This window comes from Microplitis demolitor, chromosome 1 (genome assembly GCF_026212275.2).
Source record: "Microplitis demolitor isolate Queensland-Clemson2020A chromosome 1, iyMicDemo2.1a, whole genome shotgun sequence".
Lineage (NCBI taxonomy): Eukaryota > Metazoa > Arthropoda > Insecta > Hymenoptera > Braconidae > Microplitis > Microplitis demolitor.
In genome coordinates this window covers 6,932,501-7,065,595 of record NC_068545.1, presented here as the reverse complement: position 1 = coordinate 7,065,595, position 133,095 = coordinate 6,932,501, and the positions used below count along the sequence as shown (strand labels likewise).

The following is a 133,095-nucleotide window of genomic DNA, read 5'->3' as shown; positions in this document are numbered from 1 at the left end:
TTTATTTTTATAAGTTCATTTTATATTTAAAAATTTAAAAAAAAAAACGTAAATTTAAAATTTGTTTATTATCAAGCAAATTTATTTATCAGTACAAATTATATGGTAAAGAAATGATATAATAAATTGAATAGGTAATAGAAAATTTGAGAAACCAAAATAAAACGCCTGTACTATTGTATTAAAAACTCAACGTTGATGATAGATTTTACGTCTACCGATTCATTGTACGTGTATAATCTTTTGTAACAATTGTCCGTGGTAGATTACGCCAGACGGTATAGGTGGTGGTGCTGGTTGTGTTATATGTTATATGTTAGCCCTTTGAACATTTTATATGTATGCGTATGAATAATACGATTTACAAATCGATCTTTCCATTGAGAATACATGAAATTATATATCGGCATAAGAAATAACGGGTTTTGCAACTACCGCTTAGGCAATTGTAAATTTTAAATATATAGAAAGGGTGCATACATTTAAAAATTTAAGTCATCATATTTACACATTATATTATATATATTTAGTATTTTTTATCATATTCAATAGTTATCATGTCAATACACGAAAAAAGTTTGAAAACTAATCCTTTGATATTTTTTCATAATTTTTGAAACTAGTTTTAAACATCAGAAGGGGCGAGACTTTTGCCTTAAATTCGAAATGAATGGTTCAAATGTTTAATATTACGGCGAAAATATTGGTCTAGGAAAAAAATTTTTAAACAAAAGTTGTAGGTAATTTAATTTTCTAGAAAAAATGTCTCTTATGATTTTTTTATACGACCAATAGTTTCACCGTAATTCCAAAATTAAGATTCATAATGAATGATTCAAATTTTTGTCAATTATGAAAATCTTAATTTTAAAACTACAGCTTTCTTATTAGTTCTACAAAAAAATTATAAGAGACATTATTTTTAAAAAGTTAAAATTTAAACAACTTTTGTATAAAAAAATTATTTATACGACTAATATTTCCGCCGCCGTATCCAAAATTTGACACCATCAATTATAAATTGTTATTTTTAAATCGAAACAAAAATCCTGGCCCTAATTGTCACTCTTGATTTTTTATAGTCTCATAACACTGTAATTTGATAATAATAACACAAAGTAATTGTTTATTAAAAAATTAAAAAAATAAAAAAAAAACGAAAATAATCAAATTTTATTATTATTATTATTATTTTTTTTTTTTTATTATTATTTTTTTTTTATGGGGTAAAATGTACACCTGATAACATATTCTATTCACATTGTCACAATATTTATGTATACCATCACTTGCTCTGCACCCCCAAAGAATCCTAAAGATATATATACATATATATTTGGCAAACGAACTTATAGTAGAAATATAGAGGGTTATGTACGTTAAGATTTGAGATTCATGATTTTATTCACCTGACACAAAAAAAAAAACTAAAATGACATTACAGGTATATATAATATATATAGACAATTGAATATTTATTAAATATTTTTGATGATTTTTCTTTATTGACAAAGTAACCATTTGGGTAAAGTAAAAACTTATAAATTTAGTTTTCGTCATTACCACACGTGTAAAAAAAAAAGTTCGAAATTTGAGACAATTTTGAACTTTCATCGAATTTCTGTAAAACTTCAATTGTAAATAGGGGAAGGGAGGGGGGGGGGCAAAGTGGGCCCCTTGAGAAATGAGGACATGTGTAAGATAAATATCAGTCCATTTTTCCCCCCAGGGGCCCATTTTGCCCCACTCTCCCGTAATAGGGGAAGGGGTCCCTTTAAATTTTGAGTGTCTTGAATGATTTTGGGGCGAAATGGGTCCCCAAAATTTAAGGGGCCCATTTTGCCACACCCCTCCCTTCTCCTATGTAATACAAAAAATAAAAAATTATATAATTGATTTAGATGGCGAAAAAAAAATGTTATCAGAAAATGTATTTACTTCATAGTAATTGATGTAGAAATTTTAAACAAGTTAGAAATTACAAATTTTTATGAATATTTCTCGTATAGAGAAAAAATGACAAGCAGCAGAAATAATCAAAATGTAAGTTCGAAAAAAGTTTGTGATTTTCGATTTTTCAGAACTTTTCTCGAATAAAAAAACGTCAGATTTAAGTTGCAAAAATAGTCAGAATTTTCGATTTTTCAAAGATTTCTCAATAGTTTTCAGTACGAAAGTTAAAAAAAATTCCAAATTTGTCTTACATTCCGAAGTTCGACAGGTCAAAGTTCACGATGAGTTTTGTACACATGTATAACTTATAGTTACATACTATTATTTATTTAGTTGTGTAGAAGAAGTAAAGCAAGAAAAGGTTCAACTATAAATAGTAGACATGACGCCCAGTGACGAGAGGGTGAGATCAGAGAGGCAGAAGAATGAAATGATCGAGTTATGCTTGATTGCCGCTTGTTGTTCCAGCTCGATAGACCGGACTCGAGCGAAGTGAATTCACCCTTATTCACCCCAATTTTCCGACTACAAGCTCTGACTACTACCCCCTTCATATATTTAGCTTTTTTTCTCTTATTTTCTCTATGTTTTTCCTAAACTTTTATTTCATTTTTTTATAAATATTTTTAATTTTTATATTCTAACAACACAACTTATTCTGAAACTATACAGAAATTTATTTTTCATTTTTTTTTTTTTGTTTGAATTATTTTTTATATTTTTATTCAAGAGGTTAAAGAATGTAGGGCGTAGTCATAAGTAAAATTATTAAATATATCTATATATATATCTATATATCTATATATATATATATATGTATGTAAAAAGTGAGTTGTCCGACGGCAATCATTTATGCTGACACGACAATTTTTATTAAGAAAGTTAAGGCCCCCTGTGAGATTTTTTTCTTGCCTTTGTATCTTATGCTTTTACTTTTTTTTTAATTTATTTTATTTTTCGTCAATTGGGTACATTTCTTTTGTAATTAGCTTAACAATAACTTTGATGCAGCATTTATATATCTATATATTTTATATCAATAAACAATAATTAGTTACAATATTTGCGTTACAAAATATGTAATTTTTAAATCAACATTGAACTATGAAATTTTGCTAGTCTATTTTAGATTATAATAATTCCAATAAAATTAAAATACATCGTTCTTCAATTAAAAAAATATTTGTTTGATCCGCAAATGAATGTTTATTTAATTCGAATAAATTTATTAATGCACGCGGAGAAAAAAAAATAATTTTTACTAAATTTGAAAAAAAAAATTACGATCCGAGAAGTAATCTCGAAACGTTAAAAAAAAATCAAAACTTGTACAAAACTCAAAGTAAAAATTACAACATATTATTTAGAATAATAATTTCTATTGATTATAAAAATTACTGCATTCAAAATAAAATTTACTAGCGACAAATAAAAATTGTAATGTACCAATAATTTTTACTATTGTACTTAGCAAATATTAGTTAACACGCTTTGTAAAAGATGTATTCTGGCGAGTAATTTTTACAATTCAGATAGTAATTTTTACAATCTCAAACAGTAATTTTATTTCCCAGAGTAGCAATTTGTCTTACCGACATTTTAAAATGTACAGTACCTACGTAGAATTACATTGGAGATGTAATATTTATCAACTACGAAACAAAAATTCCGACAAATGTACTAACTTTTAATAATTCTAATAACAATTTCTACTTATTGTAACATTGAAATATTTTTATATGAATAAGTAAATATTTATTTTTTTCAAGCAAAAATTTAACGAAGCTTTATTATAATTATTATAAGCGAAAATTATTACCTAGATAGTAATAATTGAAATAAAAAATGAATTTTCTACAAATCATCGTAATTTTCTTTATGGATTGTACTTTTTTATTTGAGATACCAAATTTTTCATTGTGATTGTAATTATTTTTTAATTTTGACCTGCATTTTTCTCCTTGCAGGAATAACTATTCACTTCATTTCAGAATATATGTCATTGTCGTAATGTAGTTTATTTATTTCATAAATATCATTTTAACGTTAAATGTTTTTCGAAACATTAAAAAAAAAAGAAAAATAGTTTGATATAAGGAAATTAAATTTTATGTTAAAATCACCTGCAACTAAAATTCTGAAAATCTGTCAACGCTTTTATTATTTATTTTGAATGTTACCCCACTTTTATTACTTATTGCAATATTTAAGTGGACAAATTTTTGAAAAAAATTATTCTGGGTTAATAAATCGATAGCTAAAATTTTTGTCAAAAGAAACCTAAGAGTGGATTCGAACCATCGACCTCTTGCTTATCGGACACTTACTCAATAAATACGACATAAGACTTAAACATTAATCTATCAATAAAAACTAAAAAGACATCGTTTTTACAATAAATTTAATGTAGATATATATTTCTTTGTACACCCTAGAATACAACATATATAGAACAGCATGTCACTTAGAACCCTAAACGAGGATCTTGGTATATCGCGTGTAATTCAGCGTGTAACCGTACACAGGATCGAATTAACATTAAGATTAAATTGGATTTCCTCAAAAGCTCTATATGCTATTTCTCTTTATCTTTATCTTACTTATACTCTTAGTCTATCTCACTTGTCAGCTTCAAAACTTAGTCATCCGATAAGAACCCACCTAATCCATTTACCTTGTCAGTTGTCGAGTTTCGTGAATACCAACGGATATTTAGGACAAGAGCAGTACAGTTTATGAGCTTTAATAAAAAATTTAAAAACCTAAATTAACAAATCATGTAATTTCTAATAAAATGTAAGAAAAAATTAAAAAAAAAATAAATACAATAAAATAATTTGAATTACATTCGAATAGTTTTGGCATGTGTGTCGAGTGTGATATTCTGTATATATTATTCACATGTGTCGTGTATGGGAGGAAATATACATAGCTGGTGTATCCCGGACACGCCCAGCGTCGCGACGTTGTTATCGATCAACGCGAGTTTAGTCCGCGCCTGTCACTATTCTGGACTCCATTTTACTTTTATTCATCTACTATCATGTCTTTGTACGTTTGTATATGTTTGTTCATATATATATGTATATATATTACTTGTTTACATATTTATTATTATATTCCATTATTAACTATAAATATATCATGCCAATACTGATGTAATTAGTACTCCGATATTTTAATATGAATTTTATAATATATACTGAATTTGTTTGTTATTTATTAAATAATTACATATTATATAATACAGAATTATTTCTTCGGCCTAAGAATATTTTTTGCAATTCAGGAGGAAAATCAAAATTTTCTCAATTCAAGAAAAAAAAAAATTTTTTTGAACCGATTTTTTCTTTTTAATAAAGAAAATTTTTATTTCCGTTCTGGATTCCAAAAAATATTTTCAAGTCAAAGTAGCTTTTTTTCTGTGCGATCGTTTCAAAAACGTTGCTTCCTAAAAATTATTTTTTATAAATTTATAAGCCCCGAACATTGGTAAAATTTTCTTTTTATTAATTCTATAGAATAATTAAACTTTATTTTGATTCTTACACTGTAAAAAATCACCGGAGTCCAAACGGTGTAAATGTTAAAATCGGCGGTGTTAAATTTAAACACCGATAGCGGTGTGAAAGTAACACCGCCGCTGGTGTAGATATTTTACTTTGTGAATATTTTTACTCTGTAAACATAAATAAGTAAAATAGGTGAATATTAACTAATTCTGAGTGCCAATCGAACCACTTTTTAAAATAAGTGGTTCGGTTTGCACTTAAAATTAGTGAATATTCACCGATTTCACTTATTGATGTTTACGAAGTAGTTACTCGATCACTATACTTGTTAATAAATGATATTTTTAATTAATTTTCATAAAGAACTGACATTTTTAGTGTTTTATAATCTTTAAAGTTAATACTCAAGCGGACGCAGTTTACCCCGCTTTTGCACCGATATTTTAACACCAGTAAATTACGCCTCCTACACCGGTGTACTTTCATTTTAACACCAGACAGAGTTAAAATGAGCCCATTTTTGATACCGCTCTCTTTACAGTGTACTATTAATAAAATATAATATTAAAAATTAAACATATGCGGTAATCATGCAAAAATACGGTTTCACTTTTTGTAATAAAAAATAAAATAAACTGATACAACCTTTTTTTTTTGTTTTTTTAAATATTGCCTGACGACAAATTTGCGAAAAATTACAAAATGAATATGAATTTTTAACAAACAATATAACAAGTTGTTTTTATTTTTCACAGGAATTACAATAATATTGTTTTCAGTCATCGACATATATATATATATTATAAATATGTACTCTGTAAACATGAATAAGTGAAATAGGTGAATATTCATTATTTTCAAGTGTCAATTGAACCACTTTTTAAAATAAGTGGTTCGGTTTGCACTTGAAATTAGTAAATATTCACCTATTTCACTTATTCATGTTTAGAAAGTATAGAAAATCTAGATATTTTAAAAAAAGAATTATTATAAATAATTATTTTCATAAATTCGTTTAGAAAATAAATGAAATATGAAAAAATAATTAATCAAAATGATCGATTTTTTAATTTTTTATAACTGAACATAAAAGAATCCGCTTTCTTCATTTGAATCAGTGACAAATCCACTGGTTCATTCAGTGAGTAAAAAAGTCACTGGTAAATCAGTGAGTATTGAGTCCAATGATTCAAACCAGTGCGAAATTTAAGTACCTCGAGTGTTCGTTGTCAACAGCGATCTATGATTAATTATACCAAGTTGTACATAACCTGATGTTTGTTTGTTAACGACAATTCGATTAATTAATAGATAGATTTAAAGCCAAATTGTGACCCTATTATTGCATTTTTTATTTTACATAAATTATATCGTTTTTAATTTAAGCTATCCTCCAAGCATTGATAATTTTATAATTTAATCCACCATTATATTTGTAAAATTTCGAAAAAAGCTCGAAGTAAAGTTTCCTTCTTCCATATTACTTTGAATAATTTTAATACAGTTGATATTTTTAATTTATTCATTTTATGTAAATAATCATGTCTGATATGTATAAGTTGGGTTATGATGAAAATTATATCAGCTCACTGTTGAATCAGTGAAATTCATTGATGAATCAGTGACTACGTCCACCATTAAAATTCACTGGTTATCAGTGAAGCTCATTGATTAACCAGTGGGATTAAATGACCGCCAAGACCACTGGTCGAATCAGTGAGGCTTCACGGGCGAACCAGTGGAATTCCACTGATTTAAATTAAGAGAGCGTACTTTCGCATAATTACCTCGTAATTGATATATTTTAATAAAAATACATATGTTCAACTGTCATACTTAATTTATCTAATTTTATACGTGTTCTAAAATAGTATAATCTTATACATCTTGTAGAATCGGTATTATATGCTATCATATATTTCATTTCATATAAAAATTTTATATTTTTTGAATATAAAAGGAAATATATCAATACAATATATTATAAGGTAGATGTAAATTTATATATGGCTTAATAAAAAAAAAACTATAAGTTACATATATGGAATATATATATACTACTGTATGTAATTTCATATTAAATCGGCCAAAATCGCTATATGATTTTTTATAATATACAATATACTATATCATATATTTTTTTGTTGCAAATATATATGATTTTATATATTTTAACCATATATTGTTTTTTCATACGGGTAATTATGAAGAATTAAAGTCTTAAATTAAGAGTCATATTTTGTTAAACGTATTTTTTCGCTTAATTATTATTAATAATTTCATCCAAATTAAAACTGATGAATCAAAAACAATGTCCGTTCAAAACAATAAATATTGATTGCAGAGATTTGAAATTATAACTTTTTTTCTTATGTTAAATGCATTAATTAATTAATGGTTGTAACAAAAATACTAAATAAAACATCTCATTTAAATAAAGAGTATGTCTTGTTTTTAAAATCTCGATCGCACTCGCACCCTGCACCTTTATATTATTATAGTTTTCATATGGATATTGAGCTTAATATAAACAGAGACTAAATATAGATATATAAGTTATCATAAGATATATATACAAATAAAAATATAAATATAAATAAAAGTACGTGTACGAAAGATGGTAATAATAGTAAAGGAAAGAAAGATTTGTGTGTATTGACTGGTATATATATCTCTCAATAAGGGCCCTTATCATATTTATGGGGGCGACTGAAAGCGCACGACATGGAAACTGCATCTGTCCACACGCATATTTTTAAATACCAATTTAATTTCAACGGCGAATTAAAATAATACTGTACCTTATAATATAAGGTAAGATTGTACGTATATGTATATTCTTGTAAGTGCGCTACTATGTTTAACAATTTATTCAACCGTAAACTTTATTTATTAGAATAATTTTAACTTTGAAATTTAATTATTATTTTATAGTTTAAATAATTAATTATATTTAGTTTTATCGGAATTAATTAAAATAAGTATTTTTTACTCATTTAGTTTCAAAAGATAACTTATTTATGTGTTAATGTGTGCACAAAAAATATATCAAGGTATAATCTAGACAAACATACGAACCCTCTTCTTTTTATTATTTAGACACAGTTCACTAAGCGTAATAACATCTTTTTGTCAGGTGTATGCGGTTGCTCGTGTGTTTTTATACTACAATCTCAATTTATATATCTTGTGACTAATCTTTTGATCTACTTTATCTATTGTAAATTTGGCTATTGATAAATTAACTCTATTCAGATCTGGTTAATGTCAAAATTATATACTTAGAAAATAAAATTATTTTAGGTAATTAAACATCAATAATATAAAAGGGAAATAATAGAACTCTAGGGCAAGTTGGACCGAGTTAAATTTTTCCGATAGGAAATTATTAATGTTTAAATTAATGTCCAAAAATTCGTCAATACAATGTAAAAAATCGGAAGTGAATATAGATTCTATATCAATTCGAATTTATTCAGTCACTCAGTTCCGGAGTTTTTAAAAAAATACTCGGCTTAGGGAGTAGATCGGGAATTTTTTTTCAGCACAGTGATTTTATTTTATTCTGCATTCACTTCGATCCGGAGTTTGAATGTTAAATTATTAAACATCTTTATTAATTATAAAATATTGCATTGTTCCTTAAGTTTCGATACTTTTATAAAAATTGCTTAAACTTTTTTTTTAAATTAAATAAAATTTATAAAAAAAATTTATTATTAATTATTTTGTCTTTTAGCACAAAAATTTTTAATCAAAAATAAAAGTTTAGGGTAAATGTACCAGTGGTTGACCAGTGAAGAGTTTTTAGTTTTTCAATTTATCGTATATTAATGACTATGGAGTGAAAAAGGGCAATCCAAAATTTATATCATCTTTAAATTGTTAAATTTTAGAAATGTGATTTTGTTTATCAAATTATTATCGAAATAACATAAAAAATCACTTTAAAATGCAGGTAAGGCGAAAACACCAGTAGTTGACCGGTTTGAACCAGTAATTGACCGGAATGTTCCAGCAGTTGACCGATCACAAAACATCGATTGTTTTTCCAACTTAAATAAGTTTTTTTTATGTTTAATCTATAACTTTTTTGCAATTAGTTGTTCTTTTAAGTTAAATTTATATTATTAGTTAATAATATTCGTTTAGTTTATAACAAAACCAATAACATTAAATATACCATTAAATGTACACCAAACCTTGATTCATTAGTGACATTAGTAAAACATTTTACGAAATAACATTTATAATCTAAATATAAAATTGTTTACATCAATTTTTAGTAAGTTATTATTAATAAAATTCAGTTAAATGCTAATTATTAATAATTATTAACCAAAACTATTGACATTGGAATGTGGTCAGACATCGAGAAGATTTTTAGATTTTAAATAAATTAAATATATCTTAGAACTTAATGTTGACACATGGGTTGGTAATGATGAATATTTGGGAGGTCTAAAAATAATTGGGAATCTGCAAATTGTTAATGATGTAGCCGAGAAAGCATTACAGTTGACTTAAGGATTTATGAACAATTTAACTACACGAGAAAACCAGAAACAATAGTTGATTCAAGTAGTAAGCGAATGTATAACGAATTATCTTTAAGCGACCAAAAAATTTTCAACAAAAAAATTATAATTGGAACAGTGAACATACAAATCTTTCCATAATATTATTTACAAGTGATGATTTACGATATTTTCAAGGTTTGACTTATATTCAATCTTTTTTCTAAAACCTCATTATATAATTTAGATAATTAAATCTAAATCACATTTGTAACCTTTGACTATTACTTTGAAAATTTTTTTTTCATCAATATCAAAATGTCTTTATTTAGAGACATCATTTAAGAAGAAAAATTGGCAATCATTTTTAAAATAGCCAATAAAATGACTAGGATAAAAAATAATTTTCAGAAAATAAATAAATTCGGTTTTAAATTAATGAGAAAAGTAATGTGATTTTGGCACGGTTCATTTTTTGGAATCTGGACCTTAGTTTTAAGATCTAAACTTATGATTGGGAAGGGTTATGATAAAAAAAATCATTTTAAGAAATAACAGACACCCTAATATATATATATATATATATTAGGGTGTTTCGTTTCCGACGAAAGTATTATTCTTGTTGCTCATGAAGCAAAATATTGTTTTTTTATGCTAAAACCAAAATTTCTGCCAAGTTTGAGCTCTTAATTTCAATTCTAAGTACTTTCCATTTGATTTACAAGATTTCCCACTTAAAATACACGTAAATTAAATTACATTTTTTTTTAATTTTCTAATACTCAGCTGCGTTTTATGATATCGACGCGATTTTGGTCGCAAATTGTAGGGCATTTGGTGTTCTATATAAGCTACTGTGTGTGTTATATATAAGCTACTCTTTCCTCAATACTGAACCTTTTGCTTATTAGGTATCTTGAATTGATTCAATAATGATTAACTGTTAAATAAATATTTGTTTATATTTACTAGCAAGTGTAATATATGAAAGCACCCTTCTTACATATATATATAAATAAAGTCCTTTAATTTATAAAGATTTACATTTTTCATTCCCTTTAGACATAACGAAACTTAGTAACTCAACTCCCTACTTTTGGTAGAACCGGGAGCACAGATTCTCGGCTACAACTTCCTGCTCTGTGATCTTGAGTTTCATTCCCTCTCCACATCTCCAAAGTTAGCTAACAGGACTGTTGCACAATGTAGTCGTGATTGCGAATCCGCTCGTTATCGTCAAAACTGGATCCGGTAGAGCGTAATATTCATCTCTATAAGATAAGTATCTATCTTCCGTCATGTCTATATAACTATTATATTTATAACAGATAAATTTACAAACTGACATTGATGCGTTCTCATCATGATAATTTATATAAACATTAATTATTTTCATCTACTATTTAAAATGATAATTTACTGTCCGAAAATTGACTATGGCAGTTAATAGATTTGATGTATTAGGAAAAATTGTTGAGCATTGTTTTGATATATTTTTAAAGAGTTTCAAAGAATTAACTAATTCTGTGTATAAATTACCCCATTAGCTATAAAAAAGAATTATTAATTTACTAGAGACCGAAATTCTCCTCATTTTCTAAAAACTATTATTTTTTGTTTCAAATAAAATTATCATGAGTCGAAGTCGCTTTCATTCATTTACATTTTTATGATAAATAGCAAATACCAAATCACACTGATTGGTATCCCTGATTAAAAAATCTAATTTGAAATGATTTGAAAAATCTAAATTATTTTATATTGTATCATATCATAAAATTATAATTTGAAATAATTCAAAATAATTTAAAATTCTCAACTTCGAATTATTTAAAATCATAAAATTATGAATCAGAAATTGCGATATTATTTTCTAATTTAATTTAATTTGAAATGATTCAAGAGTTCAAATCATTTTTAAAAACCTCAAATCAGAAAATAATATTTCGTTGTTTTTTAATTCAATATAATTTAAAATGATTAATTCCTAAATTTATACTCGAAAGGAAAATAATTCAAACAATTTGGAATGATTCAAAATGATTTAGAGTCGCGTAATCTCAAATCATTCCAAATTAGATTTCTTAATCAGGGATATATTAATAAAAATTTATTTAAAAGATATTTCCGATTTGCCTAAATCAATAAAGATCTAATTTTTCAAAATTTTACACTTTCATTAAAATCTAAAGATCTATTTAGATCCATGTAGGTCTGATAATTATTTCAAATTTTTATTTGTAAGGCGCTGAATTCTTATTTCGAATCGAACATTCTGAGTTCTCACAAGTATAATTTCCTTTTTCTTTTTGCTTTGATCTAGTTAGATCTAATTGATTACAAAATTGAAACTTCAATTTAAATTGTTTTGTTTCGATTTTATATGTAAAACTAAAAAAATGTTGAATAAAATTTATCATTAAAGATTATAATTCTAAAAACCAAATATTTAAAAATCCAGAAATACAAAAAAAAAATCTGCAAATCGGCAGGTCCGCCCTGAAACTTCCTGCTATTTTCGAGCTCAAATAGCTCAAAAACACTTTTGTCAAAATACTTATTTGAGCTCGACGACTAATTTTAAGTACATTTGATAAATTATATAGTGAATTATCCTGGAAAATTGAGGACAATTGTTATTTTTGAAATATTTTATCAACGATATTTTTTGAACTGATAGACAGATTTTGACGTTTAAGGTGACATTCAACGCAGTTTTTCAATCACTAACGTTCAAAAAAATACCATCATCAATTAGTTCAACAATTTAGATTTTATTAGAAAAAAACATTTTTTCGCAATTCTTCTGATGGTTGAGGTGACATTCAACGCGGCTTACAAAGTTTCAGAGCTGATTAGATTTTGGAATCAATTCATCAAGTACATTAGAAGATATCCAAAAAAAAAAACATTTTCGAAAAATTTTATTTTTAAAATATCTATGAACGTACGGTACCGATTATGCTTCATTTCTCAAAAATTAATGAGCCACTTCAAACGCCACCTCAAAAAGCCAAATCGGTTAATCCTTCAAAAGTCATAGAATATTTATACATGCAGACGACATACGTCTCTACATACACACATACATACATACATTCGGACACCCTCTTGAAATTAGTCAGGGTGCGTTCCACTAAGCGTTCACAACGCTCAAAATGCCCCAAAATCCTATCTAAATACACGTGAGCGTGGCGTTGTAAACGTCAAGTGGAACGAACCCTCAGAATAGCTTTCTAGGACCTAAAAACGTCGAGATCTAATGAAAACTCGGTTTTCGAAAATCGAACCGAAACCAATAACTGTCCGTTTTTTTGAAAATTTGAACTTTTTTTAGCAGGAAGTTAAAAAAATAAATGAATAAATATAGTTTTGATGTCAACTATTAAAAATAATTAAATAAAACAGTGACCTATTCAATTCTTCTAGTTATCACCCAAGAATGGATTCCTTAAAAAAAAATTGATATTCTATGTTATTTTTTATTACAAAAATAACGTTTGATATAAGATGTGACTTTATAAAGTGTATAACAATAAAAATTCATAGGTAAAAAAAAAAAAAACTGAAAACCTGATCTGTTTTTACAGTCAAGTCGTATCCATATATATGTATGTACACATATATTTATATTTTATTATATTGTATAGACGTTATAATACGACGTATCAAAGGTGAATAAAATTCTAGCACTACACCCAGTCACTACATAATATCTTATACCATTTTTTATATAAATAAAACATCTTCGCATCATATCTCTTATTGCCGCATCTCTCGTCTGCAGCTTCTCTATCTCATTTTTATTTTATATTCTAAAGAATTTATACCGATCATTTATCATTTAATCTATTGGACAAGCTTGGGAACACATTTGCGGCTTATTTGAGAGGGACGAATCTTAAATTGTATTGTAACACATCATCATTCAATCAACCAATTAATTTATTTTTTTTCTCACTTATTTTTTTATAAAAATTATATATTCATACATATATGTAAGTTGTTTATATGTAAATTCATTATTTATCAGAGTACAATAATGTCAAAAAAAAATCTCCAAGACACATACAAATATTTTTAAATTGAATTCTAATTTTAATCAATGATTGCATTTAATATATAGACTGAAAAATTCTACTAAGAATTTTATAATAAAAAAAAAAAAAAAAAAAAAAAAAAAAAAAAAAAAAAAAAAAAAAAGTTACTTGTTATTTAAATTAACAGCCTTTTACTTATTGGTATTATTTTAGTATTTTTTTTTTTCATCGACGAAGAGTACGTCTGTCCCACTTGTAAACATTTTTTAACACAGCTGATATACAATCGTGAATTTGACTATCGAGAAGTGGTTTAGATTTGCCATATTTATTTTTTAATACCTCTATAATTAAGTAAATACAAGTATAATATAATTAATAACATATCATTGCAATTTATAAATAAATTGTATTTTTGTATTGAACTTATTTGAATCGTTTATTTGAGAAACCCCATAAGTCAAGAAAACAAAATTTCTCAGGAAACACAAAAAAAATTTTTCTGGAAAAACTTGCAATTGAAATAATAAATAAATAATTGAAGAGAATAATGTTAGCGTCTCTGAAAAATATTCAAACAAGAAAAATTCAATTTTTTAATTGAAACTATTTAAAAAAATTATTTAAAGTTGATTGACTTATGGGGTTTCTCAACCAAACGGAAGAAAAAGTTATAAAAGCATTGTTTTTTTTTTTATTTTTTCCACTCAAATAATTAATTAGACTGACAAAATGAAGTATATAATATGTATTTAAACTCTGAAACTCAGAGATTATAAGAAATAATAATTAATTTAAGTATTTTAATTAGTCATATTTTTTTTTTCATTGACTTATGGGGTTTTTCAATAAATTGAAATTTCTATCACCCCGTTAATTGTTTCTTAAACACTGACTTGATGGATATTTTTATTAATTTCTATGGAGGGACATCCAAAGAACCCAAAAATGCAAAAAGCCCAATTTCGAAAAAATATGACTTATAGGGTTTCTCAAAGAAACGATTCATTTATTTTTCTGACCTTTATGACTTTTTATTTTACTTATTGAAAAAAAAGTTCGTGGGAAAAATAATTAAAAAAAGTAGTATTTAAAAGCTATACGCCAACGTCAATATAAGATAGTTTTTAAGAAATAACTAACGAGGATAAAAGAAAGATACTAGTTTCTGCCTTATTATCAAAATTTTTTTTTCTTATTATCAATAATCACGAAATTATTTAATATACTTTTAAATTAAGTAAATGGTTATCTTCGTGCAGCCACTTGATTGCAAGTTGGTAGTATTTAATTATCAAGTTATTTTTTAAAATTTGTAAGAAAAAAATGTAATTGATCGAATGAAATATATATTAGACATCAAAATTTATTAATTATATTTAATATTAATAATAAATTAGTTTTTCAAACTAATGTTCTTATTTGAAACAAAATTTTGGTTTTCCTTTTGAATTGAAAAAAATAATTTTGAGCTAAGTTATCCTATATAATATTTCTTTGTCTTTAGTAATTAAATTTAAATAACATACCTGCAATACAATCATAAAAAAGTGTATCTATAAAAACTTTTTTTTTCGGTGTTAAAATTTTGGTATTATAACACAAGGCAAGATTTTTTGACAGGTAATGACGTAATATTTTTCCAACGTTCAACGACATTCTTATTTTTTTATCAATTAAAGATGATAAATCTTGAATCTAAAAAATAAAATTCAATTTTTTATTTAAATAAATAAACTATAATAATAATTAATAATGTTTTAGTAATTATACTGCAATAAATATTAATATTTTAAGAAATACATGCCAGTCTTCTACGATAACGAATGCCAGATATTTTAGAATTAAATATATAAAAATCTTTCTCTGTTTTCAGAGGAAATTTTAATCGAACTGATGTATCAATTTCAGATTCTTCATCTCCAGAGTCTATAGCAATAAAGTTATTATCATTTTCATTATTATTTTTATCGTTATCTTCATTTTTACTTTTCGTCTCAACAATTTCTTCATTAACTTTTCCAATTTCTTTATTATTTATTTTCACTGATGATTCTAAAATGCTTAATCTTGAAGATACATCATCAATTTGATCACTTAAACTCGAAACCTGCCTACTCAGACTACGATAAGATGCCAACACTAGATTTTTAATATCCTCTGTAATAAAAATAAATATAATAATAATTTATACAAAAAATAATTAATTAATTACTTTAATAATTTATTAATCAGTAATCACAGTCACTTGTAAAAAATTATCAAAAGTTGACTTTTGTTCAATTCAAAAATACCCGCAAAAAAATTTTTATTTAAAATTAATTTAAATATTAAACTTTATAATTTACTAATATTTAAAATTTATAAAAATATATATAATTAAGTAAATCGATTAATAAAATATTGATAATTCCATGATCCTGAAGTTAGCAGACAATTAGTAATTTTCGGATTTTTTTTTTCTCTAAATCAATTACAAAAAAACAAAAACTAAAAATATGCACATTTAGAAAATTTTAAAAACTACAGGTACAATTTTTTCAAATATTTTTTTTTTTTATAATTTATCAGTAAAAAAACAATTCACAAATTATTAGACGTCAAAAAGTTATGATACTGAATTTGGCTGACGTCAAATAATTTTTTAATTCTTAACAAACTGATGAATTACAAAAAAGAAAATATTTTTAAAAATTGCACCTTTAGTTTTTTAAGTTTTCTACACGTGCATATTTTTTTTTTTTTTTTTAAATTCAAACTGTTCAACAAAAAAATCAAAAAGTTCTTAATTGTCTGCTAACTTCGATCATTAATTAATACAGAAAAAAAAATAAATAAAAAAAGAAAATGATGAAAAATAAAAGTATGCAATTACCTGTGGTCACTTCATCGCAAAGAGATAATTCATTTTTTTTAGTCATTGTCTGATTTTTAGTTGACGAAAAATTATTATTTTTATGATCATTATTATTTAAGTCATTATTATCATTATCACTAGAACTACTTGTTTGTTCGACATCTTTGTTTTTTTGAGAATTCCGATATCTTTGTAATTGTATTATTAAACGTTTGTGTGCACAATCATCTAATTTTTTATTACTTGGCATATTGATTTAATTAATAAATATATTCAAGTATTTAATATGCCAAATAAAATTTTTCTTAATTGTATTTTTTATTTTTTTGAGTTAACTGACGCGAACTTGGAGACGTGATGAGTTTTTCAAGACTAAAACATAATGAGCCTTTAAATACTTGAGGTTGATATTAACAGAAATACTAAAGTATACATTTATTTGTTGCGTTGAAATATATACATATAAACACATACATTTATATGAATATATGCAGTTTTGGCGGTATAGAGTTCTGTATACTGAAGGTCTTAGGAATTGTTTGTTTTTCTTTCTTAAATTTTCCTTTATAAATTCCCAATTCAAAACAAGAAAAAAAAATGTTTTCTTGGAAGAATAAAAACTATTTGTAACTTTTTTTTTACTGTAAAGAAAAAGGTTGAGATTCGAACGATCTTTAATTGAGATTGAAAATAAAATTAGAGGTTAAGATACATAGAAGTTGAAAGTAACACATGTGAAGCTAAAGGATGTTAAGTTAAGGAAGTAATAAACTAGAATTTATTCCACCAATCATACGTCGATAATAATTTTCGAGATTTTAAGTAGCGAATAACAAGAGTCGACCTTTTTTTAAATTTTAAGTCATCTAAATAAATTGTTAATAACTTTCGAAAAATATGATGATACTGAAATTAGCCGACGTCTAATAATTTTTGGATTTTTTTTTAAATGATAAATTATAAAAAAAATATTAAAAAAAATTTCATTTAATAGTTTTCTTAACTTTCTAAATGTTCATATTTTTATTTTTAATTAATTGTAATTTATTTTTTGAATAAAAAAATCCGGAAATTTTTAATTATCTGTTAACTTCAGAATCATAAAATGTAATATATTATTTTTTAAATTATTTTTTTATTGAGTTATTTATTAATGAGTGTAAATGTAGCAGACATACGATAACTTTTTAAGTACATGTAAAAAAATTAAATCATTAAAATAATAAAATTAAAAAAAATGCATGTACTGAATTTTAAATTGTCTAAACATGTACCTATTTTTTAAAATTTTAATTTTATAAACATATTAATTTATTATTTCGAAGTTTTAAAAATTGCCAGATGCCCGCTAACTTTACTATTATTATTTATTATAATACTGAAATTAGCCAACGTTTAATAATTTTTGATTTTTTTCAAAACCATAAATTGTAAAAAAAAAAATTTTTTTAAATTGCACCTATAGTTTTTTCAATTTTTTACCTGTGCATTTTTTTTTTTAATCAACTTGTTGAATAAAGAATCCGAAAATTGTTAATTGTCTGTTAATCAGGATCATTATTTATTCGATAATAAGAAGTTTAATATAAATTTTAAAAAACATTTCACAAGTAGCTTTTGTATTTATTATTAAACTATAACTACAGTAGACTCTGGTTATAAAATATTTCTGTCTATCCTCTTACTTACAGGAGAAAATGAAATTGACGTGAGAGTGAGTAGAGCGTCCGATGTAACTTATAACCAGTCTACTGTATATTCTTTTTAATGAAAACTATAACGTCGACATGACTTACAAAAAAAAAAGAAATAAGTTGGTAAGTAATTTTTACATGTGATCATTTAAAATGTATTATATTTATCATAATGATATAAATTCTCTAATAACCAGTTGAGTCAAATATTGAGCTCAACTGGTTATTAAGCTTAATGAATAAAAACAATTTATTGAATTAGCTTAGAAGCATTAAATGAAAGAATTCGTTAATAAAAATTAATTTATTGTAAATATTGAATATTGAAAATAAATTATAATGTCTTTCATACCTCTTATTAGTGTCAATACTTGAAAATATTATGTATACACACTTTTTTCTCGCAACTCTACATTAGAATTTTTTTTTTTAATAATAATTAAACCATAATATTCTCATGCGCTCTATTGAAATGTAAATAAAACTTTTACTTTATTACAAATAAATAATTCTCATTCCTTTCTCTACATATTCGAATTCAAAATAAATAAATAGATATGTATGGATGTATGTATATGTATATATATTGGTGTAATGTGAATATATTCATAGTAGATCATGAGTGACTGCACCGATTCAAAGTGAATAATCGGATTAGTGGTTAATACCCACTACTACAGTCACTATAATACAATATAGGAAAAATTCATTGTAAGTTTATGACTTGCCATATATATATATATATATATATATATATATATATATATATATATATGTAGACAGGGAGAGAAAGAAAGAAAAGTGGGGCAAAATGAGACACTACTTTTTTTTTTACATATGTTTGTATTTGTTTCCAAAAAAAAGTATGGGCCAAGCTGATCTCCCTGAATAGTGTGATCATTTTGAAATTTCGACCGAAAAAAACATTTATTTCATGTTAACTAAAATTAAAAATAGTGTAATAGCGATATTCGTATAAAAAGTAAAAAAAAAAAAATTAATTTTATGTTGAAATTAAAAAAAGAGCCATCCAGCCTTATCCGAAATAGAATCCGGAAGAAAATATCGTATGTAAATACAATAAAGCTATAATAGTGAACTTAATACTTATTTTGTAAGCTTAGGCATGAATTTCAAGGAAATTAGTTATGCCTTATCATTCCGGTTATTAAAGGACCAAGCTGCAAAAATAAGTTTTTTTAGTTTTTTGTGAAATTTTTGAAATCATCAGATCGTTAGACAAGATCTTTAGAAAAATAAGTATTATAGTAAAAATTAAAGCTAATTATACGAATTTTGAGAAATTTTTTACAGAATTAAGTTATCATTTTCGGTTCAAAAGTTATTTTAGGATAAAGCCAGAAAATTCATTTTTATGAAAATTAAAAAAAATTTCCAACACCCACAACTTCCAAACTAATCGCTAACTGGGCGCATCTTCGAACTTGATCAAGGTAATCGTCCAATTCAATAAGTATATAAAATTTCATTAAGATCCGTTAAAAATTGCAGGCGCTATCGTGATGACAAGGCGCGTTATATCGTATATATATAAACTTTTCAGTGGATGGTGTTTTTGACTCTACTAAGTAAAATAAAATATATGGTGGCAAAATTCTTTGATAATTTGATCATGAGACCCATTGCAATAGTCCGATTTCTAAAGAAATCTACCTAAAAAAATTATGCAAAATAAATTAAATATCAATGAGCAATTCATTGCCGATAATTATAAAATATTTATTTTGTCGATTCATGATAAAATTGAATGAAAAAAAAATTTTTTATTTTATTTAGAAACAAATTATTAAAAAAACATTCAGGTAAAAATCGACAATTAAAATCACAAAATAATTTCAAACTAATTTTTTTTTTTAATAAAAGTCTAGACGTGAAAATAAATTTCAAGATTTATTTCATAAAAAAAATATTTGATATTATTTAATATTAATAATTCCATATATTATCTACGATTATATATAATTTAACAGTTGCTTTATGATGTTAATAAACTAATAGAACGTGAAAAAATATTCAAAAGTTATTCAAATGAATTCTTGAATCTGGTAAAATTCAAAAATTTCTCATATTCACAATAAAAATAAAATAAAATGGAATTCCACAAAAACCATAAGGAAATCAAGTGGAAAATATTCAAATGATTCCCAGAATTCTCACATTTTTTATTCTATTGAGTACAAAGAAAAAATAACAATTAAAATTATGTATGAAATTATCAGTTATCGGATTAAAAATAAAGAAATTATAAAAGTTTTAAATAAAATCTAAACCCCGCGGTTAAAGTTTAGTAAAGATTAAGTTTCGATCATTTATATAAATGTACTTTTTTTTTTTTTTTCCATTATTACCATAGTCCATGTCCCCCGTAGAATAATTCGACCACCATTTTTCTCGTATTATGCCGGGTAAGCGTTACTAATGGGCAGTCTCTGCCATGTTCAACTCCATGTGTTCTTATTCATTTTTTATCTCTTTGACTTCTCACTTTTTTTGAATCGTTTAATATTTCGTATTATGTACCAAGTGTTAAAATTTTTTTTTTTTTTTAATTTATAGCAAAATATTCGAAGTTATTAACCATCAGTTAAATCAGACAGAAAGAAAAAAATATAAATTGGCTTATTTATAAATATGTATATACTTCGACATATCAAATTTCATGTCAATTCTTAAATTAAATACAAAATGAATTGAATTGCTACTAAACAATTTATTTAAAAAATTTGTATTACTTTAATATATTATTATTATTATTATACTATTAAGAGAATAAGGAAAATTTTGTTTTCGGCATATATCTATATGATAGAATTGGTTAATGTTATTAAATTTGGCATCGTTAGAAAGGTCTTGACTAGAATTTGTGCCTTTTCATTGTTTAAACTTTTTTTTCTTGCCAAACATTGAAATAAATCGATTTATCTATATCATTCGAATTACATTTAAATTACGCGGGAAAAAGACGATCGTATTTATTTTCTTTAAACAAATTAATATTTTAATTATTCTGTCACTAAATACGACTGAATGTCACTGAATATGTAACAAAGATTTATATTTCCATTTGGTTTTACGGAGCTTCTAAAAGTTAAAAGAGCACACTCAAAAAAAAAATGATTCATTGGCGCAAAAAATCTTTACTTACCTAAAGAAAATTTTTACTTACCCCAAGAAATTTTTTGCATTGTGACTTGAAAACAAAAATTTAACTTAAAACTATAAAAAATTATTTGGTGCAAGAAATTATTTCTTACTCAAAAAAATCTTTTCTCGCCTCAAGAAAATTTTTGTATTCAATTCATAATGCAATTTCTTGGTGCAAGTAAAAATTTTTTGCAATAAAAAATCTTCTTTTCTGTGTATTTCATAAATTCAGCAGTGATATTTGGGCAGTCACTACGTGACTGCAGGTTCCTCGTTCCCTAGTAAAAATGAATTCAAGTTTTTGCCTAGTAACTGGCCAGTTTTACTAAACTTAAACCAGAAACTGGCCAGTGGGATATCGAGTTTGTCAAGTAACTGGCCAGTTTTACTAGAGATCGAAGAGAAACATGGCGGCTTTGAAAAAACTGTCACTTTAAAATTTTCGGTTTTGAGGTTATTAAAATTATTAGTTCCTCGGAAAAATAAAACGATTTTCTGAAAAATACCCAGAGAAATTAAAAATTAATTCAAATTAATGTATCTTTCTCTAAATTACTCCAAAAATTTATATGCGATAGATAAATCTAACCTGAAGCATACATATATATATAGATCAATAAATAAATATTGACCTGCATTGACAGACATTAAAAATTAATTAATTTAAATGAATAAATTGTAGCTTATAATAAAAATAATGATTGACAAACAAAATTATTATAAAATTTATTTATTGAGCCTTTCATTGACTTAAAAAATCAAAGTTTAATTTCTGAATGTTAAACTATAAAGCCGGCAACATCATTATATTTTAAAAATAAATGTAGTCATTAAATCGTACTTTCAAAAATTAACTATAATTAAAATTTTATTACTAATAATGTATAATATTTTTTCTTTTTAATTATTCCTTTTTTCGACTTCCTCCTTCCCAGTTTTTAATAATTCGTCTAAATGACAATTTACAATATTTGTTTTTATTGCCCATAGTCGCAATTCACTTATTGTATTCATTTTTTTCATTGATTCCATTTTTTAATGAGTATATTATTAATTATTTCTACTAGGGTTACTATCAAATATTTAACTAATTAAAAATAACTTCCAAAATTGGTATTCAAATATTTAAATAAAAAACAAATGTTAAGAGTTAGATATTTATTTATAAATAAAGTAATTAAAAATAATTATAAACGAAAAAATGATGTAGAGAATTGCGAATACGGATATGACATGCAAATTGTGAGAGTTTATTCTTTATGACAATTAATGAGATAACTTATTTATTCGCATCATCACACCATGACATTAAACGAATGATCCGGCGGTCAAGATTACAATTATTGTTATTATTATCATATCTATTATTTATTATATAGTTTTTTTTTTAATATTTACAAACAGAACATTATTGTTCTCGTAATTATCTTACAGTACACACGTTTCTCACGTTTATGATTCACACTGTCAGTGCAATTAAAAATATTTATTATAAATCATTACTGCTGTTGTGTTAGAATATAATTAAAAAAAAATGTATGCTCATTAATGGTGGATAAATTTTTTAGTGTAATGTAAATACAAATTTTTACTGTAATAAATTTATGGATGTATATATATGAGTTTATTTTTTTTCCAATATTCTGTGAGGATGGTAGTAGTAAAAAATAAAGACAGATCCTCAATATTTTCATTTCAAGTTTATTCGGGCGCAAAAGAGAACGCAGTGATAAAAGGCATCAGTCCATTCCACTGATGATTTATGTGTCGGCGTTGTTACAATATAAACAGGTGCTTGAATTTATTCGAGAACCCAAAACCATTGAAATCGAATAAAAAAAATAAAAAAACAGTTTAAGGTAAAAGACCCAGTACCTGATCAGGGTACTAGTACCCTATCACTCCATATATTTGTACATCTATATTTTGTAAAATTTAGTAAATTCAGATGTACGAATACATAAGTAGTCGGGTATTAGTTCCCTGATCGAGTACTGGGTCTCTTACCTTATACATATACATATATATACATTAGGCGTTTCAAAATAAATTTTTTTTTTTTTTTTCAAGTCTTATGGTCTTAAAAATTAGTCTTAGTTATTAAAAAAATCTTCCTAAAAAAGAAGCTCGAAAACTCAATTCTGCTAAAAGCTCAACGAATATTGATTTTCTCATTTGAATTACATGTAAAACAAATTTTGTTTGTTTTTTATATGTAAAAGTATTTAAAAATTTTTTTTCAAAAATTGAAGTACATGATCTTGTAGGAAATTGAATTCTCCGCAAAAAAGCCCCTAAGTATTTTCTTCGTACAACTAATAGAAAAAAAGTTATGAAGCTTGAAACAATAGTGAATTGAAAAACTTGACGTAAAGATAATTTCCGGATTTTATTACGTGCAATAAGTATTCGTTGAGCTCTTAGTAGAATTGAGATTTCGAGCTGCTCTTTTGAAAGGATTTTTTTTATACCTACGGCTAACTTTTGAGACCATAAGAAAAAATTTTTCTTTTGAAACACCCTAATATATATACGAAATAAAATAAAAGGGTTTGTGGATGAAATTTTATTTATTTAAAATTTTTCCAAAACCACCATCTATTTAAGACCTCCGCTATTTTGTCATAAAAATTTTTACCTTTGTAAAAAGTATTTAAAATTATTTCTATTAAATAATTAAAATATTTTTATAATTTTATACAGCATAGTATTTTATTATTGGAAATAAAAATTTAATTACATACTTTATATTTATAGATTTATACATACTGTTTTCACAATTTTTTTTTTTTGTGATTTATTAATAGTTTTCTCTCATACACACACAGCTAAATGTAATTGATGTAGTTAAATTAATTTATATTTAAAATTAATCGCTAGTTTTTCTTTAATAAAATAGTAATTAAATTAGAGAATTTATTTTTTTGTTTTTAAGTAAATTAAAGTGGTTTATAATCATAATTCTTACTTAATGATTTCATAATTTCATATTGAGCTTTTATAAATAATTTTGATAATTTACATTAGTGTCGTTGTGGTTTTAAGTCAAATTTGTAAAAAAAAATAAATAAACTTATGATAAAATATTTTTTACAATTTGAATTATTAAGTTTTTCGGTTAAAAAAAAAAAAATCTGATTGTGAAATTTGATTTACTCATCTGCAGCAAATTACAAAATAATTAATTCGATCAAAAATTTTGAATATATTTAACAGCAGGATAATTAGCAAAAAATTTCGAAAATTTAGATGAAAACGTTTTTTTTTATTTTGTTATTGATATATTTTTTCAATTAAAAAAAAAATTTTTTGTCATATATAACATATATATAATTAACAAGATAATTTAATTTCAAAATTAATAGTAAACAAAACCAAAATAATTAATTATCAGTAAAGTAATAGACCAGACTTCAAAAAAAAAAAAATTAAAAAAAATCTGAAAATATTTTTTACAGCAAAAAGACAAACCAGTTCATAATTAATCCAAGTATACTATAGAAGTTATTTTTTTTGTCAATTAATAAATTATAAATCGAAACAACTATCCACAAATTATTTATACATATATATATATATAATATAATTTTTAATACTAAATGTTTGATATCTTAGTCAAAAACAAAACGGCTAACTTCTTAAAGAAAATTTAAATAATCAAATTTTGTATAAAAAAATTAACTAGTGTTACTGTTTATAAAAAATTTCTACGCATTAATTTTAACTTTTTTTTTCTGCTTCTTTTTATCAGGAATAGATTCATTTTTTTTGGCAATACATATACTACAATACCAATTTTCATTTGGCGCCGGTGGTACATGCATTCCAATGCAGATCCAGTGGTACCAAGCATCACACTCATCACAACCAATCATCGGAGTGCCATCATCTTGCTTACCACAAGTAGGACATATCCAAATTTGTTGACCATCCGGACCAACAATCGTCGGCGTAATAACTGGAATAACTTCTTTCACATGTTTTTCTACAGCTTTTTCGTTCTTTAAACTTTTCTTCGTGACGCCGTCTGATTTAACTTTTTTAATCTTCTCTTTAACTGGTTTGGAAGTTGAAGCGGAAACTCCTAAACTTGATCCAGCTTTAACTTCGTCTACTTTCTTTGGCAAAGGCTTGAAAGTTATTTTCTTAACGAACGGATTTTCGGGAGTCGGAGGTCTCATAGCAATTGGATCTATTTTTAACATCAGCTTCGGGATTGTGTTTTCAACTTCCTTCTCCTTTTCTTTTTCTTTTTCCTTCTCCTTTTCTTTTTCTTCTTTTTCTTTTTCTTTCTTCTCTTTACGTTTCTCTTTTTTCTCTTTATCAGTTTTCTCCCGATGCTTTTCCTTTTTATCCTTCTTCTTCTTCGACTTATCCTTCTTATCAATTTTATGTTTCTTTGATTTCTTGTCAAGTTTTTCAGGCTTCGCAACTGGATGATGAATCTCGTGGTGCGGAGTTGGAATACTTTCACTAATTTTACTGATTCCCGTCCGCAGAGGCAAAATATCAATAGGATGTGGCCTAACTTCATCAACTATTTCAATTTCTTTATTGCAGCTTTGAACGCGTTCAACTTTAATAGGCTCTGGCAAAAGTCGTGGCTGCGGTAAAGGCAGTCGTGGAATCAATGGATGATTTATTGGATACGGTATCAATCCAGGGCCAGCAGGGAAAGGCGGAAATATTGGAAACGGTATTGTAGGTGGAATTATTGTGTCCTTTGGAAGCAAACTCTCTGGTGGTTTAAACTCTGGTGTTTTTGGGCGATCCAATTTTCTAACTACTTCTGAATCTGTTGAAATTCCAGGAACTTTTATTTCAGGAGTCTTAGGTACTGTTGGCGTACGAGGTGGTGACATGTCTTCATTCAAAAATGTATCAGACGGACTTTGGACATCAACGAACTCTATATCCATAGCATTAGATCCAGAAGATGCTCCGGGGTGTAATGACCCCAATTTTTCTTTTTCTTTATCTTTATCAATATCAATTTTTACCGCGACTGGCTCGTCGTCAATCTCATCAACAATTATTTCCGGCGAGCTTTCGCGTGACTGTAATTCTTTGGCTTTAATCTCAGGAATAACTTGTGGAATTTTGTGCTCTTGTGGCTTTGATATTTTTTTGAAGATGTTGAGCTTTTGTTTATCGGGTTCCACAGCCAATTTCTTAATGTTGTCATTAAAAGTAACAGCAGGTTTCTCAACAGGAACTTTTAGTGGAATTTTTCTCGGTCTACCCACCGGCCCCTTGGGAGGTTTCGGCACAGCATTTTTACCATCATTAACTTTTTTAGGTTTGACGGTGACCATTTTGTCCGCTTTAAATAACTCTTGATCTCGATCCTTCTTCTTTTTAGTTTCCTTCTCTCCTTTTTGATAATCCAATTTTTTTTTAACCACTTTCTTTTCTTTTTCCTTTTCCTTGACTTTTTCTGGTTCTTTCTCCTTTTCTTTGACTTTCTCACCCTGTACCTCGCAAGGAATCGTCGGATATGAAACTGCTACCGGTGACTCAGCACGTATTTGAACTGGAGTACGTGATTCAGGTAATTTACCTTCACGTGCCGGGGACAAGAAACCTGATGTTGTCATCATAACACTCTGGATCTCACGCAACGTTTTAGTTTCGTCGCTCATTCTAATACGTTTATCTGGACCAAAACTGTCAAACAGAGTATCTCCAGGACGTTTTATTACCTCAGGTATTTGGTTATTGATAACCGTACTCATTTGATTCTCAACTGACGAACCAATGGACGGATTTACATTCTGATTTACATTTATATTTTCATCATTTTCAAATATTGTTTCCTTTTTTTCTACAGGTGACAATTCCTCAAGATTGGCATACATTGGAGGTAAATATTCAGGAACATGCATCGGACGTTTAATAACTTCACGACTACCAGGTTTCATGAAATTCAAATGATCCTCGCGGGGTACCGGGTACTTTGGAATTTGAATTGCACATGGAATTGACCCGACGTTTTCGACGTACTCTGCGAGTTGATTAAGATCGATATTCATATGTTGAAAAGCGAGACCAACGTCGTCGAGATTTACATCCGTACGTCCAAGTACTCCAGCATACTCGTGAGAAATATGGGCTAATTGCCACAAGTACTCGTGTAACAGATCAACCATAAATTCTAAAGGAGTTGAATGAATTGAACGCCAGCCTATAGATTGACAAATCTGGGCAACGATAATTTGCAACACTCCTCTTGAATATTCCGCCATTTTTTCAAATTATTATTATTATTATCTATAAATAATAAAATGTCAATTTTTTTAAAATTAATTTACTAATTTACTTGTAAATTAATTAAATGTCAAATTAAATCATATATTAAATTTAAATTCTCTCCATTTACTTTTAAATTATTTTAAATATTATTTAACAATATATAACTATATTATTCGTATCCTGCGTGTTTACATATTTGTATGCACTTATTTTATAAAGATTTATGTAAATTTTCTATTTCAAATAAATACTTTTATATAAATTCTTGTTTTTAATTAAATTTTCCTTTGTTTTTTTGTTTAATTTCACTAGTTACATTTTTATAAACAATCAAACATTTTTTGAGGTTATAAATAAAAATTTTTAATTAAGCACTTGAAATTTTTTACACTACACAATTTATTTTTATACACTAGCAGAACTCTTTTTATGAATTTTTAAATTATTATATAAGAATTTATTATTATAATTAATTTACAATTACGAATAGTCATAAACAGATAAACATAATAAATATATAACTCACATGCAGGCAAGTAAATATTGGAATTGGAGTAGAATAATATTACGTGGTTGGATTTTTTTATGTTGGAAGTAGTAGGAGAAGTCACTTCGGGTTTGATGTTCCGAATAATTTTACTCGGTTTCCTATGAAGAGCGGAGATACACGAAGCTAAATATCAAATGGAGCAGAGTTTATCTAGCTATTAAATGATGAAAGTATAGATTTTATACCTGTCTGTTGGTAAAAGAGAAATCTTTAATTTTAAGGTATCGCGCGAAAGTTCAAATTTATTTTTAAAAATTATTTTTCTAATGCTTATGATTTATGATACTGAAGTTAGCTGACGACTATTGAATTTTGAATTTTTTTGAAATCGACAAATCAACAAAAAAAAATACTTGTAAAAAAATTGCACTTGTAGTTTTTTTAATTTTCTACATGTGCATTTTTTTAGTTTTTTTTTTTTTTAAATTAAATCATTAAAAACAAAATTTTTGGATTTTTTTTTCTCTAAATAAATTACAAAAAAACAAAAACTAAAAAATTACACATGTAGAAAATTTTAAAAACTACAGGTGCAATTTGTTCAAATATTTTTTTTTTATAATTAATTATTTAAAAAAAAGTCAAAAAATTATAAGACGTCGGCTAACTTCAGTATCATACTTCGTGATGCTGAAGTTAGCCGACGTCTTATAATTTTTTGACTTTTTTTTAAATAATTAATTATAAAAAAAAAATATTTGAACAAATTGCACCTGTAGTTTTTAAAATTTTCTACATGTGCATTTTTTTAGTTTTTATTTTTTTAATTAAATCATTGAAAGCAAACTTTTCAAATTTTTAATTGTCTGCTAACTTCAGGATCATTATTATTTATTATAATATAAATTGATAACTATAAATATGATATAAAAATTAAAAATCAATTACCTACATGAAAATTATCAGAAATTATTCATTGAAAAAAAAAAAAAAAAAAAAAATTCAATTTATTTAGTAATGAAATTAACATGAGTGTGAATGTAGCTGACAACTGGCATTTTTAAAAACTTTAAAATAAATAAATAAAATGTTAGTAGAATAATAATTTGAAAAACTCGTTTTTAAATATATTTGAAAAATCAGTACGCGAATGTTTTTCAATTTCATTATCAATATTAAGTAGTGAATAATGAAAATTTCGTTCCCGCCATATATATATGATAAAATTAGTTAATTTTATTGAAATTGGTATCATTAAAAAGGTTTAGATCTGATTTTGTGACTTTTCATAGTTTCAACTCTTTTTTATTATCAATAACTGAGAAAAATTAAATTATCTGTATCATTCGAATTACATTTAAATTACGCGAGAAAAAATACGATCGTATTTAATTTCTTTAAATAAATTAATACGTTAATTATTCTGTCACTAAATACGACTGAATGTCACTGAATATATAGCTATATTATTTATATCGGGTTACTAATTCAAAAACGACAAAGATTTATATTTCCATTTGGTTTTACGGAGCTCCTAAAAGTTAAAAGAGCACACACAGAAAAAAAAATGATTCATTGACGCAAAAAATCTTTACTTACCCCCAGAAATTTTTGCATTGTGAATTGAAAACAAAAATTTATTTAGAACTAGAAAAAATTACTTGGTGCAAAGAGTTATTTCTTGACCAAAAAAATCTTTTCTCACCCCAAGACAATTTTTGTATTTGATTCATAATGCATAAAATTTCTTAGGGCAAGTAAAATTTTTTGCGTCAAGAAATCATTTTTTCCTGCATATTTTATAAATTTAGTAGTGATATTTGGACAGTTACGCAGTGACTGCAGGTTGTTTTATTTATTTAAAATTTATAAATCGCCTCATGTCTGCTGCATGCATTGATACCCATAATTTAACATGTATAAACATCATTTATAAATTAATAATGTTGTAATGAATAATCAGGCTTAAATTATTAATTTTTGTAATTATCTTTAATATAGATATCTTTATAAAATTAAATAACAATTATTTTATTTCTTATTTTTTAATCTAAATTCGCTTATGATTAAATAATTTTTAATTCCTTTATAGAATATACCCATACAAAAGTACATGATTATGTTTTCGTAACAAAGATAATTTTATATTTTTAAACAAAAGTAAAGTTGTAATTTTGTTATGATACTGAAGTTGGCCGACGTCTAATAATTTTTGAATTCGTTTAAAAACATTAAATTATAGAAAAAAAAATATTAAAAAAATTGCACCTATAGTTTTTTTTATTTTCTACATGTGCATATTTTTATTTTCTTTTTTTTCGTAATCGATTCGTTAAAAAAAAATCCGAAAATTGTTGACTATCTTCTAACTTCAGGATCATAATTTTGTTTCATACTTTAATTGAAAACTTAAAAAATATATACTTATAAAAGAAGTAATTTACTGTAGAGTGACTGAGCTTACTGGAAATATAAAAAAGGAATTCTATTCAACGATTGATTTTTAGTTTATGGTATAAACTTCGACTTCTTTCTGGTTATTTTGATTAGAAATCGAGTTTATTCTTCTAGTAATACAACGCTTACAATACCAATTGGCATCATGAGGGGGTGGTGCGCGCATCCCGACACAAATCCAGTGGTACCAAGCGTCACAGTCATCGCAACCAATCATCGGAGTGCCATTGTCTTCTCTACTGCAAGCTGGACAGATCCAAATTTGTTGTCCATCTGGACCAACGATAGTTGGAGAAATAACTGGGACAGTTTCTTCAACACTCTTTCTTACTGTTTTTTTGTCTTTTAAACTTTTCTTCGGACAATCATCAGACTTAACTTTTTTAATCTTCTCTTTAACTGGTTTAGAAGCTAAAGCGACTTTTTTTGGCAATGGCTTTAAAGTTATTTCCTCAAAAAATTGATTTCCCGTAATCGGAGGTTTTATTTCATTCGGATCAACTTTCAACTCTTTCAATTGAGCACTAAAAGTATTATTTTTATTTATTTTTTTAACGGCAGTTTTCTTAACTGAATTTTTTGGCATCACATGTTTTGATGCAGTAGAATTAAGTTTTAACTGAAGATTAATTCCTGTACTATTAATATTTCTTGACTCTTCTTTCTTTTCGTCAATTTTAGATTGAGATTTCTTTATTGTCGTAGATTTTGATGCAGGCAAATCAAGTTCAAATTCAACTTTTACGCCGTTGTCTTCTGTTTTAATTTTTTTCTTCTTATAATTATTTTTTTCTTTACCAATTTCCACACAATTTTTTCCTTTCTCTTTCTTCTTTAAGGATTTATTCTTCGTGTCATTTTTATATTTCTTCGAACTCTTATCAAGTTTTTTAGGACTCATCGCTAGGGAGTATTGATTCTCCAGTCCCGAAATTGATGGAAACTCGTATCTTGGATTTGCATTTATACTTTTCACATAAGATTGGATTGGTGACAAAGGTAGCCTTAGAGTTGAGGGGGCATTAATTACATAAGGAATTAATCCCGGACCATCAGTTGACAAAACCGGATTCATAGAAAAAGGTATTGTTGGTGCAATCCCAAAATCTTTAAAAAATGATTGTTCTTGCGATACTGACGCAAGTGATTCAACTTTAGAGATTTTTATCTCAGGTGTCTTGGGTATTTCTGGAGTAGCTGGTGGTGTCATGTCATCCTGTGAATATACATAACATGAAGTTGGCATTCTATTAAATTCTACATCATTGTTAGTGCTAAATGTTGGCGTATCTATAGATAAGAAAGAATTTCCATAATATGCATTGGTATAATTTTGAAGCTCCTCCATTTTATCATAAACTATAGACACCTCACTTGGAGAACATGATTCAGGTAATTTACCTCTACGTGCCGATTTCAAGAAACCTGATGTTGTCATCGTCACACTCTGGATCTCACGCAACGTTTTAGTTTCGTCGCTCATTTTAATACGTTTATCTGGACCAAAACTATTAAACACGGTATCTCCAGGACGTTTCATTACCCCAGGTATTTTGTTATTGATAACCGTACTCATTTGATTCTCAACTGACGAACCAATTGACGAATTTACATTTCGACTTACATTTATATTTTCATCATTTTCAAATATTGTTTCCTTTTTTTCTACAGGTGACAATTCCTCAAGATTGGAATACATCGGAGGTAAATATTCAGGAACATGCATCGGACGTTTAATAACTTCACGACTACCAGGTTTCATGAAATTCAAATGATCCTCGCGAGGTACCGGGTATTTTGGAATTTGAATTGCACATGGGATTGACCTGACGTTTTCGACGTACTCTGCGAGTTGATTGAGATCGATGTTCATGTGTTGAAAAGCGAGACCAACGTCGTCGAGATTTACGTCCGTACGTCCAAGTACTTTAGCATACTCGTTAGAAATATAGGCTAATTGCCACAAGTAGTCGTGTAACAGATCAACCATAAATTCTAAAGGAGTTGAATGAATTGAACGCCAGCCTATAGATTGACAAATCTGTGCAACGATAATTTGCAGTACTCTTCTTGAATATTCCGCCATTTTTTAAAATTATTATTGTTCTTATCTATAAACAACAAAAATTATAAAATTAATTTACCAGAAATCAAAAATCTATTCTGAATTAGTTTACAAAATGAATGAATATTTTAAAGGTACCATCCGAATAAAGAGGTTATGAAATTCTGTTATACGATTTCTCCACCAAAACTTGTCACTGCTTAATTTTTATTGTTCTTCAAATATCGTCACACGTAAATTAAATTTTTTTGTAAACTTCAATTACATTAACTCGTTATAATTATTGTTATAATAAATTAAAAAAAAAAAAAACACTGAAACTCTATTCTAAGTGTTGGACAAGGAAAAAAAATGGAAGAAGAAAGAGTAACAGGAAGATGATTGTGCTGCCAATGTTGCCGTTCTTTTAAAAATACAAAATAATTACTTACAAATTAATAGTGACTACTTAATTGACATAAATTAGACGTTATGTACGTCACTTTATCGAACTATTTTACTGAAATAGTTATAAATAAATTAATGACTCAACTGTTCATAACTTATTATGATACTAAAGTTAGCTGACGTCTAATAATTTTTGGAATATTTTTCAAAATGATAAATTTTTTTTATAAGTGTGAATGTAAACAAGTGTGATTGTAGCAGACATCAGACAAATTCAAAATTTTTAATAAATAGAATAAATAATTAAAAAAAAAAATTTATAAAAAATGCACTTATAATTCTAAATTTTTTAAATGCGCATTTTGTTTAAATTTTATTTTATTAATTATTTACTCGATTTATTAATTATTTCAAATTTGTCTCATGCCTGCTACATTCACACTTATGAATGCAATGGATGATTAAGAATTTAAAAAATTTTGGAATAAATAAATAAAATTTGAGTAAAAAATAAAAAATGCGTATTTAAATAATTGAAAAAAATAAAATAAGCGCGCGCATTTTTTAAAATTTTATTATTTAAATTAATTTATCCATTTATTTGAAAGTTATAAATTGTCTAATGTCTGCTACATTCACACTCATAGCTTTTTTTTCTGTAATTCGTTTGGAAAAAAATCCGAAAATTAATTGTCTGTTAACTGTAGGATCATAACTTATTCGATATTCGCTTCTTTAAAAATTTTAATTTATTAGTGTTGTGAATTAAAAACTTCTATAATAGATTTTTATAAAACAATTGGCCAGTCTATTAAATTTAATTCTTGATGACTAAAGATCATCGTCATATTTAATTAATTTTCTGGCTATTTTCCACGATTCTGTTCAGGATAAGTATATTTTATTTTTATTTAATATTTTAAATTAAAGCTAATAATAAAATATTTGTTAGTTACAATCTATATACATTGTATATACATTTATACATATAAGTATATACATAAATGATTATTACATTAAAAAAAATAAATGATATTTATCAGTGTCTAAATATAATTTTTAAAAAATTTGCGATAATAAATCATCTTATTCAGTGGAACATTAAGCTGTTCTATTGTCAATTTTTACATTCAATTCAATTTACATTTTAAAACTCATCTTCATATAAATAATTTTTTTTTAATACACAATTACAGATGTATCACCTGTATGCAACAATAAAATATAAAAACCCACTATAACAATCTAATCGCCGACTAATCAAATTTAATTACAAAAAAAAAGTTTTTTTTAATTATTTATACAGACTTTGAAAAATTACTATTGAATAATGATTGGAATTTTTTTATTCAACGTATAGATTAATTTATAAAAACAAATCATAAAAAAAAATTATTACGAATTTTTCAAGACAAAATAAGAACTTGAACTAAATTTTTTTTTCTTTTAATAAAATGAAAAATAGTATTATAGTTTAATCCAAATTAAAGATGTGTGTATATATTTATATATATGTAGCAATAAAAAAATGAAATGTAAGATTGAGAGAGTATAAAGAACCTAAATGGGCGTGATAATAGGCGGAGTTTAAATCCCCTTTTTTTTCACCTCAGTAACAAACTGAAGGCGAATAAAAAACTAAAACTAAAAATAAAATTTATAATTATTTATATTTGAAAATTCTTGTGTTCTTATATTACTTATAAAATTTGAATAATTTAACATCATCATTAAACATAAATCTCACAATTTATGAAAAATAATATTTATAGTCTTCTTCCCTAAAAGTCTTTTTTAAAAATGAACAGTTAAAGATATTGATTTAGATTTTTTCATTAACTATTTAAAACATTAAACAATAATTTCGATATTGATAGATTGAGTAATTCATTAATCGTATATTTAATGGCATTAAATTTTTGTAGGATTGTATGCAGGTCGTATTAATTTGATTTGGTAGTGCGATGTTTGATCCTTTGGACTAAACTGTAGATCCTGCAGACGTTTATATTGTGACTGTAGTCCTTCCATTCCATTTCCCTTGGAATTAGTAGTTCCCCCTCTTAGTAAATTCTAAATGCACATACTGGTTGTGTTTCGTTACTGCACGTGCTAGTCACACCGAAACAAACTGATGGTAGTAGGGGAGATTCGAGGATGCCAGTCTTTCCCCGACCACGATACTGAAGAGATCCTTTGACGCGATCCGATATTTTTTATAATTTCTTTCGTTAAAATATATCATTTTTTTTTACTCTAATTTTTTAAACCTACTGATATATTTTTTTGTTTTAAATTATTTCCAATTTATTATTTTCCAATTATTTTAATAAAAGTGTATTTAATTATCTTATCGAGTGTTTTGGAGTTGATTAAAAAGTAATTAATTGATAAATTAAGTGATTTTTTAAAATGGAAATAAAATTTTTTAAAAATTATTAATTAAAATGTTCGACATTAAAATGAAGGTAAATTTTTTAATTTATTTTAATAATTAATGAGCCGTCGGATACATTAATCAATATCGATTAAATAAATTCTATTAAAAAAATTTTTAATTGAATTAATAGTTACAATTAAAAATAATAAATTATTAATTGATGTGTTTAATTTAAATTAATTAATTTTAATTAAATTATTTTGTTTTTTAGATGGAAATTCAAACTGACGAGAGCTCTTTGGACTTAATCAGTAGCCCAAGCAGTATATCAAGTGTTAAAAAAGAACTAATAAATAATAATAATAATAATAGTTTGAGTAGTCTAAATAGTAATGGAGAATCATTGGATAATGAGAGTATTGATATGAACTGTGGTAGATGTGGTGAAAGTATTAATGAACGTACAGTGCTTTGTGTTGGGGGTAGAAGGTGGCATTCTAAATGTCTAAGATGTTATGTTTGTGCTCGATCACTTAACGATCAACATTCATGTTTTCTAAGAGGGATGAAACTTTACTGCCGACATGATTACGTACTGTAAGTACACATTATCTTATTATGTATATGTTTACTTTATTTAATTTATTTTTAAAATGATCTAATTGTATCCTCATCATTAGCAAGTTTTTTTCACACAAACGTATAGAAATATATATAATATATATATGAAATAAGAAAAAAATATTTATTATTATTATCACTCTCTATCATTTTGCTATTATATCTCAATATTCATCGTATTAAATAATAATCATGTATAAGTAGACCAATTACGTGATAATAATATTCTAACTAAATATTTAAATAATTTTAAGGCTTGAACAAAAGTTGAGACGAATTTTTATTTTACTCTAAATTAAATTATATTTTTTTTTATCACTTATTAAGTTAAAGGAGTTGAAAACACGTGTAAGCAGGTTAAAATAGTCGTGAGATGAATTAGTGTTGTAACATCGAATTCGATTAATCGATATTTTTGTTTCGATTGTCGATATTTTTTAATCGATTGTAAAGAATTTGGTTAATCGACAAAAAATCGATTTCATTTTTTAAAAGCGATTTTTTAACATCGACTTTTTCATAAATAGCTTTCATTTAAATTTGTTATGAAAATATAAATTTTTTGTTTCAAATTTAGAAATATTATTCTTGGTTAAAGAAAAAATATAGTAGATATCTATATAGATATATAGTTATTAGCAAGAAAATTTGTAACTAATTAAAACACTTTTAAAATCCATGAAACAAGTAATAATTTTCTATTTTAAGCTTCACAGAAATCCTAGAACTTTTTATTATTAAATGTACAAATGAAACCTCAATTTGAAAATTGAATGAACAAATGATTGATACAAAGTACAGTCGGACCTCGTTATGACTATCATTCTGTCTTTTCCATAAACCAGATATCGCGATCGTTTGAGAGATAAACTAATAGTCTTATAACGAGGTCTTACTGTATTCATAAAAAATATAATTTTAATTATTTGGCTATGATTCATATATATACCCTCGTAGGATTCAGATATATACACTCATATACCCTTGTAGGAAAAAAAATATTGACAACGGGGCTGGTCTTGGCACAATACTGGGCTACTCAGGCTCGGCCTCCAAAGGTTGGTCCGAGATCCGACCAACGTTCAAGTGACGAGCCTCGGTTCGTCAGTCTTGTGCCAAGATACAGCTAATACTCAAGCGACAATTCTTGGTTTGCCAGTTTTGGGGCAAGATTCAGCCAACATTCAATTGACGAGCGTTGGCTTGCCAGTCTTGGGCCAAAATTCAGTCAATACTCAAGTAACCAGCCCTGGTTTACTAGTCTAAACAACAAATTGTATCTAAAAACCTGCGGCTTCTATGTATAGCGTATAATAGCCTAGTAGATAAGACACTTGCCTTGCAGTCATGAAGGACCAGGTTCGAGGCCCAGCAAATACAAAAAAAAATTAGTTCCATCGATCTACCCGATTTATCTATTGTACAAATTTATTTCAATATGTTACCATCACGCACAAATCTTCTAATATTTTTTTTTTTTTTATTTATTTCTAATAAGCGTAAGTGATTGTTTAGCTACAGTTTTGGCACAATACTGGCTCTCGATATTGGGCCAATACTAAGATGCTGTCTTGGCACAATACTGTCTCTCAAGTTTGGCTTAGTGTTATCATTTCGATGCTTAGATAGACTTGGACCAAGCTTGGATTTCAAGCTTTCCCTAGAGTTTATAAATCTTTCGCCAAACCTCGGCCAAACTTGGGCCTATCGTTTTTTCCTACAAGAGATATACACTCTTTTGCTATGAAAAACATAAATTACCAATTTTCAATACAAACTATCGCTCCAATTTATTGCATGAATTACTTATTTACTATAAAGTTGCACATAGTTAGAACAAACAAGATTAAATCAATCATATTATATTCATTATGTATTAAATAACCACAACCTATATCTAATAAAAGAGCTTATAACATGACATTTAACCAGTGATACAACCGATAGGTTTTAGAAAAGACTTAAGACTGGCTACCTCAGTAGGCATCGAAATCCGTGAATAATCATTTGTTTATCTTAAATCACTGTAAATAAGAAGCATGACAGTGTTGTTATAACTTACAAGTGATATCTTTCGGAGTTTCAGATTTTAAACCTGTTTGACATTTAACTTATATACATATATATGTATCCTATCCTAAGCTACTCCACATAAATACATCATCTCGTTCTTAAATCGGTCTTCAGTCCGGATTTCACTGACACTGACACATACCATCATACACTAAATTCAAAACCAAAACTATATCTATAAACTATAACAGAATAAAAAAATATATATATCTCAATGAAATAGGGATTATTATTATCACGTGGGCTCATGACTTGCTAAATAGAAAACTTCATTTTAGTTTTCGTAAACCCAAGACCCAGGACCTTTTACTTTTTTACATCAACCAAAAATAAAGTAGCGTTTAAAAAAAAGAAAAAAAAAGTCTCAAGTCATTTCTTTAAAATTTTTTTTTCTATACATATATATTTTATCTTTTGAATAAAGTTATATATTTCTTATAAGTGATTTCTTAATGTCAAATGAATGACAATCGTGTGAACAATTTTTATATATATATATATATATATATATATATATATATATATATATATATATATATATACATGCATAACAATTGAATAAATCTTTTGAAATAAATACTGAAAGGATTGAAATAAATATTTAAAAAATTTTTTAATAAATTATTTTTTTATGCGAATGAAAGAAAAAAAATTGATATTGATATTAAAATAATTATTCATATATTTATATATTTATTGAGAGAAAAAAAAATAAGTTGGGCAACATATCCAAAAAAGAATGTGGAATTAAATTCAAGTATGTGGCATATATATATATATATATATATATATATGTATATATATATATATATATATATATACATATATATATATATATATATATATATATATATATATATATATATATTTAAAATTGGAGAAATCGATGATATTTTTTTTCATTGACATAAATATTATGTAGATGTGATGGAGTATTTCTATGATGTAATTAATGATCTTTCGAACACCAATCGTGTGTCTGACACTTTGCCGCTGGGACCTCACATGCTGTGATAGCTTATTGGTATTATATTACACATCAAAGAATCCTCTGCTCAATATACATGTGATTTGTATTATATTTAATGATGATGCACACGAGTGATCACTTATGACCTATAAGTCAATAAGTCTAACCTATTCGCTGCATTTTTTAGTCTTGTCATTTAGATGATTAGAGAAAGTGTGAACTTATCAAATTTATTTTATTTTTAAAATCAATTACTTTTTATATCTTTCATATGAATGATTTATAATTTTCATTATTTATTTTATTTTATTAAAAAGTTATATTATTGTTACTCGAGGAGATTGGATCCGAGCTTCAGGCCATCGGGTTGCAAAACTTATTTTGTTATTTTATTGTCCCTGATTAAGAAATCTAATTTGGAATGATTTGAAATTACATGGCTCTAAATCATTTAGAATCATTTCAAATTGTCTGAATTATTTTGCTTTCGAGTATAAATTTTGGAATTAATCATTTTAAATCATATTGAATTAAAAAATAACCAAATATTATTTTCTGATTTGAGATTATTTAAAATGATTTGAACTCTCAAATAATTTCAAATTAAATCCGATTAAAAAATAATATCGCAATTTCTGGTTCCTCGGGCAATTCAGAATTATTTGAAATAATTTAAACGCTTGAATCATTTCAAATTAAATTGAATTAGAAAATTATATCGCAATTTCTGGTTCATAATTTTATGATTTAAAGTAGTTCGAAGTTGAGAATTTTAAATTATTTGAAATTATACTTTTATAATATGATACAATATGAAATAATTTAGATTTTTTAAATAATTTCAAATTAGATTTTTAAATCAGGAGTGGTAACTTTTTAAAAATTAATATTTGAAACTAACGATTGTTATATATTTTATCAATTAAAAAAAAGTAAAAGAAAATTATCGATTCAGAAAATAAAATTTTTAAAATTGTATAGTAACGGGTTTGGGTACACGGAAAAAAATAATGCTCAAAATTTTAATAGTTTGTAGTTTATTTTCGACCTAAAATTAATATATACGATACTAATATCAAACCAGGATCATAACATATTACAAAATGACTATTATTTATATTAAAATTTGATACACATAGAAGAACAAAATTTGTAATTTCGAATATTAAAATTAATATAAAAAAGAATCGATAAATTGCTATCCACAGTTATTACTATTCAAATAAACATAGAAAAATTTAAAAAATTTACCACTTATTCGATTTATGTATATAATAAATTAATTTATAATAACGAATGAATAGCATTTTGTATTAACTATTATTCAATGGGATATACTTTTAAATAAGAGTTAAAAGTTTTGGGTATTTTTATGAGCAGAAAATCAGTATCTAGTATACTAATTTTTCATTTTATTATTTACCACTTATTCGATTTATGTATATATTGTAAATTCATTTATAATGACGAATAAATGATATTTTAAGCTAATAATTGATCAGTGATATCGAATTTATAAAATAAAAGTTAGTAACTTTTGCCATTTTTGGCTAAAAAAATCAGTATCTAAGATACCAATTCTTAATTTGACCAATCATTACTTTTTAATAGATTATGTCATAAATTAATTAACTTTCAATAATAAGTCACGTATTATACCTAAAAGTAATAATATTTACTTACTTTTTGAAATAATTGTTAGTAGTTTTTCGGCATCTACAAAAATTAGTAAATTACTTTACATTAAGTATATATAATAGTAGTAATTATTGATAACAGATTCTACTTTTTACTATTATTTATCAATTTTTAATATTCTGTTTCTTCCGTGTAGTTAAGATTTATGAGAACAATTTAAAAAAAATAGAATATCTGATACATGTAGAAGCTGATTTAAAAAATAGTTAAAACATGAATCTGACTTGTCTGTCAATACAACTGAAACGAATATGAGATACCATGTAACAATAATTGCATGGAAATAATGATTTATACCGGAGCATCACACCGAATAATATTAATCCTTTTATATCTCTCTAAAGTCGTAGGAACCTTAACTAAACTCTTACGACTATACTTTTTTCTTGCATTCTATTCTACATATGTGGGTGCCGAATTACAAGAGTCATGGATAAGTCATTCTAGCTTCTCCTCCTCTTTTACCTCTTTTTTTATTTCTATCTCTTTTATATATATATATATATATATATATATATATATATATATATGAGTGTTGGCTGTTATGTTATGCTTGAAGTTAAATCGAGACTTGGAGTGTCAGGATAAAAAAGTCTTCATGGAGAAATAAAGAGCAAGAGAAGAATTTGCCTCGTAAGGGTCGTGCGGCCAGCTGTGATCTCCTTTTGATCTTACATATATACATATTCACATATATATTATAATACATATATAAGTATCTTTTACCCGTGAGAGCCGAGTCTTAAATTAATAAATGTAACTGTTATTATATATTTATTTATCGAAATAATATTAAAAAATTCCCTTCAAACTAGGGATTTCCAATCCCCCATAATGGGGGGCCCGGGTAATTAATATTTATAAAAAAAAAATTTAATTTTTGAATTGTTTAAAAAAAAGAGTTAAGTGAACAAGTCGGATCGACTTGATAAAAAGTTGTTTTAAAAATCGAAAAGATAATTCCTTGAGTATGTATATGTGGAATATGGATGTATGTACACATAAGGATATGTGTATTTATATGTTTAATATATATGTGGTTGCTTAACTTAATCCCCGAGTGACTTATAGGACCGACCCATGGAAGAACAAATGAATAAATTAGGGCGGGGCGGTATATGGTAGCTGCCGTACATCCCTTGAAGATTTATATAGATACCCCTTAGGCGGTGCCAATATATATGCATACACATATATATATATATATATATATATATATATATATATATATATATATATATATATATATATATATATGTATGTATATTTTGCTAATATTATAAGCATGCCTTCATATTTTTTTATTTCTTTTTTTCTTTTTTCTTCATCGTATATTTCGTATACATTTATATATTCATCTTTACAGATACTTTTAAATGCATATTCATATATATAAACTTATTAGATTTTTATATCTATATATTTCATCAGACCCAAATATATAATTTTATTTATTTCAAGAAATTTTAACTACAGAAATTAAGTAAAAAAAATTTTGTCAATGATATTAAAATTTTTTTTGGGTTCAATCTAGTTACAATAATTCTTATAAATATTTTTTGAATTAATAAGTGAAACATAATTTTACATAAGTCAGTTAGATTTTAGTGGAAAAAAAAGTGTGACAAATTTGTTTATTTGACCATTTTTTCGACGGTTTGTCTAGGCGTGATCGCGAATAATTATCATAATAAATAGACAAAAGATATTATGGATGACTTAACATTCTAGTTACATAAAAAAATTTATCTCGTGGATTAACTTTGCATATTTTTCCATACATCAATAAAAAAATTTATATGCACATATATCAATATATTTTATTTTATTATCACTGTTAAAAAATCCAAGAGTTAATTTCGAACTGTCATTGCTAAATTTATTTAGGGTTTTATTTTAGTAAAAATAAATTTAATTTCTCTAGAGTTAGATTTTTTTTTTATCTTAAATATACGTTTTCCAATTAAAGTATTTTTAAAATGTAATCGAAATTTTATAATATTGAATTTTGGATTCTGATTGTAATTTATTCTGACTCATTTCACCCCGGTTTTATTAAACTTTATTTTTTTTTTAAATAATCAACTTATTATATAATATTAAATTAAATCAAAATTAATAAATTAATAAATTTTTTTGATGAATTCAAAATAGTAATTAATTAAATTACGAATCTTCGTATTGAAGAAATAGTGAAATGATTACGAGATAATTTAGGAATAGTGTCCTTGGACAGATTCAAATTCATAAATGAATATTGATATAAAATAATTTAAAAAATAATAATTAATTCACTTAATTAACGATTCTAATTAAGAAATCCATATGAAATAGTATAATTAACTTTCGAATAAATATATAAGTCAAAATAATAAATCAAAACTTGCAGAATTAATGTTGGAAGATATAAATTTTAATATTTAAAATATTGATAATTTATTATACGCATGCACATTAATTGAAATCAGCAAAAAAAATTATAGAGCAAAAATAATTTTTTTGAGAATCTCATACTTCGTAAATTTGATTATTGCTTCGATTAAAATTGTGACAGATTTTTGTCAAAATATATGACAAAAAATTGATAATTTGTATTTGTTTTTTTTTTTAATTGTTATTAAACAGTAAAATAATTTGTTTTAGAACATTTGGAATAAAATGCGGGAAATGTGATCGAAGCGTTGGAGCTGGAGACTGGGTACGGCGAGCAAAAGAACGAGTTTATCATCTGGCTTGTTTTGCGTGCGACGCTTGTTCAAGACAACTTTCAACTGGAGAACAATTTGCTTTGCTGGATGCTCGATTACTTTGCAAATCCCATTATTTGGATATAGTTGAAGGAAACAATACTTCATCTTCAGAAGACTGTGATTCGGAAAATGGCGGCAAGTGTAGTAAAACAAAACGAGTGAGAACGACCTTTACTGAAGAACAGTTGTCTATTCTTCAAGCAAATTTTCAACTAGATAGTAATCCTGATGGCCAGGATCTTGAAAGAATTGCTCATGTTACTGGTCTTAGTAAAAGAGTTACCCAAGTTTGGTTTCAAAATTCAAGAGCCAGACAAAAAAAACACAGTGGAAAAGTTAAAACACAAAGTAAGTTTTTTTTATTAATAAACAAATTCAATTTATGATTAATTTTTTTAAATTTCATTTACAAATAGAGGGATAGGTCCTTGTAGTTTTTAATGATTTAAAAGATTTAGACCGATAGTCATTACTTGAATTTGGGTTTGTGTCCTTTACTTGTAGACTACATAGAAGTGATTTAAAGTGAAATTCAGGGTTACGGAAATTTTTTGTGTAGCTGGAGACATCGTAATTTAAAAAATTAACAAATTTTATTTTAATTTAATTTTCAAAGTAAAAATAAATAAATAATTTTCATTTTTTATTAAATAGCAAACTTTTAAAATAGTTTTGATGTATGGTAAGCTCCTATACCTGCTCAGTACCATTAGTTGTTCACTTTAACTGTTTAAAGCGTTTTTTTATAATTTTTATAAAAAAAAATTACAACTAAAAATATTATTATTGATAAATAATTATTTGTGAATCTAAATATATTAAAATATCATGTATCAAATTATTTTATAATAGATTATAAATTTAAATTAAATGACTGTTTTCAAAATCGCGCTCAGCCGGGCATTTTTTACTTAAACGTTCATTCGTTACATTAAATTTAGGGTACGTCAAACTTTTTAAGAATTGTTTTAACTATATCTTATTAAATACATTTTTAAAATTTATGAAATTTTATATTATGAAAGAATAAAGTAGTATAATTTATAAGTTATTTTTCAAATCAATAAACTTATGATAGTTTAATTGATATTGTCTTTGAGCGACTATAGGGCCATGTGTTGATTGAATAATGGGACATGACAATTTTTAGTGAGCGACTATGGGTGCACTCAAGGACCTTATTTAAAAAACTAATAATAATTAATTATCAAAATTATTCTTCAAACCAAAATTTTATTCTAATACTCGAAACTTCAAAAAAAAACTATTAAAAAAAAATATGATTTTTCATTTTATTTATTAATTTATATTTAGTGATTTAATCTCACTCCAATTGAAAGTGAGCGGGTATGAGGGCTTTTACCTTAAATTAATAATTTGAAACTTAATAATTTTTCATTATTTAATTCAATTTTTTTGTAAATTATTGATATTATAAAATAATTATAATTAAATGTCGCAGATGAAAAATAATTTCCTTTAACTTAAAAATGCAGTCAATTTAAATTTATCAAAAAAAATCGTTGTCTTTTCTTTTTAGTTAAAATTTTTTAGCAATCGAAATTTAAATTTATACACTGTAAAAAATCACCGGGGTAAGTCCAAGCGGTGTAGGTGTTAAAATCGGCGGTATTAAATTTCAACACCGAAAGCGGTGTAAAAATAACGTCGCCGCCGGTGTAAATATTTTGTACCGGTGTTAAAAAAAATTTTCCGGTGTTAAAATAACGCCACCGCCGGTGTAGATATTCTTTACTGGTGTTAAAATATTTTATTTTGTGAATATTTTTACTTACTCGATCACTATACTTGTTAATAAATGATATTTTTAATTCATTTTCATAAAGAACTGACATTGTTTGTGTTTTATAATCTTTAAAGTTCATTCTCCAAGCGGACCAGTTTACCCTGCTTTTACACCGGTTACCCCGTTTTCACACTGGTATTTTTAACATCGGTATTTTTAACACCGGTAAATTACTCCTCCTACACCGGTGTGATTTCATTTTTACACCGGGCGGAGTTAAAATGAGTCTATTTTTAACACCGCTCTTTTTACAGTGTATGGAAGAAGAATAGTGGAAAAATTAAATGTATATCTACGATTTCTTACGTTTCAAAAATATCAGCAAAGTCTCCCTACTTCAAAACTGTAAAAATTACATAATTTCTGAGGCGTAGCAACTATTATATTTTTTTCTATCAACTATATATTTATCAATTAAGAACAGTTGAAAAATAATAAGAAACTGACATTTTCAAGTTTCATTCAACTAAAAATACATAAGAAACTGTAAAATTTAGTATTTATAATTATAATTACCTTGTTACAAGAAGTAGTATCAATTAGTACAGTGCAAATTATAATATTTGAATTTTTCTTACATAAGTGCCCTGTTTTTGCACTCAAAACTGTAGTCTTCCCACTGCTCTTTTTTCGTGTACATTACAAACTCCGAAATGTTTTAAAAAAAATATCTAATTAATTAAAAAAAAAATTTACTTCAAGTATTCAATCACATTTTTATCCCCCTGATAATTAATATTCAAACCATAGACCAGACATAAAATAAAAACAAAAAAATTTATAAAAATAAACAACCCCGCGTAAAACAAACTATAATCTACAGTAACCATAATTTCTAGTGAATACAAGCAGAAGGTTGTAATAAAATAAAATAATTTACAGTGCATCAATCTTCACCAGTATTACATCACCATCCAAGTGATCTCTATTCCGGGGGCGTGAACATGGGCACTTACTTCACCGGCTACCAGGGTAGTAGCACAAGCAGCGAGAGTCCTGACAGTCCCCTCACACCCTTGACACCACTGACGCCGTTGACCCCAACAACGCCTACCCATTTGCAGCCCCAATTTTGTCACTAAAGGGATATATAATTTACGGGTTCCTCGATCCCATTCCCGTTCTCATTTCATTCCAAATCCAAAAGGCGTATAAATATCACTCTATGTTACTTTTCTTTTAAAATTCTCTACCCGCTGAGAGACACTTTTTTCTACGTTTCTTCTTTAAGAATAAGGACTTTCTGGAGTACAATTATTTTTAGGACTCACCAGGTAGTCTTTTTTTAAATACAAACACAGCTCTTAAGAATACGCTGTGGGATAAAGAAATAAATATATATATATATATATACATATATATTACTGCATTTTTAAAAAATTCAAAAGCATTATTAATAACCGTGAATAAAGCAACATTGTGTATATTTATATTATTCTTAAGTATTTACTGTATATAATATTAATTATTTGTAAATTTTTTATTTTTTTTTATTTTTATATTTTATTGTGAATTAAATGTTTCAATTATTATTTTATAATACGGTTAATAATTAATCGTACTTATTAATAAAAAAATCTTTTATTGTTATATATTTGTTTATTTATTTATTTATAAATTTATAATCCTTATTGAATTAAACGTGTGGAGTAAATAAAATAATAGTATAAGTATCAGGAACTTGGACAGGAAAATATTCAGTGCTAGATTTTTAAATGTTGCAACGTTTCGTTGTATTTCACAACTTCATCAGGCAAACTGTACCAATGAAAACAGAATATTATTCAACAATATGATAAAATTAACAAAAGTATAACTTAAAAAATATTAAAAATCTTACATTTAGGGGGGATAGCCACTGTGAAGATAACAAAAATAGATGATTTTCGGGAATTTTTTTGACTGGGATAATAAAGAAATTCGGGGATTGGGTTATTTGTTTTATAAAGTATACATTGAAGATAATTCTCCTAAATTTTTATTAAAAAATATTGTGTTGTTATAAAGTTATAAGCATTTTTTTGGAGCACCAAAAAAATTTCCCCCACCACGGTCTCATTTCTAACTCAAAAACGGATTATTTGAAATGAAAAATCCAAACCGCGTTGTAACCTGTATGCATGTGGTTATCTTTCCACCTAGGAGATTTTGAAAATTTGGATTTGAAAAAAAATGGCGACATATTAAAAATTTTTTCGTTTTTTATTTTTATTTTTTTGGATTCAAACAGCCTTAAAAAATCTGAAAAATCAAAATTTTTTAAATTTCTTACGTGCAACTTTAGCTATTGAATAGACGAATACGGGAAAAAAAGTTGCGAATCGGTCCATATTTATGCAAATTACAGATGAGACCAGTTCAAAAAAAGTAGTTTCGAAAAAAACACATTTAGAGTTTTTAGTTAATGCAACGGTCAGTTGACGCGCTGTCACAAAAATGACTAACTCGCAAAATATTTGGAACTTTCATATAATACTCTAGATATATATTTTTGAGTATATAAATTTTGAATTAATAAAAAAAAAAAATTGTTTTTTTCAAATTCCACAGTGGCTATCCCCCTTAAGGTTAACACTGTTGTGTGTCAAAGTTAACTCCGAAAGATTTCATCGTTTTAAAAGATATAAATAAAGTCAGACACCTGACAACCATTATACTGAGAAACAGTAAATATCTATTCCACCAAAACAATTTAATTAACAAATTTTTATTTTATTTAAAAAATTACAATAATCGCAAAACAGAATTTTTTCCTGTCCAAGTTCCTGATACTTATGCTATTATATTTAACATCATGGATGAGAACTTAACTCTTAAATAAAATAATAAATAATTATTTGCGTGCAATATATTTATAGATTACAATAGTAAGTTTATACAATATTTACATTTTATATTATAGTCTTAATACTCGAATAATTTTTTTTTTTTTTTTTTTATAAAGATTTAAAATTTATTGAGTATTTATATTTATCTATTAATTGTGCAGTTATTTATTATATTGATTTCTACTTAGCATTTATTTAAAAACAAAGTTTTTAAAGCGATTTTTACTTCGTCTATTAATTTATAGATTTACTAAAAAAATGAATCGTTAAGATTTCTCTTTTAAATAAAATAACATGTCGGAATGTTTTTTAAAAATTTGAGACAGTGTAAAAATTAAAATAAGCATCAACTTTTTTTTTTTAATTTTCACGATAATTTAAAAATAAAAAATTTACAATTTAATACTTCGTTAATAATAATTAATTAATATATTTACAAAAGTGATAATATTTTATAAAAAGAAAGAAAAAATTATTCCTTTTTTTTTAATAATCAATTGATATGGGAGTGATTCATTTTTTATACTTCATTGGACATTGTAAGCATCATAGAGTCTTGTGAAAGTTCATCCATCGACTGTTCCGAGCCTGAAAATACTGTAATCGTCAATGGCTTATTGACAAATTAATAATATCAAATAATTTAAATTTATTAATAAATAAAAAAAAATTAAAGAAATAATACATTGTTGGTACTTACCATGATTATGATACATTGAAGGCGTTGGGCTTTTGCATGCTGCAGGACTCAGTTGGTTGGGATGTCCTTGGCTGTGTTGATGTTGCTGCTGATGTTGGAATGAGTAAGTCAAATGTAGATTGATATGTCTACCAAAATCACCAGTTGTAGCTGAGGAATTTGGCGGAGACTGATGAGCTATTAAATAAATTTATTTGTAATCATAAATTTATCAGCTAAATTTTTTTTACACAAAGAAAATAAAATTATGTTACGAACAATGTTGTCCTTTCATTTTCCCCGTGTGTAAATGTTTTTTTTGTCGCGCTCGCGAATTTTGAAACCAAACTTGAGTGACCCTTTTACTGAGTCCAGTTACGTGTGCTATCCTTTCAAGATCTTGGCCATCGGGGTTACTGTCTAACTGAAAATTTGCTTGGAGAACAGATAATTGTTCTTCGGTAAATGTCGTTCTTACTCGTTTAGCTTTATTGCCACCTTTATGTCCACTTTCGGAATCACCACCTTCTATAAAAATTTTTTTTTATTTTACTCATTTTAACTAAAGGTTGTCATTCAAATTTTGTTAGTAATAGTACGTTATTCAAAAGTCCGTCGTAAAAAAAAAAATCAAAATTTTGAGTAAAATTATCGAAATAAAAAAAATTTTAATATATCACGTTTTTAAAACGAACTAAAAAGTATAAAATAATATTTCTCAATCTCATGAAGATTTAAAACCACATAAAAATTCCGAACTTCTTACAGATAGTCCTGAAAATTTATAATTGTAAATTTTTAATAGTTATGAAAATACTTGTAAGATTTAAAACGAAAAACGTGGGGCGCATGCAACAGATAATTGATGCATTAATAGTTCAACTAACAATTTTAATGCATTGCAAATAATATGGATTCATCTACAAGTTTTTTCATTGACAGCTCGTCTCTACACTTCTTATAGTTATATATTGCATGCGTCCCACGTTTTTTGTTTTAAATCTTACAAGTATTTTCATAACTATTAAAAATTTACAATTATAAATTTTCAGGACTATCTGTAAGAAGTTCGGAATTTGTATGTGGTTTTAAATCTTCATAAGATTGAGAAATATTATTTTATACTTTTTAGTTCGTTTTAAAAACGTGGTATATTAAAATTTTATTTTTTATTTCGATAATTATTTTCTGCTTTTTAGTAATGTGTGAGTGAAATTTTGAAATCGATTTAAAGACCTAGATAAGCTAATGACGGAGACATGCAATGAATGTCAGCTTTATTTCAGTTTCTTTTCACTTTATCAAATCTGAAGTAAAAAATCGTTATTTCTACCTACCAATACATCAAACTCATTTTTTATAGGATTTATACTTCAAAATATTAAAACAAATCAAAGCCAGATTCTTTTTAGTTAAAAATTTTGAACATATGACTCTATTCATGGTGCTGGAGGTCCTAGTCGTCACATTCTTTCTATCTCCTTCATTGTATTTTCATTACACGGTGTTTGTTTATCTGTCATCCAGTTTTGAGCTGTACTCAATAATATAACTCATCCAGAAATTAGTTTTAAATTAATTATAAGAAATTCGTACTGAACAGCCAAACAAACGAATATGAATTATTTGTTTGATTTTTTTTTCATTTGTTTTTGTTTTTTTAATTTTTTTCTTCCTTCTCTAGTGCTTCTCCTTCTCATTTAAAAAAAAATTTTTTTTCATTTTCTTGCACTGTCATATAATTTTGAGTTTTGTTCCAAATTTTAAGTTTCTAGCTCATCGAGAAGTCACTTTAAAATCAATTACAAAATTCCACCCGAACAGACATACATAAAAGCGAGTTAATAAAAACGTGGTAAAAAAATAAATTTTCTTTATTTAAAATTTAAAAAATTTTTTTGACACTAGCAATGTATAAATAAAAAAATATTGCCCAATTAATTAAAAAAATTGAATAATTGCATAAATATAAATAATAAAAATTGTAATGTATATAACGTGGGAGATTTTACCATCAGACGAGGTGTTGTTGCCCTCGACGACATCGAGATAGTGAGCCTTGCATAGCAATCGTGCATCCAACAAGGCGAATTGTTCGCCAGTAGAGAGTTGTCGTGAACAAGCGTCGCACGCAAAACAAGCCAAGTGGTAAACTCTTTCTCTTGCTCTTCTCACCCAGTCACCGGCGCTTACACTCCGCCCGCACTTTGCACACTTTGCACCAAATGCTCTAAACAAATAATAAACTATATACATTATTATTATTATTATTATTACTTATATATGTTATTTTTTATTTTTATATATAAAAGAATTTAAAATAAAATTATTTTTTAATAAGGTAAATGCCCAATACCGGAACAAGACCCAATACCGGAACGATTTGTTAATCATTATGTTATATTTTAACTCATACGCGATGAAATTAAATAAAACTTTCTTTATTTAAAATTTTAATCTTATAGTTACAAGATAGGATAAAAAATAAATTTTAGAATGCATCCGAAATATGAAAAAAAAAATGTTAATTATAGCAATAGTCTCGGATCCATAACTTTTTCATGTCTCTTTATGGTTTTGCTAAGAAATCAGTCAATGGTCTTAAGCTTATAGAAAATATGTAAAATTACTTTTCAGTAATTTTTTTTTCGTACATCGACGTTCTAATTAGCAAATGGTCTAACTCCATTTCAGAAAATCCTCCATTTATGCGAAAAAAAGGAAGTTTACAATTTTTTTTCATCTAAAAATCAATTCCATATCTAGTATATGTATAGTATTTTTGTCAAAGTTACTCAAGTGATTTTTTCTCTGACTATAAGTATTAGAAAATTGCACAGAATCACCTACGAAAAATAATCAGTTAGACACTTTGCTCATTAGAACGTCGATATGCATCTTAAATGACATAAAATTCAAGAAAACATTTTAACAAAATGAAAATAGTATTATTATATTAATTTTACTGTTCATTTATTAGTACACCAAAATAAATCCGTGTCCAGTATCGAAACAGTCAGTCATATTAAAGTTATCGATAGATTAATTATTAATAGATATTAATTATTTAATATTAACGGTGAGTTTTATTGACTGGCTAAATCAAGTTCAATGTTAATTATTACTGGAGACTTAATATTTAGGAGAGTAAGTATGATTGTTATAAAAAAATGCATTAAATATAGATAAACTCTGATTTAAATGATATAAAAAAAATTTTTGAATTTTTATTTTTTATTTCTTAATCATTTTTATAGTATAACCTTTTTTTAAGCCAACCAGCAAACAATTACTAATTTAAATTTGTAACTCTTCATTTTTTTTTTTTTTCCCAAAAATATAATCAGCTGTCGCAACCGACAAAAATAATGGTTACAAAAATATACGGGGCAAAGTAAGTTATGTATAATTAGCTCTAAGTATTTGATATAACAGAGTTTTTTTTTCTTTATTCTGTAAAATTACATGCTTGCTAAGTAATTGCTACTTAATTTTTATTTTTTCTAGGTCAAGAAACCATTTTTTCGGTAAATGTAAATCGGTAGAGATTACCGATTTTTCGGTTACGGTTACCGATTAAAATCAGTAAAGATTACTGATTAGAAATCGGTAACTGCTACCGAAAAAAAATCAGTAACCGTTACCGATTATTTTTTTCAGTGCACGTCAGTGCAAAATAACTCATTTTATTTATTGTTCCGGTATTAGGACAACCGAAATCCGGTATTGGAATAAGGCTATTTCAGCGTTCCGGTATTGGGTCTTTTGGGCGTCACAGAAAAAAATTTTTTTTTTATATCAAATTTAAGAAAAATTTACTAATTTGATTGTTTTCAAATAGACAAATGTCTATTCTATAAGATGTAATAAATTATTTTGGTTTATAATCTATTTGAATATTTTTAAAACGATAAAAATCAGTCGTATACCCTTCGTCGTTCCGGTATTAGTACATTTACTTTATATTAATATTAATGTATTGAATTAAAATATATTATTTTAAATGTACTTATTTATAATTAACCAACATAAGATAAATAACTCATTGGGTGGTTATGAAAACGAACTTGAACCTCATCTCCAAGTAAGAGAGATACATATTTGATTGGTCAATCTTTAACATATACCGTGTGGCTTTTCATCCGGTATATGTATATATCCACGGTATATGTATATATCCACAAGATAAAATAAAATATATATCAAATATTTGCATACATGAACCAATTATCATTCCTAATCGTCAATATATATATATATATTTTTTTTTCATATATATAATGAGCAATTTATCGGCTTGTGTAATGTACATGTGAAAGCTTAATGTTTGTACTTCAAGTTAAAACTTTTTTTTAAATTAATGAAAATTCTTAAGAACTTTTTTCATATAAAAAATTTATGTTTACCGCTGTAAGGATACTCTTAAGATAAATATTGAATAGAAAAAAAGTAGTTTGCATAGAAAATTAATGGAATAGTTCCAATAAAATTTAAAAATCATTTGTAGGGGAGGGGGGCAAAGTGGGCCTCCATAAAATTTTATGAAGGCCCACTTTGCCCCACCCTCCCCTGTATAAATAGATTTCGCCGGAAGGATATCAATATATATTATTGGAAATGTCCTCCACGGTAGAAGAATTTGAGAAATACAAAAATAAAAAAAATTTTCTTTTATTTTTTACAATTTTTTCTTCTTGGCGGACCAAAAAAAAAAAATTACAGCGGTCATTAAGAATAAATATTTAATAATCTATCAATTTTTCTTGCTTGAAAATTATAAAATTATACGAAAAATATATTTTCAAATTTTTTTTTCATTACACTGAACTAGAATATTTACAAAAAAAAAAAAAAATAAAAACAATTTTGATTAAAATTATTATTTAATGATTGAATGAACATTTTTAATAAAACTACAAAATACTTAACATCCAAAAATTTTTTTTATTGTAAAATTTTCTCTAATTAGTCATAAGTATTTCCATATTAGCATTGAAAATGAAATATTTTTTGTTTAATTAAAAAATAAAAATTAAGTTGCTTAAAAGAAAAATAATTAAAAAGCACGAGGGAGAAGATAAAAAGCTGACAATGTTGTGTATTATCATTGCGGATCTACTGAAGAGAATTGTTGTTTGTATATATATAGTTAATTTTAAATGTATATAAAGCGAATACTTTGGATGGTAAAGGAAATGAAAGAGTATAAGTAGATAGGGAGTTGATGTAAACGGTAGCCGGGTGGCGTGTTGAGGCGTCTGGACAAGAGACGGCACACGCACGCATACTCCCGATGAATGGGCAACGAGTTTTATATGCACTAGGAGATGCTTTTCTGTCGCCAATACAACACACACCAGAAGACAGAAGACGGTACGCTGCTGTCCTTATATCCTGACTCTCCACTCTCTATAATCTTGTCTTTTTTACTCTTCCGCTCTGGTCTCTTCAGCTCCTTCTGTTACTTTGGATTGGGGGATTGGGGGATTGGGGTGAGCCGCTGGTGGCCGGTAATTAAACAACGACTAGCGGCCATTAGCCCATTATCATATTCATGAACACGGAAAGTGCATCCCGATTCCGACGTCAACGATGCTACCTAACCAACTTGCCATCGCTCTCTTGGTATACCTCCCGCGTTTATTACGGCCTGTACTCCTATATATATTATCCTTTTTTTTTTTAATTTATTTATTTTGCCTATCCATACTCAACTACTTTTTTTTTCGTTTATAATTTTTTTTTTGCATTACTGCTATCAATGAACAAACTTGGGTGCCTTTTTAAGATTATCTTTTATTTAAATTTTATTTATTTATTTATAAATCTTTTTTTTTTATCAGTAATAATGTTTTTTTTTTTTTTTTTTTTTTATATTTTATTATTGAGTATAGAAATGAATATTTTTTACATTTTATTTTTAATAATAGTAATTTAAAAAAAAATAAAATTTGTAAATTTCAATTAAGGTATCCCCTCACTTTTCATTGGAGTGAGATTAAATCACTCAATATAAATTAATAAATAAAATCAAAAACCATATTTTTTTATAGTTGTTTTTTCAAGCTTCGAGTATGTACTAGAATAAAATTTTGGTTTGAAAAATAATTTAGATCATTAATTATTATTAATTTTTTAAATAAGGTCTTTGAGTGTACCCATAGTCGCTCACTAAAAGTTGCGATGTACCATTACTCGATCAACACATGGCTTTATAGTCGCTCAAAGACAATATCAATTAAACTATCATAAGTTTATTGATTTGAAAAATAACTTATAAATTATACTATTTATTCTTTCATAATATAAAATTTCATAAATTTTAAAAATGTCTTTCATAAGATATATAGTTATAACAATTCTTAAAAAGTTTGACGTACTCTAAATTTAATGTGACGAATGAACGTTTAAGTAAAAAATGCCCGGCTGAGCGCGATTTTGAAAACAGTCATTTAATTTAAATTTATAATCTATTATAAAATCATTTGATACATGATATTTTAATATATTTAGATTCACAAATAATTATTTATTAATAATAATATTTTTAGTTGTAATTTTTTTTTATAAAAATTATAAAAAAACGCCTTAAACAGTTAAAGTGAGCGACTAATGGTACTGAGCGGTTATAGAGCTTTTACTTTATGTTTAAAATTGTCGTATCAAAATTTTATAAAATAAACTTGAAAACAAATAAATTCTTTGGAATTTTTTCGTGAAATTCTTTTACATTTATGAACTGCTAAACCAAAATGAAAATGAAAATCTGTTAGATTTCTTTACAAAAATTGTAAGCTGAAAAAAAATCTATCTATATAATTTTGTTTTTAGTAAAAGTCACTGATTTGCTACAAAAAATTTAATAAGTCGGCAGCTAATGAACGCAGATAATTAAAATTTCCATATATATTTGAATTGAAAGATTTTTTAAAGATGGTAAATTTGAAAAGAGTTTAGAGTATTAAAAATATCAATAATTTTCAAAATAAAGATATCAAAAATAATTTCGTAGTAGAAAAAAACGATTTCAAATAATTTATCATCTTTAATAATCAAAAATTATGATGTTATATTTAATAATTTTTTATTAACACTATAAATTAATAAAAAAAAAAATTGATATTTTCATGGATAAAAAATTTGATTTTACGATAAGATGAAGATAATAAAAGACAGGGTTAAAGATAATTTACAATTGACTTGGAGAACGTCTTTGTTTTACAAGAAGAATGTCTGAATGTCAAACGTGGGACGTGGGCGAATATCCTAAACTCCAATCCGCACACACACACACATATATATATATATATATATATATATATATATATATATATATATATATATCTACTACACACTGCGTTCCCTTCTTGTGTACATAAACGCCCACGTGACCGGATGAACGAAGGATTTGAATTTTGAGTGTCGTTCTTTTATACAGATAAAATACAAGATTATTGTTTTGTCATCATATATCCAAGAGATTTGCGTGCATTAGCAAAAAAAAATTTATATAATCTGTATTAATCAAAAAAACAAAAGACATTATATTATTCATTATATATCTCACAAAAGAAAAAAATGTATTCTTTGTGACCTTTAATCTTTAACTTACTCGATTAATAAATATATATATTTTTTTATTGATACTGTATGCATATAAAGAAAAAGGGACAGCAGAGGTAAAAAAATTTAAAAAAAGTGACGACCTCAGGGGTAGAGAAAGATAACTTAGTAAAATTACGAAGCGAATTCCGATAGACCTCCCGCATAGTCAATTCATATATATATGAGCACACTCAAAACTCAATAACCAATAACACTTGATCATCGATCAACCAAAAATGAAATGGTTAAGCTTTAATTTTAGATTAATAATACATAACACCTTATTTATTTTTTTTTTCACACCTTTTTATATTTATTTTAATATAAATTAATTATATATTTAAGTTTAAAAATTAATTTAATAAATTTGTCAAAAATGTGTACTTGTAATTTATATAAAAAATAATTGAATTTTTTCATGACTAATTATTTATTATTATTATTTTTTTTTTTGTTGAAAAAAATTTTACTTAAGTATTGTATCAAAAGGTCAGTGAACGTTTCGTGACTTGGGAAAATTTAAGTCAAAGATACTTTGGGGTATCTGATTGACAGTTGGATAAACATGTTGGACAGTCTTTGGTATGGTTATATCTTTCACTAATATATATGTATATGTATATAGTGGATATGTCTTGTTGTAAGTTATAAGATGTAACGTATAACTGCGTGTCCTGTAACCTGTACAATTGACGAGTCATTTCGTAAGCCAGTTGGACAGTATAAAAAAATTTTTTTTAACTGAACCCGCAGTAAGTTTGTTCTACGCCAATCTGTGACGTGTGTTTAGATTTAATGTTTGTTAGAAAAATAACCGTTTGTCACAATAGGTATGTTATTAATCATAATTATAATAAACATTTTTGGATATAAAAATTTTCCCGAGACGAAAAATTCAAGTCTCTCTGAGTCTCTGGGAGTCTCTAGAAGGTTCGCTGAGTCTGGCTGAGTCTCTCTGAATCTCCTTGAGTCTCTCTGAGTTCTCCATTTTAGAGACCAGCAGACGATCTTGTTTCACATGGTCTCTCTGAGTCTCCCAGAGTCTCTTATTCAGAGACTACGGAAGACTCAGGCTGTAAAATTTCCCAGCGAACATTAAGTCTCCCAACACGAGACTTAAAGAGACAACTTACAGACTATAAAATTTTTTAGCGAATATGAAGTCTTCCAACACGAGACTTGCAAAGACTAGAGACTGTAAAATTTCCCAGTAAACATTTAGTCTCCCAACACGAGACTTACAGAGACAATAACAGTTTTAAAATGAAAATTTACTTTATTTTTAATCCGGTACTTATTTTATGAGTACAATAACAAAAATTTTATAAGTAGAGTACGTTTATCTACAAGCAATAGTATATAAACATATAATACAATTGGTACTGCATTAGGCAGTAATATTTTTACACGTACAATACTATCGTATATTGGTACAAATTTTTGTAGTTTTGTGTCCAGAAAATAATATTTTAAAGATTCATTTCAAACTGAACCTTCGAACCGGATGCTTTGTTTGAAATATCAGTGGATATCGTGTTGTGCTTCACAGTGTTTAAAAAATGATCGTTTTAGTTTTTTGGATTAAAGCCTTGCAAAAATCTGTTATTGACGAAGAAAACGAGGTTTCTTCACCACCGAAACACAAGCAATTGTGCACAGAAAAAAAAAATTCATCATTATCATCAGAATTTTCATATTCTGAGTCACAGTTTAGATCAATTGAAATTGATTCTGAGAATGATAGTGAGGAGGATATACTGGCGTTCCTGGACAGGTTCGTACACCCTCTCCAGAAACTTGGTCAAGATTCAGAACTGAAATAACATCACCTACCGATCCCTCTGTAATGAAATATTTTGCGCACTCCCAAATTCCTCCAAATCAAAATCAAGAAACTCCGTACAATCCAATTAAATTATATCCTCCTACAGCTCCATCAGTTTCATCTACCGATTTGTGTCATCAAATCATTTCTAATAATCTGCGGTCTCCAGTTTATCATCCAGACTACCATAATCATTTACTAAGTATCACTTTTTACAATAATATTAACGATATTCATCGTCAAAATAGTTATAGCAATGATAATAATAGTAAAAATAATAATAATAATAATAATAATAATAATAATAATAATAATAATAATAATAATAATAATAATATAATAATAATAATAATATATGCGCAGAGAACACTACACTCCTGTATATGAAAACTTAAATTGATTTTAAATCTAGGATTTAATAATAAAAACTATCAATTTAAAACGATGTTATATTTTTAATTATTTATAAAGAAACATTTGAAGAGTTGATGCTCAGTCTCTCATTCAGAGACTCTAAAACAGTCTCGCAGAGTCTCTGATTTGGATACTCTAAAACAGTCTCACAGAGTCTCACATTTGGAGATTCTGAAACAGTCTCGCAGAGTCTCTGATTCGGAGACTTCTATTAGTTTAAAACAGTCTTCGGAAGTCTCTTCCTAAGAGATTCATAGAGATCGAGTCTCTATGAGTCTCCGTGGTTGCCACCACAGAGACTCTCAGAGACTATAACAAGTCTCTCATTCAGAGACTCCGAGAGACTTGAATTTTTCGTCTCGGGTTACTAAAAAATTTTTTAGTAATTTAAACTTATTTAGAAAAATTTTTTATGTCTATACAAAAATGTAAATAGGGGAGACCCGGGTTTGTTTTGTCTCATGAGTTGGTTGTCACATAGGTCATTATAGACAACTTAACGAACGGAATACGAACATTGATCGGTGTCAACGAATCGGAGTCGAAAGGAAGGTGATACCTTCGCGATTCTTCGCCACTGATCGCTACAAACGACCGCTGAGACAACCAACCCTGGTCTCCTCTATAATGATATTTAAGGATTATTGTTTTAATATATTTATAAAAGCTTAACAAAATTTATTTATAAAAATTGATTCTTAAAATTTTCAAAATTTTTATATTTAGTGACATCATAAAGTTTTTTTTCTCGATCAAAATATTAGAGGCTCTGTAAATTAATGTTCTTCATATTAAACATTTTAAAGTAAGATCAGAAAATTTTTAAAATGAGGAAAATAATTAGCATCCTATTTATATGACATGAAATTTAGAATTTAATAATAATTAAAAATTTGTAATAATTATGATTTTTACAGTTTTTAATGAGGTAAATAATTTAATTATTGTAATAGGGGAAGGGGAAGCAAAATGGGGTACGCCCAAAATTTTATAAAGAAAAAAATTTATTTTTTAAATGTTTTTTAAACATTTCAAAATTACTTTTGTAAATATAATTGAGTGTTATTTTGAATATTTTTTTGTTGAACTTTTTCAAAAATAGAGTGTCATTAGTCGAAAAATGTTAATGGCTTTTGTTTTATGATAAAAACCAATAAAAAAAATTTTTTTTCCTTTGCATCCAATAATTGGGTAAAATATAATTTTTCGTTATGTAAATTACTTACAGAAATTTAATTTAATCAACTTATTTAATATCCAAAAATTTTTTTTCACTTTTTTTAGGGCGTACGCCATTTTGCCTGCGAAAATGAAAATTTTTTGTTTTAACGATAACTGAAAATTTTTTTTATTTGCTTGAAATATTATTAAAAACACAAAGATTTTGCGTATTTGAAGCTTCGAAAACTTATTATTTCCTTAAGTACCCCGTTTTGCCCTCCCCCCTTCCCTCTATATTTTTGTAACGAGTTATATTATTTTTAAAAATATTTTTTGTATAAAAATATCTATGACATATATGTGTGATCTCTAATAATTATTTTAATGTATAAATGGAATAAAAGACTATTTGTATTTTATAAGAAAGTTAAAGAACGAGATTGAAATTAACCGTGTGTATAAGAGAGGCAAATAAAATGTTGTAGTTAACTACGAAAAAGAGCAAGAGCAAGAGAGATAGATATATTATAATGAATGCAGATTAAAACCATAGAATTAGATACTTACAAAGCGTAGTCGTGCCTGCAGTACAGTCTCATCCCCCTAAGGAAGCAAGAGTGTTGATCATGAAGTGGCCTGGCGCATGCACAACACCTTAAACACCTCGAGTGCCATGTTCTCCCGCCGACGCACAGGACAGTTCTCTCGCGGACTCGTTCACCGCATCCACCGCACTCCATTACTCCCGGTCCAGGTGACAAGTCCGAAATCATTCCCGTTGTCGTTACTCCCGTCGCCGTACCCGTCGTTCTTGTTGCTTCGCATTCTCCCTCGCCCACCACCTCCTCTCCCTCAGTCTGCAATAGCCAAAATTTTTTTTTATTTACACAAAGTATTTTAAATAAATAGAGGAATCCGAGGCAAAATTTTACTCCATTTTTTAGAAAAAAAAATTATTTTTTATTTAACAATGCTTATAGGTAAGGTTTGTAAAAACAATTGGGGCAAGTTGATCATCCTAAGTGTAAAAAATTAAACATTAGTTTAAAATATTTTTATTTTTCACGGCCTATTTTACCTCACATACATCTCAATAAATTAATTAAGATAACAAATAATTAAAAAAAAATTATACTTAAAATTTGAAATTTGCCGCGTTAACCAGACTAATAAATTTGCGGCATTTTTATCGAAAAATCGTAGCTATAAAAATAATCAAATAAAAAACAAAATTTTCTTGTCTAAAGAATGGTTTTATCTAATTTTGCCGGCTACTCTTTGATCTGTGGTTTTATTATTTCTAAATATATTTGTAGTGCACACACGTTTAGTGCACATATATATGTATATATAAATAAAATAATAATAAACCAAAGTACATATGTATATACTATATACGTATTGGAGCCTGAAATTCAGATGAGTATCATTTCTTATTGATCAATAGCTCGGTTAGATCCACAATATAAATTATGAAGAACCGTGAAGAGTTTACACCTCTGCTGTGTCTAATCGCATTGATTTTTACAGCACACTGTAATATAATAGTAATACCTATAATACTTATAAACCATCTGGTCAACCGGAAAAAATATCCTGCAGTGTGAAAAGTTACTACTAACACAAAATCAACGAGCAACAACGACAACGACAACGACCGACGACAATCATTCAATATGATCCCCTCCATAAAATTTTGTTATTCACAAATGTATATAAAATCCGACCAACAACCAACAACCCTCACTACCCTCACTCACACTTATACTAAATTCGGCTTTATAGGACATATATATACATGTGCATATTTTTGTGTATTTTCAAATTTATATACTGCTCAAGCCCATCCTATTTCCAGTCTATCAAATTGCCATATAGACACGAGTGAAATTCCCCTTGTGCTTCGTACTTGATACTATATATATGTATATATGTGGAAGTCATATAATAATAATAATAATAATGCCCATCCGGAACCGACGGGATGTCCCTTTGGGCTGCGTTAGCGGTCTTGTTACACCAAATTGTCACAGTTACACATCGCAGTTGCTGAAGTGTGTTGAGTTGAGTTGGGGACTGCCAAGGGTATTTTTATAGAGCGAGAGATTGTTGAGTGTTTTGTTGAGTGTACGAGGGAGAAAAAAGGCAAGTGAAAAATAGACAACCCCTGGGTTAGTTTTATTTGGCTTTGGGGCTCGCGGCTCGCGCAGACTCCAATCATTGGGGCGTGTCTCTGTAAACGGATATTAAAGGTGTAGGCATATACTGAGATTTGAGAATAAAGAAGTTGATGTTGAAAGTATTGTTACTTTCAGATAGCAAATAGTCTTGTAATTGTAAATAAGATTGAAATTGATATTTTATTAAGCCAAAGGGTGATGAGTTTAATTTTTTTTAGGTATGTTGGAAATATTTATGATACTCGAGGTTAAAAACATTTTTTTTTCGTGTTTTTGTAATCAAAAATTTATTTAAAAAATTTCAAACATAAAAATTTAGTTTTTCAAAATTTTTAGTACATTTTTTTTAATTTCCAGGCAAAGTAAAAAAGCCGGCAAAAATAAAAAGCTCTTCGAGCTCAAAAAACGGTTGGAAAAGTTTTTTTTTTGATTTCCTCAATTTTTTGATATGTTTTAGTATCCTTCAAAATAGCCTTCCTGATAAATTTTGAAAATTTTTTGAATACTCGTTCGAAAGATATTAAATTTAAAAAAAAATCCCTTTTTTTAGTTTTTTGGTCATAACTTCTTCAAGAATGGTTCAAAATTATTATAATTTATGTATATAAGGTAAAAGCCCCTATGCTCGCTCAGTACCATTAGTCACTCACTTTAACTGTTCAAGGCGTTTTTTTGTATAATTTTTATAAAAAAAAATTATAACTTAAAATATTATTATTGATAAATAATTATTTGTAAATTCAAATATATTAAGATATGATGTATCAAATTATTTTATAATAGATTATAAATTTAAATTAACTGACTGTTTTCAAAATCGCGCTCAGCCGGGCATTTTTTACTTTAACGTTCATTCGTTAGATTAAATTTAGATTACGTCAAATTTTTTAAGAATTGTTATAACTATGTCTTATTAAATACATTTTTAAAATTCATGAAATTTTACATTTTGAAAGAATAAAGTAGTATAATTTATAAATTGTTTTTCAAACCAATAAATTTATGATAGTTTAATTGATATTGTCTTTGAGCGACTATAGGGCCATGTGTTGATCGAGTAATAGGACATGACAACTTTTAGTGAGCGACTATGGGTGCACTCAAGGACCTTATTTAAAAAACTAATAATAATTAATTATCAAAATTATTCTTCAAACCAAAATTTTATTCTAGTACATACTCGAAACTTTAAAAAATAACTAAAAAAAAAAATATGATTTTTCCTTTTATTTATTAATTTATATTGAGTGACTTAATCTCACTCCAATGAAAAGTGAGGGGATACAGGAGCTTTTACCTTATGTTTATTAAAGAGCATATGTGCACAATAAAAAATAAAAAATATTAACCGAATAAAAAATTTGAAAAATGATCAACGTGCGAACATTGGGTACCCTTATATTACAATCTTTTGTACAACTGTTTTTCTCCCTCGTTTGTTTCTCAATTGAAATCACCAACCACATAACACTATAATACCTACTACCTACACATGTAACATCGTACTAAGTCAACTTGTCACATATATATATCTCATACGATGTACATCAATTTTGTAATAAACTTGCAAAGAGATACCATACAAACTTACATATATATAAAGAGCTTTAAAAAAAATGGGATTGTTAAAATAACTGATGTTTCTATGAGATTTCTCACTGCGAGATTCACACTACGATAAACAGCAGAAGTCCTACGGGGGCCAGTGTAGTAAAAAAATCAAAGACGGAAGATTTTTATCCGGTAGATGAGTGTTTCAACATATAACTTGTATACTACTGTATAATAAATTATCAAGCCCGTTAAGCTTTTTATATTATTCTTTTAATTTTGTGCGACAGCCAATTTTATTAAATTTACTTTTTTTTCTTGAATTCCTCTATACCCATAGATTTTATATTTATTCTTATATTATCAATATATACATTGATTTATAGTTCTAATATACGATTTAATATTACTGAAAATATTTACATAGATAAGAATAATTCAACAACAATAACAAAATTTCCATTCCATTGTCTAAATTAATGAATATTATTATTGTTACAGAAAATTCTTTTGATTACAATATAAATGACCAAACATTATTTTATACATATTTGTTAACCTGCTATCAGTAGTTAAATAACAAACCGTAGTTACGATATTAATTTTATGGCTTTCTAGATTTCAAAGAATCCCAAACGGGAAGCGCTAATTAATTTGTGCCTGTGACCGTCTTATTATAATAAGTTCTATACAGAATTGATTTCACTAACTGTTTAGTTTATTTGTAAATAATTGTAATAACTTATAACAATTGTAATTATTCAGATATTTTGTCATTTAATTTTAAAAAAAGGTGTCAGGTTTTATTAGATACTTAATATTTCTGCATTTTATTTATTTTCCAACAGTGTAGAGCATATTTATTGAGATCTAAAAAAGATATATTTTTCATATATGAAAATCTTTTGAAAAAAAAAAAAAAAAAAAAAAAAAATGCCTTCTTAAAATCCTAAGGGAATAAATCTTTTATTGAGCCGTTATAAAAGATGGTAAAAATGATGCTCATACAGTAAATCCGATACGAGTTTTAAAAACTTGTGAAAATCTTCAAGTCCTTTTCATCTTATTTCCTATGCATCTATATGTATATATTATTGACTTATTTACATCCTCGATAGTTAAATCTGTCGATCAGAATATATCATAATATATTTTAACACATAACTAAACACTTGACGGCGTTCACTTAAAGTATCAAACTTTTGAAGAAAAGAGAAAAAAATGTACCATCGACTAAAACGGGTATATATATATTCTGAGTATGTCTATTGAAATGAATACTAAAGGCCCACTCTGGGATTTCAAGTGGTTTCGGTTTCTCTTCAGTCACATTCTCTCAAGGGGCCTGGGTATGACTTTCAAAGCCGAAAGCATTGCCAACGGGGGGTCTTGGCTGGCCCACTGTAGGCCCACTCTTTACTCGTATCGTCTACTCGGGTCAGAGTATAGTATACTCTGTGTATATACATACATATATATACCGCAAAGAGCAACTAAACCTAGCACAAAGTCATGCGGCTAACTAAATCCGTAACGTGTTCGTGTCATTTCTTTACTTCATATTCTCTTGCCATATTCTTCACTCAGCTGTAAGTCCATTGAAATCGATACTTGTTCTTCTTCTTCCTCTTCTTCATTCGAGAGTATACTACGTACAAGAGGCTTTCGAGAAATATACATACCTTATTTTAACTACCCTCTGCTTTTATGTACATAGAGCATTGTATGAATATATATTATATACATATACCTGTCTCAATGTCACTGATCCAGGTACACGGAGAAAAAAATATAGTAATTTTTACTAAAAAATATGGGTAAAAATTACTATATTTAGATTGTAATGTTGAACCGCTATTGAAAATATAGGAAATATTATTAATCACATTAGTATATTTTACTTATCGTGGTTAGTAATTTTTACAATACGGATAAAGGAATATTTACTATACTGCTAAGTAAAATATACATCTCAAATATGAAATAGTATAAAACCTCATTAGTAATAATTGTAAGTCGTTTAGTAATTTTTAAAGTACGAATATTGGAATATTTACTATACTGTTTAGTAAAATATACATCCCAAATATGGAATAGTACAAAACCTGCTTAGGAATAATTGCAATTAATAATTACAATAAGCTTCCGTAATTTGAAAAGTAAGAATTAAAATTAACTGATTGTAAAAAATAATATATTTATACGAATTATTAATAAATACATAATGCATTTTTTTATCTTAATACATGAATCTTTTCATACTTATAAACAAATATATATATGTGACTATTATAAAGATTTATAAACAATTACATTTTTAAAGTATAATTAATTAATTTGAAATCATTGATTCGAGCATAGTTGACTGTACACTAGTTGACAATTTAGTGTTAACTAGATTTATAACTATTTATCTAATTTAAAAATTATTCATCATAAAAAATTCAGTGAGTCTATAAAGGATAAATAAATGATTCAATTTGCTATTATTGTTATAACAAAACATTTAATTTAAAAAGTTATTGTCATAGTACAATATGTTGTGTATTTGTAGGAAAAGACATTAATTATGATTATATATAATAATATAATAAATATTAAAAAGTAAATAATAATAACTTATATGATATATAAACCAAATTTATATTAAATATAAACCAAAGAAGCGTCTATAACCGGCAGTTCCATTTTCACTTTTCTTAATCACAAGCTTATGCATATATATTTCACCTTCACTCAAATAATCACTATACAATTTTATAGGTTATGCTTCCTGAAGACAGGTTAACAGTACACACTATTCCAAAGCCGTTTGGGCAGAACTGAGTGGAGCGCACGCCGGGTTACAACGATATGGTTTCAACATAGTACAAAATTACTAAACGTTTAGTAATTTTTGTATACTATGTAGTAGTATTTCTTATGCCCATCATAAAATTCATAATACACGTAGTAAATTTTATTTCATGAATAGCGAAACTTATATTCCGTTCAATAATTTATCAAATCTCAGAAATGTAATATTTACTATATTGCTTTGTAAAATATACTTTCCGTTGTATTGTATTTATTAAAAATTAATGTAATAAAATTTACAACTCTGTTTAAAAAAAATTCAATCATGATATTAAAAAATCTATTACGTATAGGAATTTTTAAAATCTGCATATTGTAATAATTATTGAACTGTAAATTTTACTAAACGTTTTGGAATAATTACAAAATGAAATGTATTTATTCATTTCTGTTAGTAAATTTTACTAAAATATTGTAATTATAACTATATTTTCGAGACTCGTTTTCTCCGTGTATACGGATCTGCATATACATCTATGTCGGAGATTAAAGAGTAACTGGGTTTTTCTTGGGTACTTTGGAAAGTTTCAACTACATTAACATAGTTCGTATTCAAACAATGAAACGTAGCAATAATATTTTACAACTTAATCTGATTAGGGAATTTTGTTAATTTTATGTAAAATATTTTATGACGGTAGGCTTAGTTTAAAGCAACACACCTGGTCAAAGGATAGTACGTTAAAGCAAAGAAATAGCTTACGTTGTCCGTTTTTGGGTCCTTTTGGTAATAACAGAAAAGTTTAGAAGGAGTTCAGAGGTTAGTAACCAAAAGAAAGTTTTTTTGAGCATTTGTTGAGACTTAATCGTTCTTATATTATATTGGGTTTCGCAGGTCATATTGTAAATCAGTGAATATTGTCAGAACATCATAAAATATTTAGTACATAGTAAGTATCTAGCATTGTATATAATATTTGCCTTATCACACTAAGAAAAAAGTTCATGTTTGTGGTAACTACATGGTAAGAAAATTATGGAGATGGTTCCCATAATTTTGTGAAATTCTTTCCTATACCAGTTTAGGAATAACGACCATAAATTATGGGAGCAGTTCCTATAATTACAGGAATGGTTCCTATAATTTATAGGAAGACATCTTAACTAATATTTCTAGTTTCTCGAATTATATCATACTCTGTAAACATGAATAAGTGAAATAGGTGAATTTTTACTAATTCTAAGTGCCAATCGAACCACTTTTTAAAATAAGTGGTTCGGTTTGCACTAAAAATTAGTGAATATTCTATTTCACTTATTCATGTTTACAGAGTAATGCTTGAAACTATTTGAAAGTAAGAGTTTTAACAAGCATTTGTTTTGTTGTGGTAACTATTTAATATCATTTCTCAGAACACATACTTCAGCAGAATCCCAAATGTTTCAGCAATTGTACGATTATAATTTTATTAATTAAGCATCATTTAAGTCGTCGACGAATATAATCAAGGATTTTTCTTCATTATTTTTTGTAATAAGAATAGCATTTTTGACTTAGTTACGTTCGCGATTATTTTAGTTGATTGAACTATAAAACAGTTAAGACAACAATGATATCAATGTACATTTGACAACTATAAATTAGCTATCTGAACTGAGGGTAATAGTAGAGGCTTCATTGAACTATGTTTTTCATAGTGCAGAAAACCAGTTTTTTCTCTCAGCGCATATGACTTATTATCACACTTTAATTAATTGTAAAGAATCTCCTTGAGTGCAAATGTACAACAATAACTATTTTGTTGTTGATCTGATTATTTTTTTAATTTCAATTGAATTTATGGTTAATAAATCATTAAAATTAATAAAATACATTTATTCACTTAATATATGAATACATAACATCTAAAAAAATATATATTTAAAAAAAATTCATTTTTTATGAATTTTCCATAGAATATATTTTTATGAATACTAATAATTCCATATATATAGCTTTTGAAAACACCACTTACGGTAAAAATCCATTTAGCCAGTTTTCAACAATAGCCAACAGGCATCCAGGTGACATCTTGACAAAGTGGTCCACTAGGAGGACCAAAGTAAACCGAACTACGAGCAGGCTAAAAATTCATAAAAATAACATTTCTACGCAAGCCCACATATATATACAAACTATATCCTTTTGATCCTATCCATACCAGCCTCTTTTCGTTCTTTACACACCACAAATAATATACTCAAGATGGATTTGGGTCCAGTCTATCATAAAATAAAATGAAAGACCTCAAAACTCAAGTCTGAAGTATATGTTGAGGCACGAGCCTCTTTACGCCTTCGTAGAAAAAAAATTTCCACTACTTTTTTTAAATTTTTTTTCTTTTATTTTCTTTTTTCGTAAAGAAGAAATATCTCTTCAAAATTACAATGGACCCCCAAGTGAGCGCAAACTCAATAGTCAAAAGTCAACCACTCGAAATCCATTTAAATTATTATCGGATTTTAGTTTTCTGCTTCTTATGCTTGTATATATATTCACAGATGTATATATATACATCGTCACACGTTTACAAATTTAAACGCCACTACATTGATGGCAACCAGTAGTATACTGTCGCACAAAATACCCAGACGTTAAAAACTATTGTCATCATCCGGGTTGATATTTTTTTTTCTTTATTATTTTTTTTTTTCTTTATTCTATCACTTACTATGTAGTATATATATATAGTACCCGGTATATATTCGAGAGCAAGACCAAAAACGATAATCAAAAGCCACACGAGCGCGCCCATCTGATTTGTACGGACACAGTTTATACACGCGTTGTTGTATTGTTGAGTTGCCCCAATGGGGCGCCTTGATCGTTTTAGGATATCGCATTCAATACTATTTTTATACACAAACCAAACCAATGTCCAACGACTTTGAGGCTTCCGAAAGGCTCACGCGTGTTACCGTCCATACGGTCATTATAGTCTGACACCGATAGATCAAATAGTTTTGTCCAAAAATTTATATAATATTATATAGTATTTTATATGCATCTGCAGCTGCTAATTTATTATAAAATATTCAAAATATCATTCCATTGTAGTTTTTTTCTTCTTTTTCAGAAAATCTTAAAATTTTACCATCAAATTTATTTAAATAATAAAAATCCGCGTAAATATAAATTAGAAATTTTTATATCCCCAAAAAAATTTATATATAAAAAAACTTGTTTTCTTGTTGTGGTGAGAAATGCCAAATTTGTGAATTTTCAAAATTTTACGCATGTGGACAAAAAGATTTTTTGTCGCAAGGAATTTTTCTGGCACCAAAAAATTTTTGTTTTCAATTTATATTGCAACAAATTTCTTAGGACAAAAAATCTTTTATTGTATACCTCAAGCGCGAAAGCGTTGAGGATGCTTCATGATCAATTTTTTCGAGCTCTGGGAGCTCGGAAACATAAATACTTGTAAATTTTTGAACTCTTCGAGGTCAAAAAACTGTTCGACCGAAAAAATTAAATCGGACACTGATAGAAGGATTTGTTTAGGAGTAATAAATTGATTTATTAAATTTTTCTCAACTGACTTTTTTGGATTTAACAAATATTTAGTAATTATTAACAATATTTATTATAATGAAATAAGTAACTTCTTTATTATTAAGAAATATTTTTAATGCTAACAAAGCCTTATTAACATAAAAGAAATATTTGTTAGCACCAAACAAGGCTTGTTAATATTTAATAAATATTTCTTAGACGAATTTGTCGGTAGAGGGCTACACACGAGCCTGTAGTGGTGTACAAGTATTAAAAAAGCTATATGTGTGTGTCGTTGCGACGTCATATTGTTTACTCCGTTCTAGCTTGCATTGTTGGTTAAACGTAACCTACAACTGAAGCTCTCATATACTTAAATAATATTTATATCAGAAGTGTTTTGTAAATTGTCATCCATATTATAACTATGAAAATATGGAAGCCTTGTTAATTTTATTCAGTTCAATTTTAATCAAATATAAAACCATTAAAAACACATGTACTATCAAACGGATTTTATGTTATTTCTCAGCGTAGTTTAATATAAGAAATTTTAATTTGTTTATTCTAGTTATAGTGTTAATTACTATGAAATTGTATTTTGAAATTAAAAGAACAGAAAATTTTATACGATGGTTGTTTTAGTTATTTTTGTTTATAAATACAAATATTAATGAATGTGTGTAGCTGCATGCAAAAACATATATAGATATATATTCTTGAACTGTGTGATTTTATGAATTAAATTTTAATAAATAAGTTAATAGATAATTTCTTAAATATAAAAAAAAAATTTGTTCAAATAATAAAAAATATATTAAATATAAAATATTCATTTATTAATTATTAAAAAGTGATTCATTAAATGTTAAAAAGTGATTTATTAAATACTAATAAATCATTTTTTAAATGGAAAGAAATCGTTTATTAAATATTAACAAATCGTTTATTAGATGCTAAGAAATATTTATTAAATACAAAAAAATGATGTTTAAGAAATGATTTGTTAAATATTAATAAATATTTCTTAAATAAAGCTCCGTTAAGAAATAATTTGTTAAATATTAACAAATCTTTTTTAATACTAAGAAATCCTTCTATCAGTGGACAAGTGGTTTATGAATTAGACACTGTAAAAAATTTTGAGTCCACCGTGTGGTGTGAATGATTTCGTGTAATGTTGTAACGTCAAATTCGATTAATCGAACAATCGATGTTTCTGTTTCGATTGTCGATATTTTTGAATCGATTGTAAATGATTTAATTAATCGAAAAAAATCGATTTCAATTTTTAAAAATGATTTTCTAACATCGGTATTTTAAACAATAGCTTTCATTTAATTTTTTTATGAAAATATCAATATTTTGCTTCAAATTCAAAAATATTATTCTTCGGTCAAGAAAAAATATAGTAGATATAGATTTTCTTCGTCATTTATAACCTTCAAGTTCCAGCTTCCAACCCCTTTAAATATTTTGTTGTTTCTTTAAAATATTCGTTTGTTACAATCGATTTTTGGCAAGTCGATTGTACAACTTAAAAGTTGCTCTCAAATAATCGATTCTTCTGTAAAATATTTTTTTTTTTTTTTTTTTTTAAATAACTTATTATATAACGATAGGCTATTTTAAAATTGATTTAGCCTTGTTTACTTATTGCTTTGATAGTATTATAATTAAATCATTGGTCATAAAATAAAATTTTTGTAATAAAACATTACCAGTTATATTTTTCCTTTTATTTATTAAATTCGTCCCATTTTAATTCGAGTTAGAAGTAATTTTAATTTTGGCACTGTTATTATTATTATCTTTTAACTTTTTATTAATAAACCTTTTTTTCAATGTAATATCGAACTTCAAATTCAAATTTTAAAATCGATTGTTGAATTATCGATTGTACAACTATACAGTTGATTAAGAAAAAAACTGCTTTTTTTTCTAAAATAAATCGATTTTTCGATTAATCGATTGCTTATGGACGATTGATCGATGACATCGATTGTCTAGTTTCGATTGTATTCGACTATGAATAATCGAATATTAGCACCCGATTATGTGACAACACTAATTTTTTGTGAAAATTTTTAACACCGCCAGTGTTAAAGTTACACGACGCACAGTGTTAAATTTCTGGCCGTGTGAATTAGAACTATCACACCACCAACGGTTTAAATGTTAAATACGAACCGTAAAATACCTTATCATAGCCGTATAATTATCAATGGCAAAAGCTTACACGTATATATAAATATTTATATTTATGTATAAATATATACACACATTTACACACGTATAAATGCACGCAGAGGCTCACACATATACACATACACGTGCGCACACACGACACACGCGCGCACACATACTTATACAACCCCTGAGGGTTGCTTAAAATGAGCTTGGACTGTATTTAAAATTCAAGAGCCAAGTTTATTAACGAAAAAAAAATTACTTGCCAGGATAATGACTAATTGGTTGGATCAATCCGTCAAATACTATATAATGTGCCGACTCTAAAATAATAAATTAAACTATTTTCCTCGACGCGTTTCTTGAACTCGGCAAAGGATAAAAATATTCTATTGGTGGTGACTTTAATTCCTGTTTCGGACACTTCAAAAATTCAAATAAAATAATTTGTAAAATTCGCAATAACATTTTTTGTTCGTTAATTGAAATAATTTTTAAAAAATGGCAGCTAAATTTGTCGTTAATAACAAGTTTTTACGTCTTTTATTAATTACAATTAAACAAAAAGAATTTAGATATTGATATTTGAAAGGGTTCTTATAATAAAAAAATACACAGATACAAAAAAAAATATTAAGTCAATAAGTCGTGTTTTTCGAAAGTTATCGTGTTTAGACGAGTCGTAACACCTCAATTGACACACCGGGAGCTTCGAAGTAAATCAATTTTGTTAAATTAATCTCATTATAAATCAACCAAATATTACAGTGAATAATATTCCTTAATAAATTTCCTTTAAAATGGTATATACTTTTAACAAATTCGGCGTACTATAAAGAAGGTAGAAAAGATTTAAAGTCAGTGAAACGGCCGAAAGTGAAAGAGTGACAGTAAAGCACTTCAATGCTTTCGCGATTGAGGTACGCAAAAAGCCAGACGAAGAAATTATATTAATATTTTACTAGTTATGCTATCATTCAGTGATTTTAAAAAATATTTAATGTAAATGATGAAATACAAACTTAATATATTAGATTACAATTCAGTAAAAAGAGCAACTAAATCATATAATATCAAATATATTCATGTTGATATTTTATAGCTGATTATAAATTTAACCAATTTAGCGCATATTCTCACAAATAAGAGTTATTTTATTGGAAACACATATAACAAGTAAAAACGATTATATCCGATCTATATATGCGCGTCCTTTAATCGGATCACTGTTACGAAATCATAAATACACATTTGAGTCTCATTTAAAACACTTTGTACGTCCTACACAACTCACAAGCTAGCATTAACAGTAGTAGTCCAGACCTTCCTCATATATATACAGATAATTCTCTTAACATCTTATCGCTTCTTTATGAACTTAACTTTTACTTAACTGAGACTTGTGTGGCCGCCGTCACCGTCATCACCACCGCCCCTATATACTGTTCGCCGTAAATTTAATATCAAAATAAACCGCGAAATAGCGAATCAAGACTTTTGATACTTCATATCTTTTATAAAGAAGTGATTTTATTAAATATTTATCATTACTATTTTTTTTTTTTATTTAAAATTTAAAAAAATTTACTCATCATATGAAGATTCACTAACTCCTTATGATAGTACTTGTCCACCAACGCTTATCAACCTCATCAAGCATTATACATTTTGAAAAAAAGTATATACAAAATATATATAAATGTATATTTTTTTCATGTACAGATGAAATATTTTCTTCAATCTTTTTGGTCCAAATAAAATTTAAATGGCGTAGGCGGGAAAAAAATAAGAAGATGAATATACATGTATATATATACATATATGTATGTAATGTATATAATGTGAGTATAAGACTGGTGATAATGTACCATAAATCGAGTGGCCACGGTGGATAACAGGACATAGAATAAAAAATAAAATATATATGCGGACGAAACGAAAATGCATACAAGAGTTGCTTCAAATGACACACGCCAGTGACAGACGTGAATAATTATCAATAAATTTTCGTCAGGCTTTATATGCACACCAGACGACGTGTGTATGTGGGATATTTTATTGTCACTGTTATATTATTATTTTTATTTAGTTATATGTATACTTAATCATTAATCCTTCGTACAAGTAATATATATCAGCAGTTACGAGTGTAGTGTTGAGAGTTTTTAATATCCTCATTTCAAATAAACTTTATTGGATAATTAAATTCATCTTTACTTAAAATTTATTTAAGTTTCACGGTTTTATCGTTCCCAATTTCACCTCTAGTTTATTTTATTTAAATTCAAAATTATTTTCCTCATCGGTAATTTAAATTATTATTGATGATTAATTTTTTTAATTGGAAAAAAAAAGTTGATAATTACCTTCATATTAATAATCCGTTATCTTAAATACTGAATAATTATTTATCACAACAAGTTAAATAAAAAAAATATAATTTTTTTGTTTTTTTAACAATAATTTAAAAATTTAACACTAATTAATTTTCGATATTGAACACTGATAACAATCATTGCACATAAATATTACTAATTTAAAAAAAGTATTAATGCTATTTAAATATTATAATTAATTGAAATTATTTATTGTAGAGAGTACGTCAATAATTATCTGATTGTTTTTAATTAAAGAACTGATTAACTAGAGTTTAAGTGTATTTACATAATTTATACATACATATACATATCTATATATGTTTATAAAAGTAAACACAATCACGATAACACCAAATCGCGACAAAGTTGTCTGATACGCGCGGCTTTGACATCAAACCACGGCTTGACGCGCGGCTGCGTTGGCCGAGGATTAATCCCAGTACTCAATAGGACGATCGAGATACTGAACACTGAATGTTCATACGAGTTGCGGGGGCGTGGCCTCGATACCGCGGGGCGTTGCTTAGATGTTTCAGCATTTCATTGGTTAAATTTTCTACGCCTTTTTATTTGAATCCGCCTATCAAAATCTGTATTAAAATTTTAGGAGACACTACTGTTTGCTACTCTTCCCTTTCATGCCGATGAATCTTGCTGTAGGGTAAACTGCACCTGGCAACCACCACCAATCGATAGTTACAGAATACTAAAATATCTATTGAGGATGTAAATAAACATTCAATTGTTGTTATCAAATTATTTATTTTATTTTTATACTAAAATACCAACTTTTTTTTTTGTTTATTATGCGCACAGATTTTTTTATTTGCTAATTTTGATTCTGACCAATAATTACTTCATCTACTTACGGACTTAAAAACTTTCAAGTGTCTGATGGTGATGGTAATTATTTACTTAAAATGCTAGATATCTGATTAAAAATTATTTACTCACTAGAGTAATTGAGTTATATTTTTTAAACGTCAGACTAATGTATACTCTACAAAGAAGTATTTACTGTAAGTTTAATTAAGATAATTTGTCTACTGCAAATTAAGGGGGATAGCCACTGTGAGGATAAAAAAAATAGGTGATTTTCGGGAATTTTTCTGACTGGGATTGTAAAGAAATTTGGGGATCGGATTTTTTTGTTTTATAAACTATACATTGAAGAAAATTCTCCTAAATTTTTATTAAAAAATATCGTGTTGTTATAAAGTTATAAGCATTTTTGTGGAACACCAAAAAAATTTCCCCCACCACGGTCTCATCTCTAACTCAAAAACGGATTATCTGAAACGAAAAAACCAAACCGCGTTGTAACCTGTATGCATGTGGTTATCGTTCCACCTAGGGGATTTTGAAAATTTGGATTTGAAAAAAAATGGCGACATATTAAAAATTTTTTCGTTTTTTATTCTCATTTTTTTGGATTCAAACAGCCTTAAAAAATCTTAAAAATCAAAATTTTCAAAATTTCTTACGTGCAACTTTAGCTATTGAATAGACGAATACGGGAAAAAAAGTTGCGAATCGGTTCATATTTATGCAAATTACAGATGAGACCAGTTCAAAAAAAGTAGTTTCGAGAAAAACGCGTTTAAAGTTTTTAGTTAATGCAATGGTCAGTTGACGCGCTGTCACAAAAATGACTAACTCGCAAAATATTTGGAATTTTCATATAATATTCTAGATACATATTTTTGAATATATAATTTTTGATTTAATAAAAAAAAATTTTTTTTTTTTTAAATTTCACAGTGGCTATCCCCTTAATTTATCAATTTATATTGGATTTTTCTATCTTTATTAATAAACATATATCGATGTCAATTTTTCAATAAATAATTGAAAATAATTTTTTTTTTAAATTCAAAATATAACGAACTTTATTAAATATTAAATTTTTATGGATTATATTTTAAATAATTACTACATTTACTTATTTAATATTTACCATGATATAATTTTTATAAAAATTGAAGTTTCAATTAGAGATTAATTTTTTTTTAATTAAAATCTTACACTTATATGACCTATAGTCATTAAAAAAAAAGTTCGGATAAATGGACACTAAAATAAATACAAAAATAAAATATTGAATTACAATTTCTATACTTAAAATATTTTACACTGATTTAATATTTTTAAAATTTTAGATAACCGAATTTTCCTACCATATATGGCGATTCTGCTTCATCATTAATTTTTGAAAAAATGTAAATCTTTCGAATTTTCGCGCATATTAATTCAATTAATATTTTATAATCATCTATTTTCAAAAAATTTTTAAATCAAAAGCAACAAAAAAAAAAAGTATGAATAAAATAAATAAATGAATTCGATAAATTCGTGAGCTACTTGCAGCGTATATAAGTGCCAGCGGCATGTGTACAAGTGTAATAAATAACAATACACCGCTGCCTACAGGCATACAGAAATTTACATGGCTTCTACCTTATATCCGAACAGCCGCGACGCGTCATTAAAATTATTTATGGAGAAATAAGGATCGAAATCCTTTTTTGAATCCTTTTTCCTCCTTCCCCCCTCTCTTTCTCTCTGTTCTTTCTTTATACTGCACTCTGGCTTTCTATGTATATATATATGCCTCACGCTTCCTCGCATCAGAGTCCCTTCATCATTCCTCGACATTTTATTTTTTCATACCCTCTTACTTCTGTTCATTTCATCTCTTCTCATCAATATTTTATTGGCTTAGAATAATCAATTAAGTATAAAAATTTAAATCATCCCAAACAAAATATAATTACAAAATAATTAAAATTAAATAAACAAACTATACAAAATTAATTGCCTGTTTTATTATTCTTATTTTTTTTTTTTGTTTATTTCAAAATAAAAAGTAAGTAGATATGTACATATATAATTAATCGTATATATGTATCATGTATATAATTATTATATAAAATCGTGTGTCATACAATACATAAAAAAAATATTGATAACGCACATTCTGTAGGATAGTGCGTAAGATGAAGAGGTAAAACCATAGGAGGGCGTGTGTGAATAAAATAAAAATAAAGTTACAGAATTATTCTCAGTTGGGGGGCTATTTTCAAGACGTTAGGTTACCCCTCGTTGTGAAGAGCGCGCGCCACTAAAAACGTATCATTGACCACCTGGTTTTTATTTTAAAACTCCACCATACATTTTATATTTATATTTACAGATAAATTTATTTCTAGATATCTTTTTATTTTTTTTTATCACTCAAAGAACATGTATTTTAACACCTTCTGTAACATTAAAAATTTTTAACTATTTTTTTTCTATATATACATGATCGTGTTATATTAATTTGTTACCATGTTTATTTAAAATTCTTAAAACTCAAAATATTTAAAAAATTTTTTATCTTACGCAACATCACTCGCAACTTTAAAATAAATAGATAAAGATTTGTCACGTGCTTGTTGAAAGTAGATACCCGGCTCCTAACAACTTGATAAATCATAACACATTCATATATATATATATATATATATATATATATATTTTTATAAGAATAATTTTTTTAGACCTAAAAATTTGTAATTTTATTTAAATGAATAAATAAAAAATAATTTATGAGTACTTAAAAAAAAGTAGTACATTTGTTAAGAGTGTTCTCTATCTGATGTAATTTTTTTTTTTTAGCCCAAGTCCCATTGAATACAGACGATCCAATGAGGCGAATATTAACCCGCTAAAAGAAGGTCTCACGTACGATCGCCACCGCAATTAGTATCCCGCTGGCCTTGTTCCTATTCGATGGGGGTCCTCGTCGGTCCTTATGTAACAGTAAGAACATATATATGTGTATGCATATACATATATATAGTATGAATAAAATAAAGCTGACAGTAAATCTAGTATTGTGGCAGCCTTTTTCACGACTCGGGACTTGCACCCTCTTTTGCTTCCCACTTCTTTTGTCCTCGCAAGCGACATCACCATCCAACTGTACGTCGAGATCATGACCAAAAATTATAACGCTTGAGCAATCACCTACATTTTTACTAGGGTCTTTATTTACTTAATTCGAACATCACGATTTTTTTTTTTATCTTAAATATCTCATCATCATTATACTATTTCCGCAGAAATTTATTCATATGGATTTATTTTTATTGTCATAATTGCAATACCTTTTTTTTTAGTGTACTCACAGTTTTTTCTTATTTTTTCGTTTTCATTATTGTATCTTCTTTGTTATTTTATTATCCATGATAATGATCAATTTATCCTGATTTTATCAATAACGACTGAAGACAAAACCGTATATATATAATATTAATTGATGTTAAAAGTTATATGTACAGATATTTATTAAAGTAAAACATTTTTTTATCGTTTTATTTAAAAGAATAAAAATTGCGTAATATCATTATATTTAATATTGAATTTACATAAAATTATAATTAATAATTACTTCAGATTCAAATGGTCTTGATAAACACTGCAGTTAGATAATTCCTTTGTGAATAATATTCAGTGATGTCTGATAATACTACAGAAGAAGATAAAAATTATATAAACGTAATTAATTAATTTTTATAGAAATCACTATAAAATATAAGGTAAATGTTCCAATACCGGAACGACGAAGGGTATATGACTGATTTTTATCGTTTTAAAAATATTCAAATAAATTATAAACCAAAATAATTTATTACATCATATAGAATAGACATTTACCAATGCAAAAATAATCAAATAAGTTCATTTTTCTTAAATTTAATATAAAAAAAAAATTTTTTTCTATGACACCCAAAAGACCCAATACCGGAACGCTAAAATAGCCTTGTCCTAATACGGGAATTCGGTTGTCCTAATACTGGAACAGTAAATAAAATAAGTTATTTTTTGCATTTATTCATGATGAAAATATTAATAATTATTAAATAATATTAATGTAAAACGAGTATGAATGTAGCAGACATCAGAGAACTTTAAAATTATAAATAAATAAGATAAATAATTAAAAAAATAATATTTACAAAAAAAGCACTATTAATTTCAAAATTTTTTGAATTCGCATTTGTTTAGATTTTATATTATTAATTATTTACTCGATTTATTAATAATTTTAAATTTGTCTAATGCCTGCAATATCACACCCATAATGTAAAATGTATTTAAAATTTAAAAATGATTGAATATTCAATGAAAATAAAGATTTTGAACTAAAGAATAGAAACAAAATAAATCATTTGAGGTTATACTAGAAAAATAATTAAAAAAAAAAAAACTAAAAACAAAAATTTATTTTTTATGATTTAAATTAGAGTTTATCTATACTTAATCTATTTTGTATAACGATTATACATACTGCAATAAATATTAGGGCTCCAGTAATAATTAATATTGTACTTGATTTAGCCAGTCAATAAAACTCACCGTTAATGTCTATCGATAACATTAATATGATTGGCTGTTCCGGTACTGGGCACGGGTTCATTTTGGTGTACCAATAGACGAACAGTAAAATTAATATAATAATACTATTTTTTTCATATTTTTAACATGTTTTCTTGAATTTTATGTCATTCAAGATGCATATACGAAAAAAAAATTATTGAAGAGTAATTCTATGCATTTTCTATAAGCTTGAGACCATTGACTGATTTCTTAGCAAAACCATTAAGAGACATGAAAAAGTCATGAATCCGAGACTATTGCTCTAATTAACATTTTTTTTTTCATATTTTAAATATTTTCTAAAATCTATTTTATATCTTATTTTTTAACTGAAAGATAAAGGTTTTAAATAAAGAAAGTTTTATTTAGTTTCATCGCGTACGAGTTGAAATACAATATAATGATTATCAAATCGTTCCAGTATTGGGTCTTGATCCGGTATTGGGACATTTACCTTACTTACCCACTAAAAAATAAAAATTAGTCAGTAAATTTTTTTAATAAATAATTTCTAATTGTATTTCTTTTATGATTACATTGGAAAAAATAACCTATTTTCGATTAACCTTGATTAAGAAAAATGATTTGGAATGATTCAAAACAATTTTGCTCGAAGAGCTCGAAAATGTTTTTACGACAGAGTTTTCGAGCTCAAGGAGCTCGAAAATAGCGGGAAATTTTAGGGTTGGCACGCAGGGTCAACTGATAGACATTTTTTTTATGAGATTTTGGGGGTACTCTATTTTGCTTCCCCTTTCTTTATATCTTAGAATATATGAAAAATACATATATCACAATATAAAGAAAATATATTTCAAATACATAAAAAATATATAATTTTATTATATTGTTGGTTAAGTTAAAAATATATTTTTCATATTTTCATAGCTATATTCTTTTATATATTTGAAATATATTATTAATATAATTTTTATATATTTTCAAACATGCATTTCTTATACACCTTAAAATCTATTTTTAAAATATTTAAATTACATTTAAAATATATACAAAAATCGGCCAAAAGTTAGCTATTAAAATTTATTTTTAATACATACTTTATATATATTTATGTACTTTTTATGTATTTTTAATGTATTTTTTTTTATAAATATTTTTCATAAGGCACCGACCTCGAATGAGCAGCGATAGGAGTAGTTCAGTGCTTGCCACTAGATGGCACGCAACCTCTTGTGCTGTTCCTGGTTAGATATATATTTCAGAGTTGCTAAATTCTATACTTGAACACAATTCTGGCTTTTCTACTTCTTTGTTGTCCGACCTAGAGACAAGTACCTCTTTTGACGGTAATATAGTATATCCTATACTACATTGTGATAACAATGTCTATTTTTATTTCTTTTGATAATTTTTTTTTACAATCCAGAAATAGAAACTACGTTGCAGGTAATAAAAAATGTAATGAGTACTCATGAACTCGTACAATTATAAACGTTTGATACAAAGAAGCTAAAAAATCAAATTTTATCATTGGTACCATAGGTGATAATGTCTAGTGCAAGATCATGGGATTATTTTTAAGTTTCTTTTTTTCTTGGATGTCCTAGCTTCTGTGGCTGCCCGGTGCACCTTAAATTGTTGTAGCTATGGCAGAAGCGAAAGCACAGTAGGTAAGATTACATTTTTTACATATAACTCTACCTTTTTTTTTCTTAAACCTCACATGCTTTTTAATCTTCCGCTTTTCAAAGTTTTTTTACAAAGATGGCAATAATATGTGGCTCTACTATCAACTTGTTCAAAGGTAGTTTCCCAATTAATGTCATTACATTTTTGGACATCGTCCACAGTGTACCAGACACCGGCTAAATGAAATTCGGGCCTCAAAAAATGAGACATCCCGAACGAAGAATCGTCATCATCCTCGGATCCCTCTTGTTCTTCTGCCTCTGCCGGGTCCGTCACATCAACGGCTACTGCTGTCCATTCCTCGTTTTCGTTGGCCATCTTTTCGTCTTTTTTTTCCATAAATTTTTTAAATTCATTACTTTGCGGCGCCTCATTTACTTTAGCACATAATTATTATTTGATTGCATATACACTTCATGATGTGCAATCGTTTAATTTTTTTTTTATTACGAAAATTTTTTCAATAATTAAAAAAAATTTACGAAAGTAAAAATTTATGTGTGTGTGTGTGTGGGGGGGGGGGGTGTAAACCTCTCATACAATTAAAAAAATTACAATTATTGCATTAGTACAATATGTGGCTCAAACTGATTTAAAAAAGTTGAAAAATCCAAAAGTGCACACCTCAATCGCTCATTTTATTTTTAATCATTACTTTCGTTTTATTTCATTTCATTAGTTTTTTTTTTACTTCAAAATTTTTATTCAACTTTTAAATTATTAATTTTATTTTTTCTTTATTTCTTATTTTAAGTTTAATTCTTAATTTTAAAAAACTTTTTTTAGGCATCCCGCATTTTTGTCTTAGATGTCGCTTTTTTAAAATCCTACTGTTACGTTAGAGCTGCTTCTAGTAGTTGGTGAAAAAGGAATTTTCTGGAAATTTTTTTTTTTTTTTTAATTGGAGCTAAATACCATTTGGTCTACGGTAAAGAGACACGGTAGGTTCACGCCATGATACTTCACACTATATATATACATGTGTTTGAACGTATACTTGGCGTGAGACACTACCGTGTCTCCTGATTTTTTACATAACTTTTACTGCAAAACTCGTTGTGTCTATAGTGTTGGCAAAACAATAACGTATTGGCAAACAATAACGTGTTGGCAAAACAATAACGGTTTTATTAATCAAATATTATTGAAAGAATATTACATTTTTTCAAATTTTAAAAAATTAGTAGATGTGCGTCAGAAATAAAGTTTGCTGAGATCCTTCAATGAAAAAATTGATAGCCAATAGTGCGTAAGTAACCCGTGTAATTAAACGTCAAAAGTAGCTATATTCTACCACAAGCAATTAAAATTAATTGAAGTATTAAAAAGATACCTTAATTCATACTGTGTATATTGTGATGATTTTTCCGTATTTTACGATTTTTAACGATGCATTCAATAAATTAATACTTATAACTGTTTTCTCAGTAAAATCCATAATTTCTTTTTCTTGCGCACCTATTATTACCATGGTCCTTGTACCCTCGCCTGCATTTGCATTTATTGGTATCAGTATTACATATAGCATTTGTAGTTACGCAATTTACGTCCGTTATACAAAATGAATTTAAATATGCTCTGCATACCATCAAATTTTCAGAAACAAAACCTTTTTTACAAGCGCATAGTTTTTGAGATGAACATTCTACCATGGCATTTAAACCAAGTTCTTCATAATTTTCATCCTCTACTTCACAATCTGAATTTACGTTACATAATTTTCCTATTACACCTAAAATTATTTTATTATAAATTATAATCAATAATAATAAAATTTTCTTTTTTTTTTTTTTATTCAATACCTCCTTTGACACAATTGAATATTTCTTCAGATTTATTCCAAACTAAACTGATACATGTATGTCTTGTTTTACAACAAGGTTTATCTAAATAAGGATTACACTTGAAAAAATATGTTAATTATTATTAAATTTTGTATACAAAAATTTATTACGTTACGGATTGTCTAATTTTTTCGATTATAAAAATTTAAAACAAAGAAATGATTGGCTATTACTTACCACAGCATTCAATTCAGCACATTGAGTGGTAATTTCACCGCTACTATATTTAATGGAATTTGAACGGAATTGAGATCTTGTTCTAGCTGTAGTCGAAGACGGACAAGATATTACAGTTACAGGATTAAAAATTATAGAAATAATTAAGACAAATATTTTTATTAATATTTTCATTCTTTTAATTTTCTTTGAATGTTCGTGGCAGAATGAATAAATAAATTGATGATTAAAAAAATAAATCTATAGCCTAATAATTATAGAATTAAATTGTGTCAGCGGTAAAAAGTATAATTAATTATTGCTTTTATATTTCTTTATTTTAGAAATGATCAATGATAATATTACACTTAAAATATTTTAACGAGAAATTAAATTTTTAAATAACAAGTCGTTCAGATTTTTATATTAGTTATCACAACGTAATTAAAATATGATATTTGTTATCGAAAAACTAAATTTAACATTTATTACTTATAATTCCTCTTAAATCAAAAACATTTTTTATTTTTTTTATTCAATGTATTTTTACGCCTTGATTAGACCTAATTAATATTAAATAATTTTATTTGATTAACGAACTACATTATGGTTCAAAGAATTATTAATTAATTAAAAACTATTTTTATTTATATTCATTTAATGATTAAAAAATACTTTTAGAGCTTTGTTTTTTTCTAAATCTAATAATATCTTACAAAGAAACTAATTTTTTTATTCTATTTTTTCTAAAAAATGAAATTTTATGAGCCCAAATCCACTTTTCGTTATTAAAAATAATTTGTTTTGTCGCTTATACCCCTTCAGTTCGCACCCCTGCATATAACTTCAATATTATTACAAATAAATATATTATTCCAATAAATATTGTTGTTAATATTTTCTTTCATAATATTACTACACAGAGAGAAAAGAATATGTAGTAATGGTTACTATTCTGCATAGTAACCAGACTAATTTTTTATAAAATTTTAAATAATATTCCTGATTAAACAACTAAATTCAACCGAATTCAAAATTTTAATTCGGATTCAGAACTAGAATTTGGAGAATTATTTTCGAATTAATCAGAATTAAGCCGAATAGAATTATTTAAATTCGCTTTAATTCGGACAAATTCTGATTTTTCTGCCAAATTAGACAGAATTTATTTTTAAGTTAGGTACCGAATTAAGAGAATTTATCTGAATTAAAAATTTAGAATAGGATTTATTACCATTTTTCTGGTAATAATTACTGTGTTACATTGAAATAAGTAAAATGATAAAAATAAAAAGGCTATTTATGGTAGTTCCATGCTTAAATAGCTGTCATTGCAACTTAATAAATATATATAAGACAACAAAGTAAACAAATTGTTTAATACTAAATATTCTATTTTTAAAAATTAATCCTTATCTTTTATTAAATCTTTTATTTAAAATAAATTGAGGTATTTATTTTGTCATAACCTTATTTACTAAGTATAAAATAAATAAAACATCGTAAATGATGCTAGGCATTATTGTAGTCATGCCCATTTACATAGTTCTCTCGTCAATGTAGAATGGTAATCATTCCAATGCTAGCATAGCCAACGATACCATGTAGAATAGGGGAGATTACTCTGTTCCGTGACTCTTGACGCTTAAAAATCCTCGTTACTATGTAACATAGTAATGGTTACCATTCTGCAAAGGAATTAGAACTATTCCTTTCTCTCCGTGTAAGGTTGTAAAAATTAAATAATTGTAATATTGAAAAATCATCTTATCAAACTATTCGATAGTGAAAGTATTAATGCAAATTTTATTAAAATAAATACATGTATAAATAAATGTATAACAAAATAATTAAAGAATGGTATCATTTCTTAGATATTGCCTTTAAAAATTTTACTTAATCTGGAATAACAGATGAAATATGTTTTACAATTAACATTATTTAAAATTTTTTACAAAAAAAAAACAATCAAAAAATATAAGTTATGAATAAATAAACATCAAAAATATATATTTAAAATTAAGTTTAAAAATTTTAACTTAAAAAAATCTTTCTATGATTTATATATATGTATGTATTTTTAAAGAGTTAAATGTTGAAATTAAAAAATTCTTCAACTCATCGTCAACATCTAAATAGATATGATCCCGAAGTATTTATATAGAAACTGTTAAATGATGCACGACCTGAGAATCAAGTAGCCAATGGAATGGATAGATGAAAGTGTGAATCACCTGGCAAGATGCATTCCAATCGACGATCCATCCATATCACCTTATATTAACTTCCTAACAAGTATTTAACATTTTTATATTCTTCTTAATCTTTTCTTTATTCTTTATTTTCTTCTTTTTCTTCCTTCTTCTTCATCATTTCTTGTTCACTCATAATATCTCATTTTTATTATTTTACTTATATATATATATATATATATATATATATATATATATATATATACATATATATTATTTTATTTATATTCCGTTGATGATTGATACGCCCACATCGTAATATTTTGGTGATCAATAACGTATATCCGAATGCGTTAGCACCCAAGACACGGCTATTATTCACCGTCACCAGTGAATAAATAATTTACATCGTCATACTAGCACCATTACTCGATCCTAAAGCTATTCACATGTGTACAAGTATTTATATATTACATCAATAATAAGTAGTAAATATATTTCTTATTCTTATAGTATTTATTATTACTTATTATTATTATATACATATATATTTTTTTTTGTTCACACTCTTATATATTTATAATAAATCATTATTTCATAGACAAAATAAATCTCGTATTTGATAAATTATTTATAATAATGAATAATTTAATAGTCGAGTAAAAAAAAAATTGTTTGTTGACAGGATAAAAAAAAATAAAAATTTAAATAAATAAAAATAATAATTATTTTACGAATAAAATTAGGACGAAGATAGCGGCATCAAAAAATCTATAAAACCGATCATAAAACAGTCTCCAAGGTGGCCTTGTCCTGATTTTAGATTTACATGCATTAAAAGATTATTACAATATTAATAAGACATTTTAATAGGTATTCATTAAACTAAATCTTATGTGATTGATATTTATTTTCATTCTGTTCTAAGGATAGTTGTTAAACTTTAATAACAAATCATATTATTTATTATTCCTTTTTTAATAAAATAATTTAAAACCCAGAAATTTACTTATGTTTATTTATGGACTATAGTAATATATATTTCAATATTTTTATTAACTTATTTAGTTGTCGAAATTTTACGAAGCTATTAAAAAGAAAATTATGATTTTTGTGTGCACACAAGATTGCCGATATTTCAAGGACTTTAATATGGTAAGAGAGAGATTTATATTGTAAATATATGGAGGAAATTTACTTTATCATTTTTAAATTTAAATACGGCAATTAAAATATGGTAAACAGCTACTTAATATCACGCGTATGACATGGGTTAGTTGCTGTATATTTTATGTTTAACATGAAATCACCGCCTACTGATGATCGTTGTTTTTTCGATTTTTAATTTATGCTCATCTGTCGACGCGATGTGTCTGATCTATACGTTTAAACCAATGTCGATTATGAATGAGAATTAAATATTTTTAAATTAAATAATATAAAATCGTCTTTTTTTTTTTTTTGAACGGGTAAAATTACAATTTATTTTTTTTCTTTTTATATAAAATATTTTTTTTTTCTTAATTTAATTACACGGAAAAAACAGAACTTTAAAAATTAATAAATAATAGTAACAAATGGAATCTGTTATCAATAATTAGTACTATTATGTACTTAATGCAAAGTAGTTTACTAATTTTTGTAAAATCCGACAAACTACTATCAATTATTTCAAAAAGTAAGTAAATATTATTACTTTTAGTTATAAATACGTGACTTATTAGTGATAATTAATTAATTTATTGGCATGCATATTTAAAAAAGTAATGATTGGTCAAATTAAGAATTGGTATCTTAGATACTAATTTTTCCAGCCGAAAATTGCAAAAGTTACAAACTTTTATTTTATAAATTCGATATCACTGAACAATTATTAGCTTAAAATATCATTTGTTTATCATTATAAATTAATTTACAATTTACATAAATCGAAAAAGTGGTAAATAATAAAATGAAAAATTAGTATACTAGATACTGACTTTTTGCTCATAAAAATACCGAAAACTTTTAACTTTTATTTTGTAAATTCTATCTCATTGACTAATAATTAATATAAAATGTTATTTATTCGTTATTATAAATTAATTTATTATATACATAAATCGAATAAGTGGTAAATTTTTTTAATTTTTCTATGTTTAGTTGAATAGTAATAAATAACTGTAGATACCGATTTATCGAATTTTTTTCATATTAATTTTAATATACGAAATCACAAATTTTGCTCTTCTATGTGTATCAAATTTCAATATAAATAATCGCCATTTTGTAATATATAATGATCCTGGTTCGATATTAGTATACAAATATACTAATTTTAAGTCAAAAATAAACTACATACACGGAGAGAAAATTATGGTAACAGTTACAATATTATTATGGGAATGGTTCCTATAATGCATGGTAACCGGTTTTTTTGAAATCTTAATTATAGGAACGGCACCCATATATATTATGGTAATCATTCCTATAATTATGTGTAAAATTCTAATATGGTATCGGAATAGTTCCTATGGAATTATGGTAATCATTACCATGGTAAAGATTTCCATAATATTATGGTAATGGTTACTATAATATTATGGTAATGGTGACCATAACATTATGGTAATCATTACCATAATATTTAAAAATTATAATAAATTTTTTTTTGTAAGAAGCGTTTTTTCGTGTACTTAAAATTTTGTAATATTTTGTAATATACAAAAAGAAAAACGCTTCGTACAAAAAAAAAAGCTATTATAATTTCTAAATATTATGGGAATTATTACCATGATATTATGGTAACCTTCACCATAATATTATAGGAATAGTTACCATAATATATAGGCTTATTCCCATATACACTTAGGAACCATTACAATGTGGTTATAGGATTGGTTACTATTTGCTTATGGGAACTTTTCCCAGAAAATATGGGTCTATATCTCATAATCCCAAGTAATCATTACCATAACGGTATGGGATGATATTTCATAAACGTACTAGGAACAGTTACCATAATTTTCTCTCCGTGTACTATTAAAATTTTGAGCATCATTTTTTCTGCATGTAAAGTGGTTTTGCATTATGAAATTGTTAAATAATTACTTCGATTAAACTTCTACTACCTCATCAAAAATAATAAGACAAGGTAAATATTAAAAAATATTTTCGCAGAAACTGACTTAAAATTTTTTATAATAAAGCCCCTAGAGAATTCGACTATACTTAAATAATTTTTCTTAATATCTAACGAGTTTTTCTGAGAAATCAGATAATTGTATCCGGTATAAATAAATCCATAAAACTCTTTGATTTGATGCATCTTAATCTCTGCGTACAAACATAGCCGCAGTACACTCGTAATTTTTTTAACGGCAAAGTAATTATAATCAAGAAGCACTAAAAATAGTGCATGAGTTACTTTGTAAGCACGAGCAGGAGCAAAATAGTCTGTTATTACAAGCAAACATCCATTTTGTCTCGAGATATATTTCACGTGAAAACATTTACGAGCAAAAAAGCGGATGATGGTAGCTGTTTCTGTCACGTTATAAAAGATCGTTTGCATAGTTGATTGCTAAATGTTGTGTAGATATGTATATAACTTTTTTTTTTACCCACTGGTAAATTATCCAAGATAAAGAAAAAACTTTTTTTTATTCTTTTGTACTCTGTACTTTTACCTCGATAATTTTTTTTATAATTACTTGAAGTATCCTTGGGTTATAGTTAAAAACTTCCATTATAATAAAAAAGTAAAAAAAAAAATTTTCAATTATGTGTTCACATATTGCGTGGATTTTAATTAAAATTGCTGTATTAATTTTTCACAGAAAAAAATTTTGCTAAATTTTAATAATTTGGTAAATATTTTCTCTTTTAATTTATAAAAAATATTTTATAAATTTTTATTGTAAGAAAGTTAATTCCGAAAATGTTCATGGCAGTGAACTCCAAAATTTGAGACAAAGGTGAACTTGGAGTTGGTCATGTTTGAAATTCGAAAGAAATTCAAAGTTAAAGAATATATTTCAACTTCCTGACTTCGTAAAATGATTAACTCAAAGTTCAGATTTATTTCAAATTTAAAAGTTCTGTTCTGAACTTTTTTGGAATAAATTTTTTTTAAACGGAAAATTACTAAATAAATTGTAAATTGTTGTTATAAAAAAATACCTTAATAAATTTTTAGTGTGTACTATAATACTGAAGACGATGCGCGCAAGATGAAAGAGGCGACGCAAAAGAAGAAGAAGAAGAAAATGAAGGTATACTAACGAAATGGCAAAATCACGGTAAGTGGTAACCTAATCAAGAAGTCGAGCTTGAAACTTCCCGCCCTTAAAGTTATCATCGTAACAAAGTGAGATAGAGAATGAGAAATAAATTCAATTTATCTCCTAGCCTATATTCACTCATGAAATATCTGAGCAAACTAATTTTATCTCTTTTTAACTCTACTACATATATACTTCTGACTTCATTATTATTGTTATTATTATTATTATTATCAATCATTATACACACAAAACTATATATCATATATGCATTGCACGATAATTCCACACGAATGGATTACATAAAATTATTGGATTATCATTATTATTACATAAATATAATAAAGACAAGATGAGAATATACATGAATAAATGAATTGTATTTCGTGTTTTCCCAACGAGTTTGTATGCTGCATTATATACATATCTATATACTGTTATGTGTATATGATACGTGATATCCATGATTACGAATTGATTGTACAAATTTACATTAACTGTTTTAATTATATCCTGTGTATATATTTCATATAAATATTTTAGTTGATTATTAATACTGATAATGAATATATATATATATATATATATATATATATATAAATATTGCCAAGTATTATTTTATTTTCATAAATCAATTATCGATCATTACTTTTATTATTTGTATTTATATAAATACCTATTACACGGAGAAAAAATTAAAGGAACTGTTCCTAGTACGTTTATGAAATATCATCCCATACCGTTATGGTAATGATAACTTGGGATTATGGGATATAGACCCATACTTTTTGGGAAGGTTTCCATAAATATAGTAACAATTCCTATCATTATGGTAACAGTTCCCATATCGCATGTGAAAGAATCATGGTAATGATTACCATACTCATAGGAATAGTTCCCATAAGCAAATAGGAACCAATCCTATAACCACATTGTAACAGTTCCTAAACGTATATGGTAATGGTTACCATAATATTATGGTAATCATTCTCATAATGTATTGGAATTATTACCATAATATTATGGGAATGGTTACCATAATATTATGGGAATAGTTACCATAATATTATGGTAATGGTTACTATAATATTATGGGAATGGTTACAATAATATTATGGGAATGGTTACCATAATATTATGGGAATGGTTACCGTAATATTTAGAAATTATAATAATTTTTTTTTGTAATAAGCGTTTTTTTGTATATTTTATCTTTTTGTAAAACTATACTACAATAAAATTTTATTTTTGGTCAGATAAAAATTAATTTGTAAATAATAATAATAATAAATAACTTCATAATAATTTACACTGCAAAATTCTATAGAAAAAAAAAATTATTATAATTTCTAAATATTATGGTAACCATTACCATAATATTATGGTAACGATTACCATAATACTATAGTAACCATTACCATAGGTACATAGTAACGATTACCATAATTCCATAGGAACTATTCCGATACCGTATGGGAATTATATCCATAATTATAGGAATGGTTACCATAATATATATGGGTGCCGTTCCTATAATCAACATTTCAAAAAAATCAGTTACCATGCAGTATGGGAACCATTCCCATAATATATTGTAACTGTTACATTAATTTCCGTGTAATACAATTTATTATATAAGCTAATATTTAAATATTAATAATATCATTTTTATGTAATTTTTTATACAGCAATTTTTTTTTTATAAATTATTTTTTGAATTTTCTTATTGGCTATATTAATATCACGCATCAAAAACTACGATTGAAACCATTTGAAAAATTAGTATAAATATTATTTTCTGATTGAAACCGATAGAATCTTAATCAGCGATTGCGAGGGCATTTCAAGTGCGCTCCGATTGACTGTTTGAAATCTGATTGTATTAACTTTCAATATAGCTATATCATAATAAACCTAGGTTTCATGAAGCCGGAATTATAAATTATGCTTAAACCACAGAAAAAAATAATTCCTTGGCGCAAGAAAAATTTTATATTATAAATTGAAAACATAAATGTTTTGGTGCAAGGAATATGTTTTTGCCCTAAAATATCTTTTCTTCTAAAAAAATTTTTGTTTTTAATTCATAATGCAAAAAATTTCTTGGGCGAGTAAAAATTCATTTTGCCATAAAATCCTTTTTTTTTTTTTATATAGTCTGATAACTACTATAGTTCAATAAATTTTACTACTTATGCTATAATATTTACAATGTAATTTACTATTGTAATGATAATTATACACTGATAGAAGGATTTCTTAGTATTAAAAAAGATTTGTTAATATTTAACAAATTATTTCTTAACGGAGCTTTATTTAAGAAATATTTATTAATATTTAACAAATCATTTCTTAAACATCATTTTTTTGTATTTAATAAATATTTCTTAGCATCTAATAAACGATTTGTTAATATTTAATAAACGATTTCTTTCCAATTAAAAAAATGATTTATTAGTATTTAATAAATCACTTTTTAACATTTAATGAATCACTTTTTAATGATTAATAAATGAATATTTTATATTTAATATATTTTTTATTATTTGAACAAATTTTTTTTTTATATTTAAGAAATTATCTATTAACTTATTTATTAAAATTTAATTCATAAAATCACACAGTTCAAGAATATATATCTATATATGTTTTTGCATGCAGCTACACACATTCATTAATATTTGTATTTATAAACAAAAATAACTAAAACAACCATCGTATAAAATTTTCTGTTCTTTTAATTTCAAAATACAATTTCATAGTAATTAACACTATAACTAGAATAAACAAATTAAAATTTCTTATGTTAAACTACGCTGAGAAATAACATAAAATCCGTTTGATAGTACATGTGTTTTTAATGGTTTTATATTTGATTAAAATTGAACTGAATAAAATTAACAAGGCTTCCATATTTTCATAGTTATAATATGGATGACAATTTACAAAATACTTCTGATATAAATATTATTTAAGTATATGAGAGCTTCAGTTGTAGGTTACGTTTAACCAACAATGCAAGCTAGAACGGAGTAAACAATATGACGTCGCAACGACACACACATATAGCTTTTTTAATACTTGTACACCACTACAGGCTCGTGTGTAGCCCTCTACCGACAAATTCGTCTAAGAAATATTTATTAAATATTAACAAGCCTTGTTTGGTGCTAACAAATATTTCTTTTATGTTAATAAGGCTTTGTTAGCATTAAAAATATTTCTTAATAATAAAGAAGTTACTTATTTCATTATAATAAATATTGTTAATAATTACTAAATATTTGTTAAATCCAAAAAAGTCAGTTGAGAAAAATTTAATAAATCAATTTATTACTCCTAAACAAATCCTTCTATCAGTGTAATTATTATAAGCATAATTGTTAGGTGATTTGTATTCGACTAAGCTGTGCTCGTTTGTCACTCACTCTCTTAAACTGAATCAGCAAAAATGTAACTGATTTTTCCAGTAGTTACAAAATTTAGTGCAAGATCAGTATCTTTGGATCACTTTACTGACTAATCAGTGAATTTATCTTCACGGCAGTAAAGAGTGCCGTCTATACTTGGAAGTATGTTCGTTACGTTTGTTTGCAAGTTACAATCAAAGATTATTATTCATATTACACTATTATTACGGTAAGTTTAAAATATTATAAGAAACAACAGTTAATTTATAATTTATATACTTATAATGAAACTTATTTATTTGTCTCAATTGAATATGAGTAAAATAATTCTGACATGTTTTTGTGTATGCAATTGATTTACATTTTAGGTAATGCATAACTTGAAATTATCTTATTAATTATTTTGTGTTTATAAACATAAATATCATTATTGTTTTCAGATAAATGTTTATAATCATTTTTAATGGAAAATTACTATAATTTAACAGACAATTACTTGATGATATTAAAATGGAAGACTTATTAAATAAGTTTAACTTTGAAAACCCATTTGATGGATTGAAGTATTTAAATCAACAAATCGATGTATCCAAAAATGCAGTGAATATATAGAGGGTGAAGAAATACCACTTGGTTACAGAATGGAGAACGTATTTGATCAAAAAACTTGTATATATGTTGATTCTATTTTCATCAACGGCTTAATATATGATCATGGTATGAATTTTTGTATTTTTTAATGTGCATTAATCAATAAATACTGATTTTTCTTCGCATCAAAAACTGAATCAGTAGTTATGACTAATTAAATCTGTTACGATCACTATTTTATTCAGTAACAATTTTATTGATTAGAATATTGAAGCGATTTCCACTGATTGAATCAGTAACATTTTCTGATTTGCAATGATATACTTGGGACTATTTACATCAGTGAATATTTACTGATTCAAATTAAGAGAGCACTGTAACTATTTCTGACAACTATGTAAATTCCCATAAAAATAATACCTCATCCAAAGCAATCGCATAGTTAAAATTATGAGTGCAACTCGTACTTAAAATTACTACCAAATAAACCTTTAGTAAAAGTTACATAAATAATTTGAATAAAAAATAAAGTTTAAAGACTAAGTACTACTGTATCGTGGTAACTTACTCCAGCATAATTTTTAACCAGCAAGTGACAAAATTTTATAAATTTATCTGTAATTTGAATGAATAAATAATTAATGAAGTCAATTTTTTATATTACAGTTTGAATATGGATTAAGTATTAAATAAAATAAATGGAAGTAAAGGTAAAAGTTATTTATCAAAGATAGTTCAGTTGACACGCACGAGCCATTTGAGACAAGCGATTAACGATCTAACCACAAGAACTATATAGGTATAAAAAAATAGTATATATGTATTGTGTAGAGTAGTTGGGCCGACTTTTACTCTTCATAGTTCATATATCAAATGCTTAGGCAAGGCGGCGACACATAAATACTGGTGTGCGGTATGTAAAATGACTGCCAAGGTATAAATGATACTATATACCAGATATTATTCCAAGAGCCAGTGGATAAAATATATCGAACCTGTCTTCTTCTCTATACTTGTCCTCGTATCGCGTAGGTTTCACGATTTTCGGGGGACACTTGTCCCTACTATTTTTTATATTTTTTAATTCTCTCTACTCTTATAAGATATTACTCTCTTCTATTCATAAGCGAGACAAACTTTTATAATATTTTTTATTATTTTATACCAGGACTAAAACCAAAAATGACTTATGTCGCCGGCACTCTTTTACACGCTTTCTACTACACTCTTATTCCTGCTACAAGGATTATTTTTTATTATATATATGTATTTCTTTTTTTATTCTCACTTCATCTCTTTCTTATCTCTCTTCCCTTGCAGTTATTCATTTTATCCAGCACCCACGGGAGTCCCCCGCGACTAATGCCCACCCTCGTGTGATTTCGCCAACGTGTGTAAGAATCTTCGTATTAATGATTTGTGAGGTCCAAGCTAAAAATTATTCTACCAACTGGACTCGTTGAAACTCTATATATTTATATATATGTAAAACTTGATCGATTTATAAAAGTTGACATTTAATTTTATTTTTTATATTTTTAAATTTCATTCTATGACATTTAAAAATTTTGCTCAAACACTTTTTTTTCACAGCCACTTAATTATTATTCAAAATTAATATTTTAAAACAAAACTCATTAAACCGATTAATTTTTGAATTTTAAGTCATAACAAAATTGTTATGAATAATCTTCAAAAATCAAACACAAAAATAGATTAATACAAAAATCTTTTTGCTTAATTTTATTATTAATTATTATTTTAATTACGATAATAATAAAACTAAGTACTTATTTGTGAAACCGTAGTAGTTACACTAACAAAAAAAAATAATAATTAAATCGATAAATAAAATGAGATGCAGTAAAGAGATGGAAGAAAACATAAAATTAATGGTAATAAAATTTGATTTGAGTTTACCACTTGTATCTAAATTTATCCCTTAGGGGAGGAAACTAACAAACGCCTTATGTCCGTTTCTCAGCTTCTGATTATCATTATCCAAGTTTGCAACTGTAACATTACATGGATAAAACTCTCACATTCACCAAGGCTCTTAATCTTAGCACGTACAAATTTAACCAATACAACACTAAACACACCTAAAACACGTCCACGTACACTTACTTGCAAGTGAGTTTGGCTCTGTTGGTTGGTCTTTGACATTTGGCTGTTTCCGAAGTAATTCAATAATCTTGGACCCCGACAACCCCCTCGGCTTTCTCTACTCTGATGTGCTTTGCTGCTAGAGATCCTAGCTCTGACATATATCTCATTACTAGTTCAAATGTTATTCTTGTACAAACGTTGCAAATGATCCTTTACAAAGAATTTTACTTTTTTTGTTTTTTTTTTTTTTTACTGAACAAATTAACTTTTTCAAACAAAAATCGTGTAAAATTTTTTCATATACTTGTGAAAAGTTCATATTTTAAATATTATTTTTAAATATTCTCTCTCAAACCAAAAATATATTTAAGCTCTGAGTTGAAAGAAAATTTTCACAAAACAACTTAAAATTTCGCTTTAATGATTTTAAAAATTATTTATATTTCGAACACAAATATTTTTTAAATGGTTAGGTTTATGAAAAAAAAAATAAGAGACCTTTTTTGTAAAGTGGTGAATTTCTGACAAGACAATGTCTAGCGCATAAGGATATATATATCCTTTTGCTGAAGAGTTATAGAATTTTAATTGAAAAACGTTATTTTTTAAATGTATCAAACTTTGAGCATCGATATCACCTAAATAAATGATCGGATTTTGAAAAGCGATAAAATTCCTAAAAAAAAATTCATAGCCCTTAATTGCATGTTTATTAGGTATTAGAAATGTGATAAAATTTCAAACAAAAACGTCAATTTTTTTAAACAAATCCCTTTTTGAACTTCACTATCTCTGAAATGGTTGTATTTGAGAAAGAAACAAGAGACCTTTTTTGAAGAGCAGTATATTTCCTACAAAAATATGCATTAGTTATAGCTGTACACTTATTTTTCAGCGAGTAATAAAATTATTCTCATTATACTAAAATGGGAAAGTATCATTCCTTAGGCAGGGCTAAATGGCATTGAAATGATCTTTTTTATTATTTTTGGATCAGAAATAAATGATTTATATCATGGCCAAGTAAAAAAATCTAAATTGGGAAATAACAGACACCCTGATATGTATATAAATGTATATCGTAGTTTTTAGACAATTGCGTATTAAGAAATGTAATTTTATATTTAAAAGTTTCCGCTGCTGACATCTCTTTATACAGACTAAATATAAAAATAATAATTATTTTTATGTTTATTATTCTATTTAATCTAATAAAAAATAATTTTATTTATATTTTTTTCTTTTCCAACGTTTAAATTTAACTATAAAAAAAAAGAAAATACATTCATGAAACTTAAAATTATGTTGGTGATTTGAAAGGGGTTAAAATGTTTTTTAGCTCATTTACTGATACTATACTGTAACATATAGTCGAGATATATGTATTCTTTAAGTATAAAAAAAAAACCAGTTGTATCAAGAATTCAGAGTAGTCTTATAAGATTTTATGTGTTATATATTATTAGTCTTATATATATATAGCAGTGGTTCATATATATATATATATATATATAAGAAAGACTGTAAGACTACCAAAATGGATTCAGTCGGCAAGTTATGATTTAATATCTCATATAAACCGAGATACTCAGCAGCGAAATCACAATAAATATGCCGAGGATATGATTTTAACATGCGGTAGCTCTTTAATTTATAATAACTTATTAAACAATCGCTTACGGCTATTTACAAAGTCTTATACATTTAATTATAAATAATAACCCATATCGATACTATTTTTTTTTACATAAAAAAAAAGGTTCAAAATAATTTATTTTTAAAAATGAAAATTATTAATCAAATTAAATTTGATTTTAATAAATTTTGGTAAACATAAATAATAGATTGCACAGAAAGCAGGCTGTGCAATTATTATTATTATAGAAAAGATTCTCATACAACACAAATGTAAAATCATTGGTCTGCAAACGTGAGAAAATTCGGATATACATATATGTGATATATAAATATAAGAAGTCTAAATTGCGGATAGATATCGGCTCGATGAACAATTGTACACTGCCTGCGGCTATAGAGGAAACCCGCATTAAAAGTAAGCGCACAATCTTTTATTTTGGCGCGTGGCTGCATCTTCTAATGTGTGCACTCGCTTCAACAACTTTTGAAACGTGCCAAGAATATACGCCTATGTATTTATTTATTTAGACTATTATTTTTAATCCTATTCATATAGTTATTAAAAATTGATTCATTAATTTCTTTTTATTTTATTTTAATTAAAGAAAAAATTAATTACTCAATTTTCATTAATCAATTGAAATGAATAATTATATAAATTGGAATTAAATAATTAAAATTTTTTTAAATTCTTAAGTAAATTAGGGTAGAATAGTCATGAGATAATTTTTTAATATTTATATTTTTCTTTACGAATTGGAATAAAATAAATAATTGATTAAAATTAATATAAGGAAATTTTTTATTTTTTAGATAAATGAAAAAAATATTATTACACATGTATGTGCAACACGTGCAATAGTCTAGCAATAGTATTGAGAATTATTCGAATTAGTTTAGTGAAGTCAAAGACCAATGGTTAAACACGTGTCGCGTAATCCGGCTTTAGAGTTATATTGAACACACGAAATATATATATATATATATATATATATATATATATATATATATATATATATATATATGTAGGAGAAGAACTTCTGTACACCGTGTAAGAGCAATCGCCCACGCATAAAAATAAAAAGAGAAAGAAGATAAGCTTTCGCGAGGTCAGCTGATGTTATCAAGGCTCAACACTGCTTGAACATCCCCATATGTCTCTACATGGCCATGTATGTCCCTATGTCAATGTAACAACCCTCTCGAGGAGGCGGCAACCTTCGGGGTTGCACAATCGCAGGCTGATTGATAATTTATACGGTGCGTGCAGGTTATTTGATTATCCATCTTCCCCAACTGTGATTTGTTCTATATATTTTATTTATTTATTTATTTTTCTCATACTCATGCCCTCACTTGATCTCTTTTTGTCTCTATATATATTCCATTTTTACATTTTTTTTATATATTTTACAAGTTCACATATACGTAAATATTAGCAATGGTGATTTATACCTAAAAATAGTTTTCTTTTTAAATTTTATAACTATTCAAAAATATTTACATTTATTTTCTTTGATTTTCACCAGAATATCTTTTAGTAATATGATGCCATCTTATCCCTACTACATTTATTAATATAAGTACAAACACAAACTTGTACTTACAAAATAATTGTAAATGACAGAAGTAATTGCACATGCGCAAAACATTTTCATTTTAATATTTAATGAAAAAAATTTGTAATCGGTTTACATTTCAATTACACTTACTCAGTTCATCATCAGTCATTACCGCGTGTGTGTGTATTTTTTTTGAAATAAAATAAAAAAACTTTTTTTTTATTTTAAAAACTTATAAAATAATTTATTATAGAACAGTGAATTTTTAAATATTTAAACAATAATTATTCTTTTTTTTTTTAATTTTAATTGTAAAATATTTTTATCAAATTTTTCATTATTGTTATTTTATTTTCTGATATTTTTCAAAAATTATTAACTTTTAGTTAATAATATGTTAATGTAAAAAGGAATACTATCAATATTTAAATTATATAAAAGACTACAATTTATAAATTTTAGGCGTATGAAATATATTTATATTTTGTATTTTATAGAAATAATGAGTCCCAAGCATTCAAAATTATTAAGTTTATCTAGAAGAAGCAGAGATCGTGATAGAGATTACTTAAGTAAGTTTGTTATATTTATTACCTGAAATAAAAATAACACAATTACTAACTACTGGGTAAAATATTTAAGTTTTAAAAATACTGAAATTAAATTAATAATTAATATTATTTATTTATTTTTAATAATATTTTATCGATTTTGAATTTTAGAAATAATTAAAAAAGAGTCAATAAATCTCGATCATATTATTGATCAATGTAGCTGTAACATCTCAGTACAAAGATTTCCAACTTCTTCACTGAAACATAGCTACACTTCTCATAGATCTAAATCTATACCAATAATTAAAAAAAAATCTTATAATACTTATCCTTCTTTTGCAAGAGATAATTATGGATGGTATAAAGTAACAGTAAGCATTTATTTATTTTTCTATGTATATATACAAGTAAAGTAAGTTTGAATCGTATTAAAATTTTGCATGAAGAGTCTAAAATTTCATGAGTTCATTTATTCAATATTTTATTTAATAATTAATATAATTTATGAGGGTACTAATTAACTATCTTATCTCCTTTAAAAACTTTAAATTAATTATTTTTGTCTAAAAAATTGTTAAATATTTTTTTATATATTCTAGACTCATTAAATTTCATTTTTAAACTCGTAGATATTTTATATAAATATATTTTTTATACAAGTATAAAGAAAAGTATCGGTAGTTAGACTTTTTTGATTTTCCGTTAACATAGTAATTCAAATATTTTTTTAAAATTTATCTATTGATTAATAATAATAATTATTGAATTCAAATCAGTAAAAAAATCCATTATTATTTGTCTTTAAATAATTTTATTCATAAAATATATATAAGAGAACTAAATACTGATAGAACTGGCAATCAAATTTGCTTCTTTAAAAAATTTTTTTTAAAAAACAGAAATCTCTTTATTTGTTAAATATTTTTTTAATAAAAAGATGACGTATGTCTTTAAAATATTCTATATTTTATTTATTACACGGAATGAAATTTATAGTAACAATTACAATATATTATGAAAATGGTTCCCATATCGTATAGTAACAGGTTTTTTTGTATATCGATTATCGGAATAGCACCCATACAAATTATGGCAACCATTCCCATCAATATGGGTTTAATTTCTATACGATATTGAAATATTTCCTATAAAATGATGATAATAATTCCCATACTACAATAGTAACTGTTACCATATATTATGGTAAACGTTACCATATACTATGTTAAAAATTACCACAATATTATGATAATGATTATCATGAAATTATCGTAATAGTTACCATAGGAGTATGGTAACGATTATTACCGTTATATTTAGAAATTGCCATTATATTATGGGAATCATTAAAATAATATATATGGTGACATTTACTATAGTAGTATGGGAACGACTAGCATCAGATCATAGGAATATTTTACATATATACGGAGAAAAATAGGTGCAGCAACAGGACGTACACTGTAAAAAGAGCGGTGTTAAAAATGGACTCATTTTAACTCCGCCCGGTGTAAAAATAAAATTACACCAGTGTAGGAGGAGTAATTCACCGGTGTTAAAAATACCGGTGTTAAAGTGGGGTAACCATTGTAAAAACGGAGTAGAACCGGAGTAAAAGCGGGGTAAACTGAAAATGAATTAAAAATATCATTTATTAACAAGTATAGTGATCAAGTAAGTAAAAATATTCACAAAATAAAATATTTTAACACCCGTAAAGAATATCTACACCGGCGGCGGCGTTATTTTAACACCGGAGGATTTGTTTTAACACCGGTACAGAATATTTACACCGGCGGCGAGGTTATTTTTACACCGCTTTCGGTGTTGAAATTTAACACCGCTGATTTTAACACCTATACCGCTTGGTCTTACCCCGATGATTTTTACAGTGTAGTCCTGTGGGAGCAACAGGATTGTCATGTTACAGCAACAGGACTTTTCTATGGAAACAATAGGATAAAGAACAAGTTCCGTACACCAATTTTTTTTGTCAGTATAATAAAATTACACAAATTCGATAAAATTTCAAATTTCGAAAAAAAATTTGAATTTTTTTCCAAACTTTGAATTTTTTTCCAAATTTTAGAATTTTATTATACTAACCAAAAAAACTTGGTATATGAAATTCGTTCCTTATCCTATTGTTTCCACAGGAAAAATCCTGTTTTTCCCACAGGATGTGCCCTGTTGCAGCGCTTTTTTTTCGTGTATTATGGGAGCGGTAGCCATGATGTAAAAAGTTTATTTTAATATACACCTAAGCACTGTTTCAATGTGAGTTTATTACTATGGAACTATGGGAACTATTCCCGTAAATATAGTAAACATGATCATGATTCAATTACCATACGATATAGGAACTTTCACTATTATTATAGAAATTGCATTCATACTTATGGAAACTTTTTCCAGAAATTATCAAAGTATATGCATAATTATTATTATTAATAATATTAAGAATAGTGTTATTAAATAATAATTAAAATTATTTTATTTAGATACCGTTTGGTCACAAATATAGCAAAGAATCTATAATTTCAAAGATTTTGAAATATATTTATCCTTTTACTTTTACTCCTGTTATGGTAAAAAATATTTATTTATTATTAATATAAATATTTAACAATGATAAATTATAATAATTTATGTTTTTTATTATTTAGTATAAAGATATAGAGGATAAATCAATTTTTTATGTCGATAAAAAAACAATAGCTGATGAAATATCAAAGTGTGATAAAAAAATAAAAACAAATGATAATTATAGAATAATGATAAAAGTTACAAAAGGATATCCATGGTGCGATTTTGATGAAAATTTATCTAAAAAATTGAAATACGTAACATCAAAACGATTATGTGAAACAACTAGATCGCTTGATTTGTCACATTTTTACTGTGATCCATATTTAGTTGATAATTATTTCTGTGCACTATTTATACCAAAGATATTTTTCACAATAATGAATTTTGCATATGATTTTATGCCCGATTTAGAAATATTATATCTTGAAAAAAATAATTTACGTTTAACTAAAAATATATGCCGTGGTATTTCAAAATTTTCAAAATTGAAAGTTATTTACTTAAATAATAATATAGTAAGTAATTTTTTTTTTTGTATTATTGCATTGAAATATTTATTATTGAATTATCGTATCAGTAATGACAATGGTGAATATTATTTTTATTTAGATAAAAGATATTAAAGATTTTAATGGACTCAAAAATTCGAAACTAGAAGAATTATTTCTGATTAATAATCCAATTTATAATAATTATATTCAATCCAAAGAAGAATATCGAAGGTAATGTAATAATTTATTGATTCTTATCAATGCTCGTATTTCAGACAACTTATTAGTTATTTTTTTTTTATTTCTAATAGAATACTACTTACGATATTTCCTTCACTGATAATACTGGTAAAATTTTAATTATACTTGTGTATATATTAGACTGGGCCAAAAAAACTGACTATTTTTTTTTTTTTCGTTATTGTGAAAATATTATTCCTGATGACAAAAAAAAATTATTGTGCAAGTTTGAATCCTTAATATTGATATTAAGAGGTGTATCGTTACGACTATTAGTTTTTTGACAAAAATTTTATTTTTTACCCAAAACTTGTAAATCATTTATCTAAAAAATTTGAGCAATATATATTAATAAAGAAAATTGAATTCTCTACAAAAAATATCTCTTAGTAAATTAACGTAAAACGAGCCGTTTCTTTGTAACCGTGCCTTAAACATTGATTTATTTTTTAAATTCTTTGTTTCTATTTTGGATTTTTGTAGCTACTAGAAATATTGAAATTTTTTTCTAGTCAAGATACATATTATTGAAGGAAATTTAATGTTCAACAAAAAAGGTCTCTTAACATTTTTTGCTAACTTCAATCCTTCGAAAGTTATTCAAGGTTTAAGTTGAGTCAAAACGACTTCAATAACCAGAATAACTTTAAAAGGAGTGAATTTAGCAAAAAATGTTAAGAGACCTTTTTTGTTGAACATTAAATTTCCTTCAATAATATGTATCTTGACTAGAAAAAAATTTCAATATTTCTAGTAGCTACAAAAATCCAAAATAGAAACAAAGAATTTAAAAAATAAATCAATGTTTAAGGCACGGTTACAAAGAAACGGCTCGTTTTACGTTAATTTACTAAGAGATATTTTTTGTAGAGAATTCAATTTTCTTTATTAATATATATTGCTCAAATTTTTTAGATAAATGATTTACAAGTTTTGGGTAAAAAATAAAATTTTTGTCAAAAAACTAATAGTCGTAACGATACACCTCTTAATATCAATATTAAAGATTCAAACTTGCACAATAATTTTTTTTTGTCATCAGGAATAATATTTTCACAATAACGAAAAAAAAAAAAATAGTCGATTTCTTTGGCCGTCTAGTATATGTAATATAAATAATTTAATATATGATAATTTTTGAATAATTTATTTATAGGATGGTTACAAAGTGTCATTATCAACTGTATTTGAGTTCGATAAAGGGGAAGACGAAAAAGAAGAAATAGAAGTATGTAAATTACCATCAACTTTAAAAAATCATTATCCTCATTCCGAAATACGGAAAATAGCTAAACAGTTTATCAAAAAATATTTCGATATTTACGACGGCGATTCACGTGATTCGCTGCTCAGTTTGTATCACGAATTAGCATTCTTCAGTATGAATGTTAGTTTAGCTTCTTTGTCATCCTCTCAAGAATCTGGGTAACGATTTTTAATTAAATTTATTTTAATATTTAAACTAATAATAATTTTTTTAAATAAAAGACATATATAGAATATTTTTCCAGAAATATTGAAGATTACCTTCCGTTTCATCGAAATTTAATAACGAAGAAAGTATCAGATCAACGAATGAATTTTGTAAAGCAAGGAAGATTACCAATTGTTACTTTGATATCACTTCTGCCAAAAACTTATCATTATTTAAATAGTTTTTCAACCGACGTTATCTTACAAACAGTTAATTAATTTATTAATTATTATTATTATTTAAATTTAATTATTGGATTATATCAGCTGTATTTGTTACTTTAATTGATAATTTATCTATTGCAGGTCGGGACAATGATGATCTGTATCAGTGGTTGTTTCAAAGAATTAAATACCAAAGGAAAATCAATGTTTTACTTCAACCGTACGTTTATTATCAAGTTGGAAGCTGATGATTGCGTGATTATAAATGATCAACTTTATGTGTCTTATCCAACACCAAAGCAGAAAGAGCAGGCTCTTGATAACTTTTGTACTGTCGTATCATCAGCACCATCACCAACCTCAACAACAGCAGTGGCATCAAGTCCTTTACCTCTTTCAACACCGATGTCATCACTAATAACTCCACCACCAACACCAGTTTTATCAACAGCTAACACTGAATCTGATAATTCTACATCTAGCTCAGAAATGGTCACTGAACCGACAATTAAAAGTGAATTTCTATCGACATCAACATCTTCTGAACCAGAATTAACTGATTCTTTTAAAGAAAAACTAATTAATCTGAGAGGAATTATAGGTGACTGTATGTCAGCAATTGATGGATTTTTGGATGATATAGATAATAAAGAAAAGTTAGGTTGATCATTTCGAATTTTTTAAACAGTTATCGTTATTAGTAATTAGAAAAGTTATTTCATCGCATGCTTGAAATAAAACAAATAACCGTCTGTGACGTTTGTATTTATATTATTATTCTATTTATTAATTTTCTGTAAAATATAAAACAATAATTTTCTTTAAAAAGCGTCTCTGACGTAATATTTTTGTAAAATTTATAAAATAATTATTGTCATTATAAGAAACAGTTAATAAGATAGTTGCAATAAAATTGTTTAATTGTGAAAATGCTTTTTCTTTTTAATTACAATAGCTTCATTAAAAATATATCAATTTAAAGGAAATTTAATGTAGAATCGATTTAAGAGACAAAACTCGTCGAGTTCGAGCGTTAGGGTTTTAACCCACGCTCTTTAAAACTGATACCGATAATAATTTCATTAGTAAAAAACAATTTTATTTGACTAATTATAATTAAAAAAAAAAAAATCATTTTACTGCAATGATGATTTCAATTTACTTCATCACAATTAATAATAATCCTGAAGCTCGCACACAATTAACGATTTTCAAAGTTTTCTTTTCTACAAATCGATTAAAAAAAAAAAAAAAAAAAATATGCACACATAGAAAATTTAAAAAACTATAGTCAAGAGTGGATTCAGCTAACAATTGACAATTTTAAAAATTTTACAATAATTAAATAAAATGTAAGTATTTTTTTCAATTTAATTTTAATTTATTTATTTATTAAAAATTTATATATTTTTCCGTATCTTAATTTACGGCATTTGCACTCATAAACTACAGGTGCAATTTAAAAAAAATTTTTTTTTTATCATACATCGTTCTTAAAAAAATCCAAGAATTATTGAACGTCAGATAATTCAGTATCATAATTAATATTATAATTACTTTTAGAAGATTTAATAGAAATGTAACTATTGTTCTCATGACGCCATTTTTCAAAATTTTTAAAGATTGTGAATGTAGCAGACAAATAAATTAAAAATTTCTAAATCGATAGAGAAAATAATTAAAAAAAAATATATTTTAAAAAAATGCACTTACTAATTTTAAAATTTGTTAAACGCCCATTTTCGCACACCTCGAACGAGAAGCGGAGAGGTTGTGCTTTATAACAGACTTTTTTTAAATTTTAATTTATTAATTATTTAGTCTATATATTTATAATTTTAAATTTGTCTGATGTCTGCTACATTCAAACTCATAAATTTTTATCATTTTATGTCTCAGCTAGTCGAGTAGATTCCAAGTTGGGTCAAAAATTTCAATATATATAAATATATATCGTGCTAAACTATTAATTTTACAAGATTATCCAATAAATAATTTCTCGTAGATAATTTAATTACAGAATTGTACCAAATGTTCAACATGTATATAATTATATAGTTTTGAACATAGTTTGATAGCCTTCAAAATTATTGAGAATGTAAAAAAAAAATTTTTCTTCAATCGACTTTTTTTTCAAGCTTGAAAATAATTAAATAAGTAACGAGAAATCTATTTCCATTTCGGAAGCCGAATTTTTCTGTTCTGCTTTATTAATCCAAAAAATATTTTTAAAAAAGTCTTTCAATAAATCACCCCATTAATTATTATTAATTTCAATAAATCAAATAAATTTTATTTACGTAAATAGAAATAAAATTTGCGCGCCTTTATTTTTTTGACTAATTTGAATCCAACCAATGAGCAACCGGACTCCATTTTCTTGCAATTTCGACCGTTGACTAACTTCAATTCTAATAAACTTTATTCAATTCACAGTATTCAAAGTATTATTGCGACAAAACAATTGATAATAACAATAATAATGTTATAATGTTTACCTAATTATTAATATTAACATAAAAAGTAATTATTGCTAAACACGTTAATTAATATACATTTATTTTATGTAAATATATACACTACATTAATATACAGCTTATATATTCATACAGATAGTTAGCACGTGTTCACATTTATACATTTTTTATAAATAATGAGTTCTAAACAATCAAAATCATTAAATTTAACCATGAAAGACAGGAAAACTGATTATTTAAGTAAGTTTGTAATATTTATAACTTTAAATAATAATAATATAAAAACTAGAACGATTAAAAAATATCCAAGTTTTAATAATACTAAACTTAAATTTATAATAATTATTATTTATTACATTTATAATAATAACTGTTTATAATAATTATTCATAAATTTTAAATTACAGAAATTGTTAAAAAAGAATCAGTGGATTTACATTGTATTATTCATGGAAGTACATGTGCAATAACAAAACAAAGGTTTCCAATTTCTTCACTGAAACGAAGTCATACATCACGTCCTAAATTATTGCCAATAATTAAGAAAAAATCAGATGAAAGTTTTACTTCTCAAATATCAGATAATTATGGGTGGTACAAAGTAACTGTACGTATTTATTTATTTATTAATATAAATAAATATAATAATTATACGTTAAAGTAAACAGTTAGATTAAAAATGTCGTGAACAAATTTTCAAGCCCAATAAAAAAATTAAATTATTGTGTCTATAATACATAGATTACAAATATTGGCATTGTAATGATGAAAAAGAAGTGTTTTAAAAACTACGAGAGATTTTGAATTGAAAAAATGTCTTGATACATCAGTTGTGGAATATACATATCTAATACGTAGTATCCCACAAAATTTGACATTTTCACTTTTTTTGAAAAATGGAATCATTGTAACAATGTGCAGCTTATGTAAAAATTTTAGAGGTCAAATTGTTTATTTAGTATTTTTGAATAAATATTATAATATGTCGTATCCCACACGCAGACTCACGCATTCTAATATGTCGTATCTCACATTCCTATAAGTTTAGTCACGCTTAATATTTTTAATTTTAAGTTAATTTTAAGGAAGTAATTAACGAAATGAGTAAGAAGGTAATGATGCATAATTTTTTAACTTTTCTTATAGCATATAATTCAAAATTATTTATTCACTACAAATGCCTGTATTTTATGAAAACATGAAAATAAATTTGTAGGTTATACCAATGTAAACATAATACAAATAATTTTTTTCTTTGTCGACCGTGAAACGTTTTTATCGTCTCCTGAAAAATTTCCCAAATGTGGGATACGACGTATTAGAATAGAAGTATCGATATGTTAAGAACTGAACATATTTAAAACACGCTAAAAAATTTCATTACTATAAAAATTTTACATGTAATATTTTCTTATTCGCGAAGATGATGCCTTGGTACAACGCGTCTTAAATCGAAATGTAAAACATCCTCATGAGAAATTATTTATCAATGACAATAATAATTTTTTATTTAAATAATTAGTTTTATTTGATGAGGGTAGAAATAGTTATTTCTGCCCTATGTGAGAAGAATAGTATATTACACACCTAGGGAAGTAAGTAAGAAAGCCTCAGATCACATGTTTGTTGACCTCGGCTTTGCCTCGGCCAACATGTCTTACTTTACTTCCCTAGGTATGTAATATACTATATTTTTGATCGTTAATTTGCGATATTAGTAATTTAATAATTTATGTACCCGCTAATAATTGTCTGCGGCATTGGCCTGAAATTGGTTTGTTTCGACTAGTTGTATAGAGACACTGAAACTTTAATTTTCAATGCAGTTATCATGAAAAGAAATATTACTATTAAAAAAATAACTAATCTTACAATTACAAAATGTGAGCTGATAAGTTTCGATGACAGTTTATGACTACCCAAGTAGCACAGAACCACCTTAAGATGGTTTTAAAAAGGACAACACAAATTTTATTTTGTCTTAAAGCCGAGTTTTTTTTAATAAGTAAGACGTACAGATGTTGGTTCTTGGAGTCATAGAAAATTTATATGATTTTTTCTCTTACAAACATAATTTCAATTACAAAATAGTTTAGATGATCTTATTTGACAATTATTTGTAATTTACTTTTTGTCATTACTTATTTCAAGTTTTTTAAGAAGATATTTTGTTACATAAATATCTGATTGTTTTGACAACATTTGGTGCCTTATCGATAGGTCAAAAAACAGCCTCAAAACTGCTATCTTATAGATATCACTAAGCCAAGTGGCTTTTTTAAAAATTAAATCATGTAATTATAAAATAAGAAGAGGGTATTTAGTTTCTATTGGCGTGTTCGGTTGCTAGCTGTGGAATACATTTATTTACCATACATTTACTTCTTTGTTTTCTGCTCTGAACTCTGTTCTATAACGATTTTATGCTCGGAGATATACGTACTCCAAGCAAGCAACCAAATATCCTATATATGTATGCATATATATTTAGATTTATTAAAATATTTATACAAAATATTTCAAATTTAAAAAATAAAAGAATGTTACATATGATTTTAAATTATTATTATTATTATTTTTGTTACTATTTATTATTATTTATCATTATTAAAGTTTTTAAAATTGTTTTGTTCAAGGTACCATTTGGTCGTGAATACGGCAAAAGAGATATAATTTACAATCTTTTGAAACATATTTTTCCTTACACTTTTACTCCTGTTATGGTAGAAATATTTATTTCATATTTATTTATAACTAGTATAAATATTTAGTTATTATAATATATATTTCTATTTTATTTTAGTATAGAGAAACTGGAGATCAATCAATTTTTTATGTAGATGAAGAAGAAATAGCTAAAAAATTGGCTGCATTAAATGAAAAAATAAAAACATCAGATAATTACAGAATAAAGTTAAACATAGAAAAAGGATTTCCTGAACATGGTCTTGAAAAATATTCCAAAAAGATAAAAAAAATAGATGATACTTTGAGCAAAAAATTAAAGTATGTTGCATCAAAACGACTGTGTGAGAAAACCAAGACACTTGACTTGTCACATTTTCACTGCGATCCATATCTAGCTGACGATTATTTCTGTGCTCTATTTATACCAAATATATTTTCAACAATAATGAATTTCGTTTTTGACTATATGCCCGATTTGAAAGTATTGGACCTCAGAAAAAATAACCTGCGGCTCTCTTCTACTCTAGCGGCAGCTATTTTAAGATTTTCACATTTAAAAAAAATTTATTTGAATAATAATTTGGTGAATTTTTTTTTTCCTAAAATTTTAACATGATTATTTATATATAATAACAAATATTTTTTATTTATGTAGATTAAAAATTTAAATGGCCTCAATTTATTAAAAAATTTGAAATTAGAAGAATTATATCTTTCTGGAAATCCTCTTCGTGGCAATAATGTTCAAAACAAAAAAGAATATTTCAAGTAATTGTTAATGTTTACTAATTATCTACTTAAATTTATATTATAGTTTATAAATTACGTTCTTTTTATTTTCAATAGATATATACAGATAATATTTCCTTCACTATTAGTACTGGTATGGACTTTAATTTATCATTTAACAACTATGTACCTGAAAACTATTATGGTAATTATTACTTTCGTATAAATTATTTATAGGATGGTTTCCAAGTTGGTTTCAAACCAATTGTTATCGACTTAGAAATGGAAGAAGAGGAAGAACGAAAATTTCCAATGTCATTAAAAAATTTTTATCCTTGTGCGGAGGCACAAAAAATAGCTAGGCAGTTTATTAAAAAATATTTCGCTATTTTTGATAGCGACTCACGTGAGCCACTGCTTAGTTTGTATGACAAATTATCATTCTTCAGTCTGACTATTAATTCAGCTACTCCGAAGTCTCATGAATCGAGGTAACAATTTTTGAATAAATTAATTTTTTATTCAAAAATTTTAATTAATAGTATTTTTTTGCAACAATTCGCTATATTTAAAAGTGAAAAAATAAATGTTTATTTAAAATTAAGTTTGAGGTTCCGGGGAACAAATTATTATTTTCGCAAATTTATTTTTGGTTCATCAGGAGATATTAGTAACAGTAGACTTATTTGAAAATAAGGCAATCAATTAAGATAGACGGTGTTAATACTTTACATTATGATCACCCCAACAAACAATTTAAATTTGCGTAAATGGCAGTGTTACATTTCTACTTACAACATCTCTACTGAAGGGAAGTAGCTACAACTCTACTCACTCATAACTTTACTCAGCCTCAACTCTACTTAAAGTTTTTTTTACTAAGGTTTAACTCTACTCAGTTACTACATCTTTATTCAGCTCCAATTTTACTCATATATTTTATCCTATTGAATATCAATTCTTTGTGAGTAGATTTGTGTAGTTGAGTAAAAATAAAACTGAGTAGAGTTAAACCTGAGTAAAAAAACTGTGAGTAGAGTTGAGGCTGAGTAAAGTTGTGAGTGAATAGAATTGTTGCTACTTCCCTTGAGTAAAGATGTTGTGAGTAGAAATGTAACACTATCGCGTAAATTAATAATTTGTTATTATCTAACCACCTGGATCCAATATTCCTCGGAACCTTTAATTTAATTAATTAATTATCGGGTCGAAACCATAAGCAAGATATTGAAAAATATTTTTACAGAAATATCGAAGAGTACGTTCCGTTTCATCGAAATTTGATAACAATGAAAGTAGCAGATAAACGAACAAATTTATTGAAGCACGGAAGATTACCAATTGTTACTTTGATGTCACTTCTGCCAGAAACATATCATTATTTAAATAGTTTTTCAACCGACGTTATCTTACAAACAGTTAATTAATTTATTAATTATTATTATTATTATTTAAATTTAATTATTGAATTATATCAGCTGTATTTGTTACTTTAATTGATAATTTATCTATTGTAGGTCGGGACAATGATGATATGTATCAGTGGTTGCTTCAAAGAATTAAATACCAAAGGAAAATCAATGTTTTACTTCAACCGTACATTTATTATTAAGTTGGAAGCTGATGATTGCACGATTATAAATGATCAACTTTATTTGTCTTATCCAACACCAAAGCAGAAAGAGCAGGCTCTTGATAACTTTGGTGTTATCGAGAGCAAGCTTCTGATAACACCAAAGCAGGAAGTGCAAGATTTTACAAATGTTTTTACTGTCCAATCATCAGCGGCATCATCAACATCATCAACAGTAGTGGCATTAAATCCTCTACCTCCTTCGACACTTAAGTTATCATTAATAACTCCTCCACCGACATCAGTTCTATTAACAGCTAACACTGATCCTGTTAATTCTACGTCTAGTTCGGAAATCGTCAATGAACCAACAATTAAAAGTGAACCTTCATCTCCACCACCACCAACATCATCAACAGTAGTGGCATTAAATCCTCTACCTCCTTCGACACTTAAGTTATCATTAATAACTCCTCCACCGACACCAGTTCTATTAACAGCTAACACTGATCCTGTTAATTCTACGTCTAGTTCAGAAATCGTCAATGAACCAATAATTAAAAGTGAACCTTCATCTCCACCACCACCAACAACTCCTGAGCATGAATTAACTGATGATTCTTTTAAAGAAAAACTAACTAGTCTCGGAGATATTATACGCAATTGTCTGTCAGCAATTGATGGATTTTTAAATGATGAAAAAATTCAAAAAAAGTTGGATTAATTTTTAATTTCTTTAAACAGTTATCATAATAATAAAAGATTATTATTACTTGTTAAAAATTTTCAAGCAACCGTCTGTGACATTTTTATTATTTTAGTTCTTAATAGAATTAAAAAAAAAAGTTTTTTTTTTAAAAAACCGTCTATAACGAACTATTTTTATAAATGCTGTAAATAAGTCTAAAAATTTAAATTTTTACAGCTAAAGTTTTTTTTTATCAGATAAAAAAATTATAATAATTATTTCTTACTTTTTTTTTCTTTTTATCATTCAAATATATCAAGAATCCGCTGTCCATAAATTGGATCACTTAAAACACAGATTTTCACTCTGAACTCAGTTTTGAAGTGTAACGTTACACCTCTTACGATGATTTAACAAAAATTTCTTTTCATTGCTATAAGTTTAAACTAAATAAAAATTCTAAATTACCAACTCCAAATAAATATTTATGGTATGAATTTATTACTCATAAAATTTGCATAAAAGTACCAAAAGAAAGTAACAGAATGTATATTATGTTAATAAACAAAAAAAAAATCCGAACGGAAACAGGGGCGTTATGAACTAAATCATTGCGGGATGTTATGTCACATAGAACGAGGGTAACGCAAGTAGTGTAGTGTTGTGTAGGAGATGACATGCGGGCGGAATTGACGGCGATGACAAAATGTGTCGTCAACGAGCTAAAGAGAACAGAACACACGAGTACTAAACTACTGTGCTGGGGGCAGTGGCGTGTAGGACGCCGATGATGACATAATTGGTATCATTCGGGGTCTTCTTTTGAACCCCAATAATTTTCAATGAATAAGTGTAAAGATCTAATATTTCATCTTGTACTGCCTTGCTATCGTTCATTTACCCTTCATCTGCCCACATTTCAATTATTACTCTAGTTTTTTTTTTATCTCTTTATCTTTATCATTTTTTTTTTCAATTATCCAATTAAATCATAAGCTTGATTTTTTTTTTTATCATTCACAAGTATAAATATCAAAATATAATTATTAAATTAGTTTATATATTGTTCCAAAACTTGTAATTAAAACTAAATTTAAAAAATAAATAAATAAAAATTACAAGAAATCCAGCAAAAGAATATATTTTTATTTAATTACTCTAAATAAAGTTCAATTTTTTCTTAAATATTTTTTAACCACCACGGATTTAATGTAAGAAATTATATATAATAGTATACAGAAAAAAAATTATGGGAAGTTTTCCTATGCATTATGGGAATAGTTCCCATAATGGTATAGGAATGATACCCATAATATTATGGGAACCATTCCTATAATATCATTAAACTTTTATTGTCGCAAAATAGTGTAGGAATTTTTTCAAAATTTGAGATTTTATCGAAATTTAAATTTTTATTTTCAAAAGTTAAATTTTCTTGAATGTTCTGCACTGAAAAAAATTTTTTTTAAAAATTTTAATGTTTTTGCCAAATACGATTTTTTCTTCAATGTTTGAATTTTTGTTTTTATATCTAATAGTATTTCTGTGTATTGTAGAAGTGAATTGCACACTTCTCTTTAAATAAATATTTTCATGATAGTATGGAAACCATTCTCATAATATTATAGGAATGACTTCCATAATAGAATAGGAACTATTCCAATTGCTTTATGGGAACCATTCGTATAATATTATGGGAATTGTTCCTATAATTTATGGGAATGAATCCTGTAATGTGTAGGAATAGTTCCTATAAATTATAGGAACCATTTCTATAATTATAGGAACTGCTCCCATAATTTATGGTCGTAGTTCCTATACTTGTATAGGAAAAAATTTCACAAATTTATGGGAACTATCCCCATAATTTTCTTTTCATGTACAATTTTTTAAAATTTATTCTTTTTTAAGTTTACTGTAACTTGAAATGTGATAAGTAATAAACACGCTAACAGAATGTGATATATATATATATTACTGTCAATCCACTTGGTTGCGACAAATTGTGAGCGTGTACTTTAAACTATGGATATCTTTTAGTAGTACGACTTTCCCCGTCTCTTTACTAATTTTATCATTTATTTTATTTTTATTTGTTTTTAATTTTAACAATTCCTTCACTCTACTTTTTACTTCTGGTGTCATTCTTCGGGTTTGAGGCAAATTATCGTAGAATTTTTTAGTTGTTTCATGGTTGTGATCTAACTTTATATTTGATATAATTAAACTATTTCCATCTTCAGTTACTTTAACTTTAAACGAGGCCTGACAATTCATTTGAAAAGTACTAGATGATCTCTCTCCTGTCGACATAGATTTAAATTTTTTCCCACCATTAATACAACAATATCTAATCGAATAATATTTCAAACTTTGTCCAATGTGTCGCTTAACTCCTTGTTTTCGGCATTTTCCAATTGTAACACAATCTCTTTTATAAAAGGCACAATTTTTGTAATTTTGATAATTTTTTATTTTTTTCTTCAACTCTTCGAATGTGTTGAACCTTTGAATTACTTCCAACTCACTCACCTCACCTGCTTGCTGAGAAACATTTGATAATTCTTTATTATTAATCGCCGAATCTTCTGTATCTTGATGGTCGATGTCAGAAGTCGCTTTATTAATTTCATTAATATCTAAGCAATATATTTATCATTATTTTGTAGTAAATAATTATCATTAACTAATAGTAATAAATTAAATAATGAATATTTACCCTTTTTAATTAAGTCAATTTAAATTAGATTATTTTAATTTAAAAATTTATTTTCTTTTTAAATTGTGACAGCTGTCAGTTTCTTTAAAAGACTGATTGTCACTTATAATTTATTTAATGACTTTTAAATTTATACATTTAAAACAAAAAAGTTAAATTTATTTTATATATATACACTTTTGAAAATTTGTTCGGTTTTCAATAATAATTGAAATGAAAATTTAAAAAAGTTTTTTTAATTTAGTACTACCTTTTTTTTTTCAAAACCTTAATTGGTTTTTAATAATTGTAAATTTTTTTAAATGTTCCTATAAAGAAGCTCGTATTAAAAAACTAATTATGCATGAAAAAAATAGAATTTGCAATTAAAGTTATAACTTTTAAACTAACTACCAGCCTTAAAGTAAATATTATTTTAAATTAATTGACTTATGGACAAGAAAAAAACAATTATTTAAATGAAACAAATAATATACATAGTGATTTTAATTTTTATGACATTTATGATTTGAAAACTTATGTAATATAAAATAAAGTATATAAATAAGTACATAGATATTTTATATTTCCTACTGTTTGAATTTGCTAATGACTTCAAATAATTTGCTTGTAATTTTAAGAAACATTTTTGACATGCATTTTCAAAACATAAATTTTTTCACTAGAGTAAATTATTTATTATTAATAAATAATAATCAATTATTAAAAATACAATTTAAATAAAAGTTCAATGCCAAGTAAAATTTCCAATGCAAACGCAATGTACTACTGAAATATTAAAATTATTCAAATTTTGTTAATTTTTTTTTAATTCTCATTAAAAAACATTAATTTTTCAAGCAAAAAGAAATTATTTATTTAAATTTTATTTAAAAAAAAATTTGATTTCCAACAAATTTGAATTTTTTTAGTGAGAAAATAAAATGATTTAGTTCGTTAATTTTAGTATTTTTGCTTTTGTTATATTAAGCTAGAGTTAGATCTAGAGCATTCTCAAAAGCACCCTAGCTATATAATAATAATGATCAATAATTAAATATTAATTATTTAAACATTACATTTAAAATATAATATGAATTAACAGTGTATATTAAAACATCATATAAATAATTAGTAAAAGATTTACTATAGTCATCCGGCAAAAATAAAAATAGAGTAGAATAAAATAATCATATTTATAAACATTTGTTTTTGATAGTCAAAAAATTAAAATAAGGTACATAAAATATTTGTTGTTCCCTTAATTGACTTTCATGTTTCATTCGTTATCGGACGAGTACTTATATATTATATTATTCATTCGATAATCAAAAAATTCCATACTTACTTTCATTTGGTAACTGCAAAATATATTTAAAAAATGTCTTATTGAAGGTAGCAGAGTGTAAGTAAATTTTTTTTCTTTTAAATAAACAATTAAAATACTTCTGGGAAAAATTTTGAAAAATGCATTTCAAAAAGTTTGACAAATTTTTTTGGGCGAATTCCAAAAATTTTATTTTATTCACAAGTAACTTTTTTATGCATAGAAACAATAAAATTTTTTAATGTCTGCTACTTTCAGTATCTTAATCCGATTATTTTTTATGTCGGTATGTAATCTAACTTTCGGCTTTTTCCAAAATACAATTGTGTAATTATAAAATAATTGAGGGCATTTTCCACATATAATTATTTATACTAATTATGATATTTAAATTACATTTTAATTGTCGTAATATTCCTGTAGAAATTGTTCTATTAATTATTTATTTATTTTTATTAATCTACAGTCAAGTAAATTTAAAAAAAAAAAATTAATAATATGTATTTGAAATATGTATTATTCTACGTCACATATTTTCATTTGTTACTTTTGTATTTCAAAATAATTATTTTACCAAATGTATTAATTTGCAATATAATTTAAATATTAATAAGATCAAGTGTGTATTATATATGATTTTTTTTATGTACTGCGTGTTGAGATGCCTGATGAAGGTCAAATATATGACCGAAACGTCGCAATGAATTGACAATTAGTATTTTGATTAACATCCTATGTCCACTTTTCTGCGAACTTTGTGAAAAAATTTAATATTTTAACTTTTTGATTGATTATGACTGATAATATTTGTTATTGTACTTTTGTATAATAAACAACATATCAAGTTTTTATTAATAATTTTATAAATACACACGCAAAAAAATGAACTATATAAATTAGTAATTGATAACTAAAAATTTAGAATGTGGTCACAATTTAATATTATTTCAAACAGTAATTCCGTGGTTTCACTGAATATATTATAATAATCTTAATTTAAATATTGAAATTTAAAGTTTATATGTAAATAAATCATGTTACAAGTAATAGAAATTACTGTTTGATTGATAAAAAAATGAAATTATAGTAATTTAACGTTTCAGCTTCAACATTCGATGTTTGGAGCATTTAAATTTATAGTAAAAAAGTAAAGAAACATTCAGTATGATAAATAAAATTTTCAATGTCGAGCAATTGATTTTATATACAACGTTATATAATTATTACGTTCTTCAAATTGTCAAAAAGTATATTTTAAGCTCATCAGTTTTTATAGTTGGAAACAAAAACATTTTATTTGTGTTTGTAAGCTTTTAATGTATGTAAAATCTAAAGTATTGCTATGCGCGGCTATATCTATATGGCAAGATGACGTATTTTATCATTTTAAACAATAAAATTTAAAGACCAAGAGTCACTATTTTTTTTCATATCAATATATTTTAGAGAATCATTCTTATACTTTTTCGCTTTCAATATTATATCAATTATTAATTACCTTCTTTGATGCGGTTTTATTGTTCAAACAATAAAAATGAATGAAAATCCGAATAAAATTTATCATTTATTTTTTTGCGTGCAAAAGTTGGTCACTGAAAAAAATTTTAATTTCACTATCTACTAAATCTAAAATATCAATAAAATAATTGACATCAGTAATAAAGACTAAATAATTCATAAATAAATTGTATTTTTAAAATTCGAAAATAATTATAAAAAGAAAAGTTTTTAAATTTACAAATTTTTCCCTCCAATTACACGACAAATTCCAGGTTTAAAATTAACATTACAGGTGGCAGCACCAAACAGTAAACTAAATTCTCGTTGTGACCTTCAGAGTAAAAATGAAAGTAAAAGTGACCTAATTTTTTTATGAATGAAATAGGAGATATTGGAAACTTAAGTGGCGCTAGTAGACATAGTGTAGTAGAGTATTGTAGAGTACTCTGTACTTAGTACATGCTAATACTAAGTACTCTAAATTTCATCCCTCGAACGGATTTTACAAGAATTAGCCAGCATATCAGTAGACAATATTGGTTATATCAGTCGAGAAGAGCGACTTGAGTAGACTAGAGCTTGGAGCAGAGCAGCAGACGCAGACATCAGACATCATCCATTCCCATGCTCCATTACAATCCAAAGTGATAAATTCAAACAAAGAACAAAGTAAAGACTGCTTAGTGTATTAATAATTTATTATAAATTATAAGTTAAATAACCAGAGTTTAAAAGTTTTAAATCAAAATCAACGGTAACAATTCAATATAATTATTTATTTATATACTTAATTAATTTATTCGCACGATGGATAATGATATTTTACGTCAAATATGGACTACATTCAAAGAATTATCTCAAGGTAAAAATTTTAATATTTATTTACAAATATATATAAATATACGTAATAAATAATTATTTTTATGAATACTAAACATACATTTTACAGAAGTTCCATTCAATAGTAATGATATTGAACCTCATTTTGCTCACAACACGGATGATAATGTTCCAATAAGAAAATTATTTATTGGAAATTTAGCAGAACGCGTAAGTTATTATTAAATTAAGTAATGATACTAAAGTTAGCTAACGTCTAATAATTTAAAATCTTTTTTAAATGGTAGATTGTAAAAAAAAAAAAAAATATTAAAAAAATTGCATCTATAGCGTTTTTAATTTTCCATAAATACATTAAGGTGCTCCATTTGAAACTAACATTTTTTTTTTAGCAGACACAAGAAAATTTTGTTATTTATGTTGAGAGAAAAATTCCCTGGAAATTTCAGCTCTTAATTTTAATTTTAAGTACTTCCTCTCGAGCATCAAAGTTTTCTCATTTAAAAAGCATGTAAATCGAATAACTTTTCTTTTAAATTACTATAACTTAGCCCGGTTTTGAGCTATCGTTTAGAAACCAGTTTTTATTTGTAGAGTATTTGTTGCTTTTTAAAAGTGTATACATCGGTTTTGTTCTAACTCGACCCATGTCGATTGTATCAGCTCTGAAAGTCAATTTTTCACTTTTCTCATTTATTTTTGTTAATAGTGAAGAAACGGTTCATCTTACGAAAAATATGCAAATAACCAATCTTTTAGGAAATTTTGTCCTCTATGAAATTGCTTATGACACTTATATTGCTAAAGTGCACCGTTCATGAGATACATGCATTTTAACATTTTGCAGTAAAAAAAATTGTAAGCTTACTATAGTACTAATCTTTTTTACTGTAAAATGCATGTATTTTTCATGTAAAAAAGATTAGTACTATAGTAAGCTTACAATTTTTTTTACTGCAAAATGTTAAAATGCATGTATCTCATGAACGGTGCACTTTAGCAATATAAGTGTCATAAGCAATTTCATAGAGGACAAAATTTCCTAAAAGATTGGTTATTTGCATATTTTTCGTAAGATGAACCGTTTCTTCACTATTAACAAAAATAAATGAGAAAAGTGAAAAATTGACTTTCAGAGCTGATACAATCGACATGGGTCGAGTTAGAACAAAACCGATGTATACACTTTTAAAAAGCAACAAATACTCTACAAATAAAAACTGGTTTCTAAACGATAGCTCAAAACCGGGCTAAGTTATAGTAATTTAAAAGAAAAGTTATTCGATTTACATGCTTTTTAAATGAAAAAACTTTGATGCTCGAGAGGAAGTACTTAAAATTAAAATTAAGAGCTGAAATTTCCAGGGAATTTTTCTCTCAACATAAATAACACAATTTTCTTGTGTCCGCTAAAAAAAAAATGTTCGTTTCAAATGGAGCACCCTAAATGTGCATATTTTTATTCTGTATTTTTTTGTAATTGATTTGTTGAAAAAACAATGCGAAAATTGTTAACTGTCTGCTAACTTTAGGATTATATTAAATATATGGTGAATGTAAATGAATTCATAACAGTAATATGTTTTTTTTTTTTTTTATTATTTTAGACAACGAACAAAGACTTGGAAAAATTATTTAGTGCCTATGGAAAAATAGAAACTTGCTATGTGAAAAGAGTTGATGGTAGAAGTCATTTTGGTTTTATAACTTACAGTGATGTCGAAAGTACAGTTCAGTGAGTATATAATTATTATTATTGCTAACTAAATAAATAATCAGTTTTATATGATTTTAAACAATAATTGTGTTTGTTGTTAATTAAAGGGCACGACGAGCTGCTCATAGAATGGAAATAAAATTACACGCCCGAGTATTGCGTGTCACTGCTGCAGACTCTTGGCACCAGCCAGATAGTATCGAAAATCGCAAAAGGTTTTCAGCAAAAAAACAAAATAAAAATGATATTGAAACGGCCGTAGCGGAAGTAGCTGAGCTTGAGTCTAATAACGATTCGGATTCACCCATTAATAAATTGAATGATGATTGTTTGATTGAAGTATTTTTATATTTACCAATTGCTGATAGAATACGAATGGAAAGAGGTATTTTTATTAAGACAATACTTATTTTAAATAGGCTAGAAATTTTTTTAATTATGTTCTAATAATTTTTCTCTATTAGATAATTAGCAATAAATATTTTATCGACAGCTTACGAAATTAATATAAATAAATAATAAATTTAAACTCTACCGTTTTTTTACTAATCTTATTTTTTTTTTCTACAGTGTGCAAACGTTGGCAAGCATTAAGTCAGGAGTCTTGGCACTCAGTTAAATACTTAAACTTATCAAAAAAGTCCTGGGGCCTGTCACCAAAAATTCGGGTGCAAGTTGTCGATACAAGTACTCTCCGCAAAGTGTTGGTCCGTTGTGGTAAATTTCTAACACATTTAGATTTGTCACAGGTGTCACATTTATTAAGCTCCAGTACTTTAACAATAATTGGTAAACTCTGTCCAAATATACAGTTTTTAAATATAACTGGATTATCATTATCTCCATCAGGAATAAATTCACTGATGACAAACTGCCGAAATATAACAAAATTTATGATGAAAACACTTACGGGACCATGTGAGCGCGAGTTATCACAATTATTTTCAGCAAATAAAAAGTTAAAATACATATTAATTGATGGAGATGAATATATGTGCGGCAAATCGTTTTCATCACTGCCCCATGATGTTGTTGAAGACTTACATTTAATTAGATGCACAGCATTATTGTCAAATTATTTTGATGTAGGAATAAATCATCTAACAAATTTAAAATCATTAACGCTTGATGTGTGCGTGTGTCTTACAGACTCGACCTTAGAAGTTGTTGGTAAAAAAACAACAATAACAAATTTAGAATTTCGTGGTATGCATCCATTGATATCATCAAGTTCATTAAATCATTTAGTAAATTTAATGAATCTACAACGACTGTGTCTCAACGATAATATTGTGGTAAATGATGATTTTTTGATAAACTTATCATACAACTGCAAACAATTAAATTATTTAGATTTAACCAGCTGCCATTTGGTAACTAATCGTGGTATTAATTCATTAATAACTTTAATTAAATTAGAAACTCTGATAATTAATTTCGTAACAAAAGTTGATGATGATGCTATTGCCAATTTTCAAAGTCTCAAAGTATTTAAATGTTGGGGGTGTAAAAATGTTACGGATGTAAGTATTATAAATTTAATAAATAATGCGCCTCATTTAATTTATCTCGATTTATCAGCAACTGCAATTACTTGTGAGTCGCTTCATACCGCTGTTGCTGTAACAAAAAAAAGAAAAAATAATTGTGTTCTTAAAATGATTATCGGTGGTACCTTTACCCATTCATCTGAGGTTAAAGAAATTTCACCTTTATTACAAATCGTTAATCTTGATTTATCGGTTTTAGATAATAATACTAAAAAATATGAGTATTTATCATTTAATTAAAAATTTATTTATTTTAAATTATATCAATTATTTAAAACTTTTTTTTTTAATTATTTTTAAAAATTATTAATTTTAATTCATAAATTTAATTTTTTGAAACTTGTTACAGTTTCATAAAAATTTGAGAAATTTTACGAAGTCTATATTACAGGACTTCAATACTGGATTCAAATTTTATAAAATTTCATAGAATTTCGTGTAATAAAAATTAAAAAAATTTAATGTAATTCCATAATTCTCGTGTGGTAATATTTCATAGAATTTCGTATAATTTTATAAAATTTCATAAAATTAAAAAAAATTTCCTAAAATTCCATAATTTTCTTGTTGTGAAATTTTTTACAATTTTATAAAATAATTTTTTCACGGTTATATGTTTTATTACTGTTTAGTTAATGACTGAAATTAAATTTATTTGTTTAACTGTCAAAATTTCGGCTTATATACTACTTCAATAATTAATGTAAAATAAATAGCCTGATCTTAGTATTTGTATATAAGAAATATAAATTATGTATTTACGTGGGTATGTAATTGTATACTTATGTTTGTCAATGATTATAAAAAATAATCATATTTTAAATAATATGGTTTATAATTCATATTGAATATTTAAAAAAAATAATAATAATTTGAATTATTAGTGTAGAAATTTATATTAAATATTAAGAATGAATTAAATTTATAGTTAAATTATTTAAGCAAACAATAAATTATCGATTAAAAAGTAATGAGTTTGGTAATTTAAATAATGTGGAAATTTTAATAATTAAAATATCAAACATATTGTAGAATTTTAAGATTAAAATTATCTACAGTTTTATGACTTTTGAATAATGAGTTAATATCTAACTTACACTAAAATATTTTCAGTTAATCTCTCGTGTAAAAAAAATTCGTTCTAAAAAGATTCCAAAAAAGTTCCGAATGTGGAACTTCTAAACATGAGAGATTAGAACTTCGAATGGAACTTTTTGGGAACGTCAGTTATTTTAATGTTAAAAAAAAGTATTAATGATCAAATATAGAGTCAAAAAAAGCCGTTCTTGGAACTTTTTTGGAATTTTTTTCGAAAGTTTATTTTCGTTCTATAAAAAATTCAAAAGTAGTGATTTTTTAACTATTTTAGCATGTTTCTAGAACATTTTTTATTTTACAAAAGATACAAAAGTAGTGATTTCGGTACGTCTTTTTTAGTTCATAAAAAAGTCAAGTCGTGATTCTAGAACTTTTTAGAATCTCCATGGAAAAGTTCTTAGAACGTCCTCTTTTGACTCTAAATTTGCTCATAAAAACTTTTTTTAGTTTAGAAGGTCCACATCCGGAATTTTTTTTGGAATAAATTTTTTTTTTACATGTGCTGTTGATACAAAACTTTTAATTTTTTAAAATATTTTTATAGAAAAAAACCTATAAATACAACTAATGAATAATCAAGTATCTAAACAAAAATTCGAATACATATTTGTGTTTCTAATTCACGAAAACAAAATCAGTAGACTTTAGTAGAAAATATTTTTAGAAAAACATTAAATATTCAACAAACAATAAGACTTCTTAATTGCAGGAATTGCGAATTAAAATTTTTAAAAATTGTCTGTCAATACTAATTTTGAATTTAAAAAATCTTTCTTATTTACTCGTACTGTGATAAATTATTAACTCATGCTACAAACTACAGCACAAAATTTAAAAAAACCATACGAATAAAGAAATAAACATTTTTTAATTGTACAATTTTTATACAGAGTTTCAATAATAGTCTTAAAAGAAATAATAATAAGAATAAATAGTCTGTAATAGTTAAGTAGTTTGAATTACATATAAATATATGAATGTGTATAAAGAAATTTTTCTTTTGCTTTTTCGACCGAAACAATTTGATATTAACGCTTGTGATATTTACTACTTATTATTTATTTATTGCTGTAACTCAGGTATAATTATTATTAATCAACCAGCAATTGTAAATTATAAATTATAAATTTGCTTGGCCTACATTATTTATAAGTGCGCTCTATAAAATTTATGTCTTCATTGTTTTGCTTGTCTTTATTGAAATGTTTAAATATTATTTCTGAGTAATTTATAAGGATAACAACTGTCTAAATACAGAATCAATGAACATAAATAAATATCATTTAGTGAGACAACTTATAAGCTACGAAATTTACTTAATATTGAAAGTTGTTTAGGTATTTCGTAATTTTTGTTTTAAATCAAAATGTACAGAGTAAAATAATTGAGGCATCTTATTAATTAATATTATCTAAAGTAATTAAAAGAAAAACAAAATGAAAAATGTTTATTGGTATTTTATTATTTATAAAAATATAATTTTATTATCAAAATATTAAAAATAGTTGAATAATTTACAAGACACTATTTGTTTATAATTTTAAGATCTAGAATTTTTGTATAAAAATTTTTTCTGTATTTTATTTTGTTATTCAATTACATTCAATTACAAGTTAAAACCGTATTTTTTTCTTATTAGTTCCTGTTGTTTATCTCCCTTCCGTCATCATCATCCCATAAAAATATATTTTACTATAATAAAATATATCCTTACTATGAAAAGAATCAGCTCTCAATATTTTAAATGAATGTTTTAACAATTCACGGAAAAAACATTGGTCTAACGGTTGACCCTGCAGGCCAGCCCTAAAACTTCCCGTTGTTTTCGAGTTCTGTGAGCTCGGAAACATTGTTGTGAATACATTTTCGAGCTCGAAAATACTTTTGTATGCCGTTCTTTTCAAAAAGAAACGTTTTTTACCATTCTTTCTCCAACGATATCTCTCAAACCTGCTTAGCACCGGTGACTTTATCCTTCTCCATATATATTTTCTCCCAACAAATTTTTCTCTCATATTGAGGAACAAAAGAATTTTTAATTAGCAAATGTACTTTTTAGCAATTAAAAAATTTTTTTAAGAAACGATTTCTTTCTTAAAACTCATTATTTTTATTAAGCATCGTATATTCCATAAATTTTTTTTTTTTAATCTTATTACCAATGCATTTGTTTAGAACAATTATTTAAACAATGCAAGTACAAATTTTTTAAAAATTATTGTTATGTAGCTTTTAGCATTATAAAAACAAAATAATAAAAAAAAAAAATTTTCTTAATTGCTTAATTCACGTTTTTCATTTTCCAATAATTTAGATTGTTAATAAAAAAGTGATAAATAAAAAATTTTTAATTTTGCCAACGGCGATCTTTTCTAAAGCCTTTTAAGAATAGCTCCAAGAAGTAAAAAGTATCCGGGGTTTTTAGTTTAGAAATAGTTAGGGTTTTTATGTAAACTTTCAAGTAAAAATTAACTAATGAACAAAAGCATGGTTAACTAAAAAATTGGGGTAAACATTTTTTTTCGGAGGATTATTATTTATTTATGTGTTTAGAAAGTACGAAATTTTTTTCATTCCATAATATTTAGATTTCATCGGTTAAAATATTTTTTTTGTTTATGCTAATGATTCGGTCAACGTGCGTGCACACACTGCTATCTGTTTTTAGTCCCTTTTTCAACGTTAAAATAAAATTCTGGGAGGCAGGACTTTTTTCTAGGAAATTTCTTGCTTTTTAAGGATTGTTTTCAAATTTTGGATATCTCAAATAGTCTTCGAAATATTTGCAAAAAACCAAACCTCTTTTTTTTTTTTTTTTACTAAATTGTTTTTAACTTTTACAATTTTTGCGAGCCCCAATTTTCCACTTTAACATTTTTTCTAGATGCCATTTTGAATCGAATGAAACCAAAAACATAATTTTCGGTGAGCTTAAACAGGTTTTCATCGAAAAGGCACTTGTTCATCGATATTTTGTCAACTTTTTTTTTATTTTCTTTGATTTTTAATGAGAAAGACAAGAGGAAAATTCGATCGGAGGATATATATAGAGAAGGAGAAAGTCACCGGTGCTAAGCAGCATTGGAAGTAGTTCAGTGCTCGCCACTAGATCGCTTCCAACCTCTGTACTGTTCCTAAGATATGTATTTCAAAGTTGTTATATTCTATACTTGAAACCAATACTGACACTGGTACTCTTCTGTTATTTAAATCCTATGGATCGTAAATACTTATAACATAGGAAGGTATGAGAATATATACGATTTTATGAGATTTTCTCAACAGGGTATTCATGTTCCAAATTTAGGGTCAATATATGACCAGATAATAAGTGAAAAAATTACTTACGATCGTCGATCCCCATTTCATTCGTCAACACATAGTAGATAGTTTTGCAGACATGTGTCGACACATGTAACAAGATTTTAAAAGTGAAATTAAGAATATTTTGAAGGTACATAGGAGACAAAAGTATATAAAATTTTAATTTAACGAATATCTTTGTAAATATTGCATACAGGTAAACGAATTTATCATCATAAATTGATAGTTGATGTCAAGTTCCTGAAGTAACATAAAATTTTCCGTATTGACTTAATTTTTTTAAAAAATTCCTAAATTTTTTGTGATAATTATTCGAAAACTTTTGGCACTGAATATATTTCTGGCCTTGAATCCTATTAAAATCAGATTCTGTATATAAAGTCGCACCAAGTACACGTTTAAAATTTTTTAAAAGTAAAAAAAATTACTTCTTACAAAAAAAAGTTTAATACAGACAAGTTTATAGCACAAAGTTGTAACCTATAAAGTCATCTTGAAAATACATTAGGTAAAAATAATCAAAAATATTTAGTTTCAGAGTTATACAAACTTTAATAATTAAAAGATTACAATAAAATATAACTAATAGATTTGGATTATATTGAGAAATGCATAAGTTATCAGAAATAAAAACCATAGTTTAAAATTTTCTTGATTCTGTCCAAACATTTAGGGCTATCAAATTATTGGAAAAGGTTGTCAAAAAATAACGTTTAAGGTAAAAAATTAAAACTTATTAAATATGCTATGAGATACTCTTTACACAATTCGTCTAAGAGTTTTAAATTCGAGGTTATACAACTTTAACAGAGAATAAAAACTGATTTTTCGAAAAATTGTTAAAACTTCAAACCGCTATAACTTCTGAACTAATCGACCGATTTAGCGAATCTTCGAACTTAACTAAAAAAAATTACCCATGGAATATGTGTAGAAAATTTCATTAGGATCTAATAAGATTTCCCTGATTAAACCACTGAATCCGATCGAATTAAACAGAATTAAATTTTTAATTCTATTTAATTCAGATAAATTCTGTTAATTCGGTACCCAACTTAAAAATGAATTCTGTCTAAGTCGGCAGGAAAATCAGAATTTGTCCAAATTAAAACGAATTTAAATTATTCTATTCGGTTTGACTCCGATTAATTTGAAAATAATTCTCGAATTTCTGGTTCTGAATCCGAGTTAAACTGAATTAAAACGAATATGAAATTTTTAAATCGATTTTATTCTGTTTAATTCAAATTTAAATTTTCAATTCACTTGAATTCTGTTTTGCAGAATTCGACAGAATATAACAGAATTAAAATTCTAAATTCAGTTGAATTCAGTTGTTTAATCAGGGTTCTAACGGCTATCACGATGACAAGACATTTATAATTATAAGGTGTAAGAGTACGTTTGAAGCATGGTAAGTATTAAAAAAAATACTTTTAAAATATAAAATAGCTATGAAATTTACAGGCTACTTTGTTCATTATAAAAAACAAGTGATGAAATTGGATTATAATGGGAAATGCATAAGTTATGTGGGACGAAAACTATATTTTCAACATTTTTTGATTCCATTAAAGTTTTCAGGGCTATCAAATTATTGGAAGAAATGGTGAAAACATAAAATTCAAGGTCATAAAAAAAGCTTATTAGTCAAGCTTTCAGATAGTTTTTACGGAAATTGTCTATGAGTATTAGTTTTACAATTATATGAATTTGAAAGTGGATAAAAACTGATTTTTTCGAAAAATCGTGGAAAAAAAAAATTATAATACTTTTTAATACTTTCGAATACTTTTGAATCACCCTTTTTATGGGCATTTAACTTATGTCACTAAATTGTCTGATTTGGATACTGTCTAGCAGATAGAACTTTATATACAACAAAATAAAGTTTAAAATTTTGACGTAATTATTGACTACAAGTTGTTACCAACGTTCCTAGAAAGTTAACGATAATCTACTGCTGCAACCTGTCGACAACTTTCTGAGAAAATTGAAGACAACTTTCCGTCAACTAAGAGAATGCCAGCCGTTGGCACACATTTCCTCAGAAAGTAGGCGACTAGTTGCCGTCAACTTATGGAAATGTCAACGATTTTTAATTATAAAATAATATTGAGTCAACAATTCATGTTTGATAATAGTCTACATTATTAAGAGATTAAGTAAAATTTTGTTCCCGCCATATCTATATGATAGAATCAGCTAATCTTAATTCAATGCAAAAAATCTTTACTCACCTAAGAAAATTTTTACTTATCCCAAGAAATTTTTGACATTGTGAATTGAAAAGAAAAATTCATTTACAACTAGAAAAAATTAGTTGGTGCAAGAAATTATTTCTTGTCTAAAAAAATATTTTCTCGCCTCAAGAAAATTTTTGTATTTAATGCATAATATTTTTTGGTGCAAGTAAAAATTTTTTGCAGCTAGAAATCCTGTTCTTTGTGTATTTCATAAATTAAATATCAAAAGTACATTAGAATGAATTCCGTGAAGTAGCTGACAATGCTGGCATCTAATTATAGTTTGGTTATTAAGAGCAGTTGAATTTTGTCATTTATTCGTGAATATGTGAGATAAGTATAAGAAGAAGAAAAGAATACTATCAATAACTAAATGAATAAAAATAATGTACTATTATCTATTTTGGCAAATAAGTAAAATTGGGGTAAAAAAAAAAGAGAATGAAGTAATTTTGAAATAGTACTCATTTCAATAATAATTTAAATTGAAATATGACAGCTTGATTAAATAAAAATTTTTAGTACATAAAAGAATTTTTATTTGTTTGAACAAATAAAATTATAATATAGTTAAAAAATTATTTAAGTCAAAAGATTTTATTTGGTAAAGATTATTAGGATAATAGCGTTCAAAATATTTCAGCTTGGTTTATTATGTATTAAGCAATTGCCTTAGCCAACTGTGCTCAAAGCTTAGTTCAAGTACTATCATAGATTACAAAGTCATTCGAAGTTTTGTAAATATAATAATACTACATCAATGATAAGAAATGGTTATTTTATACAACCGATAATAATTTTTATTATTATTATTATTATATATTATACTATTTTAAAACTATTTTATTTTCCAGTAAAAAAAAAAAAAAAAAAAAAAAAAATAAAAAAAATAAAAAAAAAAATATTTTTATTAAAACAAAAAAAAAAAAAATAATAATAATAATATGTATATACATATGAATAAATAAATCAAGAATGTTATATTGAAAATAAAATACAAGTACCAACAAGTAATTTAGAAGCAGGGAGATAGCGTAGTATCTGCCATGCCTGGCGAAGCCCGCAGTTACCTTACCATAATAATTCTTTTTTACGCTGGCTCGTACTAGTATGAAAGAGTAGTCAGTTGAAGCGGCTCGAGTAAGAGTTGACAGATACTGACTACGGCAAGTTATATACTTTTAACGTAACACTACCACGGGTCGATGTCTATGACTGAATGACTCTTTATGTGGTAAATCGCTACGGCGTTTACATAATATTATGTATAACTTTAAAGAAGTATACAAATATGAAACTGAGTATTGACTTACTTTTTTCCGAGCAAGAATAAAATATCACGTTTACATATATAAAAACCAAGTCGCTTTGATAAAAATATCTAGCGAGAGTAAAATTATAAAAACAAGAGGATGTTTGAAAAACAAAATTATTATTCAATTTTCTGAATAAATAATGTAGATTCAAAAATTTTCAAGTGTTGTATGAAGCAAATGCTTACAAACAGCACCACTTTAACAACTGATAGGATTTTTTAAATACTATCATGTATGTATAAAGTGAAAAGAGGAGTTATTCTAATGTTTTAAAAAAATAAAACATATACGAAGCTCCCTGGTTGATCCTGCCAGTAGTCATATGCTTGTCTCAAAGATTAAGCCATGCATGTCTCAGTACATGCCGTATTAAGGTGAAACCGCGAATGGCTCATTAAATCAGTTATGGTTCCTTAGATCGTACCCACATTTACTTGGATAACTGTGGTAATTCTAGAGCTAATACATGCAAACCAGAGTTCCGACCAGAGATGGAAGGAACGCTTTTATTAGATCAAAACCAATCGGTGGCTTGTCCATCGTTACTTTTGGTGACTCTGAATAACTTTCTGCTGATCGTATGGTCTAGTACCGACGACGAATCTTTCAAATGTCTGCCTTATCAACTGTCGATGGTAGGTTCTGCGCCTACCATGGTTGTAACGGGTAACGGGGAATCAGGGTTCGATTCCGGAGAGGGAGCCTGAGAAACGGCTACCACATCCAAGGAAGGCAGCAGGCGCGCAAATTACCCACTCCCGGCACGGGGAGGTAGTGACGAAAAATAACGATACGGGACTCATCCGAGGCCCCGTAATCGGAATGAATACACTTTAAATCCTTTAATGAGGATCCATTGGAGGGCAAGTCTGGTGCCAGCAGCCGCGGTAATTCCAGCTCCAATAGCGTATATTAAAGTTGTTGCGGTTAAAAAGCTCGTAGTTGAATCTGTGTTTCATACTGTTGGTTCATCGCTCGCGGTGTTAACTGACATGTTATGGAATGTCCTACCGGTGGATTTAGCTAAGGTTAAACTTGGCGGTCCAATTTAATCCTATCGCGGTGCTCTTAATTGAGTGTCGAGGTAGGCCGGTACGTTTACTTTGAACAAATTAGAGTGCTTAAAGCAGGCTTATTTCGCCTGAATACTGTGTGCATGGAATAATAGAATAGGACCTCGGTTCTATTTTGTTGGTTTTCGGAATACCGAGGTAATGATTAATAGGGACAGATGGGGGCATTCGTATTGCGACGTTAGAGGTGAAATTCTTGGATCGTCGCAAGACGAACAGAAGCGAAAGCATTTGCCAAAAATGTTTTCATTAATCAAGAACGAAAGTTAGAGGTTCGAAGGCGATCAGATACCGCCCTAGTTCTAACCATAAACGATGCCAGCTAGCGATCCGCCGATGTTCCTCCGATGACTCGGCGGGCAGCTTCCGGGAAACCAAAGCTTTTGGGTTCCGGGGGAAGTATGGTTGCAAAGCTGAAACTTAAAGGAATTGACGGAAGGGCACCACCAGGAGTGGAGCCTGCGGCTTAATTTGACTCAACACGGGAAACCTCACCAGGCCCGGACACCGGAAGGATTGACAGATTGATAGCTCTTTCTTGATTCGGTGGGTGGTGGTGCATGGCCGTTCTTAGTTGGTGGAGCGATTTGTCTGGTTAATTCCGATAACGAACGAGACTCTAGCCTGCTAAATAGGCGTTTTTGGTATCTTGAAAGATTTACTTGATTTTCGGATCAAGTGATTTTTACTACCAACGTAAATAAATATCTTCTTAGAGGGACAGGCGGCTTCTAGCCGCACGAGATTGAGCAATAACAGGTCTGTGATGCCCTTAGATGTTCTGGGCCGCACGCGCGCTACACTGAAAGAATCAACGTGTCTTCCCTGGCCGAAAGGCCCGGGTAACCCGCTGAACCTCTTTCGTGCTAGGGATTGGGGCTTGCAATTATTCCCCATGAACGAGGAATTCCCAGTAAGCACGAGTCATAAGCTCGTGTTGATTACGTCCCTGCCCTTTGTACACACCGCCCGTCGCTACTACCGATTGAATGATTTAGTGAGGTCTTCGGACTGATGCGCGGCAATGTTTCGGCATTGCCGATGTTGTTGGAAAGATGACCAAACTTGATT

The 133,095-nt window shown here is 26.3% G+C and overlaps 8 protein-coding genes and 1 non-coding gene across 18 annotated transcripts in view; 5 read left to right on the top strand and 4 right to left on the bottom strand.

Moving 5' to 3' along the window:
- Positions 1-14,196: 14,196 nt before the first annotated feature.
- LOC103568412 (putative mediator of RNA polymerase II transcription subunit 24) lies at positions 14,197-19,092 on the bottom strand. 4 transcript variants are annotated; one of them, XM_053739050.1, is made up of 6 exons: positions 18,926-19,092; positions 18,569-18,670; positions 16,898-17,251; positions 15,830-16,182; positions 15,552-15,720; positions 14,197-14,366 (listed from the first exon to the last, which is right to left on the bottom strand). In XM_053739050.1, the coding sequence occupies exons 3-6, from the start codon at positions 17,127-17,129 to the stop codon at positions 14,248-14,250; spliced, it is 873 nt and encodes a 290-aa protein (XP_053595025.1). In that variant the 5' UTR covers positions 17,130-17,251; positions 18,569-18,670; positions 18,926-19,092; the 3' UTR covers positions 14,197-14,247. The 4 variants fall into 4 exon arrangements, with proteins under 4 accessions (XP_053595025.1, XP_053595029.1, XP_053595026.1 ...); XM_053739054.1 differs by lacking the exon at positions 18,569-18,670; XM_053739051.1 differs by lacking the exons at positions 18,569-18,670; positions 18,926-19,092 and adding an exon at positions 18,362-18,520.
- Positions 19,093-25,161: 6,069 nt separating this feature from the next.
- Positions 25,162-28,596, bottom strand: LOC103568411 (transcription initiation factor TFIID subunit 3-like). Its single transcript, XM_008545256.2, has 2 exons — positions 28,517-28,596; positions 25,162-28,008 (listed from the first exon to the last, which is right to left on the bottom strand). Exon 2 carries the CDS (start codon positions 27,981-27,983, stop codon positions 25,446-25,448), a length of 2,538 nt encoding a protein of 845 aa, XP_008543478.1. The 5' UTR covers positions 27,984-28,008; positions 28,517-28,596; the 3' UTR covers positions 25,162-25,445.
- A 1,933-nt stretch (positions 28,597-30,529) lies between these two features.
- Positions 30,530-33,394, bottom strand: LOC103568410 (transcription initiation factor TFIID subunit 3). Its single transcript, XM_008545254.3, has 2 exons — positions 33,141-33,394; positions 30,530-33,048 (listed from the first exon to the last, which is right to left on the bottom strand). The coding sequence occupies exon 2, from the start codon at positions 33,021-33,023 to the stop codon at positions 30,984-30,986; it is 2,040 nt and encodes a 679-aa protein (XP_008543476.1). The 5' UTR covers positions 33,024-33,048; positions 33,141-33,394; the 3' UTR covers positions 30,530-30,983.
- Positions 33,395-35,520: 2,126 nt separating this feature from the next.
- LOC103568409 (LIM/homeobox protein Awh) lies at positions 35,521-47,068 on the top strand. Its single transcript, XM_008545253.2, has 4 exons — positions 35,521-35,857; positions 36,041-36,366; positions 43,775-44,229; positions 46,571-47,068. The coding sequence occupies exons 1-4, from the start codon at positions 35,837-35,839 to the stop codon at positions 46,768-46,770; spliced, it is 1,002 nt and encodes a 333-aa protein (XP_008543475.1). The 5' UTR covers positions 35,521-35,836; the 3' UTR covers positions 46,771-47,068.
- Positions 47,069-49,006: 1,938 nt separating this feature from the next.
- LOC103568407 (LIM/homeobox protein Awh) lies at positions 49,007-74,897 on the bottom strand. Of its 2 annotated transcripts, none has more exons than XM_014440969.2 (6): positions 74,819-74,897; positions 60,768-61,057; positions 51,208-51,425; positions 49,475-49,723; positions 49,217-49,393; positions 49,007-49,129 (listed from the first exon to the last, which is right to left on the bottom strand). In XM_014440969.2, exons 1-6 carry the CDS (start codon positions 74,822-74,824, stop codon positions 49,083-49,085), a joined length of 987 nt encoding a protein of 328 aa, XP_014296455.2. In that variant the 5' UTR covers positions 74,825-74,897; the 3' UTR covers positions 49,007-49,082. The 2 variants fall into 2 exon arrangements, with proteins under 2 accessions (XP_014296455.2, XP_008543473.1); XM_008545251.2 differs by having other exon boundaries at positions 49,007-49,113.
- A 24,255-nt stretch (positions 74,898-99,152) lies between these two features.
- LOC103578737 (nuclear RNA export factor 1) lies at positions 99,153-106,074 on the top strand. 4 transcript variants are annotated; one of them, XM_053737407.1, is made up of 10 exons: positions 99,153-99,366; positions 100,166-100,240; positions 100,391-100,593; positions 102,724-102,810; positions 102,889-103,326; positions 103,421-103,533; positions 103,614-103,650; positions 104,699-104,967; positions 105,054-105,225; positions 105,322-106,074. In XM_053737407.1, the coding sequence occupies exons 1-10, from the start codon at positions 99,261-99,263 to the stop codon at positions 105,844-105,846; spliced, it is 2,025 nt and encodes a 674-aa protein (XP_053593382.1). In that variant the 5' UTR covers positions 99,153-99,260; the 3' UTR covers positions 105,847-106,074. The 4 variants fall into 4 exon arrangements, with proteins under 4 accessions (XP_053593382.1, XP_053593387.1, XP_053593389.1 ...); XM_053737412.1 differs by lacking the exon at positions 99,153-99,366 and adding an exon at positions 99,797-99,847 and having other exon boundaries at positions 105,322-106,073; XM_053737414.1 differs by lacking the exon at positions 99,153-99,366 and adding an exon at positions 99,803-99,979 and having other exon boundaries at positions 105,322-106,073.
- A 1,511-nt stretch (positions 106,075-107,585) lies between these two features.
- LOC103578738 (nuclear RNA export factor 1) lies at positions 107,586-114,448 on the top strand. 3 transcript variants are annotated; one of them, XM_014440963.2, is made up of 10 exons: positions 107,586-107,703; positions 107,793-107,897; positions 108,065-108,264; positions 110,294-110,380; positions 110,461-110,928; positions 111,001-111,113; positions 111,192-111,228; positions 111,312-111,565; positions 112,321-112,492; positions 112,592-114,448. In XM_014440963.2, exons 2-10 carry the CDS (start codon positions 107,834-107,836, stop codon positions 113,369-113,371), a joined length of 2,175 nt encoding a protein of 724 aa, XP_014296449.1. In that variant the 5' UTR covers positions 107,586-107,703; positions 107,793-107,833; the 3' UTR covers positions 113,372-114,448. The 3 variants fall into 3 exon arrangements, with proteins under 3 accessions (XP_014296449.1, XP_014296450.1, XP_014296453.1); XM_014440964.2 differs by having other exon boundaries at positions 107,776-107,897; XM_014440967.2 differs by lacking the exons at positions 107,586-107,703; positions 107,793-107,897; positions 108,065-108,264 and adding an exon at positions 108,321-108,769.
- A 4,831-nt stretch (positions 114,449-119,279) lies between these two features.
- LOC103578740 (F-box/LRR-repeat protein 2) lies at positions 119,280-123,222 on the top strand. Its single transcript, XM_008559908.3, has 5 exons — positions 119,280-119,722; positions 119,810-119,910; positions 121,308-121,435; positions 121,525-121,802; positions 121,988-123,222. Exons 1-5 carry the CDS (start codon positions 119,668-119,670, stop codon positions 123,205-123,207), a joined length of 1,782 nt encoding a protein of 593 aa, XP_008558130.3. The 5' UTR covers positions 119,280-119,667; the 3' UTR covers positions 123,208-123,222.
- Positions 123,223-131,246: 8,024 nt separating this feature from the next.
- The window catches only part of LOC128668945 (small subunit ribosomal RNA), a 1,910-nt gene continuing 61 nt past the window's right edge, over positions 131,247-133,095 (top strand). Inside the window, exon 1 of the ribosomal RNA XR_008404502.1 lies at positions 131,247-133,095. This exon is cut by the window's right edge and continues 61 nt beyond it. This is a non-coding gene — a ribosomal RNA (small subunit ribosomal RNA).

Excerpts from the sequence above, each read along its gene's own strand:
- LOC103568412 (XM_053739050.1), bottom strand. The coding sequence starts at position 17,129 with ATGCCAAGTAATAAAAAATTAGATGATTGTGCACACAAACGTTTAATA. Across the intron at positions 16,183-16,897 it reads TTGCGATGAAGTGACCACAG|AGGATATTAAAAATCTAGTG; the intron begins GTAATTGCATAC and ends TTTTTATTACAG. Across the intron at positions 14,367-15,551 it reads TTTTTATGATTGTATTGCAG|AGGTATTAAAAAATAAATAT; the intron begins GTATGTTATTTA and ends ACTTAATTATAG.
- LOC103568411 (XM_008545256.2), bottom strand. The coding sequence starts at position 27,983 with ATGGCGGAATATTCAAGAGGAGTGTTGCAAATTATCGTTGCCCAGATT.
- LOC103568410 (XM_008545254.3), bottom strand. The coding sequence starts at position 33,023 with ATGGCGGAATATTCAAGAAGAGTACTGCAAATTATCGTTGCACAGATT.
- LOC103568409 (XM_008545253.2), top strand. The coding sequence starts at position 35,837 with ATGTTCGACATTAAAATGAAG. Across the intron at positions 35,858-36,040 it reads TGTTCGACATTAAAATGAAG|ATGGAAATTCAAACTGACGA; the intron begins GTAAATTTTTTA and ends TTTGTTTTTTAG. Across the intron at positions 36,367-43,774 it reads TGCCGACATGATTACGTACT|AACATTTGGAATAAAATGCG; the intron begins GTAAGTACACAT and ends AATTTGTTTTAG.
- LOC103568407 (XM_008545251.2), bottom strand. Across the intron at positions 51,426-60,767 it reads TGCAGGCACGACTACGCTTT|AGCATTTGGTGCAAAGTGTG; the intron begins GTAAGTATCTAA and ends TTATTTGTTTAG. Across the intron at positions 49,114-49,216 it reads TTCAATGTATCATAATCATG|TATTTTCAGGCTCGGAACAG; the intron begins GTAAGTACCAAC and ends TGACGATTACAG.
- LOC103578737 (XM_053737407.1), top strand. The coding sequence starts at position 99,261 with ATGTCTCTACATGGCCATGTATGTCCCTATGTCAATGTAACAACCCTC. Across the intron at positions 99,367-100,165 it reads GCTGATTGATAATTTATACG|AAATAATGAGTCCCAAGCAT; the intron begins GTGCGTGCAGGT and ends TGTATTTTATAG. Across the intron at positions 100,594-102,723 it reads ATGGATGGTATAAAGTAACA|ATACCGTTTGGTCACAAATA; the intron begins GTAAGCATTTAT and ends TATTTTATTTAG.
- LOC103578738 (XM_014440963.2), top strand. The coding sequence starts at position 107,834 with ATGAGTTCTAAACAATCAAAATCATTAAATTTAACCATGAAAGACAGG. Across the intron at positions 108,265-110,293 it reads ATGGGTGGTACAAAGTAACT|GTACCATTTGGTCGTGAATA; the intron begins GTACGTATTTAT and ends GTTTTGTTCAAG. Across the intron at positions 110,381-110,460 it reads ACACTTTTACTCCTGTTATG|TATAGAGAAACTGGAGATCA; the intron begins GTAGAAATATTT and ends ATTTTATTTTAG.
- LOC103578740 (XM_008559908.3), top strand. The coding sequence starts at position 119,668 with ATGGATAATGATATTTTACGTCAAATATGGACTACATTCAAAGAATTA. Across the intron at positions 119,723-119,809 it reads ATTCAAAGAATTATCTCAAG|AAGTTCCATTCAATAGTAAT; the intron begins GTAAAAATTTTA and ends TACATTTTACAG. Across the intron at positions 121,803-121,987 it reads TAGAATACGAATGGAAAGAG|TGTGCAAACGTTGGCAAGCA; the intron begins GTATTTTTATTA and ends TTTTTTCTACAG.